Here is a 144179-nt window from a genome sequence, read left to right on the forward strand (position 1 = left end):
TGTCAGCATTTGTAGGCAGGTCGACGCGTTTCCCATCTTTTGGGCGCTCGAGAAACCCAAAGAACCCTGACAACGCACCTCGCGTTATCAGTCAACCAAAATTCGAAGTACGGGACAAATCCACCTGCCACCTCGCGAACTCCCCGCGCTAGGGCAAGACCCTTAGCACGAGGAGTGGGGGGCAATTGATGAAGGAAGATTTTGCCCGACCTCGTAATCACTCAACACGTGGCAAGGGCAACAACTCGGCACAACAGTGCACCCAAGGCGTGAGCACCGGAGGAACCAGTAGTCCAAACTCCCTACCAGCTGTCCGAACTCCCCACAAGGAGCTTGAACTCTCCCTTAGGCCCCGATCCTCACACAAGGCAACGATCCGAACTGGCCCGCCCCATGACAGTTCGGGACACTCCCCTATCCGAACTCAAGACTTCACCTCGCTCACCACTCCAGCACTTCGCCTCCAAGATGCCAGACTGAACAACCGTACCTCACCTGACATCGAGAAAGTCCGTACCCAGGGGCGGCACAACTGACTAACTTGGGATCTGATGCTTGACAGCCACACTCCAATGGCCACTTGCCACCGACACCTGCTACCGCCATCTCCAGTTGCAGAGACGGCTCTGACAAAGAGATTAGTGGCAGTTCTGTCCTAGCAGAGGTGATGACACCCAAACTGGCAGGAGCGCAGAGATAATCAAACCCCACCTGACAGAAGCTTAGGAGTGAGTGCGCGAGGTGGTTATAAAATGCTCCCTGCCCCCCAAGAACAAGGTAGGTGAACTTTGCGCCATCTGGTTTTATCTTGCCTTCAAGAGAATACTAACTTGAGCTTTGGAGCAATCTCACCGGGTTCCTCCCCGGAGATTCCTCAACTTCTTCATTTCAGGCTCCCTGTTGCTCCAATCAGAGGCAAGGTCGTTGACAGCTAAGACCAGCCAGATTGCGCACCATCAGAGTTTCTCTCTCTCTCTCTCTCTCTCTCTCTCAAATCTTCTACATTTGAAGCCCTTTCTCTCTTCTCTGAAAACGTTCTAGCTTTCTCTATGTTCGTCCTCACCGAATCCCCCACCTGAGAGAATCCCTTTTCTCTCTTCTTCAAATCGAACCAAGAACTCCCACTCTCTATTCTCTCTCACCTTTCAAGACTTCTCTCACCGACCTTCTCTCATTTTTTCGCCTCACTTTGGATCTCCCTCACCTGTTCTTCTCCCACCTCTCTTTTTGTTCTCTCTCTGAATCGAGAGACCTCTATCTCTCTACTCTGAGTTCGGTGACCTTTCCAAAAGGAATCCCCACGAGAGTCCCCCCTTCTCATTCGACCTAGCCTCTTCTTATAAGGGGAATAAAGGGAGGCTAATAAACTTTTATCAAAGAGAGGGGGCGATTTGGTAAGTTAGGGCTTGGAGGAGGATAATAAAAGTGTTGAGGGGAATTTAGGTAATTCGGGTGATTTGGGTAATTTTGGTTCAGAGGGCAAAATGATAATTTGTTGCCTAAAAGGGTAGGCTTAAAGGAGCATTTAGGTAATTTTTGATGAAGGGCATTTCAATGATTTGGTAATGAGGGGTATTTTAGGGATTTAAAAAAGGTATTTTACTAATTTGCAATAAGGGGTATTTTGGTAATTTGGTCAAGGGGGGATTTTGGATAATTTGGTCAAAGGGGTATTTTGGGTTATTTTGTCAAGGTAATTGATCAAAGGGGGTATTTTGGTTATTTACAAGGAGGGTAATTTTGTTAATTTGGTTAAGGGTATTTAAGGAATGAGAGGTATTTTTGGAAATCTAGGGTATGAGGGGCATTATTGGTAAATTTGGTAAGGGTATTTTTGGTAGTTTGGAGTGTAGGGTCATTTTGGTAATCTAGTCAAGGGTATTTTGGGAATTTGGTCAAGGGTATTTTGGTAATTTAGAGAAAGGGATATTTCAGGTAATTTAAGGATTGAGGGGCATTTTTCGATGACTTAAAAGAGAGTAGTCTTGGGTATTTGACATGAAGGGTATTTTGGTAATTTGGTAATTTGGTCAAAGGCATTTGGGGAATTCGGAGAGAAGGGGTATTTTTGGGCTCTAAGGGTATTAGGTGGGTTCAATAATGGATTTTAGTGATTAGGGTTCTTTGGATTTTCTGGGTTTCGACAGGGTCGGAATGGTTTGATTGGTGTTTAAGTGTAAGTTGGGCTTAGAGAAAGAACCGAGCAAAAATCGGGTGCTGACACATGTTGAGGTCCTACACCAAAAACAATTGACATCATTAATTGATAACTCATTGTTGTGATATCAACCAAAACCAAAATGGAATAATATTCAAAGGAAAAAGTGATGTTTATTGATCGGGTTTTGCGTTCAAGACTCTCGACTGCTGCACTGCTTCCTTTTCCTTTTGTAACTCCCCTCTATGTTTGGTTTTCTAGCATTGCATACACTGGTTCAAGAACCATTGATTGCTTAAAAGTCGCTACTCCGATAAAACCATTGATGAGACACCATGCACCATTCCTCCTTGTGATCGAAGTGCGAACCAAAGGCCATTGCAAGGCATCTTGCATCATTCAATGACCTTGATAGGGTGGAATTTTCTGTCTCTTCAACGACACATGACTCACACGCCAACCTCGAGAGGGAGCACTCCTGCCTTTCTCTTCCCCAATGCGTCATTCTTAGGAGGGTTTCCGGCAAGAACTCCGTCTTGTAATCCATCTTTGGGTTGTTGTTGGTTTTCGTTACCTTTTGGGGATGAGCCGTTCTTTGTTGTCTTTGGAGCATGTTGAGATCAATAGAGCATGAAAGGAGCGAAGCTGGCGAATGGAGCGCTTCAGTCACAAGGATCGGTTTCGCGCTCTTGATGCGGTAGCAAATATTGGGGCGAAGATCGGGCCTTTGTTTATGAGTCGTCATTCCTTAAGTGGGGAGATAACCTTGCGATTCGCCGCAAGGAGAGAGAGAGATCATTGAAAAACATCAGTGGTTGGGACAAAATTCACAAGGAACGAACGGTGCCCTCCTCGCGCTAATGCAGTGCCAGATGGATTCTTTCGTCCACTCAAGATCAGGGAGGAAAAATAACCCAATTCAAGAATTCATTCAAACTTGAGCCACCGAAGCCTGAATGATGATTTTGATGCTTTTTTTTTCGGAGATTGAAGACAGAACCGGAGATTTTAATGTAATCACCATGGACTCCAGTTGGTTGGTCTGGTCTCTGAAGGTTCGGAGAGAATGGCAGTGGAGAAGAATCTTTAAAGAGAATGGCGATCAGGAGAGGAGAAGGGGAGAGAAAGATGTTCTAAGAAACCTTAGCCTTAGGGTTCTAAGGTTGTCTCTCCTTTTATACATGGGATTCTTAGGATATTAGAAGAAGATCCCAAAAGAGACCGTTCTTCATTAGGAAAGGGGATATTTATCTTCATATCAGCTATCAAGTGAATTGCATTAAGGTATGGAGCATAAGTGAATATATATTGCCGGTTTTGGCTTTATTCATCGTTTATCACGGTGTGAACTTCTATTTAATGCTCATCGCAGAGTATTAGTTGTGTATTAGGTCCATTGTAGGTTTGTGATGTCATTTTATGCTCATCATAGGTTTGGGATGGTACTCTGTGCTCGTCATGGGTCCCAAATAGCATTTTGTGCTTATTGCAGTTCTTGGATGGTGTTTTACACTCATCGCAAGATCATAAGCCTTGTGTTACTTTTGTGGAGTATTGTCATGCTATTACAGAGGTTTGTTGGCCATTCCGGTATTTTGGGCATTGTCCATCATTTTGCTCTACCACTTCAATTGTAAATTCCATGAAAGTGAGCTGTATATACTTACAAATGTCATTTAAGTGTCAATATGAACTTAAAATTTGTTTTCCCTGTTGGCTTTGTTTGTTTGTAATGTGAAACTTTGAATTTAATTTGCATTGATATAAATGCATGGGTGTATATGGGTTCAATATAAATTTTGATTTTATTTTGTTTAGATTTGGCCTTGTTTGTTTGTGATGAATAAGGTAGAAGGTATAATTGATGTTATCATGCTTTAAGTAACTTTTTTCTATAGGTAAATAAAAAGAATTTATTAAAAAATATAAAGAAAGAAGAAGGAAAAGAAGAAACAAACAAAGGCCCAACAATAAGGAATGCTGCAATGAAACTCGTTGCACTGGTTGGGGATCCTTATGAAGCTATAGCTGATGAAGTTGCATGGTGGAGCAGGTTTATTTTCATTAAAGTTTCTTTCTCGACCAATCGACCTCTGGTTAAATCGACAGAATATACCTTGTTGAGTAAGAAAGTTATATTATTGTTGGTTTTCACTTTTCAGTATGAACGTCTGGCTCATTATTGTTATTTCTATAGCCATGTATATGAGCACTGTGGTCACAGGTCAGATCTTGATTTCTTAAAGACGCCATTCGTGACACTCAATCCAAGGAGTGGTTGAGCTCTGGTGATGGAAATTCAAAATTTTTTCACCTCACAGCCACTAATTAACCAAGATGAGATCGATTAACTCCTTTTACTCTCAGCTTTTCACCTCCTCCACACCTGACTTTTCAGGTATGACATCAAACTTGACACCTTCACTTATTACTGAAAATCAAAACTCAGCTTTAAGGGAGCGTTATTTTCTATTGGTCCCTTTAAGGCGCCTAGACCCTGTTAGAAAAGATGAAGATAATATTATTATAATAATGGGTCGAATTTCATTGATTGTTAAGTGTTTGTAGAAGAGTGATTATATAGAAAATAATGAATAAATTGGAAAATAATTACAAGTATAGAAATAATAAATTAAGGAAAGCGCTCTAGTAAGAAAACGTCTTAAGAGGAGAGTTTCTTTTTACTCTGATTGCTGATCTCTCTATAGTAAGTACTTTTTGTACAGTAACTGGTCCATACCAGAGCTATCTTTGATAAAGAATCTAAAGATTTCTTTATTAAGAAGATTAATAGAACTTTGTTTAGTAAGAGATCTAAAACTCTCTTTGATAGGAAGACTAAGGCTGGTCGACTCCTCAATAGACCCGATGGGACCTCAACCTTGTTCTTCCTCAGTTGAACTCTTGGGTACACTACCTTCAGTGGATGGACACACCACTTCCTCCACTCATACTCAAGCCAGAGTGTCTCGATGGTTACCCCCTGCAGACGGGGTTCCTAAAGATTAACACCGACGGTGCCTCGTTTACCGGCATTATCACCTGAAGAGGCAGAAACTTACGCTCTTCTCCACGCTCTTCATTTGGCAAGGGAACTTAAAATCTCAGGTATTCAGATTGAGAGTGATTGTCTTTCCTTAGTAAAGCTTCTATATATGAGCGGATTCTACTCCTCCATGGCATCTCTCCTCGTTAGTGGAGGATTGCAAGAGTTTAATCTCGTTCTTCGATCAATGCTCCTTCCATCATACTAATTAATAGAGTTTCAGATGAAGTAGCACATGGCTTAGCATGGTTTGGTTGAACAATTCATAGTATCTACACTATGTCTACTGAACCAGATTTTGTGTTCATGATCCTCCTGTAAAAGACCACCCATCTTAATACATGCTTTGAATTTTACTTCAAAAGAAAAAAATCAAAGTAGGAGGAAAGGTGGAGCACATTTTGCATTGGTTTTCTGAATACAAAAGTTGTATATGAGTGCTAATTTAAATGAAACAAAAAGCACAAATTTTGTATCAGGCAGGAGTACAAATTATAGTTATAAACAAATGGATGCAAAATTGAACTCGGTAAGACTGTATCTAGTTCAAATTCGCACTGCAAACAAACAAAGTCATAGAGGCACAATGTTGGAATTCAATGTCTCTAAAAAAGGTGGTTTTGGGCTACATAGACAACATTTTGATATCATATGAGATTATAAACATGGGTTTGTATGTAGTAAGCACGTTAAGTAAGCACAATGAGTGAACACATAACAACTGTGTGACACATGTCCCAGTCAATGTGCCTACCATTCATGCGTTTTTGCTCCGTTAGACAGAAATTATTCATTATTTTATTATCTTTGTCAAAATAATTAAAAATAAAAACAATGAAAAAAAAAACGTAAATGAATCTCAACTCCTAACATGTTTAGGTTTTCCTTTTTCATTGTTTTTATTTTTAATTATTTTGACAAAGATAATAAAATAATGAATAATTTCTATCTAACAGAACAAAAACGTTTGGATGAAAGTCCCATTAACTGAAACATGTGTCACACAGCTATTACGTATTCACTCAATGTGGTTGCCTAACATGCCTACTACATTCGGACCCAATAAACGCAATGAGAAAGAAAAAGACAACTTTAGGCTCACGGCTTGTATAAAATCGACATGGAAAAATTTTATGAAAAAATTGAATGGAGCCATATAAGAAAGAGCTTTGAAAATTTTGGGTTATGCAGCAAATGGATAGACTAGGTTATGGAATGCATTTCTACAATAAAATATCAAATTTGTAAATGGATCCCTACAAGGAATTCTGAACCTCAACAATGGACCCTCTATCCCCCCTCCTATTTGCTATTTAAAGGCTTACCAATCGTATTTTAATTGAAATAGAAAATGGAGTAAAAATAATTTGGGTATAAAATCACAAAAAAAATTGCTTAATTGTCCCAATTTGACAATTTGTGAATGATTGCACGATTTTCTTGAAAATCATGATACTTACCCATAATAAAATAAAAGAAATCATAAGAAAATATGTTAAAGCTTTGGGACAGACGCATAATTTCCAAAAACCAATCATATTATTTTTTAAGAACATCCATATTAAACATAAAAAAATAAAGAAAAACAAAATGATAAAATATTTCGGTGCCTCATTAATACAAGGCAGGGTTTATAAAAGCACATTCAGTGGATGTGTGGATCAAATTCAAAAAGAAATCGAGGATTGAAAGAGTAAAACCCTTTCAATGAGGGGGGAATTACTTATTTACAGAAGACACCTTCTCTTAAATTCACAAATGCAAATGATTTTCTTTTAGGTGGATTAAATGAGGCAAAAAAACTAGCTATGCCACTGTATGGAAAAAGATAGGCATGCCCAAATCAAATGGTCAGTTAGGAATATGGAGAACGGAATTAATAAATGTAGCTAATATAGCCAAATTGAAGTGAAAAAGCATCTAGTGAAAGCAAAAGTCCCCAATTACTAAAAAAAAAAAAATCCCCAAATAACCCTCATGGGCGTGTAGAGGCCCTAAATCAAGGAATTATGCTGGAAGTGGAGAGGCCCTAAAGGAAAAGTGGGTCATTGATACCCTAGTTATCAAAAGAATTAAAAATAAAAATTAGAATACTAAAAACATGGAACCGAAGTGGCTAAAGTGATAAACCAAGAGCGAAAAAGTAAAACGCAGTTAAGACGTAGTACCAGATCACATTGTTAAAGGGATTGAGGCCATTCACATCCCAATGACTATTGATAATTTGGCATGTGGCAAGGATTCTTCAGGAAAGTTTTTAGTTAAATTTATTTTCTAAGCATAAATGGAGAGACAATCAATGATTTAAATATCCTAAAATCAAAGGAAAAGTAACAACTATTGAGTGTCCCCCAAAAGCCAAAGTTCTTTCTGCCGTTCTATATATGGATACTCTTATGGAAAACTACCAATAAGGAAAAGATTGTTTGATAGATGAATGAATTGATACCATGAGTGGCCCTTCTATTGACAATTAAAATATTGTGAGCCACATAGTTAGGGGTGTAAACGGATGGAATTTGAATTGCATCAGGTAATATCCGAATTCGAATTCGATTAGAAAATCTGATATTTGAATTTGATTCGATATTCGATGGATATTAAAAATTAATATATAAATCGGATTCAATTAAATATTTGAATGTTTGATTTGATTCGAATTTGATTAATTAATTATTTTAGATTATATAAAATAAATATTTTATTAATACAAAGTATATAAATATATAAAATATTTTATATCATATATATGTGAATTAAATAATTGGTCGAATTCAGATATTTATTGAATCGAATCAAGTCATATCGAATTCGAAATCGGATTTTCGAATACCATTGACACCCCTACACATAGTAATGAATTGTCAAATAGCAAGACGGACGTGGATGGCTGTAGAACTAGAAGCCCATATCCCAATCCTAGTGCAGGAAAGAGAAATTTAGGGATGGATGGATTAGAATGATAGAAGACGAAGTCAGAAAAGTATGACTACTTGTAAGGAGAAAAAAAAGTTTATGATTAGACCTATAAACCGATTAAATTCGGATTTTTAAATACCGTTGACAGTCCTATTTATGATGCTGGGAATACATGATATTGAAAATGCTTACAACCAATCATGTATAATCAGGAACTCTAGAAGAAAGATTGTTTTGTGAAAACGGGCCTTAATGACGATTGGTTTTTCCCTCCAATTATATTCCACCATGTGTCGACAGAAACACTTTATAGCACCTCGGCGACACATGTGGCAGGACCCGCTTGAATGCATCTCTATAGTTCAGCTTATGAAGTCCGACTGAACTCTAACCTCACATAAGGGCACCTCAGCAAATCGTCCTATTAGCCTGAAGCACACGTTCGACTTGACTACACTGTGCTTCCAACCTACATACTTGACCTGGGCAGCCTATGGCCGTGCCGTGTGGACATATCCTAGAAGCAACAAATATATAGACATCAGCAGCCCGAACATGTTGAGCACGTCTCAACGGATCCTCGAGGTCTATATAGAGGTGAGCCTTCATCCTAGGTACACTCACATATATGCCAATATACCCACTCATTCACTTTGATTCCTCCGTGTAGACTTGATTGTCACCTCAAAGAGCTTGGGATATATTGACTTGAGCCCCAGAGACCCTTGCTCAAGACATTCACTTGGGCTCTCTGACGTCGTCTTTCTTGCAGATCAGCTACTTAGTTGAAAAATCAAGCTCTAAGTCATCTCTGCCAATAGGGATGCAAAGCTAGGAATTTTTATGAGGGGGTCAAAACCTAAAGTTGATTGTTGGGGGAGGGGGGAGAACAAATATTGATGCAAACTAGATTTCCTGCCACTACTCTCTAACCACACTCTACGTACCTTGAATTGCAGCCACACATCGCCATCTTGGATTGTGAGATGCATGGATAAGTTTATCATGGATAGGGTACAGGTAGAAAAAGTGAGTAGGAAATCTAAGTTCATATTTATGGGCCATGAGGGGAGACCATTGGGATGGGGAGTTGGGGAGGGGGGAAATTTGCGTGGAAGAGTATATTACAAATGGGAATTTCTGGACCATAAGGGAGCTATGGCTCCCTTGGGTCCCTTGGCTCTACCCATGGTCTAGTTAGTTCGTAGGCACTTATTGATTGAAGTTAGACTCCAAAATTATTATTGATGACTTTCTAAACAAAAATCCGGTGTTGTGGACATGAAAACCATAAGTACTGTCATCGTTTCACTTGATTCAAGTATACTTTCAAGCCATGCTTGCAATAGGTGTGCAAAACGGATTGCAACATCCGAAATTCGGTCCCTTTTTTTAATTTTTGGATCGGATCATATAATAGGATTTAGTTAAAAATCATATTGAATATGGATCACCTCTCTATCTGATTGTGTGTGTTATTTATTTATTTGTAAATATATTTATATTACATTTTATATTAAATATGTATATATGTGATGAAACTAGTTGAAAAATACTTGTATTTTTTGTTTTTCTTTATATAAACTGTTATATTTTCTTTTTCATTTTAATAATTTATTAATTTTTAAAATTAAATTGAATCAAATCAAAATCGGATGTTCAACATCCTTAACGGATTCAGAATGAATCAATGCTTATAAGATCCAATCGGTTCTTCATAGTGGATCAGATTTACAAATTATAGTATCGGATCAAATTTAGATAACCCTAATTCAAATCCAATCCACCTATTTACATCCCTAGTTGGCAAGCCATACTTCCCTTTAATTATTTTTGCCCATAAGAATTCCTTGTCTTAGAGTCTTTGTTCAAAGTTCAAAGTGTGAAAAGACATCCTCTCCACATTATATTTTAGTAGGCCCATGTGCAAGGCCCAAGCCATCCCTTTTTAAACCTAAATTTTTTCATTCGACTCCTAAACATTTAGTCGGTCGGCGGTGGTTCTGTTCGATTTCTCAGCAGTGGCGTTCTCAGTCAACGGTCCTGTTCGATTTCCCTCTCCCTTCCTCCCTCTTTCTTGCGTTTTCTCTCCCCTGTCTTCCCGCCGACCGCCTCTTTGTTCTCAGTCGGCTGGCGGCGGTCCTGTTCGATTTCTCAGCAGCGGAGTGAAGTCCTATTCGATTTCCCTCTCCCTCCCTCTCTCTCCCCTGTCTTCCTATCGACTGCCACTATTGTTGTTCTGAGTCGGCCGGCGATGGTGTTGTTCAAGGTAGGCAGTAATGAAGATCTGAAACTCTCGATCTAGGATAAATCGGTCGACAAATTCTGTTTGAAGGAAACCCTCGATCCAGGCAGTAACGAAGATGTAAAACCCAGCTCCAACAACGACAACTCCTATGCTCTTTTCCGACAACGAGTCAGATAACACCGGGGAGTTGACGGAGGTTTGAACGACTCGGGTTCTGAGTCTAGCTCGATGGTTTGTGTCTGTGGAGTTCATGAGAGGGAGAAGGAAGCAAATAGGGAAGGTTTGAAGAGTGGTAGAGAGAAGCTGAATTATAACTTATAATAATTATCAAATTATAAATTTATTAAATATTAATGTTTTTATTTTTCATAATTTTTATTTGTATTAATTATTAATTATTTTAATTTTTTATAAAATTTTAAATATTTTAATAGTTTTAATTTAATAATTTGATATTTATTAAATATTCTTTCATTGTTTCATGGATTTTATTACTATTTTCATTATTATTTTAACTCTTAATAATTTGTTTTTAATATAAATTTATATGTATTTGTCAGCTTTATTTGTATTTTAATAAATTATTTTTTATTTTTTTATAATTTATTCATATTCTTAATATTATTTTGAATTTAATAAATTATTTATATGAAATAATGAAAATTGAATTCAAAATTATCACATAATCTATCTTAGGGGTAAAATACTAATTTATGGATTTTCGGATGTTGAAAGGTTGATTCAACACAAATAACTTAATCCATGGAGAGCCTCTAAAAATAGAAAAGCATTCATGCCTCTTTTCAAATTTTGTATATATTTAATATCATTTTAACTTTTTAGATTTTAGATTTTAGATTATCAAACCTCACCTTACTAAGAATTTTCATAAATTGATTTAAATATATCCTCAATTTTGCAATTATACTTAAATTACCTTCCCACACTTTTGTTTTTGACGATTTAAACATAAAAATAGCTTTACCATTTTTTAAGAAGTAAAATATGGTTATCTTCTTCCTTGAGACACCACCTTGCAAACCCTACCATCCCTATAAACAGAGTCGAAAGGATGTAGAATTTATAGGCTTGGTTGCCTCCCAGAACATGACGTTATAAAAAATGCAAGTTGAATAACATAATTATGGAATATAACTAAAACATGCTAAAGAGTTTAAGCATCACCATTAGTGAAATTATTAAAGCATATTAATAATGTGATGTAATATGTAGATTTTCCCAACTGCCAATTTTTTTTTATCCAAGGCATCATATAATCTCCAAGGTGATAGATCCTTAGGAGATTATTATTTATGGGAGATGTTTTCAATACATGGTGGGATGTGTTTATGAGGTCGTTGTGAGTCGCCCTATATGAGGAGCAAATCTCACCTCTCCCAGTGCATGTTCATATGAGGTGCTAATGTGATCTCATATATATATAATATTTTTATTTGATATTTAAAAAATTAAGAATTATAATAATTAGTTATTATTATATATAAAAATAAAGATATTGCATCTATAATATTTTTATTATATATATTGCTTTATTATTATTATTATTATTATTATTATTATTATTATTATTATTATTATTATATTATTATTATTATTATTATTATTATTATTAGGGTAAATCTCTTAAACTACCCCTCCCATGGTTTTTAAAACTGACTCGGTGACTGAATCGGTCAGGGGTCTGGTTACTAGTTCGACCGGTCGATTCGTTCTGACAAAAAAGATTAAAAAATTAAAAAAAAAATTGAAAAATGGTCAAAACCATTTGAACGGTTCAAATGGTTAACCGTCGGTTCAGCGGTTTGCTAACCAAAATCAACGGTCCGATTTTGAAAACCATGACCCCTACTATTCACAAAATTGACACACGGTACCCTCAATGTTTAGCTATTGTCTTGCGGTATCCTTAAGTTTTTTGACAATTGACTAGCTCTACCCCTGCCATTAATATCCATTAATGTTTTGTCGAAATTCATACACGTGACATCACATGATGCATAAATTTCTTCAAAACCCAATTTTTCCCTTTGTCCCTTTCCCTTCTTCTTCACCATCCTTCTCCCTGGCGGCAGCTACAGCAAACCACTTTGCAATTGTTCCACTCCCTGTCTCTCTGTTGCCATCACCACCACTATCGTTGTTTGTATCCGACCACTTTCGCCGACATCACTAGGTTTTTTCTGGCACCAAGTCCTTTCCAAAGGAGGTGGAGGATTGGTAGTTGCCTGCAACTATGCACCACAATTTTCAGAGGCTGAAAGCTTCGAAACAAGTATGAAGGAACAAGGGGAGAGGGAGAGGGAGAGAGAGAGAACGAGAGTTGCACCCATATAGCTTCATTCTCAAACCTCCATTCTTAGAGGTGGTGGTGGAGGCTATGGTGATGGCGGTGCTGGTGGAGGCTATTGATCTGGCAATGGCAGAAACTATGGAACTGGTAGTGGTAGTGGCTATGCAAGTGCTGCTAGCGAGGGCTATGGAGGTAGCGGTGGCGATAGGGGCTATGGAGGTAGCGGTGGCGATAGGGGTTATGGATGCAGCGGTGGCGGTGGTGGAGATTATGGAGGAAGTGGTGGTGGAGTTTATGGGAGTGGTGGTTGGGGTAGTGGAAATTATGGAGGTAGAGGTGGCGGTGGAGGTGGAAATTATGGACCAGACACGACGAGCCCTTTGTCGACGGCGATTGAAGGCAAAGGGACAAATCTTATTTCAATGATGGCAGTGATTTGAAGGATGATGACGATTCAGACAACGATGATCCATTGAACCGGTTCTCTTGAAACACCACAGTCTCTGGGCAAAATAGTAATGCCGCCGTCACTTTCGGCTACGATGATGCCAATGGTAGTTCTCTTTTCATCATCAAGAAGACGATGAATAGAGATAAAGATGGATGGAGGATAAGTAGAGGAAGAAGGAGAAAGAGAATAAGAAGAGTGGATGAAATTTGAGGACAGTGGAGGGCAAATTTGACATTTCATTTCCTTCCGTTAGCACTTAACAGCAATGACAATTGTCAGAAAACTTAAGAGTACTACAAGACAATAGCTAAACAGTAAGAATAACGCATGCTAATTTCATGAACATTAAGGATAGTTTAAGAGATTTACCCTTATTATTATTATATATGTATGTAAAATTATTCGAGTTCGGCTCGAAAGTTGAAATCAAGCCGAGTTGAGCTGCTCGAGTAGTTCGTGGCCACCACTAACCCATAATTAGGGTTGTTCATAAGAAGACCCAACCCAACCAAACCGACCAACCAGGTCCGGCCCAACCCGAATCAGCCGGGTTTTCTTCAGCACCGATCGGTTTTGGGTTGTAAAAAATCATAAATCGACTCGAACCGACCCGACTTAGTAGTTAGTAGTTAGTTCCTAGTTAGTATTTACAACCTACTTAGTTCCTACTTAACTAAGTTGTCTCTATCATAGTTACAACATAGCTTAATTTCTAGTCTTCTAGTTAGGAATGACATTAATGGCAAGTATTGTAAGACAACTATACAATGATTTTTTCTGGAAAAATTTTAAGAAAAGAATCAAAGGATTCTAGTTTTTATGGTCTTTTACACCAAATAGGCAACTAATTACAATTAGAATTATGTGTCATTTTTTTACTTAGATTATAAGGTTTCTTGAAATATACAAATTTCAGTATTATTTCTCTAATACAGTTTGACTTTTTATTTTCTTGATAACTTCTATTCTAACTTGTCCGCCCCAGCCAATTTTAGTCTTCTTTCTCTAATAGAATTATGTGTCATTTTTTTTCACATCAAATTTTAGTCTTCTTTTTCCAATCATCTACCAATTTATTACCATGGTTGAATTTAGAACCGAAACCGACCCAACCCGACTCAAACCGATCAGGTCGGTTTTGATTTCAATTTCAGGTAACCCGACCAGGTCGGATCGGTTGAAAAAATCTCAGTAAACCGACCCAACCCGACCCGCGAACAGCCCCATAATATATGATCGGATTCGGGTTAGATACGAATTCGAACCGGACAAACGGGTTTCGTTCGCAGCCCTACTCCTGGGATGAAAATAGTAGGGTTTTACGACCATTTGACAGAGCTGAGAAGGGTTTTAGCACTTGAGCCATAGGAGGAAGCTGCAAAATCTCAGCAAGAAAGCTTCACGACTATATCGTTCTCCTTCAAAATCGGGTAAGTTCTTCCACTTCCGTCTCCTCATCGCTGAGAAAGGTAGGGTTTTTACTTTTACAAGATGAAGAAATGGACGCATCTCTTCTGATCTGAATCTGCAATATGTTGTCAAGTTTTACCCTCATAGATTCCCATGTGGGTTTCAGAAATTAGATTGTTTTCTCGTGGAAGATCGATAATTCCTCGCAAATTCTCTCGTTTTTATTCGGTGGCCGCAGCTGCTGAGTTACATCATCACTTCTCAGTTCCGGCTGCTGATGGCAAACCGGTTAAAGTACAGGGAAGGGGTCGTTTAAGTGGTGATTTCTTTGAATTAGATAGTTTTGAAGTTGTTGAAATCCTGAAAAGCTTGAGAAAGGAACCCAATCTCGCCTTCTCATTCTTTCGCCAGTTGAAGGACCGTGGCTTCCGCCATGATGTTGAGACATATGCGACAATTATTCGGATTCTGTGTGACTCGGGTCTGGGGAGGAAGCTGGATTCTCTCTTCTCGGAGCTTCTCTCGTCGGAGAACGACCGCCCTGGTTTGGAAATTTCAAATCTTTTCGAAGCACTCTCCCGGAGATGTGAGGACAAGGGAGTGGGTAAGCGTTCAAGTCCACTGCTTCGGGCTTTTGATGGATTGGTCAAGGCCTATGTCGGTCTTGGCATGTTCGATGAGGCTATCGATGCCTTGTTCCAGACTGGGAGGCGTGGGTTAGTCCCCCATGCCTGGTCCTTCAATTTCCTGATGAATTCTTTAGTTGAGCATGGCAAACTGGATATGGCGATGTCCATTTACTGGCAGTTGGAGAGACTGGGATTGAATCCCAATATTTACACCTATACTATCATGATCAAGGCTTTGTGCAGACAGGGTAAATTGGAGGAAGCCCTTGATATGCTTGGGGAAATGGAAGAAGCCGGGATAAATCCTGATACTTTCACTTACACGACCTTCCTTGATGGATTGTGCTTGCATGGAAAGTCTGAATTTGGCTATGAAGTTCTCCAAATATGGCAGTGGACTGGAAAACCAATGAATGCCTTTGCATACAATGTTGTGATTCGTGGTCTTTGCAATGAGATGAAACTACAGACAGCCGAGGAAGTGCTTCTTGACATGGGAAGGCAAGGGGTGGTACCTGATGAATATAGTTACAGTTGCTTGATTCATGGGTACTGCAGAACTGGGAATGTACTAAGGGCCCTGTCAATCCATAATGAGATGATATCAAAGGGTATTAGGACAAATTGTACGATCATCAGCTCAATCCTTCAATGCTTTTGTGAAATGGGTATGACCTCTGAAGTGGTGGATCAATTCAAATATTACAGGGATTCAGGGATTTTCCTCGATGAGGTCTCATACAATATTGCAATGGATGCCTTGTGCAAGCTGGGAAAAGTGGAAGAAGCTAAGAGGTTGTTCAATGAGATGAAGGGAAAGCAGATGATTCCTGATACCATACACTTCACAAGCTTGATTAATGGGCATTGCCTGCGGGGCGAACTGGTAGATGCATGTGAAGTTTTTGAGGAGATGCAGGAAATGGGTGTTAAGGCTGATATTGTAACTTACAATGTACTTGCCAGTGGGTTTTCTAGGAATGGTCATGCAGAAGAGGCATTCAGGCTTTTAAATCATATGGATGAACAAGGTTTAAAACCCAACAGTGTTACATATGCCATGATCATTGAAGGACTCTGTCTTGGTGGCAAAGTGAAGGAAGCAGAAGAATTTTTTAATGGTTTAGAAGAAAAGTGTCCAGATGTCTGGACTGCCATTGTTAATGGGTATTGTGAAGCAGATCATATAAAAGAAGCCTATGATATGTTTTCCAGGTTGTCTAAGCAAGGGGCCTGTGTTAAAAGGAGTGCTGGCCTGAAACTTCTCAGTAGCCTCTGTAAGGGAGATGATGTAGATAGAGCACTTGTAGTGTTTAAGACAATGTTGAATTTTGGTATGGTCCCAGATCAAATTGCCCATAGTGAACTTATGGCTGCTCTTTGTAGGGTGAGGAAAGTGACAGAGGCCAGGGATGTGTTTAATGATTTGATTGAGAGAGGGTTAACACCGGATGCCATTACATATACTATAATGATAAATGGATACTGCATGATAAATTGTTTGCAGGAAGCCTGTGATCTATTTGAGAGGATGAAAGCTAACGGGGTTCAACCTGATGTAGTCACATACACAGTGTTGCTTGATGGCCATTTAAAGGCAGATTTTACAAAGATTCATTCCCATTTGCACTCAGGGGAAATAAAAGATTGCATAGCTGATGCTTCATCTTGGTGGAGTGATATGAGAGAGATGGAAATCAGACCTGATGTTATTTTCTACACTGTTTTGATTGATGGGTACTGCAAAATGGACAACCTTCAGGGTGCTCATGATCTTTTCAATGAAATGATTGAAGATGGACTATCACCTGATACTATAACATATATGGTCCTTATATCCAGCTATTGTAGGAAGGGAGACATGAAGAGGGCTAAGGATCTTATGGATGAAATGTCGTCCAAGGGAATATCATTAGATACCTACATGATCCCTGTATTAGATAGGATTTTGAAGGCCAGGAAGGTGTAGTTTTCACAGTGATGACTGATAACTGAAGATTTGTAAGCAGATAAGCAAATCCAAGCCGACTAAATTAGCCAAATCATGTATAGTGGTAAGAGAAGAGTTATTATTGTTAATTTTTTATGGTTCTGTTATTAACAATTATCCAATAACAATTGTTATGGGGGGCAACCTAGTTTAGAGGCTGAGCCTGTCATGTATAAGATTCAGCTTTGTGGAAACCCTAATAAAGCCATGAAGAATGATGCTATTAAGGTTTTTTCTTAGGTTTCTCCAAAATGCTACAATAGATGACTAGTTTTCACATGTATGATGACCAGATCAAATCTCCCTGCTACTGTTCTTAAATTACAATTTGGCTTTTCTCCTATAGCATCAAATAGTGACTCATTTATGTCCGTGCAGGCCTGAATAGAAGGCAAATGTATTTTTCAGAAGATTGGAAGTCACATATTGCAGGTAACAAACATTTGTGCAATATGAACTAAAAAAGAAAAATGTAATGTTTGATCCTTTCTCCCCTGTATGACTGGGGTGCTTTGCTTCCATTATCCTGAAATGGAGAAATATCTATTGCTTTTAACCTGCTACCATTTCCTTTTTGGGCATGTTTAGGATGCTAATGTGATTGGTGTGGATTTAGTACTTTTCCTTTTTTTCCTCTTACTTGTATGATATGCATTTAATTTTTGAGTTTATCTTTTGATAGGGTCTAAGGCACCATTGCTTGGTGGTTGGTGCAATGCTAAAACCGAAAATGTTGGATGACAAGCCTGAGAATGTAGGTTTGGGTGAGAGAGCAGTCATTTCATGCAGGAAAATGCTGAAGGTTAGGCCTGTACCTGGTCCATCATTTGCAAGATCCTGGATATTGGAACCAATATTAGGCAATGGCCCAATATCTACCTAGAATCAAACTGGAATTGTTAAATTTGCTTATGTCTGTGGAAATGTGCCTTATTGTAGGTTGATTCCCTCAGCTCCAGTATGGTGTTAGTGCTGTGCATAGCTTGAATTGATAGCCGGCATTGATCCCCATTTTACAAGTCTATTGTGTATGCACAGAAATTCATTGTTTCATTGCATCTGTTCTTTGCTTCTAGTTTTTCATATTGTTACGAGCAATCATTCACTTATCCATTACTAGTGTATTCTCACTATTAAAATTTACTCTTATGGATGTTTATTTCTTTTAAAATGGACATAAAAATTTCCAGATTGAAATATTTAACTACTATTCCATCCCGGTTAATGATTTTTTCCTGTCTCTTTTTTGTTTTTATGGAAATTTCCAAGAAACAATTGTTATTGTAAAAGGGGAAAATATGGCTATTATTTCATCCTGGAAAATTTTCAATCCATTTTACATTGAAACAAGTAGATCCAGGTGGACAATTTACCTCTTACAGCATGCTATCTGACAGGAGTCTGGATCTGATGTGCACTCACTATGCACAGGACACTACAGTTGCACATTGGGAATATCTTCCATACTTGTAGTCATTCATGGGGAGATATTCCCAGTGTGCAGCTGTACTGTCCTGTGCATAGTGTGCACCCACTGTTTTCTGCACAGCAGATCTGCTCTCATCTAAGAAATGGCATGAGAAATAAAAAACCTAAATTAGCATACTTCCTTGTATGGCTTAACTCTTCATGCTTTATATAGTGGCTTCATCACAATCCCACTTCAATATAAAATAGCCCTCTAAAGCCCTACCATTCCATGTACTCACCTATCGCTCCATGCACAACATGCATGGACCAAAAATTGATATAATATGTCATTGGGCATCATACTAATATTTTAAAATTTAAACCTTGGTCACAACATTCATTCTATTTGCTCATGTGCAAAATATATGTTCTTCTCACTAGTGTTTGTGTAATATAAACTCTCCATTCTCCACTGTAACTTTTAGTTTATTGGTTTGGGAAGCACGAATGGGGACTGAAGCCCTTTATTTATCAGATTTAGTTCCTATGTATTGAAGATCCCGGTTTCTTCAGTACAAAGACCAATGCTTGTTCCTGTTTGAAAGTAATTGAAAATTCTTTGTTTCTGAAGGGTAGGGCTTTCAATTTGCACAAACTATTACATCCACAAGAAGGTTTTTTAAATCCCTTGACATATTCTATGAATTTTCTTGATGGAAGCTCTGAAAATGCTAGCTTTAAACCTGGATTTGGTTTTTGGAAAATTTAGAGACTGATTATGCTAAATAGAAACTAGATGAGTGTTTGGCTATTAAGGAGTAAATTTTGAAACAACAATAACAAATTCGGTAGCAGCAATCTAGATACTTGTGGTTATCATGTCGAGATCAGAATTCTCATTACTTTCATAGGTCAAGCAAAAGGAGAAATAGAATAGATTGGATTAAAAATGATGAAGGAGAATGGATTAATAGTATGGAAGGGTTTGCTAATACTTTTGTTAATCATTTTCAAAATGTTTGGCTAATATTTTTGTTAATAATCTGGAAGGGATTGCTAATATTTTTGTTAATCATTCCCCCTTCCTCCTTTCTTGTCTTGCAATGAAAGTTTGAAGATGATCTTTTTTTTTTGGGTTATTAGTGAACATGATATTGAGAGGGTGTAGAGACTCCAAGGTGGTAGTGGCTGCAGAATCCGAACAGTGCTGTTTGGCGCTACAAAGATCTCCTGAAAAAAAGTAAAGTGGCTAACAAGGAATATGTCAGTTAACTTCCAGTGGATTAGCAGATCAGCAAATACCTCGGCAGACTCTTTGGCTAAACAAGGGGTTTCTCAGGCTTCTTTGTATTGGGCTAACCTATAGTTCTGTTCTGCTTATTGATAAGATTTGGGTCTGTACTCATCCTAAAGGGGAGGTAGCATCTCATGCCTCCTCCAGGGCTGTTTGTACTCTTCTTATTCTCTTTCATTCATAAAAAAAAAAAAAATAAATAAGAACATGATATTGAGAAGCTATGAAATCCCTTCTTTTGAGTATGTAAAGGATGTCGTTAAGTCCTTGAGGAGTTTGAAAGCTCTAGGACCGGATGGGGTTCCTGCATTTATTTATAAAAAAAAATTGGGATTTAATGGGGCAGGATATTCGTGATTTTGTTTGTTATTTTTTTGAATAAGAAATCATTAAAGAGATCGAATCCAATTTTATTGTCTTGGTCCCAAAAAGTTCCAAGTATCCTTGGTTAATTACTTTAGACCTCTTAGCTTCTGTACTGTAGTCTATAAAATTTTAGTTAAATTACTAGCTAATGGTTGAAGATGGTTTTAGATAAATTGCATTTTCCCAGTTCAAACTGTTTTATTCTTGGAAGACAGTTAATGGATAATGTTGTGGCTCTGGAATTAATTCATTTTATGAGAGTTGGCCTTGGTGCAATGGTTGGGTTGCCCCATTACAAGCTGGGTGACCAGGGTTCAAATCTTGGAAACAGCTTCTCTGTATATGCAGCAAGGGTAAGGCTGCATACACCTATCCCTCCCCAGATCCTGCATTGGTGGGAGCCTTGTGCACTGAGCTGCCTTTAAAAAAAAAAAACTAAAACATAGTGGTTATGTAGCTATTAAATTGGATCTTTCAAAAGCTTATGATAGATTGAACTAGGATTATCTGATGACAGTATTAAGAGCCTTGGATTTTTGTTCAGATTAGTGCAATATGATTTATTAGAGTATTTTATCAACGGGTTTTTCCATACTTATAAATGGTAGTCTAGGAGGATTTTTCGCTCATTCTAGATGTTTGAGACAAGGAGATCCTTTTATCTCCTTAAAAGGATGAACATGATTTCTGGTCTTTCTATTTGTAGAGAAGCTTCTAGTATAATTCATTTATTGTTTGCTGAGGACATTCTCTTATTTGGTAGAGCTTCTAAAGAAATTGGTCAAATTGGATGTTCTGAAAACTTTTCAGGAATGGTCTTTGTCAAATAATTAATATAAATAAATCAAGTGTTTATACCAGTAGGAATGTGCCAATGAATGTGCAAAGATTTGAGGAGCCAGTTAAAGATGCCAAGGCTTGATATTACTTCTTAGTATCTCAGAGTCCCTTTGGCTTGGAAAAGGAATAACTGTCAGGATTTAAAGTTTGTGTTGGATAAATTTTATAATAAGCTGAGTAATTGGAAGGCCAATTATTTATCTCAGGTAGTGTGTCAAGTTCTGATTCTGTGCTTCAGTCTGTACCTCAACATTGTATGAATGTTATTAAGTTGGAAAAATCTATGCTGCTGGAAAGACATGACAACAGAAGAACTTTGATTAATCAAAATCCCCATAAATACCACCTGATTGGTTACCACTTTTGTGATACGGGTTGATTGATTATAAGTTTTTCTGGTATCATAGTCAAACCCTGTTAAGTTTCCTAAAAAGATTTTGGATTAAATGGTGAAGTACAGAGAAAATTTTGTTGGGTATCTTGGGGTCAAAGTCCTATGTCTAATCTTAGATGGCCGTCTTGGGATAACTTGTGTGCTCCTAAAGATTGGGGGGATTGGGTTTCAGAAAGGTTGAAACTATTAAATTAGCTTTGAATTGTAAGCTATTTTGGAGGTTTCTAACTAATTCATATTCTTCCAGTGTTTGGAAGGTAATTGTAAATTGACTAAATTCTCCATTTGTTAAAAGAAGACCTGTCTTGTATTATTTCTAAAACTTCTAGTCTTAATATCTGGGCCTTGCCTTGTATTAAGGATTTAGATAAGTTTATTGTTCTCATAGTTCCTACTATTGGTTTTTTCATCTGCCTTTGTTGAAGGCGATGCCAAGAGTTCGGTAGGAATCTTATCAGCCTCAATGGAGTATTTACACTCGTTTTCAATTGCAGGAGCTTACTAACTAGTCTTCTTCTTTTCTCAGTTACCTATATCCTGGGTCATGCAATATTGTTGCTCATAGGATTGCAAGACTTTTTGATTCCTCTGTTGAATCATGATATAACTGAGATTTAAGTTGTTGAATGGGTTAGCCTATGGGTGTTGTCCCGAAAAAAAAAAAAGAGAGAGACCAAAAGGATTTGAAGGCTAGAGATCTTTTGCCAAATTTAGGAATGTGGGATAGACAACTTAAGAGTTTGTTTTTTGTGGAGGTGATTGATTTGATTTATAATACTTATATTTTTAAAAACAGAAATGGGGAATCGATAGGACACCTTATAAATTTCCGGGTGGCTAGGAATTTGTGGCAATATTAGCTTGACCTTATCTTAAGAGGGAAATACAGCTGGTCCCCCAAACAATGTCAAGGACTTCTTAGCTCAATGGCCTGGCCTGAAGTTCAAGCTAGGTGGAAGAGGCAGAAGCTTTTGGGAAGAACGTAATGGGAGAATCTTCGAGGACAGAATAAGACAGGATCTCTTCCCGTGAGTCAATTAGAACTCGGTGCCATTCTTTTCTTATTCAGTGGGTGATGTACAGCATGGTTTTCGAAGGTCCCAATAGAGGAGATGTGCAGAGAAGCTGGCTTGATCTGCTATTGACCTCTCCTCCCAATCTCAGACCTATTAACTTGCTGCCCACAAGGCAAGACAGATTTTATTCTGAACTTTGATGGAAGTTTTAGAAAACCCCTAGACGCCCCTGCGACTACAGGAATTGGGGGCCTTTTGAGAAGATAAAATGGATATCTGGTTTGGCTTTACAGTAGCCCAACCTCTACTTCAGATGCAACAGCGCTGAGGTTTGCCCTCTTGGAAGGGCTTAAAATTGCAGCCCAGCAGTTCACTTCTCTGGTTGTAGAAGGTGACTCAAGAAATGTCATCAATTCAGTTTCCTCTCATGATCCAGGCCCTCGGAAGCTCACTCATTTCTTTCTGGAATTCTAAGAGATAATCTCTAACATGAACTGCAGCTTTAGATGGATTCCTAGAAGCTTAAATCAGCTGCTAGATGGCCTAGTGAAATCAGGGTTTGGAAGGAATTTATGGTACAATGCGAGCACAATGCCTTCATAAGCAGGCTTTGTTTCTTTATGTTTCTCAAGGCCTGTTGTGCATCCTCTCATGTACATCCCCCCTTTTGACTAATGATATACATGTTAGGGGCGCCGGGGGGGGGGGGTCTATTCCAGGAAAAAAAACTAAAAAAACACTAGGAGAAAAATTTCTTCTCTTAATTGCTTAGCTACAATATTAGATCCTAGGCTTAGGAAAGATGGTTTAGATCCATATTGTGAAAATACGGATGTTAAAATTGGAAATAGAAAAGAAAAAATTAATAATTTATTATTTGAAATGTATAATTTATATAAATTTCAAATGGTAGGGCATAGGAAAATTGCAACTTGTACATATGCAACTTCTACTTCTAAAACATCTAGTCCAGTAGTGGAAAATAAAAATTTTGGTCTCTAATAAGTAAAAGGCAGAAATCTACTATGACTTAATTAATAAGTTCATTTACTGAATTTAATTTTTATTTACAAGCAAATTTTTTTAATGCCCCGTTTGACATGCCTTTTCGTGTGGGTTATCGACTTTTTAGAAGCTCGGCAGCCCACATTTTCGTTTTTTCCCGTTTGGTTGGGAAAAAAGATCTAGCCGCCAAAAGACATTGCATTGAAAAGACGTGTGAAGCCCATTTTGGGTGCTTTTTGGGAAGCTTCAAATGGAGCTTTTCGATTTTTTTTTTCAACTTGTCTTTCCGCAAAAAGTCACACCTTAATGAAATGGTCTTCAAGCTGTCAAGATCTTAATGCAAAAGCTCACTACGTCTTTTGACCGTCAAAGCTTTCAAAAGATATTTTAGAAAAACTTGTCAAACAACCCCTAATTTAGGTGATTTCTTCAACTCAAATGAGCTAAATAATTTTGATATTTTAGCTTGGTGGAGTGGATATAAAAAAAATTATCCAATTTTTCCCACCATGGCATGTGATTTGCTAACCCCTCCAGTGTCTACAATTACATTAGTGTAGGTAATAGGGTGTTGGACGATAAGAGAAACTACATGAATGATGAAAGTCTGGAGATGTGCATATACTTGAAAGATTGACTGAATGTTGATGATACATTGCAAGGTTAATGAGGGCATGACTTTGACCATAAGCATATATGGTCAAAGTCAAAGAGATGTAGGTGGAACTTGAAGAAAAATGATCAGTCAATATTTTTTTGTATATATTCAATAATTGTATAGCATTTTTAAAATTACTATAAATTTTATTTAAATTATTTGTTATTTTTTCAACAATGTAATTTTTTATTTTCAATTTATATATTATTTTTATATTCTATTCCATTTCCAACATGCCACTTATTGTATTGTTCAAATTCAAATGAAATAAAATTTCTAATTTTTTCCAATTTGTTGTCTATTTAGTATTTTGTTAATTACTTTGTGTTAAATTTTTATTTTTCCTAAAGTTTTATCACCTTGACTCTTTACTTAGCAAAAATAAAATAAAAATTAAAAAGAAAAAAAGAAAAAACTAGCCCGAGTTTACCTAAGCCCAAGGCAGACTCATAACCAACCCAACATGGCTCAGGCCTGCACAGGCTCCTACCATGGGCCGTGCTAGGCTGATTTACACCTCTAAGCACAATCTGAGAAACATTTTGACAGTAGTTTGCCGTATGGTATGACCAAGTTTTTTATAATCGGACCGGACAACGAACCAGTCAGGGGTCTGATTCTTGGATTGAATAGTTTGACCATTTGAACTGAATGGATGACCCGTTCTAACAAAAAAGTTTAGAAAATAAAAAAAAAGGTTAAAACCATCGGATGATTTGACTGCCCGAGTCAGTGGTTTGCTGACCAAATAAAAAATATTTAGTAAAATAACGGTTATGGGGTAAAACGGATTGGTTTCCATTTTCCGGTCCGATCGTGCTCATGGTTTGAAATGTTGGTGAACCTTTGGTTTTACATACTAACTACCAAAGCCAAACGTGATAAATATTGGGTGTGATCATTTGACAATAGTTTGGGATTGTAGCCATTTATCTCACCTGAAATTTCAGATATATAATATTTAAATAATGAAACATAAAAAATACAAATAAAAATACTATATGGTATAAAATATTTATAAATCAATTAAAATATAAAAAAGAAGATGCCCTGAATTTCTAAATGAGCTTAAATGGCTGAAAACCTTGATGGTGCCCCCTTTGGTTGAATGAAAATTCAAGTTGGAATTCAAATGAAATCAACGATTCAGCAGCAGTGTTCTGAAGGTCTTCACTGACGTTCTCTTCTAGGTGAGTTTTTGATGAATTATCTGAGATCCGCTTGTGAAAAGTTTGATTTGATTTGGTTTAAATCAACATTCGTTCAATTTAAATCGAGCTTCAAGTTGAGCTCAAGCTTAATGAAATTCGGATTGTGAGTCCAATCAAGTTTATATTATTTATAATATTTTTTTAACTTTCATATTATATAATAATAAATAATTTTTTTATATTCATAACAAGAAATAATATATGTATTAATTAATTTATATATATTATTTTTTATTATGTATAGTTTTATATCTATAATTTTGTATTTTTTTTTTATATGAAGATTGACTCAATATTGAGCCCAAGCCCAGCCAATCTTAAATATATAAGCTTTCGAGTTTTTCTACCAAGCTGGGCTGAGCCGAAAAGCCGAATATTCCCTAATCCTAGGATTAGGGGTGTCAACAGTATTCAAAAATATAATTTCGAATTTGAGATTCAACCTAATTGAATTGGATTCTGATAATTCGAATATATAATTAGTTGAATTCAGATATCATATTGATACTAAATAACTAATTGAATTTGAATTCGGATATGACTTGATTCGATTCGATAAATATTTGAATCGAATCAAATATTTGAGTATTTAATCAAATTCAAATTCAGATATTAATTTTCAAAATCCATCGAATATCGAATCGAATTTAAATATCAAATTTTCTAATCGGATTTGGATTCAGATATTACTTGATCTAATTCAAATTCGATCCGTTTACACCCCTACCTAGGACTCGAACAATATTTAACTAATTCTTCATCAACAATGAAACAAGACAAAGGCCCAACAAATTGGCTTAGTAATTTTCATTGTTCTAAGCGATTTATTATGGTTGGTTTGTGGCTAGGGAATCCAATGGTGTGAGGTAATACCTGAATTCAAAATTTGATTAGGAAATTCATGAGTCCGAACCTAAACCGGATCTAAGCGATGGCTTTACCATTATACCCTTTATAAAATAAAGAAAATAGCTCGTAATATAATTTTATTAGAGAGAAATAAAGGGAATATAGGTAATTTTGTATATGCACATTAATGTCGTAGTCGGCTTGGATATTAATTAGATCCATTCTTTTTCGGTAAAAAGAGTGATTCATTTAGAAACAAGAGAACAACAGAAATGGATACAACAAAAGGCAAAAGCAAGACATTCATAGACTTAAACTTGTGACATAGGAAAAGAAACAACAACACACCTGCAACAAAAAAAGGAAGAGAAGAGTTACACACAACGATTACGCCGATACTAAGGTTCTTTACTAACTTGATCAAACACCACATAGTCCACCAACCATCTAGGCATAGCTTCAGCGAAACAGCTCTGAGAAGACAAACCATGAATAGCCAGCTTATGTGCCACTCCATTAGCAGAGCGAGGCATCAAACAAAAATCAAAAGATCTTCCTTGAATCAGCTTTCTTAAATCCATGCATAAAAACAACATATCATGGTGACAGTTCAGATCAAAATCAAAATGACTGTCTATTAGAGATTTACATATTAATTCAAAAATCACTACTTCCAAATTTAAACTAATTGCAGTTTTCATTGCTTCAAAATAAGGCTTTAGCTTTGCAATAAAAAAAGAAGTTTGAATCTGACAAGCCTTTGCAAAAAGACATACGCCTGCAAAATCTCTAAAAACAAAGCCCACTGAAACTTTCCTTGGATTTTGAAACCCACCATCCACATTTGCTTTGAAACTTTCCTTGGATTTCAAATCAGGCCATATTTAAATTTGAGATGATAAAGTAAATGACTTAATGGTATAAGTTTCATACCCGAATTCCACCAATTACCATATTTGAATAATCATAATCGATTTAATTATATAGAATCTCAAATACGAAATCACACTTTTGGATATTGTTTACACCTTGTGTAACTTTGGCTGATTGGTAAAATGCATGTTTGAAAAACATCAAATTTGACGTTTTAAATAGAAATAACAATTTCTATCGATCAAGTAAAAGTGTTTTCAAAACGTTTCATCTAGAAGGATGTTTCTCACACAAATTTGTATGGATTGCCCAAAACACAACAACAAAACATCAATGTACCATTCACCCCCTCAAGTTTTTTTATTTTTTTCCATTTATATCCACCATTTCCTTGTTTTTTAATTCATTTTCTATTATATATGGGTTTTGAAATCATTGACTCATTTACCTTATTTTGGGATTTTTCCATCCTACAACTCCTAGTTCTTAAGTAAGGATACAAACATATAGGATTTGATTCGAATTAGGGTATATTCGAATATGATCCGACACTGTCATGTTGGATCCAATTCGATCAGATTAGATAGGACTCAATTTGAATTCGAATCCTATCGGCAAGTCAGATCTTCGGATCTGATCCGATTCGATTTATTTTCTTTAAAAATTAATAAATTATTAAAATAAAAATAAAATATACTAATTTAAATAAAATAAAAAACAAAAAATACAAGTATTTTTTAATTATTTTTATCATATATACACATGTTTTTTTATAATAAATAAATAATATAACAAATTTATAAATAAATAAATAACATATATATATATATATATTTATATATATATTTATATCTATAAATATATAATATATCAGATCGGCTAAGGATGATCTGAATCCAAGTATCCAATCCAATCCAAAGACCCGAATAGGGTGATCCAATATATCAGATCTTGGATCCGAATCGGATCATGATCCTATCCATTTACACCCTGACCTCAAGACACCATTTTGTCCATTTTGTTCTGAGGCAGGGGATTCAGATATGGGGTTGACTGATATAAAAATTTTATCCGGTGGACCTTTGGCAGCTCAAAATGGTTGATTAAAAAAGACTATTGACCTATTCCATAAGCTCGAGTCCTAAATCTTAATACACGTGAATAATGTGCACCCATCACCCATGGTTTTGATGACTTTTGCCCCAGTGTTGATCACACTCATTTGATCTAATGGATTAATACATGGTTTTCTAATTGTTGTTTACCGGATGGTTGGACCGTTGGCTTAGAAATCATTTAGTCAACTGGTTATGTTTCACTTTTAATCCATTTTTTAGCCAAAATTCATTGATTTTGTCGGTGACCTACTGATCCAGGTGGTCGTACCATCGATCCACTTGACCTAGAAATATTATTGAAAACTAACTGACCTTTTGTGAAAATCGATACACTCAAGTCGTATCGATTTGGGTCGATTTTTTGATTTGGTAGTTGGTTCAAAAGATTTAAACTTAAAAATTAAATTTAATTATAAAAATTATAGTGCAATTATTAAAAAATAAATTTAAAAATTAGATTTATGATATAAAACATGGGAAACTTTCCATTTTTCCATATTACAAATTATATTTAAAATATAAAATTATATGGTTAAGTCGTTCGATTTTGGTTGGTTTACAAATGGCCAAAGTGAAATTGATCCAACTTGGTCAAATAGGGAATTTTTTAACCAAAGCGGACTAAAATACTAGAAAACCGACCAACTCGGGTCGAGTTCATCGGGTAGGTCCATTTTATCAGTTTGATGAATAAACCTAACTGAAATTAATTATCGTTATTTTTGTATTATAAAAAATTTATTAAAAGTATTATATAAAATATAAATAATTATTAATTATTTAAAAAGTTGAAAAATATAAAACAATTGTATACTCTTATGTGATTCTGTTAGGTTCATTTACTAGCATGGTTTTTAAAACCGACCCGGAGACCGAACAGGTCAAGGGTCCAGTTACCGGGTCAAATAGTTTGACCGTTCGAACTAAACAGTCGACCCGTTCTAACAAAAAAGTAAAAAAATAAAAAAAATAAAAACATTCAAAACCTTTCGAATGGTTAATCACTCGGGTTAGCAGTTTGCTTACCAAAATCAACAGTTTTTGGAGAAAATCCGGTTTTGGCGAAAAACAGAACCGGTCACCTGACCAGTTCCCAGTTTTTCCAGTCCGGTCTAGTTTTGAAAACCATGTTTACTAGAACACATCTTATGGTTTTACATATTTACTTAAACCTACCTTATAATTTTTATTTTATTAAAACATTCCATATATTTTAAAACTTATTACTTAATCAACAAAGTGTTTGTTTTGCCATTAGGCCCATGATTTTTTAATCCAAAAATACCCTTAACACTTTTTTTGTATAGAAAACAAAATTAACCAAATTTAGCTAATAGAGTGGTTGTTTGTGTCTTATAAAGCATAAAAATAGTATTTTTATTTTTATTTTCTTTTGATTAAATTTATTTAAATAAACATTAGGGTCAATATTGTCATTTTCCACTATCATCTAATGAAGATTGATTATATCCATTCTAAATTATAAACGATGTTTTAGTAAAATTTTAACCATAGACTAGATTCTAGTAAATCCATAAAATTATAAGAGATATTTTAGTAAATAACCGTTTCTATTATTTAGTTTTTGCGGATCCCTGCTAGTATATAGTTATTTTCTATATAATTTAATAGTGGATATGATAGAAAGAATTGGGGATGCATATAATTGAGATAATATAAGGCATGAATGATGACAATGATTTTATAAATTTAAATATAAACTTAGGTTCGAATTTTAAATTCTTTTAAAATAAAACTTTATTAATTTCTGCGACCAAACCCGGATGCCTGGACCGGCTCGGTCCATTATCACGTCGTCTGCATGAACCCCCATGGACACGCACCTACACGTATCCAGAATTCCAATTTTCCGAATGACGAAAGGAATCGAATCCAACCATCAGGCCTCACGCGTGCACACCACACAACGTCTTTGTGCGAGTGAGCAAATTACGAGATGCTTCAAGGGTGTTCTAGTCATTTCGCGAGTCGGCTCAGGATTTTCTGCTAATAAAATGGCATCTTGACGTAAATCCGCCTTCGCTAACAAACAAGTTCAGGTTGGAACCGAACTCGGATCTCAATAACGTACTCGACCCACGAACGGCAGGAATTTCCAATCTCAGCCACCCAAAACTCAAAAGAAAATCTGACCGTTCGTCCCGTCCTCTCTGCCTATAAAAGCGTATCTATGGGCGATGTGATTTCCTCAGAGACCGTTCACGATTTCGTCTGCGTTCGAGGATTGGAAAGGAGCGAGCGTTCGAGAGAGAGGGAGAGAGAAGGAGAGAGGATTACATCATCTTCTAACGTTGGTCTCATCAGGCTCTGTTGGATTTGATCTGTATTATTGGGAACTTAATATATTTTTACAATCTTGTCCGAAGAGAATCTTTTTTTTTAGGGTTCTTGGGGTTTCTTCGGCTGTTAACTCTTCCCTTTCTGTGGGTTAAGCTTTTATAGATTGTCTTGATCTGAACGCCTTGGTTTTTAGTTGGTTTGGTGGTCTCGCGGGAAGATTGATTCGGGAGATCGTTTGTTTAAAAGGGTTTTTTGTTAGGGTTTGTAGGGAGTCGATCTCTTAGGTGGAGGTTTGGTTTGGTTTGCTTGGTTGGGATTTGGGGATCCGATGAACGATCAGTCCCAGATGATGAATCAGTCTCAGATGTTGAATCGAAGCTATGGAATCTGGCCACCGCCACCACCTCCGCCTCCGCCGGAGGATTCTCTTAAGTTTCAGAACCCTTCGAGGCCGGCTTTTGTGGCAGCAAAGCCCGGGAGGAACAATTGGAAGGGAAAGAAGATTGCTGATAAGAGGAAAGAGAATCGACGAAAGGAGAAGGCAGTAGTTGGTAGTGGCGGCGCTGGAGTTGGAGGTCTAGGCGGAGGGGGAGGGTATAAACCCCCGACTCTCCATGAACTGCAATCTCAGAATCGTTTGAAGGCTCGGAGGTTCTACCCAAAGAAGAAGTTCAATCGATTTGCACCATTTGCCCCGAGGAACACGACCTCTTTTATAATTCGAGCAAAGAAATCGGGAGGAATTGCCTCACTTGTATCCCCTTGCCCTGTGACGCCGGCGATTCTTCCAACTCCGATTTTTTCTCCGTCGAGGGAGGTTCTTGTTGACATGGCGAAGGAAGAGTGGGGATTGGATGGTTATGGATCCATGAAGGGTTTGATCAGGCTTCGGTCGCCGGGGCACGAGGTTCGCGATGATGATGAAGAAGAGGAAGGAGGGTCGAGCGAGAGTGATGTTGAAGAGCATGTTGAGGTGGAGAGGAGATTGGATCACGATTTGAGCCGATTTGAGATGATTTACCCGAATGGAACTGACGAGAATGCCAACTTGTTGGAGAACCGAGTGGACGATCAGGACACACACATTGCACAGCTGGAGGAAGAAAACCTGACACTGAAGGAGCGGCTTTTCTTGATGGAGAGGGAGTTGGTGGACTTGAGAAGGAGATTGCAGTGCTTGGAGACGGAGAGCCGGGTGAAGGAGGAGAACAATGAGGCGTCGGAGAATGCATCGGAGAATGAAGTCGGAGGAGGGGATAATGTATCAGAGAATGAAGGGGAAGGGACAGGGGATGTCTGCTCAGAGAAGAGCGTCGGCGACGGTGACTGATTACATTGCCCCTCCCTCGTTGATGTAAGTCTCTTCTCTGTACAGATCCTTCTTGGGATTCTAGTCTCTTGATGTTGTTATCTGTGCAAATATCTCTGTATATATTGGCTTTTAGGATGGTAGAAGACTAGTAGTTGTTCCCTTTTTTTTGCTCCTCGTTAATTGTCTGATAATTTGACATTGGGCTTTTCAAGTTAGGAACTTGGGCATCAAAACCTAAGCCGAAAAAAAAAAGACTGAAACGAAGTCTGCATCATTCCAGACATACCTTCTCTCGCACCAACTAATGGTGGCTCAGTTGGTAGGATATATCAGTAGAGACCTGGGATCAAGTCCCACTGCCACCAGGGTTGGGGGATTTAAGAGGTAGGGGGATGGGCTACCCCCCGTTGTGTAGTCCTTTACCTCGCACTGGTTAAGAGATTTGATCAAGGAAAAGGAGTTCTAAGTTCTAAAATTCTTCTCATTATAGGTCCAGGGGGGTAGGGAGGGAAAATGGTTAGGTTCTGTCAGACATGGGATTAGGTTTTTATCATCTCTCTTCTTTTAGACTGTTTAGGTAATGCTTTTTCTTCTTTATTTCAAGTAAGACGAGAGAAATTAAGAACAGAATTTTTTGTTCCCGTTTAATGTTGATTGGTTTCATTTGCTACATATCATGAAAAACATAGTACATCTGGTATTTACTTTCTTTATGGATTAAATTTAGTACTTGTGAGATGAAGTATATGCCTTGTTTGTTGTCATATTGTATTGGATTTTTCTCCAAATTCCAATGGAGTAGATGTCTGTTATGGGTTCTACCTTGTATGTAGCGGTAGACTTGGATTTGTTTAATATTTATATTGGCATGAAATAAAATGCTTTTATATTGTAATTGTACTGTTTGAGACTTGAGAGCTCTTTGTGTTCAACAAATGAGTATCATTTGCAGTAGTTCCTTTCCTCGAGAGGCTATCTATCTATGCTCAAAATTGCTCATGTGACCTGTCTCAACTCTCAATGCTTTCGTATCATCTACGGCCAATCTACTGAATGGGCCATGGAGGAAGGTAGCCATTCTGAGCAAATGATCCGTGTCCGATCGCAAATTTCTGGACTGGAAGATGGGATTATTCAAGGGTGTTCTCGAGGGTCATAGCACCAATCCAGGGCTTCCCACCCATCTGTTCATCAAGGGATCTAAGTTCCAGGAATAAGAAAAGGTGTGTTGCAGCAGAGGCAGAGTCCCCTTTTATGGTGCCTGTCAAAGAGTTAGAAGAGAGCTTTGGCCTTCAAAGGATGATGAAGGAAGGATTCAGGTGAAAAAGGAACAGAATTGAGGCTAAAGATTTTGAAAGACTGGAGAGTCGTGCTCCCTCTCCAAATTCCAATGGTGGAACCAGGGAGGGAAGGTGTGAAATCTCCTTCCGAGTCGTGCAACAACGAGACGAGATGGTGTCGTGGAGAATGGAGATTGGCCGGCTGTTGTGGTTGTCCTAAATCCCTACACAAAAGTTAACCGATTCTCCCTAAACTACAGCTCTATAATGCTATTGAAGGGAAGCGCAAGTGGGGCCTGGGGGTGGGACAAGAACATAGAGAAGAAAGTTGTCAATGTAACTGTTTTGTTTGAACTGTGGATGTGGTGGTCGACGCCGTCGGTGGAAGCAATGCAAATTTCTTTTCTTTTAGTTTGCTATCAAAGAGTTCTGTTTAGTAGCTTTACCGCGACGGTGAATCAGAATGAAACTTAAAGTTGTTCCCACTTCCACCGGCCCCACCGATTCAATAAAGAACACAAGATCAGGCAATAAAATAAATCGTATTCCTTCTCGTGTGGTAACTCTATATTTGGAATTTGGTAACACACTAACACCTTGTCTAAATATATTACCAAGGAATAAAAAACAAACAAGTAACTAGTTCCTGCTTCCAATATCATTGGGAAATCTAATAAGTTACCATTTGTTTCTATACCTCTCTCGTGTTTAGGTAAGCTTTGGATCAAGTCATGAACCGAGTAGCTTTTGTTTTTAATTTTGATTGGTTCTATTCGAATCTTTGGAGCTTGGGTTTTGGTTCAATTCTGCACAATGTTATAATATGATTATTAATATTGTTGTATTGTGGAAGTGTACAGTGGACTGTTATTTCCCGAGTTAATGATCAAAGGTTCAAAATATCATCAGTACATATCTAGTGTATTATTATCATATATTACATCAGTTTCAGAGTCTACATGTAAATGTAATGTTATGGCACGTGGTTGGTTACCTTTGAAGGTTAATATCCTTCTCATAGGAAATGTCCCGGTTCAATTCTTGGAACTTGAAAAAAATAATATGAAAATGCGAATGGATACTTTGAACCTTGATAAGTGCATATTTCGTGGCCTCTAGGTGTTGCTCTGTTCCTTGTTAGAACACCAGCTCTCAAGAAAAATAAAATCGAAGATTATATAACTTTGGTAATGCTTGGCGTCAATGATTCCTCCTTGTTGATTATTCAGAAATTGGTGATTTTTGAAAAGTCATAAAATATTGTTGTTTGTTGAAAAATCATAAAATATTGTTGTTTGTTGAAAAATCATTTATGTCAATATAAACAGTTTGTTTGGTATGAATTCTCAAGCTTGGAATCATCCTTTTATTGCATCTATATTGGATGTCATGTCATTTTCCAAAATATTGGATTCACTTAAAAATCGGGGAATCACCGAAAATGGTGATACTTCAAGGTGGGACGATTTTAGGATTTTTTTTTTTTGCCGATTTTTCAAAAATCGACCAACCAAATAGATTAAAAATCACTGATTCTTTTTTATCCCATGTAGCTCTGACATAGCACTGATTTTTGGAAAATCAGCCTTGGTGCCAAATATCACCTCTGTTTCCTAACATTTCATAGGGTAATGCTTTTAGCTTAACAGAGCAATTCCTTGTTAGGATGAAGCTACGAGGGCTTATCCCTTGACGATTGTTTTTGGGTGGCATTCTATAGAATCCACCATCCTATTTGTAATATTGTACGATTATTAAAAATTATCAAAGAAAAGTGTATGCTGATATTAAAAGTTCTATGTACATGAAAGAAACGTCACCTGACTTTCATGTATCAGACTATTAAGTGTTCGTTGAGAACCAACGCCCACCTGTTTGTCATGCTCTTCCTTCAAAATTCAAAATCGATTTTCTAGCTAGGTTGACTAACATTGAAAATTGAAGCAGAGTTCGAGGGTAAATTAGTAAAAAGGAAGAAAAAAAATAGACATTCTGACTGCGGTTAAGGTTGGTTAGGACCTGTGGTTTTTTTGAAAGCTGCCTTTATCAGCAATTCTCCTTTTATTTATGAGTCAAGATATGGTTATTGCTTTTGTCCAAAAATAAGATGTGTATTGTTTCCTTTTCTTTTTCTTGGGGAATCGTTCAACTTAAAAGTTTAAGCCGGTAGGTGAAGCCCTGGAAGAGGTTTTTCATGCCAAAGTTTTTTTTGGTTTGAAGTGTGGATAAATACAAATCCACCCACTTTTTGTGCTTAAATTTATAATGGGGTAAAGAGAATCAAACATTAGACCACTCAACCAAATAGGTTATATCATTATAATATAGGAAATGTTGAATCTAAAAGCTTAAGGCCCTGTTTGGATAGACTTATTTTTGTACCAAAGTACAAATTTAGTACATAAAATACTTTTGTTTTGGTATTTTTGCTTTGAAAACTTTGGGTAAAAAAATTTGAAAAGCTTTCTAAAATAGAAATACCATTATTTGTTTGGCAAAAGTGCACTCATTTGTGCTTCTAGTGTCAAGTTTTTGATGGTTTCACTATCTGAGACCAGCAACAGTGGTCTGACTCTAGCAACACCAAGCAAAGGTAGGGTTGAGAGTTGTATTGAAGGATGGTCACATGTAACGAGTCTGGATCTCCTTCTCACGAGAATCCTGCCCACATTTATCGTAGTTACACATGGAGAACATCTCATCTTTTGTGTAGTATTATATAGGGGGAGATGTTTCCAATTCACAGGGGTGTAGTGTATTGTCGGTAGGCATGGTCAGAGTTCTTGTGGGGCAGGAGATCCGGAGTCACATGTGACCATCCGTTTGCACAAAAACATAAGCACTATTTTGCAAAAAGCATGAAGTATGAAAAGTTGACTTAATGCTTTTGGGGTTTTTATACAAAAAGATGAAAGCAAAAGTATAAAATATATAATACAAACGTTGTATCGTGTTTTTCCTATTTTTGTACTTTCAAAAATACATAAGTACTTTATGAAAGTCTATCCAAACAAGGGCCTAAAGCCCTTAGATAAGGTCTTTGAATAAAATTTTATTCTCTAGCACTTTTTTCCTTATTTTAGGTACTGTGTATATGCTTCTTTTCAAATTAAAAGAATATTTTTTTTTATCAAAAAAATTAAAAAAAAAATCTAACTTTGCATAAAAATTTACTCACACAAACAGGGATACAAATATAGCCTTACCAACCTTCTTTTTTCTTGCTTCTAATTCTAAGATCTAAGAGTAATTAAGTGTTTCCCAGTCTTGATATCACCCTTTGAATGAGTTGATATGATGCATCTGAGAATAACTAATAGAGCTCAGAAATGTACACCCACTTTATTGAGTCGTTCCCTTTCTTCCCCCACCTTCCACAAAGAAAAGAGTCATGGAATCGTTATAAGCTGCATTAAAGTAATTTTGAATTTTGTGAAAAATAAAATAGAAGTTATTTATGGCCTTTGTTTGATTCATTTTTTTGTGGTGGTTATCTCTGTTGTTTCTGGTGGTGGATTGATACATGAAGCACTGGACATGGGGTTGTCTTCCATATCAGCCATATATGCATGTCTACACCTCAAGATTGTTGTGGAGATGTCACTATTCGTACCTTTTCATCATGTGATATGTAGCACTGAAAATGGTAAAATAGGATTCACGCAATGGACTCCATATCGTTTCATCAAGAGATCTAGATAGGGCTGTCAACAGGTTGGGTCCGACCTGACGGTTCCAATGAACCTGAATTGATTGGGCCAGAGTCGGTTCTGGGCTCTGATATAGTATTTCAATTATTATCAGTTTCATCTAATTTCGAATCGATTCAAATCCGACCTAAATTATATACATATATTAAATAAATTATATTTAATATTTAATATATATTTATTTATTATAATCGGGTCTGTCGTGTCAAACCCGATTGCCCTAAGAACCAATCAATTCGGTTCTAGGTCTAAAATTACAGACCCTAACAGGCCTGATTCAGTTCCGAATTCTCAATATTTCATGTTGGGTTGGTTCCGGTTCTAGCTGATCCTGGCCCAGACCCAACCCGTTGACAACCCTAGATCTAGACAAAACCAAGGGATGTCATTATAGCACTTCCTTCCACACAATCTATCTGGCCAATTTTTTTGGTTGCACAAGAGCATATTTAGGCTTTCTAGGTTTTCAACACCGTCTGATCCTTATCCACGAAATAAGGAAAAAAAAACCGTCATGGATGGCTTATGAGAGCAGTTGTTTTGGTTCTGCATTAAAAAGAGGCTTCAATGGGGAACTGCGTTAATAGCTGTACAATGACCATATGCTTTGTGCTTGTATGTTTGTCATTGATGGAGTCAAACCTTTGAGCATGGTTTTCAAAATGGGATTGAACCGAACTGGATGGTCAGACTGGAAAAACCGGAAATCGGTCAGGTGATCGGTTTTATTTTTTCTTAAAATCGGGATTTCTCAAAAAACCGTTGATTTTAGTCCGCAAATTGATGACTCGGACAGTTAACTGTTCAAACCGTTTGAACGGTTTTGACCGTTTTTTATTTTTTTAATATTTTTTGTTAGAACGGGCCAACTGTTCGAAGTCGGACCGTTTGACCCAATAATCAGACCCCTGACCGTTTCAGTCTCTGGATCGGTTTTAAAAACCATGCTTTTGAGACAGTAGTCATGTTTGATATAAGCGATTATAATCCATAGATAATGTTGATTGTTGGTAGCAAATCCAACTCTTTCCTAATGCTTAGTTTGAAAGGAGTACAAATACAAATATATACTTTAGGCTGTGTTTGGAAATGATGCAAATGGAGTGTAAATCCTGGTTTAGGATAAATTTGTACTCAGGTTCACTTTTGCATGTGTTTGGCAATATTTGTACATTGACAAATGACAGACTAATGCATATTTACATTGATAATAAGATGTAAAAGTACACAAATAAAAAAGAAGTAAATTTGCATTCAAGTGGGCTTTTGATAAAAAAAGCATATGCTTTATTGAAATTCATGTTTGCATCCATTACAAGTAAGTCTGTTTGGTAAGAAGGTAAATTTGTCAGTGCAAAACTAATCCAACTTCACAATTTATATAAACCGTTCTACACTACATATTTGCATTATTTTCAATCATAGCCATACTAATATATACAAAATATACAAAATACAAGAATTTGCACTTTACATATTTGTATTTGTACTCCTTCCAAACTGAGCCTAAATGGTCACCTATTATAGCAATTTTGGAGTTTTTTTTTCTTGAGTTTTATGTATTATATGTTACATGAGAATTCACGGTTGGGGGCAGAGCAGGGTGCACATGAAGTCCATTGATCTTACCACAGAGAGTTTATAATTATGGAAGTTTGATGTCACACATCCTACGGATTCTGAATGACCATCTCAGCTGCTAGGTCATTGGCATAGTAATTTTGATATCAGATTTTTATACAAAATACTTCAAATAATCACAAAACTCATTTGATTGAGCTGTTTTCATTGAGCTGCTCTGAAAAATATACTAAGACTAGTTTCACTGGAAAGTCGAATTATTGGTTGAATGAAAATGTATTTAGACTTTTTTGGATTTCCACCAAACATAGTTTTTAGGATTTCCATGAAGGGTTGGGTAGCCCTTCCAAACAAGTATTTAGTCTCTTCTAAGCTTATTTCTTTAAGATAATATCTCATTTGCTGTATGTCTTCAAAGCTTCTTTTAGGGTTGTTTAAAAATAAATTCAAATCGACCAACCCGGCCCGACCCAACTTGATTTGGCCGGTTTTTCTTTACCATCGGTCGGTTTTGGGTTGGAAAGATGGGTAAACCGATCATTTGGTTCGGTTTCAGTTTTCACACATGAAAACTAAAACCGAACCGAATCGAGTTATCTATAAATATATTCTCACTGAAATATTATATAATATCCATATTTCCAAAATATATATATATATATATATATTTATTTATTTAAAGTTGAAATATATATATTTAAACCAAAACCGACCCAAACCAACCTAAATCGACTAAGTAGGTTAATAGAGGGTCAGTTTCGGTTTAATCTTTAGATAACCCTACCAGGTTAGGTCAGTTGAAAAAAAAAAACTAGTTAACCGATCCAACCCAACCCGTGAATAGCCCTAGCTTCATTTGAGATGTTTCATGTTCCCTACTTGTGGATAAATCTTAAACTCATGGTCATAACTTGTGCATGGTATTGATGTGTCCATGAAAAAGACGTCTTAAATTCATAATCATGACTTGCGCCTGGTATTGATGTGTCCATGGATTGGCCACCCTTAGGGTGGCTGAATTTATAATTAATCGGTTTGTTCCTGATGGAAAGGTGAATTTGATTACTGCAACCACCGACTTATTAGAGGATGCTGTGCTATTCAAATAGCCCTTATGGGGGATTCGGGCGTATCACCAAAATGCCAAATATATATTAGTCATTAGATACAGTAATCCCATGACATCATCACTTTTTTATATTTATGCTATTAAAATGGTCTCCTGAAACCGATGCTGATGGATCAATCTCAATCATCTAGATGATATCGAACTAACTAAAAAATCAGAGCCATAAAACCGGTCCTTTAGTTTAATGGCCAATTTCGTTCATGCAGATGATGCAATAAAGTATAAGGTCTGTTTGGTTTGTGGTTGGAACCAGAATCGGAATCCCTTATAATCCATAGTCGAAATTGTCTCTCTCCCCCCTGCGAATCAAATGGGAATCATGATCCGAATGTCATTCCTATGGGGGGAGGCCGGAATAGCCATTCCCTCAAATTGGGGAATATTCAGAATGTCCATTTGGTAGAGGTGTAAATACAAAATTCCATTGGTGGAAATAAAAAACGATCAAATGTATCAGGGTAGAAAGCAAATCGGCCGAATGCATGTTTTACACTCTTGTTCGTTTGGCAAAACGGTGTAAAATCATCAGCGTACAAGCATTGAAGAAGCCATTTCAGGAGCCTGGAGACAAGGAAAGGAAGGAGGTTGAGCATATTTTTCTATGTTGGAGGTAGATAGGCGATGGGCGATGGGACGATGAGATGCCTTAATGGTCTGAGCGTCCTCACAGAGAAGGAGAAGAAGGCGTTTGAACCTCGAACTTGGCACAATGAGAGAGAGAGAGAAGAGGGTCATATGAGGATTGAAACCATGGCGGAAACAGGAGGGTTCCGGCGAAGATTGAAACCACGATGTTGAGGGTTATACGTTTCTGGTGAAGATTGAAACCATGATGGAGCCAGTGATGAAGCTTCTGCTGAACCAGTTCTGTTTTTGCCTCTGTTCCCAAGCGAAGGAGGCAGATGGTTGCTGGAGCCAGTGATGAAGCTTCTGCCTTTGTTCCCATGGAATTGTTTCTGCTGAGTCGGTGGTGGTTTCCATGGAAAATGTAGGTGGGTTTAGATCTGTCGAGCGGTGGTGATGGAGAAGAAGAAGAAGAGAAGGAGAAGAGAGAGCGAAAGAGAGAGATGTAATAAATACATGGAAAATTTTGATGTATTTATTACATTGATTATCGATGTAATTCAATGGTAACATGTACTTTTACACCGATTTTTCAGTGTAAAATTACATGTTAACCAAATGATTGCAAAATCGAACCGGGTGTAAAGTTTACCCCGGTTCAATTTTATACCTCTACCAAAGGCAATCTTACGTCCAACTAAACAACTGAAATCGGAATGGGCTATTCGATTTTGATTTATACTCGGTTCAATTTTACACCTCTACCAAACTAACCTTACATCCAACTAAACAGCTGAAATCGGAATGGGCCATTCGATTTTGATTTTACAAAATTGTATCCCTAAACAAAATCAATGGATATGAGCTCGATGTGCCCAGGTTTTCTTATGTTAATAACAGAACTATGAATTTATATAGTGAGTACAAAGATGAAAGTAGTATTTACGTAGCTTGTATGTATATTTGGGGTTGGGATTTTTCCCATTTTTTGTACTTGGGTTTTCTTTTTAGGGATAATTATTTATATATACCTTGAGGTTTAGGAGAACTATTTATATATACACCTAATTTCGAGACCTACTTATATATACCTTGCAATTTCCATAATCCCATTTTACCATCTTCTTTCCTGTGCCATTTTCTCCCCCACCAGTTCCCATTCTCTCTTTCTCTCTCTCACACACACAGTTCTCTTTCCTCTCTTCCTTTTGTTCCCCATCTATATTAATTTTGATTAATTTTTACAAGGACCACACTTAAGAAACTAGATAATGTTTGAATGAATTTTTACAAAGGGAAAATAGGTAAATAAAGAGTGCTTTGATTTAGTGGTTTTTGTAGTGGTGAAGAAGAAAAAGAAGAATAAGAAGATCCTGACACCACTGTTTATCCTTTATTGGTGATTGCAACGGTAAAGAAGAGAGGGAGAAAGGAGAAAGAAGAAAGATAAACAAGAAAAAGAGAGAATGAAGGAAGAGAAGAACAAGAGAAGAGAAAGAATGAATGGCATGCTTTCAAAATTTAATGAACAATTAACATAATTTTTGAAAGGTTAGCAAGGTATATATAAGTAGTTTAGTACTACAGGATGCATAAGAAATTAAGAAGTTTCCTCAAACCTCAAGGTATATATAAATAAATCTCTTCTTTCTATTAAAATATAATAAAATATATAAAAATATGACTGAAACCCACCTAACAAATTTTAACTTTATCGTATACCCACAACAATTCAGAACTTCCAACACCCCAACTTTGGCACCATGCCCCCCTTTATTGGCATAAACTCCCTCCAATTCTACAACTAAGTTAAAATTTGTTACATGGGAGTAAGTGAAGATTCCCCTGAAATATGTGATTTTTTTTTGTTAACCACCATGAGACATCACTTAGTCTTGTTTTTTTTTTTTTTTTTCTTTTACTTCAAAAACACAAAATATGATAGCTGGATATTTAAATGATTTCTTATACAGGGAATATGTATCACACCCTCAATGTAAATTGTTAGGGGGTGAACATGGGCCAGGCCAAGCTAGGTTTTGGAATATGTATATTTTACATGACACATAATATATGTATAAAATATATAATATTTATAAATATGGTATACAATAAATATAAAATAGAACATATATATATATAAATATATATATATATATATATATATATATATATATAATATAGTATATAAAGGGTCCGACTATAATTCTAAAAAAGCATGATATCCTTAAAAAAATGAGGGAAAGGCATGGTATATAAAACAACTTACAACCATTCAACCCATATCATAAAAGTTGTATATAAAGGGTCCGACTTTGATTGGTAAAAGCACTTTCAATATCATACCTTCCTAACATCATAGATTTATTTATTATATATAAATATGTTGTGTGTTGATTGGGGTTGAAATGACCTGAAGTGTTCATGCTAGGCCTATCCCACAAAATTTTGGCCATAAAATGAACCTGGGCCAGACCTAAACATAAAATCTAGGCCCAAGCCTGAAAATTTGCGGGCCGGGCTAGAAATGATCACCCCTCTTATTTATGGGGTTGCTGTAGACCCCGTACTTAGGGTCATTGATAATTACACCCTAAAGTTTCATTTGCGACAAAGACCCCTTTTACTATGGGGTTAATGACAAATACCTTTTTGAACTTTTATTTGTGGCAAAGACCTCATAAACTTCTCACTCTGTGACAAATACCCCAATTTTTAGAGTTTCTTAAATTAACTTTGAAAAAGAGTTTCATTCCTTTGTTTAAAATTTTTAAATCCCCAAACTACTCTTTTCTTATTTATTTGAATGATTTATGATATTTGATTAATTTTCTTAATAAATATTTAAATCCTCTTGGTTGCTCTAATAGATTCTTGCAAATTTCTATCTGGATTCAATATTCGAATGAAATGGTAAATGTTTCTTTTTGATATATATATATATATATATATATATATATATATATATATATATATATATAAATTTAAGGTTTCATTTGTTTTTTTCTTAATTTATTGGAGAAAGGGATGGATAATTTTTATATTTTAAGACAAATAGTGACATTTATATTAGTGAAACGAAACAAGAATTTAAAGGAACTTGTTTTTCCATATCAGTGAAATAATCCTTGTTATTTTAGCTGGTTTCATTTAAGAGAAAAATGGAAGCATTTTAGGTTAATCAGGGCTTAAGAGAAAGGAGCAAATAAAAGAAAGTAAGGAAGGTTCAGGTGAATATTTTTATAATTTAAGGCATTCTATCATCTAACTTAACAACCAGGGGCATTTGTCATAAAAAGTTGGGGTCTTTGTTGCAAATGAAAGTTCAAAAAAGTAATTAACTAATTATCGCTGATGCTATAGGGGAGTTGATGTTTGTGTGGCACAATCGATTATTAAAGCGAAATGCAATGGTGGTAAACGTTGCGATGCCAAACACTGTTTACATTGCAATTGTCAAAAATAATAATTATTGTTTTGGATTCCAGTTTCGGTTGGCCTTGAGTGAGTTTGGTCACCGGTTTTAGGCCATGTTTGGAAAGTGTTTAAGTTAAAAATAAGTGCTTAATAGAATAAGTACTATTTTTGCATTTGGTTTCAAGTGCTTAATAAAATAAGTATTTATTTTATATTGGGCGTTTGGTAGTCTTATTCTTTAATAAGCACTTAAATAAGCATTCGTGACTATTTTGTCCCATTTTTTTTTAAATTTTCAAAATATACCCTTTAAAAACACTTTTATTAAATTACTTTTTATAAAAATATTTGTATAAACTTTTATGAAAATGCTTTTATAAAAATTTTTATGAAAGCACTTAAAAGTATCAAAAGCACTTTTATAAAAGTACTTAGTGCTTTAATAAAAGTACTTTTGTAAAAGTATTTTCATTATAAAGTGCTTTTATAAAAATACTTTCTTAAAAGTGCTTTCGCAAAAGTATTTTTATAGAAGTGTTTTCATAAAAGTACTTATAAAAGTGCATTCACAAAAGTGCTTTCATAAAAGTGTTTTTATAAAAGTACTTTAATAAAAGCATTTTTATGAAAACACTTTATAAAAGTACTTTTATAAAATTCAACTAGGGATAATTTTATAAGTGGTATTTTAAAATTCAACAAGGGATAATTTAAAAAAAAATTGAATAAGTGCTTAAAAAAGCACTTATTTTGGGCTTATTTCCCAAATACCAATAAGTACTTATTTTGAATAAATACTTATTTTTAAGCACTCCAAACATGGCCTTACGATCTCTCATCAGTCTCTGTCCTTTCTCTTTGGTCGTTCAGAAAGCTTGGAGTTGGACTGCGTGGAAAGGGATCCGTTCTCGCTGTGCAGATATGAATACCGCCATGAAAACGGCATTGAACAGCTTCCAGGCCAACTCTAACTATATCAGAGCTGCCCTCTTTCATTCGACTCCCATTTTGGATCGCAAAAGGCGATCACATTGGGATTCTGTGAGTTCTTTTCTCTTTATCATGTTTTTCTTTTCCTTTTACCGGCAATCTCGTCTGGTCTGTCTCTCTCTCTCTCTCTCTCTCTCTCTCTCTCTCTCTGTTGAGTTATTCAGATTTGTCAAATGTTTTGAACAATTCAAATTTCTTCTAATAGATTTCCAATAAAAGAGGAATCTGATTTGAAAGAGAGCACTAAAATCCAAAGCCATGTATGCCATCGTTACTCCTTTTTTGTAGATTAACTTCTGTTAAATGTTTAGAGGACACATATCTCAGTTCCCTTTCCACTCCCTAAATTGTAAACATAGAAAAAATCGTTTTTGTGCCCGAAAAGGAAAAGAAACGAAAACGAAATGTGCTAACATTAAAGAACCAGAATTCGTTTTCCGAATTGCGCTTGAACTATTAAGGTCCTTTGCCAAGTTAGACTAACCCATCCGCTTTCTTGTCGACTTTATGCAGGGTGGGCGAGGAGCTTTTAGAGGCTCATCAAAGGTAAAACCTTGTTAAGAACTTTCTCAAACTTTCTACATTATGGTATGAAATAAACCATTGTTGTTCAATATGATTTATCTGTGGAAATTGAGAAGGCTACTTTCAGCATTGACTTTGTAGGATCAGCCTCATGCTGAAAGACAGGCAGACAATGAATTAAGTCTTCTCCCGGCTCCCAACTCCTAAATCCCAAGTCGAATAATATAAATAGAATATTTGTTTGACATGCGAAATGCTAGATGCTTGTTTATGATTTTTATGGCGTTCTTTTTCTGAACTCTTTTTCAAGGTTTGATGGGATGGTTGGTACAAGGAGGGGATGGGTGTTGGATCAATTGTCATTGTATTAGAGAGGCTAGAGCATTGAGAGCTAGAAAGGACATCTTGTTCCACGTATAAGGAGATCCACAAGTGCTGTTGGGTGACTCGTTAACCAGGAATGTATGGAGTTAGCTGTATTATGGCTTAGCCCGTCCTGAGTAGTCTCTATTTTTGGGAGTGATTTGGGGTGGCTGTCTTGGGGCAGCTTGTGGAGCTTTTTTTGGGTTGAGGTAGTAAGAATGGAGTGGCAAAACAGGATTCATGTAGCCAACTTCATATAGTTGGGATAAGGTTTGGATGATGATGATGACGGTTGCAATATTTTTTCCTGTATAGCAATAAATAGTTTTTACAAAGGGGGCTGAGCTTCTTAGAATCTGGCATGTTTTGAATATGAACAAGATGGGCAAGACAGCTTGGGCTGCAACCCCTCTAGCTATTTTCTGCGCAATATGGTCTGAAAGGAACTCTCAGGTTTTTGATAAAAAGGGCTCTGAAGAAGTAGTCATAAATTTATCTTTGACTGGTTCTTGGCAAAAAACATAATCACCAGAGAGCACAGTCATACTTTTTGTCCTTAGTTTTTTGGTCTTCTTTGATGCCCTGCGGATGGATGTATAAAGTCTCTTTGCACAGGGGTGTTTATTAGTTATACTATCAAAACAATGCTTACTTACCTTTTTCAAAAAAAAAAAAAAACAAATAAAAGTTCACTTATTTGTTAACTAAAAACATTCCTTGGGTTGGGAGGCATCCTATTGTTTTTAATGGTCTTGTTGTGTTCCCTTTTCACCTCTGTTGAGGTTATCTGCCCTTTTCTTTGTAGCTTCTTTCTGCATTTTCTCCTTGTTGATCTATTATTCGTTATTTGTCAAAACAAAGGAGAAAAGCTAAATGCTGTTATACATTATACACTTTGACACCCAAAACAGATTGATCTTGTGCATTCTTCTTCAGACAAGACAACACTTGACTCCAAAGACTTGAAACTTTGAAGGCATGCTTTGCCATGTCTTTATCTTCCATGATGCTGTTTTTTTTTTGCCTGCAATTTACTTTTTAAACTTAATTAGTGTGTTTTGTTGATTGTGAATTATGTTGCTAAAACTGTGTGATTTTTCCAGAGGTTCAATTGTTATAGCAAAAAGTGCAGAAGGATGGATGCAAAAGAGACATTACTGCGAAATGTCAGTGCTTATGCAGATTATCTATTTCAGGTATGTCTGACTACTTGGTGAACTTACTAGTTGAGTGTTATGATTGCTTTCATCTGTTTACTTTTTCAATTTGAAGAAAAAGGTAATGCAATTCATTCAGAAGGAAAACAACTACAAAGGGAAACCCTGTACAATGAGATTCTGTACCAGGGAGGAAACATACCCAATGCACCCAACCCGAAACACAAAACAAATATATATTTCTTACAAAAAGGAAATCTTGATAAAAAAGAACTAGTGTGTCTATCTCTGAATAGAGAGTGATTTGCCAACCAGGAAAACAACATTCCCAAAATCTCATTGAACACCTCTTCTTTTACTTTTCCAGTTTCTTTATTTTGTTTTCTCTCTTATCCTTATCCTTTTACTAAAAAAGGAAGAAAGAAAGGAGAAGTCAAGCTGCTAATACCATGTTGGTCCATTCTAAAAGGGTATATTTAACAAATCATACTATAAAAATCTGTATATGTTCAAAGGTTTAATTTTGGAAAGAGATACTCAATGACACTTAGCTTCAATAACTAGTTATATGTTCAAATATTTTACTACATTTTTAATTATTTATGTAACTAAATATTATTATCTTAGTTCCACAGGCTGGACAGGAAACCTATTGACATATCAGTACTTGGCAGTGGGCACCTGTGCCCTGTAACAAGGTAACATTGGTAATTGATATCAGACAATGTTTTAGCTAAGGACGTGGAGTATAAGAGTAAAGGGGGAGAGACCAAAGGATAAATAAATAAATATGGGGTCTTGGGAGTGGTAGATTGGATATGGTGTGGTCCTAACCTTTGGCATTTTTTTGCACAAAATGGCTTCTCTCATGCTCAACCCATGTTCTCATGCTTGCCAGGCTGAGATTTTGCCATTAGACTAAGTAATAATGAACCATATACACAAGTCAAATCAAACTGTTAGAAAACAGTATGTGATACCACTAACACAACAAAACTGTCAACTGTAACAGAAAAGAACATGACTAGACAGTAACGCCATTAACAACAATACTGTAAATGGAAAATGCTCTACTTCTGAATAGTCAGTATTCCTTTTCTCCTTTTGATGAATCACTATATAAAGTAAATCAGAAAGAACACACCAAAGGCAGTGATCTCAACTCAATTCAAAATTAACCCCATCCATTTGGGGCCATCTTTTTTCTTTTTTCTTTTTTTTTTTTTGAGAAAATGTAACAGAATTTCATTAGATAACCATTTGGGGCCATCTTGTTCTATCAAAAGCCATGTTTTCTGTCAAACCATTGGTCAAATAAGTTCTTACCACTTCAGTCCCCTCATCCCCCACCACCACCTTTTTTTTTTATGTGCAATAAAAGCAGGGAACAAAGAAAAGTAAAAGGCCTCCAGACTCCATGCTCAATGAGAGGTCTAACAACCTCTGGTATATAATAGCCCTGTGGAAACCTTAACAACAGAAAGATAACATGACCCAGTCAAACCAGAAAGAAACCCCACCAACAAACCCACTGTGACCTACCATACTCTAGAACTGATCCCACCCCAACACAACTGCCACTACACAACCGAAACCTTACATGCTAGCTCCCTACCACTGCTGCCACCCATTGGTCCATCAGAGGCCTGTCTTGTTCCCATTTCCATTTGTACCTCTACCTCTTCCATGAGTTGAACTTAAATTACCATGTAACCCTTCCACCTTTTTTCTTCATCTTAATAAATTCTTCCTTCCAATTTCTCACTACATTTCCAAATTACTGTCACCCAAATAATCCTTCCTACATCCTACTGAACCTTCATCAAAATCATTATCTCTGCAAGGGCTGTTCTTCTCCCTTGACCTCTCTTTGAGCCACCATCCTGAGAACACTTATGCAATAATTTCCATCAGAGAGTCCATCAGCTGGAGAAGACACCTTCAGCGGTGCAAGCCGTTGGAGAAGGCGCTGAAAGGGCGCTTTCAGCCTTCTCTAGCCCAGATTTGGAGCTGGCGGAGGTAACATCCCTGGCAATGATAAAAGTTCCGGAAGTCCTAGCTCTAAGAGAGAAACACTTAACTGGAGTCAGCGAGGACCAGGTATGCACTTCGGTTTTGGGGAGGGAAGAGGGAGGAGGCACAGGGTTGGAGATTTCTGAGGGAAAGGGGAGGGAAGGGAAGATAGAGGGAAGGAGGAGGATGCCACTTTGGCATGGGTAAATTCAAAGTTACTGGGTTTGGGAAAATTCTTGGGGGTTTTCCATCATAGGTCTGGAGGAAGAAACGGTAAAATATCTGGAGAGCATTGAAAGAAGATGGTTAGAAGAAAAAGAAAAGTTAAATGTAAAAAAAAGGCAATGGGGTGTAGAAAAGTAGGGAAATGATGAGGCTTTCGTGGGGCTTGACTGACAAGGCCGGGAAGGGGAAGAAGGTATAAAAAACAGGGGTTTTGGGGGCTTTCTCTTCTCAGTCTATGGATTTAAAAATTCTATCGTGGAATGTGAGGTTAGGGTCAAGTAGGAGGAAGATGGTGGTCTATGACCTTCTGAATAGGTGGAAGTCAGATGTGGTTTTTATTCAAGAGTCTAAGCTGGATACAGTGGTTTTGGGGAGGGAAGAGGGAGGACGCACAGGGTTGGAGCTTTCTGAGGGAAAGGGGAGGGAAGGGAAGATAGAGGGAAGGAGGTGGATGCCACTTTGGCATGGGTAAATTCAAAGTTACTGGGTTTGGGAAAATTCGAAGGAAGAAATGGTAAAATATCTGGAGAGCATTAAAAGTCAGGGGGTTTGGGGGCTTTCTCTTCTCAGTCAATGGATTTAAAAATTCTATCGTGGAATGTGAGGTTAGGGTCGAGTAGGAGGAAGATGGTGGTCTATGACCTTCTGAATAGGTGGAAGTCGGATGTGTTTTTTATTCAAGAATCTAAGCTGGATACAGTGGAGGCCGGAGTGATAAGAAGTGTTTGGGGTCAAGGTCAAGTGAGATGGGTGAGTAAATTAGCCAGAGGTAGTGCGGGGGGGGGGGGGGGCTTTTAATTCTTTGGGACAGGTTAAAATGCAAGCTTATCTCATCTCACGTAGGGGAGTATTCTGTGTTGGTAATTCTGGAATTAGAGGGAGGTTTTCAAGGGCAGTTCACTAATGTTTATGGTCGAACTGATAATTCGGAGAGAGAGAGAGAGAGAGAGAGAGAGAGAGAGAGAGAGAGAGAGAGAGAGAGAGAGAGAGAGAGAGATGCTTTGGAGAGACCTTGCTGAAGCCAGAGGTGTGTACTCCATCCCCTGGGTTATAGGAGGGGACTTTAATGTGTTGTGATTTCTGGAAGAAAGGAAGGAACTCAGAGAACAGGGGAAATGAGAAGATTCACGGATTTTGTGCATCAATTTGATTTGATTGATCTTCCTTTGCTAGGGACTCGGTTCACCTGGACAAATAATCGGGAAACTCTGTATTGATAAAATTAGATAGGTTTTTGGTTTCTCCTGGCTGAGAAGATACTTTCCATCAAATAAAGCAGGTGGCCCTCCCGCAGCCTGTTTTGGATCGCACCCTCATACAGATAGTTTGTGGGAATCAGGGAGTTAGAAAGACTCCATTCATGTTGGAAAATGCTTGGTTTGTAGAGGAAGAACTGGTCCCTTGCATCAAAATGGTCAGAATTCCATATCAAAGGTAGCATCTCTTTCATCTTTGCAAAAAAGATCAGTTTAATCAAGGAGACTCTGAAATCTTGGAGGCTGGAGTTCCAAGGGAACTCAGAATCAGAAAAAAGGAATTGCTTAGAAGTAATTAAGTGGATTTGGCTGAAGAAACTGGCCCAATAGCAGAAAAAGGAGAGGAAAAGAAGATTAGTAGCTCAATTGACTCTAGACAAGCTAGCCTATATGGATGAATTGAAAAGGAGGCAAAGAGCAAAGGTTAAATGGCTTAAAGTGGAGGATAAAAATTCCAGTTTTTTCCACAAGATGGCAAATGCTAGGAAAAGACTAAATCAGCTTGAGAGGCTGGAATTTGAAGATCAGGTTGGAGAGAATTGGGCAGAAATGAAGAGCATTGCCACAATAGTTTTCAGACCTGTTCAAGGAAAGTTGGACTAGAAGACCTCCTCCGAAGAGACTTTCAGATGATCAGCAAAGGGAGCTGGAAGCCCCCTTCTTAGAGGAGGAAATTTGGCAAGCGGTAAACAATTCGGAAATTGATAAGTCTCCAGGTAGTGAAAGTGGATCTATTTGAAGGTATTTTGGTATTTCCATAAAAATGCTGCTTTGGAAAGAAACCTGAATACTACATTCATCTCCTTAATTCCAAAGGTGGAAGGTGCAACAAACATCAAGGACTTTAGACCAATTATTTGCTGAATAGTTTCTATAAAATCCTGTCTAAGGTTCTAGCAGAGAGGCTAAAGAGGGTCTTAAATACTGTGATAGCAAAAAAATCAAATTTCTTTTGTGCCAGGCAGGCAAATGTTAGACAGTGTTTTGGTGGAAAATGAGCTGATAGACTCAAGGGAAAGGGAGGGTAGGCTAGGGCTGTTATGTAAACTGGACGTGGAAAAGGCCTATGACTGTGCCAACTGGAAATGCCTGGATTTTGTTTTGGAAAGAATGAATTTCGGCCAAAAATGGAGGAACTGGATCAAGGTGTGTATTACTTATCCAAAAATTTCAGTTCTAGTGAATGGACAATTAACAGGCTTCTTTAAGAGCTCCAGACGTTTACGGCAAGGGGATCCCCTATCCCCCTTTCTTTTCATTTGTGTGATGGAAATTCTAGCTATCTTTGTTAACTGAGTAGGGGAAAAGGGATTGTGGAAAGGTTTTGAGACAACACCAGGGGGGAGAGAAGTTAAAATGCTTTAATTTGCAGATGATACACTCTGCTTCATTGATGCTGATGTGGATTAGTTGGGAGTTCTTTTAGGGGTGCTGAGTTGGTTTGAAGTTGTGTCAGGTTTGAGAGTTAACTGGTTAAAGAGCAAATTAATTCCAGTAAGAAGGTTAGAGAACTTAGAAGCTCTAGCAGAGGTGCTTGCTTGTCAGATTGGCTTTCTACCTGCTATGTGTCTAGGGCTTCCATTGGGAGATAAGTGCACTTCCTCTTTAGTGTGGGACCCTGTGGTGGAACGTTTAGAAAGGAAGCTGGCCTCTTGGAAAGCTAAATATCTGTCTTTGGGAGGTAGAATCACTCTCTTAAAGAGCTTCCTCTCTAATTTACCCTCTTACTATCTCTCTATTCCCAATCTCAACAAAAAGTGGCTCAAAGAATAGAAAAGTTATAGAGGGACTTTTTATGGAAAGGATGGGAGGAGGAAAAGAAGATCCATTTGGTCAACTGGGACCAAGTTTGTGCCCCAAAAAAAAGGGAGGATTGGGGGTTAGGAAATCGAAGATTTTTAACAAGGCTCTATTGGGGAAATGGGTATGGAGATAAGAATCTGGATCTCCTACCCATAAGAATCCTACCCACAGGACATTACAAGTAGGCCGGGGGTATGGTATAAGGTATGGGTGGCTTCAGAAGTTGAACAGGCCTGGTGGGGAAGATTTCCCAAGGTTGAAGACGAAGGTGAGATGGCAGGCTGGTGGACACATGGAGGAAAGAGAGTGGGGTGCAAAAAGGAACTGTAGGGAGAAATTAAATTGGCATTTAATCAGTCATCTGGGGTAAACCAAACGACAAAATGCCTGGTCTAAGCCGCTTAAAGGGTTAGGCGGGCCGACCACCAAGCCAGGGTGCAATATTAGTGACCCACGTGATTACTTAAAGACTCACATGGGTCGGGGCAAGGCCTTGAAACAGGCATCGACTATTGACCACCCATGCGTTATTGAGCCCAATATAGATTGTGACCCACGTGATAACTTAAAGACTCACGTGGGTCAGGGCAAGGGATTGAAACAGGCATCGACTGTTGACCAAACTTTCGGTCTATCATCTTCCAAATTAGTGAGTTCTGCGAAGGAGAAGTTGCAGCGGAGGAGAGAAGACAAATAGGGTATTCTACAGTGGATACCTCGTGGAAATTTTGAGAAGTTTAGCTCAGTGCGATGCTCCTCAGGGAAACCTAACCCAAGGTATGCAAGAGAGAGAAATGAAGAAAGGGAGGAGTTGGACGAAGGTTGGGTGCACTGTAACGTAAACAATGAAGAGTTGGATGAGAGTTCAGACGAAGGTACCAACATTGGAAGTGTGAATGATGATGGTGGCGGCAATGTGGGTTATACGGGTCTGCTGTGCTGTGCAAGTCTCTTTCAAGGGGATTTGGAGGAGAAACGGATTTCTACTCCAGATGACCAGGAAGGTTTGTTAGGTGATGGAAGCAAATATGGGACATTTGAAGCAAGTGGGGTTAAAGAAATTAGCCAGAATAGTATTGATCAAAAAGAAAAAGCCAGAATAGTCCACCCCCTAGATTTTAGATTGTGCAAGGCACAAAAGAGGGGGTTAACTGGGGGAACTTGAGGCAAAGCAGGAATGTACTAATAAGGGGTGAACCAAGGGTAGAGAGGAGAGATTGCCTTGTTGTCCAAAGGACAGAAGTGCTTCCCAACCAACCTAGGGAGACAGTTATTTACCAATCTTCTGAACAAGGAAGGGAGGTCGTGAACAGTGTCCTGTTTACTTCCCCAACTTGCCGGTCAAGCCCAGGTAACCAAGTGATTTAAGTTTGTGCTACTAATGTTTTTTCTGTGTCCTATGTTCTAGATTCCACTCCCATTCCAAGTCCAGCAGCTCGTGTAGCCAACCAAGGTGGTGGGTCTTATAAATTTATGGAGAAGGGATTGTTGGACTGTGAGGAGGTGGTGGAAGGAAGGCATAAGAATGAAAAAGTATGGGAAATTATTGAAAAAATTTTTAGTGAATTTGAACAAAATATGATGTCGAGGAAGGAGTTAGAGGAGAAAACAGGGGAGGGATCAGCTGTGAGGGGAGAAGGAGAGGAGGGGAGGAATGGAGGGGAATATTTAGAGAGGACAGTGGTGGAGGGATCTAATAGAGAAGACCTGATAGTAAACTTTGTGGGGAAGTTAGGGTGCATAATGGAAGATTTAAATGGATTGAAGAGTGGCCTACAGAAGAAGAAGGAAATCAAAATAAAGAAAAGAAAACTGAGTGAAGTGGAGAGGCTGAAAAGCGATGTGGAAGGTGATAAGAGTTTCGGGGTAAAAGGAGACAGGAGGAAAGGGGGGAAGTAGTGGTGGGGTGTAGTAGGGAGTTAAGGAAAAAGTGACTATGAAGATAATTTAGTTGGAATATGAGGGGCATAGGAAGTGCGAGGAAAAGAGCTACGACCAAAGAGGTAATAAAGAGGTATGACCTAGACATTGTTTTAATGCAGGAATCCAAGAGAATGGAGTTTAATAATAGATGGGCAAGGAGTGTTTGGAAAGCCAGGGGAATTAGCTGGGTGGTTGCTCCCTCTTGGGGTTCTTTAGGGGGGATAGTGACAATGTGGAAGAGGGATGCAGTTGAAGGATTGGAGGAACTGATTGGGAAATACTCAATCTCACTGAAGTTCAAGCAACAAGAGGATGGTTTTGTGTGGGTGCTCACAAATGTTTATGGACCAAATGACTATAGAGAGAGAAAGGAATTGTGGGAGGAGTTGGCTGATATTAGAGGGCTTTGGGATGGCCCTTGGTGTGTGGGTGGGGACTTTAATGTGATTAGATTCACGGAGGAAACCAATAATACTAATCAAAGGGTGACAACTAGTATGAGGAAGTTTAACCGGTTTGTGGATGCATTTGAACTTAAAGAGTTTAACCTTTAGCCCACAAAACATTCACTTGGTCAAATCTCCAATCGAATCCCATTTGCTCCAAGTTGAATAGGTTTTTGTTCTCTTTGGATTGGGAAAAACATTTAGGGAACTTAGATTCTAGAGCTCTTCCTAAATTGACCTCTGACCACTGGCCTATAGTGATTTGCAAGGAACAAAGGAAGAGTGGAGGACCTTCCCCATTTAGGTTTGAAAATATGTGGTTATCCCATCCTGGTTTCACTGCAAGAGTTAGGGAGTGGTGGAATGAGTGTAATCTAGGGGTGCGATGGGAAGGGATGAGGTTCCATAAAAAATTACAATTTCTGAAAGCAAAAAAATCAAGGAATGGAATCAGTTGGAGTTTGGATGGCTTGAAGAAAGAAAGAGAATTGTGGACCAACTTGAGAGCTTAGATTTGAAAGAAGAAAGGGGAGCTTTTGGAGAGACAGACAGGGAACAAAGAAGAGATTTGATAAGACAATTAGAGGAATGCCTACCCAAGGAGGAAATAAGCTAGATGCAAAAATCTAGATGTAAATGGCTGCAAGAGGGAGATAGGAATACAAGGTTCTTTCATTCTTTGGCTAATGGGAGGAGGAGGAATTTTATTTCCAAATTGGAGGTGGATGGAGTTGAGTTAGCACAATAAGATGAGATTGAATGGGCCTTTGTAGGACATTTTAAATCCATTCAAAGACCTGTGAGTGGGGGGTTTGGTAAGAAGGTTTGGACTGACCAGATATAGGATTTGAGAACATAGAAGGTTGGAAAGAAGGTTTGAGTTGGAAGAAATTAAGGAGTCTGTATTCTCTATGGATAGAACTAAAGCTCCAGGTTCAAATGGTTTCACAATGGATTTTTACCAAGACTGCTGGGATACATTGAAAGGTGATCTGTTGATGGTGTTTGAGGAATTTCATAGGAGAGGAGTGGTTAACCCGGGTGTGAATTCCACTTTTTTAGCTTTGGTTCCAAAAAAGAAAAATGCACCCCATCCGAAGGACTTCAGGCCAATCAGTTTGGTAAATAGCTTGTATAAGATCCTTGCAAAGGTTCTGTCTCCGAGATTGAAGGAAGTATTGTCAGATATCACTACACCAAATCAAGGAGCCTTTGTGAGTGGAAGACAAATTAGGAAGACAAATTATAGATCAGATCCTAATTGCGAATGAATGTTGAAAATGTCGGGAAGGATGGAAAGAAGGGAGTGGTATGTCTTGGCAATAAATCCAATTGAAATATGAGCAAGTAGAGAAGGGAAGAAGAGAGAAGAGAAGAAGAAAGAAAGGAAGAAGAAAAGGTTTGGAGCAATGGAACTGTGCTGGCGGCGCCAACTTCTATTACATTATATAGGGCGATAGAAATAAGAAGGGAAAAGACTCTTGTGCCCCTGCTATAAGTGAAGTACAATAACAGAAAATAAAAAAAAGGCTTTAATTAGCCAAATAGACCCTAACACAAATAACTAAATTATTTCAACAGTATGTAAGTTGGATCTGGAAAAGGCTTATGATTTGGTAGATTGGGATTTCTTTAGGAGAATTATGACTAAATTTGGATTTGGGGGTAAATGGTGCAAATGGATTATGGGATGTGTTCAAAATTGTCGTTACTCTATACTGGTGAATGGGGTAGTGGTAGATTTCTTTCCAGCTATTAGGGGTATAAGACTAGGTGACCCCTTATCTCCCTTCTTGTTCACACTAATTGCTGATGTTCTGGGGAGATTGATTAATAGAGCAGACTCTAGGGGTCTCATTAGAGGATGGAGAGTCAGAAGGGAGGAAGCCTCCTCACCCATCTACAGTTTGTAGATGACACAATTTTGTTTTGTGAAGGAAACTTGGAATATATTAGGAACATGAAATTGGTGATACTACTTTTTGAACAAATGTCAAGTAGGGGTGAGCAAAAAAAAAACTGAAAAACCAAACCGATCGAAATTGGACCGAAAAATCGGTTAACTGAACTGGTCGGTTCAGTTTTAGTTTGATATTCTTAAAAAACCGGTAGTTTCGGTTCGGTTTCGGTTAACCATTTAAAAAACCGGCAGTTAACCGAACTGACTGATATGTATACAATAATATATTATATTTTTTATTTTTTTTGAAAATCGAATAAACAATCTTGGCAGTCTGAGAGACTTTCAGACTTTCTCTTTGAAAGTTTCAATTTGAAAATTGAAAGTTCGGCAGTCTGCCTCTTCTAGAGTGCCAGACTACCTCTTCCAAAGTGCCAGACTAGAGACTGCCACTCTCTTAGTCTCGAAAATCGAAAAATTTCAAGCCTTTCTTCTCTTTTGTCTCTTCGAAAATTTTCAAGCCTTTATTCTCTTTTATCTCTTTTGTCTTGGTGGTTTTCCACCAGCTTCTTCGAATCAGATTCTCATAGTCTCACTCTCTCAAACTCTTAGTTCTCTTCTTCCCCAACAGACCGACGACCTCCAACGATCAAGTCACCGATGTTCTACACTCCGACCAGGCGACCAACTGTGTTTGTCTCACTTCACTCTCTGTTCTGTGTTCTCTCTCATACTCTTCTTCTTCTTCTTCACCAACGGGCTAGACCTACCAATGGGCGAGCCTCCGACCGATGTCTGGCGTCTCCTCTCAGATTCAGCCTTCACTCTCTCAAACAGGCATCTGGCGTCTCCTCTCAAATCTGAAATCTGAAATCTCAATCTCTCATCTCTCAGTCTCTCTTTCTCACTCGACACTCGCTCAACACCCAGACTCACTAATCTCTCTTAGTCTTAGTCACTCATCTCTCTCAGTCTCGGTCTCAATTCACAGTTCTGTTCAGTGTTCACTCTCTCTAGATCATCGGCAGGGAAGGTTTCCCCCCCCTTTTTTTTAATATTGAGGGCATAAAAAACTTGAAAAACCGAACTGTGGTTAATCGGTTGCATCAGTTTGGTTTTGGTTTCGTTAAATTGAAAAACTGAACAGTTCGGTTTGGTCTAGAAAATCACCCCACGGTTCGGTTAATCGAACTATGAACACCCCTAATGTCAAGATTGAAGGTGAACTTTGAGAAAAGTTGTGTAGTGGGTGTGAATTTGGAGGAGGGAGAAATTAGGGAGAGTGTAAAAGTGCTAGGGTGTGAGGTTTTAGGATGGCCATTGAACTACTTGGGGTTGCCATTGGGTGACAACCCAAAGAGGGAGAGTTTCTGGAATCCAGTGGTGGAAAAATTTGAAAAGAGACTTGTTTATTGGAAAAAGAATTACCTTTTGCTTGGTGGTAGGATGACACTGGTTAAGGCTACTCTAGCAAATTTACCCATTTATTTCCTTTTAGTGTTCAAAATCCTAGTAAAGGTTGCTGTTGTGAGGATTATTTAATTGTTATTTTATAGTTGCTGTTAGTGGGTTGTCAGCTTAAGATGCTGTCAGTCAGTTAGTTTCTTTCTTAGTAGTTTGTTTCTAGGGAGTGCCACTAGGGCATACTTGTAATCTCCCATTCCTTTTATATTAAGTTAATATAAATAACTAAACTGGCGGTAGTCAGAAGTAGTTGGTTTTATTTTTTTGTCTCTCAATCATATCTTCCTCTTCTTCTCTTTCTCTCTCTTGTCTCTCTCTCTCTCCATGAATGATTACATGGTATCAGAGCAAGGTTCTGGGCTATAAAAAATTCGGCTTCTCCCATTTGAACCTGCTTCGTCCTCTTTTCTTCTTTGATTTCTTGGACATGGAAGACAGAGAAACCCTAGCAGACTACTTGCGGCTCTTCCTTTGGGTTCTTCCTTGGTCATAATATCAAGGAGACCCAAGAAGAAGAAGGGTGATGCAGAAAAAGACTCCCTTTCTTATCTATTCGATCTTGTGAAGTTAGTTTCTGGTTGGCACCTTCGTACAGGTGCTGGACAGGGTATGTGTTCTTGTTTTTTTTTTTTTTTTTTTTTTTTTTTTTTTTTTTTATGGCCAATGGTGTGAAGGCCTTATTTCTTGGTTTTATACCTTCGTTTGGATGCTGGATTGTTAGATTGCATGGGCTGTAGTCGGACCGCTAGTATACTATTCTAATGGCTGGTGTTGGACTGATTACTGGGCTGTTTTAATGATTGAACCATCACTGAGTTGATTTCAGCAGTTTTTTTTTTTTTTTTTTTTTTGTCTTCTTTTCACATTCCAGAAGTAAATTCCTTGAGGGTTGGTATTCTGATTGTGGCTGTTGTGTAGTTGTGTGGGATTTGGTCTGATTCAGCAGTACTCTATGGCAAATTATGATTCAACTTCATCGGGGGATACACAGACCCACAACACAACTGGTATGGGACGTGAAAACATGATGTTTCCCATTTCCATTACCCCTTTAAATGGTCTAAACTACTTGGAGTGGGCTAAAAGTGTAAAAATTTATGTAACGGCAAGGGGAAAAGTTGGTTACATAAATGGAAGGGTGAAACCTAAGAGTGAGATAGCTGAACATGATAGGTGGGACCAAGAAAACAGTATGGTGATGTTTTGGCTCCTTGCAGCCATGGAACTTGATGTGAAGAAGAACTTTATGTGGGCAGACACCACTAGTGAGATTCGGGAACAGGCCAAAACTACTTATTTTGAGCAAAGGCATTATGCCACGGTTTACCAATTGCAAGCTAAATCCTCAACCTGTAAATAGGGAAATCATAGTTTGTCTTCCTATTATTCAGCCCTAGTATGGAAAGAATTGGATCATTATCAGGCTATAGAGTGGAAACATGATGACAATGCTAAGGCCTACAGGAAGCTTGTTTCTTAGCGGCGTGTGTTTGCCTTTTTGTTGGGATTGAATCCTGCCTATGAACCCTTGAGAGTTCAGATCTTAGGAAGCAAAGAGTTGCCGTCGGTTCATGAGGTATATGCCCTTGTTCAATCGGAAAAAAGTAGGCGGAGTGTGATGGTTACAATCGAGGGGGAGCAACAAGTTGCTTTGGCTGCAATGAGTAATAACAACATGGGGAAGAAAAGTGACACCAAGAAGGCTGATGATAAAGACAAGTACCCATTGTCAGCGCTTACGGCATACACATAACACATGTTGGGACATTCATGGGAAACCCAAGTGGGCAGTGAAGAACCAAGAATAGGGTAAAGGGCAAGGTCAGAAGAAGATGAACACAACACATAATGCAACACGTGGCAACCCAAGATACTCAGGTTGTCGGTACTACCCGGGACCACCTTACTAATTCTGACCCCAAGGAAGATATAATGAATTCCTTTAGAGACCACTTGGAGTCATATGATAGGGCTTTGCGACAGATGATAGTTCAGCCACTGGTACTCCTACTTCATTTGCATCTACATCAGGTAATGCGGCTTCTGCATTCCATGTCACTACTACCACTGGTTCCCCTTGGATCATTGACTTAGGGGCCTCTAACCACATGACCGGTAAGCCAAACTTGTTTCAGACTTATAACCTTTTGTCAGGAAGGGATAAAGTGAGGCTTGCAGATGGATCATTCTCCTCCATTGCAGGCCAAGGATCAATATCTCTTCCCCATGGCCTTAACCTGAATTGTGTATTGCATGCCCCTTAACTTCCTATAAATTTGCTTTCAATTAGTAGTATCACAAGCTCTTTAAATTGTAGTGTAACATTTTTTCCTGGTTCATGTGTTTTTTAGGATCTAACTTCTAGGAGGACGATTGGTAGAGGGAGCCTAGTGGATGGTCTCTACATTCTTGACAACAAAGCTAGTCTCTCGGTGTCATCCTCAGAGTCACATTGTCAATCAAATAAGTCAATTTTTTTTTTTGGCATAGTTGGTTAGGTCATGTTTCTTTTGAAATAGTAAAATCTTTGTTTCCGGTTTTATTTAAGTCATGTTCAATGTCAGAGTTCCAGTGTCAAACGTGTCAGTTGAGCAAACAATGTAGAACAACTTTTCACTCAAATAATAAAAGATCAAGTGTTTCTTTTCATGTTGTGTATTCTGATGTATGGGGGCCTACTACTATAATCTCTGAGGGCGGATATAAGTACTTTATCACATTGACCAATGACTATTCTCGTTATACATGGGTATTCCCTATGCGTAGTAGAGACGAAGTTCCAAAGATTGTGAAAGATTTCCAGAGGATGGTATTTACGCAATTCCATGTTGAAATACAGATCTTCCAATCCGACAATGCAAAAGAATATTTCCATGGTGAGCTCAATGAGTTCTTTGCCTCCCATGGATCTATTCATGGGAGCTCATGCGCAAGAACACCACAACAAAATGGTGTTGACAAAAGAAAAAACAGACACCTCCTTGAGGTAGCTTGCGGGATGATGTTACACATGAATGTTCCAAAAAGGTTTTGGATGGATGCTATACTTGCAGCTGCTTATGTCATCAATCGCATGCCCTCCAGAGTGCTGAACTACATGGCCTCTCATCAGTTGTTGTTCCCTCAGTCCCCTTTATTTTCCATTCCCATGAAAGTTTTTGGTTGTCATGCCTTTGTCCATGATTTGTCTCCGTCTCGAGGTAAGTTAGACCCTCGGTCCATTCCTTGTATCTTTCTGGGGTATCCCTCCTCTAAAAAAGGGTATCGGTGCTTTGATCCTGTTAGTCATAAGTTTTTTGTGTCTATGGATGTGTCCTTCTTTGAGTCTAAACCATTCTTCCCTACTTCTCCTCAGGGGGAGAGTAATAGTGTGGAAGAGGAGAAGCAGGTTCAGGTCCGCCAAGTCTCTCTTCCTTCTATTTTGGACCTTGCTCCCTTTCGTGTCTTCCAACGTACACGCCATAGAGATCAGCAATGTGATAGAGATGTGGAGCAGCCAAACATTGAGCAACCGACACTGTTAGACTCCCAGGAGGTAAGTCCAATCCCTGTTGCACCTACTGATACCCCTACTCCTACTGTGGATGACCTTGACATTCCTATTGCTCAAAGAAAGGGAGTTAGGTCATGCACTGCCAAACACCCCATTACCCAGTGTGTCTCCTATGATCACATTTCCCCCTCATACCAAGCCATTCTATCCGCAGTTGATTGCATCCCTGTTCCCAGAAATGTTGCAGAAGCCTTAAAATGCCCCGAATGGACAGATGCCATGAAGGAGGAGATTAATGTTCTTCATAAAAATCAAACTTGGGAATTGATGGATCTTCCAAGGGGGAAAGACCCCGTGGGGTGTAAGTGGGTGTTTATAGTTAAACACAAGGCAAACGGGACAGTTGAAAGGTACAAAGCAAGATTAGTAGCCAAAGGGTACACTCAAGTGTACGGGGTTGACTATGATGAGACTTTTGCTCCAGTAGCTAAGATGAACTCAATTAGGGTTCTCTTGTCATTAGCTGCTAACCTTGACTGGGAATTGCATCAACTGGACATAAAGAATGCTTTTTTAAATGGTGACCTAGAGGAGGAAGTATACATGGTTCAACCCCTTGGATTTTGTGCCAAGGGAAGTGAAAATAAGGTGTGCAAGCTGAGAAAGTCTCTTTATGGTTTAAAACAATCTCTCAGAGCTTGGTTCAGTAAGTTTCACATGGCAGTTCACCAGGTAGGCTTCAACCAATGTCGGTTTGATTATACACTCTTTGTGAAGAGATGTCAGGAATAGGTTGCTGTATTGATAGTGTATGTGGATGATATCATCATTAAGGAAATTGGAGTTCAGAAATACAAAAATTGAAACAATTCCTTGCATCTAAATTTGAAGTGAAAGATTTAGGTCCCCTGAAGTATTTCCTTGGATTTGAAATCGCCCGCTCAGAAAGGGGTATCTTCATTTCTTAAAGGAAATACACCCTTGATCTATTACAATACACAAGCAAATTAGGTGCAAGGCTAGCAGATACTCCCATGGATGTTGATCACAAGTTGGGTGACTGTGATGGTGAACCTCCGAAAGATGTGAAACAATTCCAAATTTTAGTGGGAAAGCTGATTTATTTGTCCATGACCCGTCTAGACATTGCCTATTCAGTTGGGGTTCTAAGCCAATTCATGCACTCTCCTAAGAAACCACACATGGAGGCAGTAGGGAGAGTTCTTAGATACTTAAAAAAGTATCCCGGAACAGGTCTACTATTCCGTAAATATAATCACCTAAAGGTGGAAGTCCTTATAGATGCTGATTGGGTAGGTGCTGTGGATGATAGAAAGTCCACGAGTGGGTATTGCACATTTGTGGGAGGAAACCTAGTGACCTTGAAAAGCAAGAAACAAAGTGTGGTAGCAAGGTCAAGTGCTAAAGCTGAATATAGAGCGATGGCACATGGGGTGGCTGAAGTCCTTTGGCTAAAAAATCTTCTAGGGGAGCTTGGAGTTGTTGTTCATAATCCTATGTCTCTTTACTGTGACAACAAGGCAGCCATAAACATCACCAGCAACCCTGTCCTACATGAGAGGACCAAGCACATTGAGGTGGACAAACACTTCATAAGGGAAAAAAAATTGGGAAAAAGGGAAATTTGCATCCCTTATGTCAACTCCAAGGAACAACTCTTTGATGTCCTCACAAAAGGGCTTCTATACTCGCGGCACAATGAGTTATGTGACAAGCTGGGCATGATAGACATATTCAACCCAACTTGAGGGGGAGTGTTGTGAGGATTATTTAATTGTTATTTTATAGTTGCTGTTAGTGGGTTGTCAGCTTAAGATGCTGTCAGTCAGTTAGTTTCTTTCTTTCTTATTAGTTTATTTCTAGGGAGTGCCACCAGGGGCATACTTGTAATCTCCCATTCCTTTTATATTAAGTTAATATAAATAACTAAACTGGCAGCAGCTAGAAGTAGTTTTTTTTGTCTCTCAATCATATCTTCCTCTTCTTCTCTTTCTCTCTCTCGTCTCTCTCTCGTCTCTCTCTCTCTCCATGAATGATTACAATTGCTAACAGACTGGAAAAGATGATGAGAGATTTCCTTTGGGTGTCGGGAGAGAAGAAAAGGGACCATAGGGTAAGCTGAAAAGTGGTGACCAGGAGTAAAAACAATGGTGGGTTAGGGCTTGGGAACATTAGAGAAAGGAATTTAGCCCTTCTGGGGAAATGATTGTGGAGATTCCCACTAGAGAAGGAGAAATTATGGGCTAAAATAATGGCGAGCGTTCATGGGTTGGAGCTAAATGGATGGGATGCTGGACTCCGAGCTAGGACCACAAGCGCTTCGCCTTGGAAAGCCATTCATGATCTATTACCAGTTCTTTCCCCTCTTATCAGGTATGATTTAAATTCAAGTAACTCCATAAAATTCTGGGAACAAACTTGGGTGGGGAATGCCCCTCTAAAGGACCGGTTTCCTTCTCTGTATGCCCTATCTGTTTTTAAAAATGAGATGGTTTCCTCTTTCATCACCCCTTTCTCTTCCAATTTTGGGTTTGGTTGGAGTTTGGGTCTGAGAAGGGCTGTGAGAGACTCAGACCTTGACAGTGTTTCGAGTCTCCTCCAACTTCTTGATAATGTGTTCTTAGACCCAGCTAAGGAAGACTCTAGAATTTGGACCCCCACCCCTATTGGTTCCTTCTCCTGTGCCTCCTTCTTTAAAGTGTTAAGCCAGTCCACCAACCCTGTAATCTCCTCCCATCCTTGTTAATGAGGTTTGGTGCAGGCCAATTCCTCCTAGGGTTGGTAGTTTTTGCTGGGAAGCATTTCTGGAAAGAACCAACACTGGTGATCTGCTCCAAAAGAAGAAGCCCAATACTTGTTTGTCCCCTCATTGGTGTGTTCTTTGTAAAGCTGATGGGGAGACTGGTTTCCATCTGTTGGTGTTTTTCCAATTTGCAAAATCTATTTGGGAGTGGGCTTTCTCTCTGTTTGGGTGTACTTGGAATCCTCCATCAAATATGCAAAGTCTTTTTGCTCCTTTCTTCAGGTGGCGTATGAAAAGGGGAAGGACTATGTGGAGAGGACTGAGGGCAGCAATTTGCTGGTCTTTATGGGAAGAAAGAAACTCCAGGGTTTTCTCTGAAGAAGAGAGAAGTGCTGAAGATCTGAGGGCCCTGATCCATATAAGGGCTGTATAATGGATGAAATCCCTAGAGCTATTCACAGACTATACAATGGATGACATGCTGAGGAAGTGGGGTGAGATTGCTAGCTGTACCTAGACTAAAGCAGTAATGAGTGTGTCTTGGACTCCCCCACCTGCGGGCTTCATAAAAGTAAACTTTGATGGAAGTAGCAAAGGGAACCTTGGACAATCAGGGATTGGGGTGTTTTTAGGGATGAGAATGGGGTTGTTTCTGCCATGTTCTCAGGCCCAGTTGGAGTGGGTGACTCTCTCAGAGCTGAGATCCATGCAATTTTGGAAGGAGTCCAGAAAGCTAGGGAGATGAATCTCAGAAAACTCATAATTGAAGGGGACTCGGAGGTGGTGGTAGGGTGGCTGAATAAAGACGATAGTGGTTTATGGAGATATAGCAATATGAGAAGGAAATTCTGATGGCTGGTTCGAGAAATGGAAGTTAAAATCAGTTGGGTAAAAAAATCAGCTAATTCTTTTGCTGATGGGTTAGCTAAACAAGGGGTGGACAGGGAGTCAATTCCCTGGGCATAGTTGTAATTTAAATCTCTTTTTCTCCTTTTTCCTTTTTTCCTTTTCTCTTTCTCTCTTTTTCATTTCTTGGGGCTCAAACTGAAGGTGGAAGATAAGAAAGTTTGTCTTCCTCTTGTAATTCCCATTGTGATATTAATGAACTGTGTTATTGATAAAAAAATAGTTTGATGGTAACAATGATTGCAGTAGTTCATCCTGATCTCATGTAACTTGAATTGGAGGATGGAGGTGAAAGGGGGCTTTTGTTGTGCATAGGCAAATTAGTTACCTCAGCATTATGACAAGGAGATGGAAGGGATAAGAAGAGTGAGAAGGGGATTTCTCCAGTTCAGTTGCAGAGGTTGAGAAAGAAGATTCTACCAATACCTATGTCTCGGTAAATCGATGAAAATCAACACAAATGTTTTAGAAAAATTGAACAGAAATGAGCATCTGCAACTCTACAAGGGCATATGTGAATTTCTTCCGCTCCTTACAGAGATGAAATGCTTCGTCCTCTTCAACTCTGAAAGCCCACTTCAAGAAACGAACTCCATTGTCATCCAGTTGGAAACAATCACCTTCATGCATTTCCATTCTCAACCCTAGTTTTTTTTTTTTTTTTCTCTATAGAAAGATAATGCAACCCATTGTCCTATTCTGTGAAGGCCCAGTTAAAGTGATGTCACTAGAATAATAGGTGGAGATTGACAAAATCTTCCCCTCAAATAAAAACCTGAGTTTGGTGAGTAAAATGAAGTGGATATTTTAAATGTATTTTCCTTTTACATTGGAAACGGAGGTATGCAGAGTGATGAGAAATGAAATGACTGAAGAGAAGCTGTAAAGAGAAAAAGGCCAAATGGGGGAAGAGTTCAAGAAAAAGCTAACAGTCAATTGAATTGGCCTCGTAAATTGTGACATGTGACAGGTATTAAATTCCACTCTATGGCCCTCAAAAGTCAAATTTTACAATTTGTATGAGAAAACAAATATTAGCATATATTCTGTCGGTCGGGTTATTTTCGGTTCATAAATTTATAAACCGAAACTGGCCCAACTGGTCAGGTTGTACATTTTATCAATCCAAAACCAACCGACAGCATCAATAAACCGAACATATTGGGTTGAGTCGGATTGGTTTGGTCGGTTTGATTGGTTTGGCATTCTTTGTGAACAGCCCTAACTACAGGTGTACATTGAGAACATCTCCCCAGCTGTTGTACAGCTGTAGTGTCCTGTGGATAGGAGATCCAAGCTCTTGGAAAAGAAAGGGAAAGCTGGTGGGGGAAATTATTAGCAGCCAAATATGATACAGACAGTGGTGATTGGGTAACCATATCTAACTTTCCTCTTTGGGGTGCTCTTTATGGAAGAAAAGTATGGAAAATTTTCCATTTCTAAATAGAGGCTTGTCTCCAAAGTTGGGAAATGGTCAAAGACTGAGTTTTTGGAAGGATAATTGGTGTAATAGCAGGCCATTAGCAGAGTTATTCCCCCAGTTATACCATCTTGTAGAGAATCAGGATGCAGTGGTGGCTGATTGCTGTGAAGTGAGGGACAATAGCATTTCCTGGAGTCCTTTTAGAAGACATTTTCAAGACTGGGAATTTGATCAAGTGGTCGAGCTGTTTGAGTTGCTGTCCAATCAATCATTGAATCTGTTGGAAGAAGACACTTGGATCTGGAATTGGACTGCAGATGGGCTTTTTTAAGTTAATTCCTTTGCCAGAAAATTAACAGTTGGAGATAGAGCTGATCAATGATTTAAAAGGCGCGCCTAGGCACACAGGCGAGGCACATTTTAGGGTATGTGCCTCGCCTAGGTCCTAGGCACAACACTTTCAAAAGGCGCACTCCTGGTGTGCCTAGGCGTGCGCCTGATGTGCCTTGCACCTTAGCCCAAGCATGCACCTTTTTAAATTTTCAGGCCTTTTTGCTTTTTTGAACCTACCGGCTGGGCCGAGGGCTCTGCCCCTGGACCCCCGGCCATGCCTCTCGAGGCAAGCCCAAACAAGTCCATGTTGTTCATTCATTTATCCTAATAAAATATCTTCTTAAAAGGCAATTAAAATTATAGAATCGTTATCTTTGTGCGAGAATCAAGAGTTTAAGACCCTAACATGGACTTTTTTTGTTCTTGCCTCGAGGGGCTTGGTACAAAGGCGGCTCTTAGAATCAAGGATGCAATATATTTTACATCACATTAGCAACTTGAAGTAATGCAATTAAGACAAATAAAAAAAAGAGATTGTGGGTTTTACATACTTGAAAATGTTTTATATGTTTGATTTTTTTTAATTTTCATTTGAATACGCTTTACATGTGATGTTTATGCATTTTAATTTTAGATAATAGGTTTGTTAAAATGTTTATTTTAAAATTTAACTTTATATTTTTATTAATATTATGTTTAATATTTTTTTTTTCATTTTTAGCATTTTATGAATTTTCTGACCTTTTTTTTTTGTTTTTTTCACCTTGCTCCGAAAAGGTGTGTACCTCGCCTTGCGCCTTGTGCCTCGGGTGCAAATTGCCCCTTGTGCTTTTTTGCACCTTGCACTTTTAAAACACTGGTGCTGATGTTCCTGCTGCTAAATCTGGAACCTGATACCCTCCCCTCTCTAAAGTAAATGCCTTGTTTTGAGCTGTAGTATTGTACAGATGTCTAACTAGAAAGAACCTGGTTATAAGAGCGATTCAGATTCAAGACCTGCTGTGTGTGCTGTGTGGCCAAGTAGAGGAGGATAACAACCATTTCTTTATACATTGTCCTGTTTCTGCAGCAATATGGGGGCACTTCTTCTCCTCCTTGGGCTTATATTGGGTCATGCCAAATGCTGTGTTGGACCTGCTATAGTGCTGGGAGACCCAAGGCCTCTCCAAGCTGGCAAAAAGTGTGTGGATGTCTGTTCCTGCAGCAGTGATTAGTACCACCTGGGCGGAAAGAAATAGATGGATTTTCCAAAATAGATCAAAGGATGTAGATTGTCTAATTTCTTGCACTTTTGGCAAGTTAGTTTCTTGGACTACAGCTGCGAAAGGTCTCCAGACCAGGGTGCTTGGAGCCCAGCTGAGGTCTAGAAGTCTGTTAGAGTTGTAATTTAGTTTGGGGTCTTGGATCCTGTCTGTAGCTCCTACAGTGGGCCCCCTCTGTAATCTCTTGTTCTGTTTCTAATAAAATTACCTTACCTTTTTTTCAACAAAAAAAAAACATTAGAGTTGCTAGTTTTTTAATGCTTTCACAATACTGGCTGCACTTTGAAGCTCCACTTCAGATTCCAACTTATCAGCATTACTTGTAACCTATCCCTTTCATCCAACCTCTTTTAAAAACTTCATCTGGCCGCCACCTTCCATGAAAAGAAACTTGTCTTTAATGCCAATCCATAGTTCCATACCTTTATTGGTTCAAGCCTGTTCTGGTGTCATAACTTGATGGTTTCATCTTATCCAAAACCTTGCATCCCCTTAACAAAAGGAAAAAAAAAAAAAAAGAAAACAAAACAAAAGAAAACATTGCCATCCTCTTCAGATTCTTGTTCATCACAATCATCATCATCATATTGGGGTCTGCTACATGAATTCTGTTTTGCCATTCCTTTCTATTCACTGCCATATCCATCGCTAAATTATGGGCATTTAAATCATTTCTTATTACTTCCACTGAAGTCTTTTTCGGTCTGCCCCCAGCTCTTCTATCCCCTTCAACTTGTAACAGGTCAAGGTCTAAACTTGCTTACATTGACTACAATTTCTCCATCCCCATCCTCCTTGCTAGCTAGGTGAAGCAGTAGATTGCAATCTGAAACCTCCTCTATTGATCTCAGAGATTTGATGACTCGGAGCTTCCTAAAAACCCCTCTAGTTCCTGCGGCAAACAACTGTTTAAGGTCATCCGTCGAAAGGGGAGGGCTACACACCTTTAAGCTCTTCTGTTCTCTGACTATACCTATTCTTAAATCATGTTGGAAGGCACCGCAATTACAACCAGCAGATTTGTGCTCTTCTCTATCTATCTGATTCTCTACCCCCATAATTGTTGTCAAGGCTGCAAGAAGACACACTTTCAATGCCTCCAGTTCCATCCTTGTCTTCAGGCTTCCCTGCACTCCCCATTTCAAGTGTTCTTTCACTGGTAATTCCCTCTAGTCTGAATTGGACCCCACTGGTTTGAGTAAATGATAGGAAATGTTTTAAAGATTAGATTTTTCTTTTTAAGGAATCATGCAAGTTGGGTGTCCACGATTTCCAGCCTTGGAAGTTTACAATTAATAATCACATGTTTCAATAATTTCTATAAAATAGAAAAAAGATACAAATTTCATTCTCCTTAATTATTGATACAGAAATATCTGCTGCAAATTTATCAGGGTGAGTATTACTTAAATGCAGCTTGGCCTTGCAATTTCTTCCAAGCACATATTATATGGTGTTCAATGCATGTTTCAGCATCTTCCTAATGTAGTTGCATGGTTTTCAGTTGCATACAGTGCATTACTGTTGTAGATTCTTGCATGATGTCATGCATGTGTTTGAATGTATCTCTGCCTTTTTACAGATGCAGATGAATTAGTCAACTTTTACACTAGGACTATTTATGGGAAAGTTGAATGAACTCTTCATTTCCTTTTTGTTTTTTTTTTCTTTTTCATTTTTGCTTTTTTTACGTTTGCATTGTCTTGCATCTTGACTTTGGCCTCCATTCTTTTGTGTTTGCACTGAATCACATGCAAGTCTGACCTATAACCACTGTCCAAATGAAACCCCTGAATATTTTTAATGCCAAACTATTCATTGAGAGGCCTTATTTTTTCCCTAATCGCCTCAAGATTTTCTTTCTTCTGTGATCTCTTAATTTGAGGTGACTTAGAGAAAGTGAAAGATGGTTTGTCTATGCAAAATGGAGGCAATATATGCACCCATTGGAAGTGGCTTGGTGCAAGTTAAAAGTTTCAAAATAGAAAAGTGGTGGCTAAAGATATCTGTTTTTGGGTAAGTCGAAAAGGTTTGACACCTGATTTTTTGACAGAAGACATGGCCTTTGTGAACTATGTTGTAGGAATACAATTCTTGGAGTTGATAGGCAGATGGTGATGATTATGAAATTGAAATCATGATACTATTTTTAGGTTTCAACTTTTAATTAAGTCATGCATATAGAACAGCAAATTTACATGCCTTGGTTTCTGAAACATGCAATTTTTTTTTTTATTCTGTTAGGTGAATATTGGAACCCCTTAAATTAAATTCTCTTTCCTAGTTTATTTCATTCTCATGATTTCATTTCTCCTAGTAATGCTGCTAATCATTGCATTGTGCTTGCTTATTGGGTAGTAACATCTGACCATATTTTGCTGCTCTCCTTTTTCTTGATTCTTCAGAGCTGGCAGTCTGACAATGAAAACATCTCGTCTTCAAGTAAAGAAGGCTCATGGTTCAGACGGTGTTACTGGACTAAGGGAAGAAAAACAAGCAGCTTCCGTCAGGGATCTCAATATAGGGGTAGAAGTAAGGATGCATCTACATTTTTTAATAAGTAATAGAACTTTATTGATTAAAAATCACAAGTAAAAGGTTACATAGAGAAAGCTCCCCAAAATGAGGTGCGAGATGCTGCCTCTAAACTGCATCACACAGCTTACAATTGAGCTCAAAAGAAATGGTTCCTATGTACCCGTTGTTTGGCTAGAAAATATGCCATCCCATTTTCTGATCTTCATTCCTATTGAACTCTGACTGTTATATTAGTGGTTAAACATTTGAACCTTCTTATAGCCCCCCTAAGGACCAAGCTATAGTTTCTGACTCTTTCAGCCATCCAATAACCAGTTTAGATTCGCCCTTTATTAACAAGTGTCCCATACCCAGATCTTTTGCAATCTCTGCCCCTTTAAGTACAGCTTGAACTTCTGCATTAACTGAGTCTCTCAAGTATCACCTATAGGACCAGAAAATAGGGCTACAACTTGGCCTTCAGCATTTCTGAAGACTCCCCCGCTTCCAGACGGCCCTGGGTTACTAATACTACTGCTATCAAAATTTAATTTAATAACACCTTCTTCAGGAGGCCTCCACTCCACCAAAGGTTTTTTTCTTGCAGCAGAACTGTTGGCAACTTGCTCCCAATTTCTCCAGATGTCATCAAAGGAGAAAGGTGAAAAGAGGTCCAATGACTTTACCCAATTTATAGCCCTATTTAGAGTGCTTTTCCAAATACCAGTCTTATCCCTTTCCTTGTCGTTGAAGATTCAAGCATTCCTTTCCTCCCAAACAGTCAACACTAAAGCAGCTCTAGCGCACCTCCACATGACTCTACCCTCTTCGGCCACGTGAAGGTTGAAGGGTCAAAAAGACTATTGATCTGCACTGGCTCAGTCCACCTGCGTCCCAAAAGACCAAAGAGCTTCTCCCAAAGACTAGCAACAACAGGGCAAGATATTAGTAAATGGTGTCTCTTTCAACCATTTAAATGCATCTACTTTCAATCATTTAAAGATTGTCTGCTGATCTAGTGGAAATCTATGGTGTCTCTCTTGTAGACCTTAAAGACTGTATGCCATAGTATTGCTGTTTTAACCAAGATGCAGGGTAGTGGAGCTGGTGGTCGGTTTCCATGTAGGTTATCTCCTATAATGAAAATCAGCAAAATGAACACTGGTAGTTTGGAGGTTGGATCTATACCCGGTCCACCACTCCCAATAGCTTGGTATTCAGGATTTACGTTGGGTAATGGTCCTTTGACCTGTTTGCAAGGTTTAAAATGTTGGTATCAGTGGAAATATTGGTAATCCAAATATAGGAAGCATGTTGGAAATGTCAGAAATGTCACATGGAAGCATTGTAAAAATTATAGACATGGTGTTGTGAAATATGCAGAAATATACAATGATATTTTATGAAATGAAAAAGCACAGCTACATCTTTTTAGATTATTATCTTGTTCCAAACCATCAAACAATGCCAAGAAATTAAGGTCAACAGATAAAATGATACCTTACAAAGTTGTCTTACGGACTTTGAGTTAAAACTACACAATAGAGTAAGTTCAAGCAAATGATTTTAATAGATCAATCAAATAATATTTTACACAAACAAAATCTAAGAGCTAATGTCATGCCCAATGAGAATTTCAAGGTGGCTTAAGGTGGTCATCATGTTCATTAGGTGGGCAATAATAGTGTTACTCCACATATCTATGATATTGTTGCCAACCATCATGTCTCACTGGGAAATATGTTAATTCCAGTAAATGTTTCATGATGGTACCCATGGAGATGGAAATTTCATAGAAATATTAGGAAATATGTTGACCTTTTAAACCATGCCTGTTTGGGTCAATATTCAATGTAGTAGGTGCCACAAAGAAAACTCTCATTGGGAAGTCCACATTACCAATAGTCACATGTATGGAAGTTTTGTTCCTAAGGTCAACAAGATGGATTCATCAGATATTTTATTTACTATTGCTTTCAGGAACTTATATTTGTTCTTGGGCATCATATTTTTATATTTCTTTGTAATTCTTGTACAGGAAAAGGGGTTTTTGAGTTCTGCTTTGGTGATGAAGAAGAAGTTGAGACCATATTTCAATCTGCATTTGGTGGAGGGCGATACTTTTATTGGTCTTTTATTAATGAAGAAGATTCTCGTTGGAGGAATTCATCTTACTATTCTAACAAGTACCAGGGGTCCCAGAATTGGAAATATTGGAGTGGAGATGAATACGAAGCTTCTACAGAGCATGACACTTCTCAATCAGATTTAACTTCAGAACGGCTGGCCCTTGGTTTGAGTGCTTCTGGTCCTTTGAAAATTGAAGAAGTAAAGAATGCGTAAGTTATCTGATGATCTCTTGCTTTAATTATTCAAGCCTTTACACCTTCATGTTGCTTCTTACTTAAGTGCTTATAATTAGTGATTTACATGTATATCTGGGTTTTCTTTGGGATGTTTTTAACTGTTAAGATGTGATTCATTTTCAGATACCGAGTGTGTGCCTTGAAATGGCATCCAGATCGTCATCAAGGTTCTTCTAAGGTATGCTTTCTAGCTATCCTCATTATTAAGCTTCTCCCAATGTAGGTTTGACTGGGTTCTTACAGGTTGTTCCTTTTTGTCTTCCTTTTTCTTCCCATAAGTCGTCTGGGGGTCTGTATACTCCTTGCATACCATTTGCTCTTTTCATTAGATTTATTTATTATAGTGTTAAATGCCATTTTTCATCATCTCTTTTCTACAAACAAATTCCAATCAACAGACAAGATACCAAGTGCGAAGAAATTTAGCATGTTCCAAGGATACTAAAAATGAAAAAAAAAAACGAGAAAAAACCTTATAGGAATGTGTTAATTGGCACCAAAAACAAGCTTTTCATTAAATGGGAAAAAATTGCATGTATGACAGTGATGTTTGCATCTGGGTCTGATAAGGCTTTGCACACACAGTTCGTATAAAAAACAGTAGGACTGATCTACCTTATTAATATTTATGCTATTTTATTAGAAGGACAAATATAAAAAATACTCCTGAAAACATTCTATATATCACTACAATATCTATAGCTGCATTGTAATCAAAATGTAGCCCCAATAACCCCATAGGGACCTCAACTTCTACACCCAACTCACTGAGTAGAGCTTTCAGCCAAAGTAATTTTGATGCACGGATGCACCATGAGCCATGGCTCTGAACTTGGATTTTGCACTAGATTTAGCAATTACAAGGTTTTTTTTCCCAAATCACAAGATCACCACCAGTAAGTTGTAGTAGATCTTTCATCATCCAAAGAACCTGCCCAATGTGCATTGGTGTAGGTTTCTATAGACACAACCACTATTAGTAGACAACCATGTGCCACCATACTGTTGAGCATGTATTGTCTTTAAACTGGAACTTATTATTTTGGTCTTGCTTTTATTTCAATTGATGACTAGTGATTTGATGGCAAATTATCAATTTTGTACATCAACAGGCTGTTGCAGAAGAAAAGTTCAAGCTCTGTAGTTCAGCATATCAATCATTATGTGATAAACTTGCTGTAGGTTAAGCTAAGATACCTTGTAGCTGGCATTCAGAGACCAAGACAAGTCTCCTCAACTTGATGCAGGATTCTTTGATATAACAACATGCATCAATCAGATGTTGCCTGAATTACATATACAATTTCATTGGGGATCTTGGACCGAGGAAAGATTTTTCAAAAAAAAAAAAAAAATCTTGGACTGAGGAAAGGCGTACTGTGCAATCAGAGTTTCGGTAGACTGAGTCAATTTAAATGTCTTGATGTATGACTGCCATGTCTTTTGTTTATTTATGTTGCTTGAGAATGCAAGGATAACGCTGGTCCCATATGATAAGCCAAAAGCAGTGGTGGCAGGGACTAAAAAGAATAGAAATTCATGCATAGAAGTATTTATAATCTAGAATAAAAAAAAAACTTATTTTTGTGCCATTTATGCTGTCCTTTTATATGCATTTGTTTTCAATATGTTTAATTGTTTACTTGCAATTAGGTTGAAAACATCCCTTGGTAAATTTGCTCTTTCATAAAAGCTCCCCTTGTCATAAATTGCTGCAATCACTGGGTTTACTCAACAAGAAAACCAGGTTGAGACTTGGGGTAGTATGCTTATCTTTTCAGGTTGGATGCAGTCTTGCAGACTGAATCCCTATGCTTCTTTGGCATCGGTATCTGTTTCATAACTTTTCATGGATGGAACTCAATTTTATAATATTCTTGAAGCTGATACAGGGATTTATTGGTGAAGACGAAATGATGCAAGCCCTAAAGCCAACACCCAACATGTATAGGCAAGGCTTCCGGATCAGATTGGAAGGTCATCGGCAGCAAGACATCAAAATCTGTTGACCCATCAAACCTCATCAGCAGTATTTACCCATAACAAAGCCAATCCTAACACCCGACCTGATCTGTCCTACAATTAGTTCACCCATACGCGATCAAGGTTATGCTTATAAATGTTTCAAATTTCAATGCTACTATGTCAACAGGTTGGATTTGGTATGGTTAGGCCCAAATCCGAAACCAGGTTCAGGCTGACCCAACCTTAACCGGATAAGATCAGATTAATGTGGGTTTACCATTAACTTGATACACTGAGATCCCTATCATGACACTGGAAGAGGTGATGAATTAAATCTATTGCACAGGGAGCTTTTCTGAAGACAAATCTTGAATGATGTCTTGGTGGCCATTGAGTGCAATACTTTTTTTTTTTGGTGAAAGCCATTGAATGCAATATTGACCCTAGAAAAGATTGGATCATCTGAGTATAGTGTGCGTAATTGATCCAAGAGAAAACATGCACCTACATCCTATGGTCGGTTTTTCATTGCCTATATCTTTTATGGAAAATGCTATTGAGCAAAAGTTTAAAATTGGATTAAGATGAGCATATCAATAGCTCACTTTTCTGTTCCTGTAAGTAAAAGGTCCAAAGATTCTTCTGAAAGTGAAAGGCTATTAAGACAAGGGAACATACCATACCATGGGTAAAGCATTTGGTCATGTAATTGAGCTCAAGAGGAGGTTTGCTCATAAAAAGTAAAAAAAAAAAAAAAAAGCCTCTGTCATAGGCTTTCATGATTTAAATGAGGTCCGGCTGGTCTGCCATTTGCAATTTGTCTACGACTGACACCTCATGTGATACCCGACAAGAGAACTTGACTTGAAATATCTCTTATTTTGCTTTAAAGTGGCACGAGTGGAGGTAACTTGAGAAAGAAAAAGGTCTTTGTGGGTTGAGACTTGAGAGGTGCTAAACTTCAGCAATTTATGGTGCTTTGGAATGTTGATCAGGCGCTTTCCCCACCCAGAAGCTATGAAAGACTTAAGGAAGACAAGCTTATCAAGGTTCTAAATATTGACACGAGCGGCATATCAGTTTGTGTTGGTGCTTTATTTTTATTTTTATTTTTATTTTTATGTTTCACTTATGTTTTTTAAAAGTGGTTTAGAGGGGCCCATTTAAGGCCCGATTACCTTCTGAATCAGTGGCTGACCCGATACAACCTCTGTAGGGGTGTATCGAGAAGTCACCAGCATGATACATATTGACCAATATGTGTCCAGCACGATACATATTGACCGATACATATCGATATAAGTTACATGGTTACACCTCAAAGGAATAGGGAGGTATAGAACTCCTTAGGATGTGGTTATTGCGAGTCACTAAAAAATGAAAAAAACAGAAGAATTGAAAAAGAACATTTCTTTTACAACTCGCTGGGGAAAACTTTCTTCCCCGGAAGAAAAATGGGTTTGTTGACAGACCCCTAAAATACTAAATGTCTAAATCGTACAGGTTTGTCATTGACACATCAATCCACCAGAACTGTGAAAGGGCCATTACTCAATGCTGGTCCCAGCCATCTGGGGTCTTGGGAGGGGTAGACTGGTCCTAACCTTTGACATTTTATCTTTTGCACGAAGTGGCCATTCAGATTCATTTGAACCTGTATTCTCACATACTCGCGTTGAAAAGCGTGAGAACGCAGGTTTTAGTCTGAGAGCGGCCAACTTAAACACAATATGAACGACAGAAAAGATAAGATGATCTTATGATTAAAATGCTTCAACACTATCATCAAGGATAGTTCTGAATACCAAATAGTGGTGATGCAGAATTTTAATCTCAAATAGTGGAATCTTTTATATTTAGTCAACTCCACTAAAATGGATTTGGTGTTTTGGTTTCCGAATAAACCCACAAAGATAAGGTTTTTCAAGTGAACATATGTTCCCTTTTTAATTTCATCATTTACCATCTCATTGGTAGGGGATGGAACATTCTATATGATTGTGCTCTTCACCGTGCGAGTGAAAAACCAGTCTGTCTTCTCTACATTTTCCACGACTCCATTAGTATATGGTGCCATTTTAGTAAACCTTTTGGAAGGGAGTTGGTCTGATTCCACTAATATTAAGTTTCTTATTCAAGTTTAGCCACCGAAAGGTTTCAAGAGAGGAGAATAATTTGGAATAAATTACCCTTTCCTGTTCGTTGGAGTACATCTGTACATGAAAAGAGCATAACTCCATTTCGTGCCACCTGCAGTAATCTTTTCTTGGATGCCTATTTTCTTGGACTTCAATGATCTTCCACTAATTTCTGTAAAGATTGGTTAGGAGTCGGGTCCCAAGCCAATGATGTTGACTGGGACTTGTTCCCTTCATTTTTTTTTCTCGACATATAATACAAAAAAAAAAAAAAATCACTTACAAAACAAGTGTTGTTTTATCTGATTTCCCTTCCATTTTCTCTTTTGGAGACATAAAACACATTCTTTTTCTCTGGGAAAAGCTCAGGCCAGGAAGATTGTTTACTAAATTGAGATGCCTTTCTTAATTTAAAAAAATACATGATGATTCCAGAAAGTTTTCCTTCCAACAAATTCTTTTTCCTTGATTTCTAGTCATTGCTGGTTTGTTCGGTTTGCAAAGCATTCATTTCTGCTTGGATCTGCCTATGCGCAAGTGGACAAATACTGTCTTGTTATAACCCAGGGTTATTCTGATCTTGTCATCCGTGTATCTGCAAAAGAAAATGGAAATCAAAATCCTTGAGCATGAGAGGCACTCTCTGTGTTTCTTTTCATAATCAGTAACAGAATAGTAATCGTTCTTCTAGTTTTTTTTTTTTGATAAATAATCGTTCTAGTTACAAAAAAATGTCAAGTCTTACAGCAACTCCAAATTGAACTTTCTTGTCATCTCCATAGGAAGTCCAAATGGGCCAGCTAGGATGGCTGCATCATCCATTGTAACATCATATTTGTTGGTATCAGATTTTCTGCAGAGAACAAAATTGCAAGATTAGGGTCATTGGGTCTGATGAGTTAGGGCAAATGTCAAAACAAAAGAAAGAAAATAGCTCTTGTTTTCTTTTTTCTTTTTTAGAATCTTCAATGTCAATCCCATCCTCCTCATTTCCCCTTCCTTCCCAAAAGAAACAAATGTGAACTTACTATTTGGACACATCTGAACACCTTATCAAGATAAATTGTATTTTGACAAAAATATGTTTCAGCCGGGTGATGCTACCATGTGTTAATTAATCAAACTATATCACAATATATTAATATTTTAGTAAATGGTTCTTTGGATCTCTTGGGTGTGCCTGAAGTTACAAGTGAACAGAGGAACTCATTTAAAATAGGTAAATTGTAGATTGTGAACGTGGATATAAGTTGGATGGTGTTCCAATTAAGCCTCTCAATTCTCATTTTGGTTGGTCATCTCTTACCAATTGGAAAGTTGGTAAATTGTAGATTTGTAATCATGAAAGGTGAAATATCCTTAAAAATCAAATATAACCTCACTTCCTTTATTTGAAGGTTGGTAAATTGTAGATTTATAATCGTGAAAGGTGAAATATCCTTAAAAATCAAATATAGCCTCACTCCTTTTCTTTGAAGGTTCTCTAAAATCCTCTTTATCTTGAATTTTGTTGCCATATTATTAGTTACAATTATTAATCATTACTATGATTATTATAAAGAGTTCATTACTATTAAATTATTATTCAACTAAAGCCCAGCCAAAGTTTTTCATTAAAGAATCTAGAATCAACAAATCTAAATGTTTCTTTCTTAATTTGATGCAAAATCTGGATTGAGTAGTTTTTATACCTCATGGTAGTTTCAATAAATGTTGTAAAAATTTGATAAAATTTCACTAGCATCTTGTCAAAACTTGGAATATTTGCATATAGTAAATAGAAATTTTCACTTGATATATAAAAATTTTGAAATATTAGATTTTTTTCCATGAGGTTCAGGAAAGAATAAAATTGAAATATTATATATATCAAGGCTCAAAATATCGATAGACATAATTCTTCCTTTTTGTAAGGAATATATAATTTGTTTGTTTTTGAGGGTTGAGTGTATGGGTTTGATGGTTCTCTCTGTATAACTTCTCAACTTCTCATAGCACAGAGACTTGATGGGTTTGATTCAGACTTGCATTTTTCAATTATAAAATTTCTACATTGTTGAGTTTGATGAATTTCATGGCATCTTCCAAACTACAAGATCGGATAACTCACATAATGTTCCCAGTCATTGAGAACTTGAACCCAAGTAAGATGTCTACCAAGAACTTCATCTGTCCATTTTCCCTGACAATCTAAAAAATTATATTTAATAGAATCAGAAACTAAAATAAGTTTCAGACAGAACAAATAAAATATATTTTATTCATAAAAAAAATAATAAGGAAAACATGGTACAACAAAATGCAAAGATATCAACTGTCACCTTTTCATCTTACCTGATTGCCCATGAGACCATTAGCTGCATTCTCTAACCAACTGTCAGTCTCCGTCTGCAACATGCAAGAGATTATACTTATGGTCTTCTAAGATCATGGATTTGGAAAAAACAAAAATGGATATTCAGTTATTCTTCAGGAGGTTGGAATGATTGACAGAGGAGTAAGTAACTTTGAGAAAAGGGAATAAATGGATACTTTCTATGCAAAATGACTAAAAGAAAGAATGAATTAAGAAGGGAAGGAAAAACACACATGAAAAAGGACACCTGGGCATTACAAGGGATAATACACTTTAGAAATATTAACAAAGGGCAAAGTTCTGCTTGTATTTTTGAGTAGGTGATGCAGGAGCTGAAGAGTCAGAATTGGAATTTTATGTATCTATGTATTTTAGACAGTAGGGGTATTTTTGTCATTTTGAAAATTTATGTGGGGTTCAATGATAGGGTTTAATTTGTCTATTTATAGTTTGTTTATGTTTAAAATTTCAGAGTCATTGCATAACTAGGATTAGAGTTACTGAGTCATCTTTGAATTGAAATAGGATATGACAGCTTAGTTTGAGTTCTACTAGGATTAATGAGAAACAGTTTGACTCCTAGGACTATTATGAGTCCAACAGTTTGACTCCTAGGTTTATTATGAGTTTAGAGCCTATAAATATGTATGGACGTTCTACACAGAGCAATGAAGTTTATTGAGTTTTCTTCAGCTTATGCTAACTATGGTGAGCGATTCCCATGCCCTAGGGTGATTCTGGGCACTGTGTGAGTGATTCCAGGAATTTTCTCTCTTCTTTCTCTCCCTATTTTCTCTCTTATTCCTTCAAGAATCCATTACATCCATCAACAACCATAAAATTCTGATCAAAGAAGACTAGCCAGCATTCTCTAAGAACTAGAACTGAATTGGTCCTACATCAATAGGAGATCATTTTCCACTTCTTAGGATATGTTGAAATAGAATCAAGAACTAAGAGAATATCAATTTTTAGCAGACAAAAATGTTATTTCTAATTTAAGTTGGTTTCAAGTCAAGAGCAACTAGTTTTTCAGGAGATCACTTTGGCTGTTTGAAAAAACAGCCTGGGCTGTTTTGGGAGCCTTTACACATGACACCTTAGTAGTCCTCATTTGTCTTTTCAACTAAAAAGGTATTGAGTTTAAATACTATTTTACCCACACTCATTATGAGATGTCATTCACTGCAGGCTTCTGAAACAGCCCAGGCTGTTTTTTACAAACAGGCTGACAGCCAAAGTTTTTCTGTTTTTTAGTGTGGGTTAGTGAATCAAATATACCTTTTTGAGAGTAAATCAGCCAACCATTTTGATTAGTCCTACATTCTTAATATAATTTGGAACAATGCATGGCCTTGTTTACTTTAATAGGTCCCAAATGGATGGTGCAATGGAGCTTAACAAGACATTCGGAGGATGCCATTTGATGATTAATAGTAGAAACTTCAGAAAAGGAGGCCAAATTGGTGCTTTTTTCTCACAAATGCTTTATTTGTAATGGAAACAGGAACCTACCTTTCATTTGCAAACCCCTTCCACTTTCACCTCTAACATTTGAGAGTGGTTTATGGCTTTTTTTGGTAGAAGGTTGGGATGCACCAGGGGTTCTGTTTGGGAGGAGAGAAATGCTAGAATCTTCAAGGAGAAATCACGACCTAAGTAGGTAATAATAGAAAACATTACCTTAAAGATGTTTAAATAGTTTTCTATAGATGAAATCATCAGGGGATGGTAGGTTGCAACACACTCCTAGAACCAGAATGCTAAGAGAACGGTCTCCACCAGATGCAAACCAAGTGGAGCTCAATTTTGATGGGTGTTCTTTAAGCAATCCTGGCAATTTGGGCTTTGGAAGTGTAATGAGAGAGAGAGTCATGGAGCTTGAAAGATTTATTCTCAGGACCCATAGCTATGGGGATTGCACAAGAGATGAGTTGATGGTTGTCTTACAAGGCATTGGTGGTGGAAGGAGATTCCCGAGTTGTGGTGGAATAGTTAATGAAGAACTGAAAAGGTGCTTGGCACTATAGGCATACTTTAAGAGAGAATTATAGCATTGTAAAGACTCTCAAAGCAACTGTGAAATGGGTGCCAAGATCAGCAAACTCTCTAGCAGATCTACTTGCAAGCAAGGAGTTAACAGGGAACAATATATATATATATATATATATATATATATATATATTGACAGTAAATCTGATTGAAGGTTACAGCAAAGAGAAGAGAAGAGAAGAGAAGGAAGGAGGAAAAAGTGTTGAGGCAATGGAACTGTACTGGCAGAGCCAGCTTCATTATAATATATAGGGTGAAAAAATAAGAAGGGAAATGACCCTTGTGCCCCCACTAAGTGATAGTACAATAATAGATTAAAATAAAAAAGGCTTTAATCAGCGAAACAGACCCTAACAAACATAAAATCAATTATTTTAACACTTTCAACACTTTCCCTCAAGTTGGAGCATAGATGTCAATCATGCCCAACTTGTCACACAAATCATTATGCCGCACATGATGAAGGCCTTTGGTGAAGATGTTTGCAAGTTGTTCTTTTAAGCTGACATATGGGGTGCACATTTCTCCACTTACAAGTTTCTCTCTAATAAAATGTTTGTCCACTTCAATGTGTTTCGTCCTATCATGGAGGACTGGATTAGCTGCAATGTTGATAGCAGCGTTATTGTCGTAATAGAGTAACATAGGGTTGCTAATTGTAAAACCCAGTTCTCCTAACAGATTTCTTATCCACATGATTTCAGCAACTCCATGAGACATAGTTTTGTATTCTGCTTCAGCACTAGACCTAGCCACCACACTTTGCTTCTTACTTCTCCATGTGACTAGGTTTCCCCCTACAAAGGCACAATATCCACTGGTAGACTTTCGGTCATCAACTACCCCTGCCCAATCAGCATCAGTATATACCTCCACCTTTAAATGTCCATGTTTCTGGAATAAGAAACCATCTCCAGAAAACTTCTTGAGGTATCTGAGGATCCTCTTTGCAGCTTCAAGGTGAGTTGTCTTAGGATTGTGCATGAACTGACTAAGGACACCCACTGCATAAGCAATATCAGGCCTGGTCATAGACAAATACAAGAGTCTCCCTACAAGTCTTTGAAACTTCTTCACATCTTTCAAGAACTCTCCCTGACTATCTCCCAGATGATGTTTAGGTTCAATTGGTGAGTCCATTGGTCTCACCCCCAGTTTGCTTGTATCTTCTAGTAGATCTAGTACATATTTCCATTGGGAAATAAAGATGCCCTTGTGAGAGCGGGCAACTTCAATTCCAAGGAAATAACGTAAGGGGCCTAGATCTTTCACCTCAAATTGAGTGGCTAAGAATTTTTTTAGTCTCTGTATTTTAGCCTCCCAATCTCATGTGATCACTATGTCATCCACATACACAATTAGAGCTGCAACTTTCCCTTCACCTTTCCTTACAAATAGTGTGTGATCTGATTGGCATTGTTTGAACCCCATCTGTTGAACTGCTGAGTGGAACTTACTAAACCAGGCCCGAGGAGATTGTTTCAGCCCATATAAAGATTTTTTTAACTTACACTCTTTTTGTTCACTGCCTTTAGCACAAAAACCTAGAGGTTGGGTCATGTACACTTCCTCTTCTAAGTCACTATTCAAAAAAGCATTTTTGATGTCCATTGTTGAAGTTCCCAGTCAAGATTTTCCGCCAGTGAAAGGAGAATTCTGATAGAGTTCATCTTGGCTACTGGGGCAAAAGTCTCTGCATAGTCCACTCCATATACTTGTTTAAAACCTTTTGCCACTAGTCTGGCCTTGTAGCTTTCAACAGTTCCATCAGCCTTGTGTTTCACTGTGAACACCCACTTGCACCCCATTGGTTCCTTCCCTTCAGGAAGATCCACCAACTCCCAAGTGTCATTTTTGTGTAATGCATCAATTTCTTCCTTCATTGCATCTGTCCATTCGGGTTTGGATAAAACTTTTGCCACATTCTTAGGAACGGGGATACTGTCAACAGAGGAGAGGAATGCACGATATGAAGATGAAATATAATCATAGGACACTATGAGAGATAGGATGGTTAGTGGTACAAGATCTAACACCCTTTCTCTTAGCAATAGGAACATCAAGATCATTAATGACAAGGGAATCAACATTGAGAGGAGCATGCATATCAATAGAAGCAAGTGTACCTGGGCTGATGGGAAGGATCAACCTCTAGTGAAGCCGATGATGTTGGTTGCATAGTGTCAGGTTCCACGGCTCTTGAACTCTGCTGGCCTTTGTGGCGGCGAAGAAAGAAAAGGAATGGAGGAGGGTCAGGTAGAGGAGGTAGTTGAGTCTGAGCCTATTTCTCCTCAACCCTACTCTCCCCCTGGAGAGAAACCAGAAGAAATGTTGATTCTCAAAGGACACATCTATTGAGACATAGTACTTACGAGAGACGGGGTCATAGCAACGGTACCCCTTTTGAGATAGAGGGTAACCAAGGAAGACACAAGGAATAGCACGAGGATCAAGTTTACCCCAAGTAGGTGACAAGTTATGAACAAAGCAACGACACCCAAAAACACGCATTGGAATGGGGAACAACGGAGCTGTAGTAAACAAAAGCTGATGTGGGGCCTTATACTCTAGTAACCGAGAGGGCATACGGTTGATGATGTACGTAGAACACAAAACAACATCCATTGAAAAGCGCTTTGGAACATTCATATGGATTAACAACCACGAGCTACTTCAAGAAGATGACAGTTTTTTCTTTCAGCAACATCGTTTTGTTGAGGTGTCCTAGCACAAGAGCTTCGTTGAAGTGATCCACTCGAAGCAAAGAATTCTGTGAGATCACTATGGAAGTATTCCTTTGCATTGTTTGACTGGAAAATATGGATTTCAGTTTGGAACTGAGTGAACACCATGCGTTGAAAGTCTTTCACAATTTTAGGCACTTCCTCTCTAGATTGCATAGGGTAAACCCAGGTGTATCTAGAGTAATCATCGATCAAGGTAATGAAGTACTTATATCCAACCTCAATAGGTAGAGTAACAGGGCCCCAAACATCAGAATAAACAATATGAAATGGAAATTCAGATCTTTTATTTCTCAAAGAAAAAGAGATTCTACAATGTTTACTCAATTGACATGTCTGACACTATAACTGACTCATTGACAAAGACTCAAACAACTTTGGAAGCATAACTTTTAACGACTCAAAAGAAAGATGACCAAGACGACTATGCCATAAATAGGCTTGACTCTCACTGGACGAACTCAAAGACTCTGTAGCCACAAGACCAGCTTTACTCTCCAACTCGTAGAGGCCATCCACCATGCTTCCTCTACCAATCGTCTTCCCTGAGGCCAAATCCTAAACACACATGAAGACGGATAGAAAGTAACTGAACAATTCAAGGAGTGAGTAATACTACTAATGGAAAGAAGATTTTTAGGTAGCTTAGGAACATGTAGTACGTTAGAAAGGGTAAGGCCGAGTGGGAGAGATATGGTTCCTTAGCCGGCTATGGTGGAGAAAGAGCCATCAGCTAGTCTCACCTTATTTCTCCTAGAGAGAAGATTGTATGCCTGAAATAAATTTGACTTACCGGTCATGTGGTTTGAGGCTCCAGAGTCAATTACCCAAGGGGAATCAGAGGTACGAGATGACACATGGAAGGCAGTGACAGTATTACTTGAAGCAGATGCAAAAGAGGTAGAAGGAGTAGGACCAGTATCCATCTGGCGAAGAGTCCAACCATATAACTCCAAATGGTTACGGAAGGAGTTGATGATCTCTTCCTTGGGGTCAGAACTGGGATGCCTTTCCTGAGTTACCATGGGACCAGTCTCTTGAGATGCCATATTAGCTGAGTTATACCTTTTCTGATTCTGCTGACTTGGTTTCTTGCCCTGATCAGTTGTTGACTTCTTACCCAAATCTTGTGCTCATTTAGGTTATCCATGGAGATCCCAGCAAGTATCTATGGTGTGTCTTGCCTTTTGGCAGTGAGTGCACCAAAGCTTACTCTTATCATCTGTTCTCTTTTGAGAGTCACCCTTCTTAGAACCACCTCCAACATTAGTATCTGAACTTCCCCGGACAACTAGAGCAACTGGCTCCCCCTCTGTAGAATTCATCACATTTCTTGTACTTTCTTTTGACTAAACCAAGGCATAAACCTCCTGAACTGATGGCAAGTCTTTACTTCCCAAGATTTGCACCCTGATGGACTCATATGAAGGATTCAACCCCAAGAAGAAGGCAAATAACCATTGCTGAGATACAAGGGATTTGTATGCCTTTGCATCCTCATCACACTTTCAGTTAACATTATGATAGTGATCAAGTTCTTTCCATATCGATATTAGATCCGAATAGTACACCGAGAGACTCCTTGCTCCCTGCTTACAAGTGGATGATTCAGCTTGCGGTTGGTATATCTTGGCATAGTGTCTCTGCTCTGAATAGGTGGACTTTGCTTGTTCCCATATTTCACAAGTAGTCTCAGCCCACATAAAAGTTTTTCTCACCTGTGGTAGCATGGAAACCAAGAGCCAAGACATCACCTTACTATTTTCTTGGTTCCATCTATCATATTCAGCACTTCCGCACTTCGGTTCCTTCACTTTCCCATTGATGTATCCTATTTTTCCCCTAGCAGTGATGTAGGGTTTTATTCCCCTAGACCATTCGAGGTAATTCAGACCATCAAAGGAAATGACAGCCATGGGGAAACTCATATCCATTCCCCCACTTACCCCATTTTGGTTTCCAGAAATCCCTGAAGTAGCAGAATTCTTAGAAGACATGGTCAACACAATTTTTTTTTATCAAAAAACTTCAACTTAGGATCCCTCCTTATATCAGAACAAAAAACTCCACACACAACAAGTGATTAGTCCACCCACACTACAGTTTTTGGACTTAATTTGAGCACAAGACCAGCACCAATTTCCAGAATAAACAAAATGACAAATCTGATTTTCAGACCTGTACGGAGTAGCAGTCCCAGCTACTAGTTTTCTCAGCAGGTCTACAAGCAATAATCACAAGGGGAGATACTTAACACAAGGCATCAAGCCAACAAGTAGAGAAAACAGGTCATACATGACCTACAACAGCCTTTCACAGGTACAGGATCACACGATCCAAAACAAGCAGAGGAAAAACCTCACAAGGGTGTGCCAACATTCAGTGGTTCAGGTCCATTCGTTTTCCTCTCGATACACGACCAAGGGAAGAGAAGAAAGGAAAAGAAAAAAAATGGGGCAGTACTAGTTGCAGGTCTGATTCGAACAAACCAGATGTACTCCTCTGTTCAGCCTAGATTCAGCAGCTTGGAGAAGACACTTACGCTTTGATACCACCTTGACAGTAAATCTGATTGAAGGTTATAGCAAAGAGAAGAGAAGAGAAGAGAAGAGAAGAGGAGAGAAGAGAAGAGAAGAAGGAAGAAGTGTTGAGGCAATGGAACTATACTGGCGGCGCCAGTTTCATTATAATATATAGGGCGAAAAAATAAGAAGGGAAATGACCCTTGTGCCCCTACTAAGTGATAGTACAATAATAGATTAAAATAAAAAAGGCTTTAATAAGCCAAACAGACCCTAACAAACATAAAATCAATTATTTTAACACTTTCAACAATATAAATATAGTTTAAACAAAACAAATGTTGTTGTCAAGCTATAATAACCTGTGAACTCCATATTAATTTCCATTCTCCGTCTAGGAGTTCCATATCTCCTTTAGAGACACTCTTGTTCAGGGATATAAGATCGTCAATAGCCTGTCCATGTTACAACACAAAGATGAGAAGAGTTGGGGAAAGTACACCATTTGCAATACATAAAAGATAAATAGGCTTTTATACCATAAATTGGAAAAAAAAAAACATTTAAGGTTTCAATAAGCATCTAACCTCTTCTACTCCTTCTCCAGTGGAAATGGCCGAGAGTAGTCTTTGCCTTGGTTCAGTTTTCTTTTGCAGAACAAAGGTGGTTCCCTGCACTACAGAGAATTTTCTGGATATCCTAGCTAATGTCAAACTAATCAGAGAATTTTGGCAAGTTAATGCAGCAATATTTATGTCATTGGCATAGAAGGTAATATGAGGATTTCCCACTAAAAAAGATATACAATAAGGGTTCCTATTTCATGGCCATCTCAAACTAAGAAAACTTAGAGATATCTTGACTGCTCATTTTCAGTTTTTGATTGAAATGTAATTAATGAGAACCAATTGGCCTAAGTTGTAGGGACTTATTTTGGTATCAAGGGGTGTATTTTTCGTGCAACAGGTTCTTCTGTAGATTTTGAGTTAGCCTCAAAATTATCCATTATCAATGTCTCTTATACAATTTTTGGATTTATGATACCTCAATCTTTCTATTTATTTCCATAAAGGTTACATATCATAAAAATGAAAAGGTAAATTAGTAGAAAAATGATCACTTACCTTATTTCCTCTGGATATACGAATGTTTCCAGACTGGGACAAGTATGTGGTGTCTAACCAACCCTTTGCTTCCTCTCCAAGAAGCCTAAAGGGAACTGGATACGGAACCTTAAATGGTAAAAAATTAAAGGAGAAGGCTGCTCTATCAAATCGGAAGAGGATGCGCTTTCCATCTTTAATTGAAGCTACTGCCTGGGAAGAGTAAGTTTCAGTTTGTAAAGAGAAAGCAATGCACATGATGCAAATACATCTGCGTAAGATCAATGCTTTAAAAGGTATGTGAGGCTCAGACTTGAGGCTTACACCTCAAGTGTCACATTTCTCACACCTTGAAGATTTTTTTTTTTTGTATTTTTTAAGATATTTTATTGTAAAAACATGAAATGCCATGAATTTGAAGTAGACTTTTATCTTATATTAGATCTTTCAATAGGCGTGAAAGATTCTCATACTCCCTGTTTATTGTTAATTCATCCATATGTTCTTACCACATAAAAATATTCATTAAGCATATTTCTCTATTTTCTCCTTATTTTAGTTAAGCATCAAATCTTGAGGCTTAAGCTTCATACTTCGGAAGGCAGTAGCATCTTGACTCATGCCTCTGCTTTATAAAGAATAAGATTTAGATACTGTCTTTTTACTTATTTACTCTTAATGTTTTTATGGTTTAAATATAACACATTTTCCTGTTATCAGTTGGTTCACAAGAATCTTCTTCAGAAAATTCTTCTATATATTCATTTTCTTGGGACTTGGGAGGACTTGATTGGAAATCAAGCTGTCCATGAATGCATAAAAGATCACAGCTTTCTTTTTTTTTTTTTAGAGAGAGAGAGATTCTAAAGTTTTTTTTTATAAAATCAGAAGGGGCTAGAGATTCTAAAGGTTTAAATCTTGTTAGGAGTACATGATCATATAGAAGATTCGAACATGTTATAGTTGCAATTTAGAGTAATGAAGCATACCTCCACTTTTAGCTCTCCTACTGCACCAGAAAATTTTACAATATTGGAGACCCTTGGATCATTTGTCCTGAGATATACTTCTTGAAAGACACTGAAAAAGTCAACCCCTACAAATGTTCTCTACAGGAATACATGAACACAGAAAAGAAACCATAACCACTTGGTTAATCAAGTTTGTGGACTTTAAAACAGTCTTGAGGAAGAGAAACAAACAAATCTAAAACAACTTATCAATATGTAAATGTCATATTAAATTCTTTACTTGAACGTCAAAGGCAGTCTTAAATGAATTATATTATGTGGTGTTTCCATAGAAATGGTATTATTAACACTATGATCAGGGAAAGCGGGGGTCAAACAGGAAAAAGTCGGGTTAAATTTATTAACTGTTTAAGAAACAGACTAAAGCATGCTTAAATATTTAAACTCAGTATGAATTTCAAAAATAGTAAATTGTATTAGGAATTGAAATAGATAACTGGTTGCTAATTTGTCTTCCCATAAATAAAACATCTTAAATCAAATGTAAGAATTTTTAATGTATTGATGATAATGCCATCAAATCATTCTCTGATGAGGCATTATATAGTGAATAATATGGCTATGGACAAATGATAACACAGACAATGAAAGGATGGGTTAAAGCATTACTAATACCATTTAAAATTCATTCAAGGTCTCCTTATTTCTTATGATGTGATATAGATTGGACTTTCTTAAAGTTCACTTGTGAAGTGTGCCTCACTTGGCTTGCTGTCATGTTTTAATGAACTAACCTTGAATTTTATGTTTGAACTGATACTTTATAGTAGGTTATAACTATGATTTTAGAGATTAAAACAGGTTTATCCCTGCTAATAAAATGGAGCTCTAATCAATTGAGCTAATAGAATTTTTGGAGTATTTTACTTCTTTCAGAACTTAGATTTCATATTCTTATACATAGCGTTTTTTTCTTCTTCTTCTTTTTCCCTTTTTTTTTTGTTTTCCAGAAGTGTCACCTTACTTTGTTCGAACATGTGCCAAGGAATCCCTTGTGCTTTAGTTGTGATTCTTGCTTTTAAATAGATACCTAACTTATCTCAAATAGGAAGCAACATCAAGAAGAATTATGTTTCTCTTAAAACCTTATGAGTTGATAGGAGAGTCATAAAAGATGAGAAAGTAATAGTGATAGGAGATAACTATGAAACATAAGGAATTTTTAAGCACTAGATATAATGAAGTTACAAAGACCTAAACAGTTAATATAATGATAAAGATTCGCTGATGAGACTCAGAACAAACTACTAATCATAAAAGTGGAAAACACAGAAATTCTCCAAATATATTTTGAATTTCTGAATAATGAGGGAAGAAACCTGTATTGGAGATGCTGTTCCTGGTCTTGTTGTGAACATTAGTTGCCAGCGACCTTCAATCAAACTGGAGCTTGTCTGCAGTTTATCATAGATTTGGTGACATCAAAGTCTTTATCATATAAACAAGGGAATGCGAGTGGATAATCCTCACTAATAATTGTAACAGATTGCACAGGTCAATAGTCATCCCTTCATCCACATAGGACTAGGGGAAGAAATAGCTTGTGTCAAGAAACGTCCAGATTGAACCCAACATATATTTAAATGAGATTAGGATTGGCCAATCCAAAACCTTGGAAGGCCAATCAGTTCTTTTTCTGTAGGAAAATCAAGTATAATTGAAGCTGCAACTGAAACAAAAGAAGTTAATTATTGTGTGAGGGATCATTATCAAGCCCTAATTTGATGCCCCTAGGTAAATCAGGATCCAAGTGCAACTGAAAACTGATATTCCTACTGGCATCACTTAGTTGATATCTTGAGAATGCTAAATCCATCAAACCAATAAAGGGGAAAAACTATGCTTGCTTTGACAAGTAAATAAAAAACAAGAAAGAAAAAAGAAAAAGAAGCAACTAAATGGTCACCCACAGGATCAGGTATGCCTTCCAAACCTTCTAGAATTTGCACAGCGCGCTCCACCTCCTGCATAATTTCTCAAGCATCAAAATCAACTGAAACAAAGAGACACCTTTCAAAGAATAATACTCTACTAATGCATCAAATTGTCTCTAAACTACTGAAAAACAAGAAAACGAGTTGAAACCGAAGAAAGAAAAAGAGATTTGAAATGATATATACCTTGAGTTGCTCCGGGGAAGCAGAGCGACCTCTACCTTGTACCCCTATAAGGGCATCAACGAGGGCACTTTCTGGTTCAGTGAAAGAGACTTGTTGCTCTTCAACCAGCGATGACGAAAGAGGAGGGCACAATAGCTTTCTGAGAGAAGATTTGAAGGGTTTCGCAGATCGGAGGCGGTTCCTCGGAGCACATGGCGCCAATGCAGGAGAAAAGGTCGGATGGAACGCCAACTTCGCAGCATCCACAGCCATTCCAGAGTAGACTGCAGAGAAGAGCAGAGTGAAGGAGCGAAGAGGACAGAGGAGACAGGAGAGGTGGTTTGCTCGCTCTTCCAATCTCCACAAGCTTCAAATGTTGTTAAAACCGTTAATGACCTCAAGACTCAACAACGGAGATATTATGCCACGTGGATATTTCCGACGCCAGACACGTAGTGCCGAACCATTCGTTATCTCGCCACGATTTTGCCATTTCGCATGAGACATGATTGATTGGTGTATTTTCTTAAAACCCGTTTGGGAGTGTATTTTTAATTACTTATCGTATAAAACGCAATTTTGTGCTTTTTAGTAAAAGTCGAAATAAATGCTTTTTTCAAGAAATAATCCCATTTTCGATTAAACTCAAAATTTTGGTTTGTTTTTCTTTTTCTAATGTTGGGTGAGCAAATGGATAGGTTCTACTTGGAATCAAAGGGAATCGACTTCAAACCGGCCTTGAATCGCCCTACCTAATTTGTTACAGGGTAGGGTCTGGTTCTAAATTATTGGAACCAACCACTGCCTAGGCTGGTTCTAGGGTCTAGGGGTTTACCCTACCCGAACTGACCCAATGAATTGACCTTGGTTGGCCTTGGTGGAACTGATTTTGCTGGAACATGCCTTAGAACAAAACTTGCCTTAAAATAAACCTCAAAATACTTTTAGGGATGTGAAGATTTAAATCCAAGCACTCATGGTTACAAAGGCCATCGTCTCACTTAAACATTTAGTTACTTAAGTTATTTGATCATTTGTTTTCATTTTAATATTTGAATGTGTACAATAACTAATGTAAAAGATAATATTTACAAAATTTAAATTTAAATTAAAAGTTTTGAACCATATAATGATAATCTACATATATAAGTTACTAAATTTAATCAATAAAGATAATATAAGTTTTAAATTATAGGGTAACATATAAAAACCTCCCATAAATATAATTTAGTTTAATTTTAACAAATACCTCCCCTAAACTGAGAAATTTGACAAAAACCTCCCTTTCGTCACTTTCTTAGATAGAAACGTTAGACCGATGCACCAATTTCTTCTAAATACCCATTCTACCCTTTTATAAATTATTTTACATACAAAATTACTGAAATAACCCCATTTTTTATTTGACAAAAATCTCCTTTTAACAATCATCTTCTAATGTTTTTATCAAATTAAAACATGGTTACTCAGTAATTTTGTACGTAAAATAATTTATAAAAGGGTAGAATGGGTATTTGGAAGAAACTGCTACATCAGTCTAACATTTTTCGTCTGGAAAAGTGATGGAAGGGAGGTTTTTGTCGAGTTTCTCAAAAGTTCAGGGGAGGTATTTGTTAAAATGAAACTAGAGGGGAGGTTTTTATGATTGTCAAAAACCTTAGGGGAGGTTTTTGTATTTTACCCTAATATTATATTTATTGAATATCGAGTTTTTAAAAAACATGATTATTTTCTTTATTTTTTTGAAGAGGGGAGTAAAGAAAGAATAAGTTTCACGGGTAGACCATGAAACCGACCTTGAAACCACTAAAGCCAAAACCGACCTTAGAACCAACTTTTACAGAATAAGTTCCAATTCCAAAAACCTGAAACTGACCCTACAAAATAAATTCCAAGTTCTACCATAAAATAAACCAAACCGACCCATGCTCACCTAAATACTGATAAGTGTAACAGGACACTGCATGTTATATGCATAAGGTGCATATAAGAGACTATACAAAGAACAGTAATATTAGACGATGCAACTGACAACATACTTACGTGCACTAACTGCAACTATAAGCTGCAAATGTTGCACTTGGACATCCTGTGCAGTCTGCACTTAGGTTGGAAATCTTGCATACAGGTGCAGCATTTACGGTTTATAGTGTTTAAAAATACACTTTTCTACCCAAACTTTCAAATATACGGTACATTGTATATTAGTCTTTGGTACCCAAACTTTCAAACATGCTACTATAATACCTGAATTCCCGAAAACTATTAATTTGAAATCCATTGCTAAGCAGTTTAATTATATATATATATATATACTGAAAACTATTAATTTGACACCCATCGTAAGTAGTTTAGTTATCACATGACTATATGTACAACTTATTTTTTTAAATACTAAAATTACCCTTTTAATATTTTTGGGACTATTTACAATGTTGCCTTTAAGTTCTTTTATAGCTCCTCCCGTGGAAAACACTAATTCTTCAGCAAAAAAGTTTAGGAAATAAAATGAACATGGTGCCCAATCACAATGAGGGATTTAAACATAACTATTTTGGCCATTTCAAAATGATGCCCCTTTTGCCTATCAAAACTTGAAGGGTATTTGTGTCTTCTTACATGCCATGTAATGCATGTTAATGATTTTAGACTAAACTACAAGAGACTTCAAATTGAAGTTTGAGGCATGATTTTTAAAAACGAACCGGTTACCGAATTGGTAAGGGGTCTGGTTACTGGTTCAAACGGTCTGACTCAAATGACTGGCCCGTTTTAATAAAAAAATTAAAAAATTAAAAAATTGGAAAACAATCAAAACCGTTCAAACGGTTCGAACAGTTAACCAGCCGGTTCAGCGGTTTGTTGACCAAAATCAACGGTTTTGGGGAAAAACAGTTTTAAAGGAAAGCGGGTGACTTATTCCCAATTTTTCCGGTCCGACCGTCTGATCCGGTGCAGTTTTGAAAACAGTGGTTTGAGGTACTAAAATGAGACTAAGCCCAAAGTACAAGATACTAATATGGCATTTATCCTAAATAAAATTCATGTAACTTTTATCAAAAAGGTATTTTTGTCTTTTGTAAGAGATTTACCTGGTTTGTTAAAAATGGGATAACCCCAAGCCCAATCAGGTCATTTGAACTCTGATCATAGCTAAAGTTCCCGTCCAAAACTCAAAGTGGGGGTGCAATGGAACGTAAGGCAATGTTGTACGGAGCACAAATAGGGTTCTAAACATCGATATAGGCAGATAAATCGGTAGGGTATTTGTACATTTTTACCCTCTCAACCATGACTTGACCCGATACACCCCCTGTAAGGGCATATTGGGAAGGCCCCAATACAATATGTATAGGCCAATACGGGTCAATACGTAACAAAATTTTGATCCTTAAACATAGAGTTGCCGAGATAGGAATCCTATATATATCTTTTATCTTATATATATAAGATTCTTCATTGAAACAAAAGGTTTGACTGTCTGGTTTTTGGGTCGACGGTTCAACCATTCAGTTGGACTGGACAGCATGTTCTGACAACAGTAATTACAAGCAAAAAATTATGGAACCATTCTAGCCATCGGTTTTTGGGTTGACAGTTCGACCATCTAGTTTGAATGGACGGCCCATTCTGACAACAAAAATTACAAGCAAAAAAATTGAGTGTGTGAGGTCCATTAAGTAGTATCATACGTGTGATGTCATTCGAGAATGTGGCTCATACAACCCGAAAATGGAACCGTTCTAGCCACCAGTTTCGGGTCGACGGTTCGACCGTCCGATTTGAATGGATGGCCTGTTTTGACAACAAAATTTAAAAAAATAAAAAAGCGGCCAAAAACCATTGAACGGGTTAACGGGTCGACGGTTCGATTGCCCGAGTCAAAGGGTCGTTAACCGATTCAACGGTTTTTGGCCAGGGACCGGGATTGAGGTAAAATGAAACTGGTTGCCTAGATGGTTCCCAATCAACAAAATAAAAAAAAATGGTGGTTTGACCGTCCGATTTGAATGGACAGTCCGTTCAGACAACAAAAATTACAAGCAAAAAATTAAGTGTGTGATGTCCATTAAGCAATATGATACGTGTTATGTCATTCGAGCGTGTGACTTCTACGACCTAAAAACGGAACCATTTTAGCCACCAGTTTTCAGGTCGACGGTTTGACCATCTGATTTGAGCGAACGACCCGTTCTGACAACAAAAATTAAAAAAAAAGCAACCAAAAACCATTGAGTGGGTCAACAAGTCGACGGTTCGACTACCCGGTTCAAAGGGTTGTTGGTCGATTCAACGGTTTTTGGGTTGGGGTTGGGATTAGGATAAAGTAGAACTGGTGCCTGAACAGTTCCCAATTAAAAAAAATGGCCAAAAACCATTGAGCGGGTCAACAGTTCGAATGCCCGAGTCAATGGGTCATTGATCGATTGAATGGTTTTTGGCCAGGGATCGGGAATGGGGTAAAATGAAACCGGTTGCCTGGAAGGTTCCTAGGCCAAAATGTTCGTCTATTTGAGTAATGGCTATTCGAAAACCATGGTTTTTATTCTTTTGGATTTTTACTATTCAAAGGTTTCTTCTATTGTGGGCTTTATTCAAGTGTGCGCAGTATGTTCATTTTTTTCATTTTCTGCTTTTATTTTTTTGTGTATTTGGTATTCTTCTTCAAGATCCTCCAAAATGGTCTAAGGCTTACCACCATTTTATTTCTTCTCTTTTGTTTTTTCTTTGGGTTTTCTTGTGCAATGCTTCTTTTTTTTTTTTTTATTACAAGACAATCTGCTTTGTCTCTTTTTTTTATTGCATGTATGTTTAACTTCGTTTCAAAGCGAAACTTTAAACTCAATTTTCTGATTTTTTCTCCTTGGTTTTTCCAATTTGGTGGATTTACTGCCATTTTTTTTTCTGTCACTTTGGATTTATCTTTCAAGGTTTTAGAATCCCTTGTAATGTCTACCATTCTCATGACTATGACTACAAAGTCATTTCGTCTAATTATTGACATCTAGAAAAAACGACTCGAAAATAGAACTATTATGGCCACTGGTTTCTATGTTGATTGTTCAATCGTCTGGTTTGAATAGATGGATCATTTTGACAACAAAAATTAAAAAAATAATTAAAAATAAAAATGGCCAAAAACCGTTGAACAAGTCAACAGGTCAACGGTTCAATCGCATGGATCAACGGGTCATTGACTGATTCAACAACTTTTGGCCAAGGATTGGATTTGGGGCAAAATGGAACTGGTTGCTTGAACGGTTCCTGGGCCGAACAGTCCTACCGTTCGGATCAACTGGGAATTCTTGATGTAAAACAAAAGATAGCTATGAAGTAGAACTCAGAACTATCATTGTATGATCATGTTCTTTTATATAAAATGATTTACTAAAACAATATTAAAAAACGAGCACATGATGATCTCTTTTAAGTCTTTATATGAGTTTCAAGACTTGATTACTTATAATTGCAAGTTTTTTATTAAGAAATCATTATCTTTTTTAATGTAACAAATAACAATATTATAATTCGATTACAACCCCTATAAAGCCGGCCCCCCTCCGCTAGTCCTAATAATAATAGCGCCTCATGCCAGTGATAAAATTCATCGAACCCACAAATATTCAACCCTCACTTTGCGTCCATGCATTTTAACAATGGCTTGGGGTGCTATCATTGGTTCCACCGCCTGCTAAACAGCTAAAGCGTTCAGCTAACCCAAATTCTGATTTGCCAAAGGCAATCTACATTTCTTTCCTGTTGCCTACGATTGAGGATTGGGGAGCACAAATTACTTATATTTTCAGTTCTTTGGTATGTCATTAGGATTGCAAAGTAATACTTTCTTGAGCTATGTCATATTGTCATGACTCATGAGCCCTTGCTTCACATAATTCAGTATCTGTCCAGTAAAGATGCTCTGGTTTGCATCCTTGCTCTTACCAACAAAACCAAACTAATTAGCAGTGTCTCCTCTTATCCAATTGGAAAATCTTGTTTCAGGCCAGATAACTAACTAACCATATGACCAAGAATTCCCCATTGGCTGACATACGTGAGAGCGTCGGTTTTCAAGTCTGACTGTGAGCAGATACCCTGTGATTCAAAAAAATGCCAAAGATTAGGTCTGTGTCCAGCCCACCCTTCCCAAGATCCCAAATAGCTGAGTCTGTGACCAAATTTGTGTAATGGCCTTTTCTATATTATTACATTATTACAGATGTTGAAGGCTGGCTTCTAAAAGCTCCCTCCTCCCTGTTGCCCATACAAAGTTAGCAGAATTCTCAGGGAAATCAGCGCAATAGTAACTTATAAGCTCAAAAAAGAAAGGAAAGAGAAAAAAAAACAATATCATGCTCTCTTTGTACGCCTTCCAACTTCAAGTGCAAGCTCAGTATCAATTTTGAGGGAGATATCGAGTGCTTTCACTGAATGTGTCAATGCACCACTGCAAATGTCAACATTCAATAACATAGTTATTCATGCCAAGATATGAATAGTATTAGCCATAGTCGGGTACAACCACCCGGGTGTTTTTTTTTCTTGGTAGAAACCACCCAGGCTTAATAACATATATCAGATCAGCCATTTCGTGTACTTGAGCTAAAAATTAATAAGCAAGAAATATGGGAACAATGCAGAGGTCAGTCTAAAGAATTAAAAAGAAATTTGAAAAAAAAAAATGTTTGGAGATTCAAGCACTTGCAGTGACACATTGTTGTTGTTATCATTATTACTAGTCTAACATCTATGAACTGTAATATCTGTGCAGAATATACCAAGTAAAAAAAGCAGAGGAGAAATATAGGGAAAACCGTGACCAGATGAAAAGCCAGATCCCCATAAGCCTATACAACTAGGAAATAAAGAGATTCAAACAGTAATATTTCTTATTGTAAGAGGATGGCATTGCATAAGCATGTAAACCTGGTTGACTCGGGTTGAACCTGGGTCAGACCTATCCATTTTTAGATCAATTAATTAAAGGTTCAAGTGCTAGACATTCTAGAATGTTAATAAAGCATGTGCTCTAATCAAATGATGGAATATTCTAGAAGAGTAAAGCATTCATATTAAGCTATGAGTATTCTAGAAGGTTAATTAGACATGTGCATTAAATAAGGGAACATTCCAGAATAAAGGGTAAAATTGAAAAGGAAAACAGTTCTAACCCAAAAAACTTTATAATACAACTCACCCAAACTCTATAAATAAGGCTTCCATACCCATTTCAGGGACTCAGACCCATTTACTCCCATTGAGGTCCATTTCCTCTCCTCTCCTCTCCGCTCCGCTCTTCTCCTCTCCTCTCCTTTCATCTCTATCACTCCTGCAACTAGTAGCCATTTTCTCTCTTCCTTGCCAGAATTCCATCTCCGGCAAACTACAGTGGCCTGATCCCTTGCTGAAGGGTATCTAGGCAGCCCCTCCAGGGATCCCAACCGGCATCTTTCTCTCCTCCCCTTTTCTGGTTCAGTCACTTCCCAACCAGATTTTCAGGGTATAGATCACTGGCACAACCGCCTTACACTTACATTCCCCTTATTAAAAAAAAGGCTCATTATATCATTTTATAGATAATAACCCTTTGAAATTGGTATAGGATCTTGTTTCAGTCTATCCAACAGTAAGGTAGACTACTTTGAATAACATAAAAGACAAGGTGCCTGGTTACCTGGAAATGTAGGTTACTCCAGTTTGTCCAATCTTGTGCACTGTCTCAAGAGTGACATTGCCTGATGCCTGTCATCATTCATCTAGCTTGTTAGAAATAAGACCCAGTAGCAGTAACAAGCAGACAAAAAGTGTTTTGAGACAGTACCATACTAACAGTGATAATATCCAAAAAAAAGCCTTCTATAATATGATAAAAAGACATGCCACAGTTGTCATTCAGTGACAACACTACATGTAAATTCATCAGCTTTCATTGTCAATGTAACCGTTAGTCAAGAAGAGCCACATTTCAGAGACTGACATGAGCAACATGCAAAAGGCTAGTATGAAAGATAATAAATTTAAAACCTTTATCTCTTACACCTAACCAAAAAGATCAAATCTTATACGTCTATTGATCACTTTCAATTGAATAATCTCTTTTTTAACTACCATAGACATGCCCTATTCCATCCCAACCCAAAAAGTCACCACAAACAGAATATAGATGACATGAGGTTTCATACCAAGTATCAATTCTTCCAAGAAATTGAAAAGTCAGAACTGAAGAATCTGAAATGAGAAAATCCCCCCAAAGGTTAAAAAGGGAGGGAAAATAAAAGGAAGGGAACAATGATTAACCTGACTGTGTGGAACTGGAAAGTGTATAACATTGATAGTTCTCAGAGAAGCTATGTTCTTCTTATATACAGCAAATAGAAGGATTAGGAGCTACCTCAGTCTCAAACCTTCCATTTATCAACTCAACAGCCTCTTTAAGCATCAATACATCCACATCTCCATCAGGAAGAGGGACAACCATATTGTCTAGCATTATCCGCGTCAAGGATGTTTTGGTCTGGGATGCATAATCTAATACTTCCTTCACTTCCTCAAGTGTCCTGGTCTCAATCTGGACTAAAAGAAAAATAATTTCATTGGAAGATACACTTCAAGTTGCCAGTAGATCAATACTGAAAAAAATTACAGAGGATGAGTGAACATTATAAGTGGCAAGTTATGGCACAAACCAAGGAATTAAATGTTTTTCTTTCAATAAGTGGATATAATGAAATTTAAATTAAGAATTTTCATTTCCAGACAAAATGACTCATTTGAGTATATGGAAAAAATTTTACTAACATTGAGGGGTCACACTACCTCAACTCCCATTTGAAGATTTCTTTTCTCTAGAAAAAGGTCTACAGATTTTAAGGCATTTCTGACACCCCCCGATACTGAAATATGGTTATCCTTTATCATCACCATATCAAATAAGCCCATCCTGTGGTTCTTCCCTCCACCAATCAAAACCTATGAAAGAAAGATAAAAGAAGAAAGTCAACATGAAATGCAAATGAAAGATGGAATTATGCAGCTAATTGATTAGGAGAAAGAAATTTGATTAATACCGCCCACTTATCCACTAAACGTAAACCTGGCGCAGTTTTCCTTGTCTCTAAAATGTAAGCAGGGTTTGCAGCATCTGCCATTGCCTGCAGGAAACATTATGAACAGTTCAATTCCTCCCAGGGAAAAAAAAAATCGCTCCACCATGGAAATACATGCTTCCATTTTTCACTGTAGATGACAAGGCCCCACCTCCTTGTCTTGTTGAAAGTTTTTGAATGTTAAATGAGGTGGCATTAACATCCACCATGAAAAAGCAAAAGTACATACCTCCAGGACAGAGCAAAATAAAGCTCTCTCCCAGATAGAGAGGGCACAATTAGCACGTCATTCACAAATGAGAAAAAATGATGGTGATAAACTTCAACGTAATGCATAGCTTCATTTTATTAATAGATATCCCACAATGGTGGAAGCAATGCAATACATAAAGAACACATCTAAATAAATTAAAATATAAATTAAGTACATATGCTCTTTTACACATATTCAAACTCCCACACATGCAGATAGAGAAAAAAAATCCCCCAAAGTGCACTCTTTATCAGTGTTTTCAACCAATGGTCAAGCCAGCTGGTCAGAATCACCCAACCAGAATTCCAGGTCTGATTCACGACCGAACTGCTTGCCTGCAAAAACAGTTGACTCAGTCAATGACATGGTGACCTGGCCAGTTGATCCACTGAATTATTTGACCGGGCCATCAGGTCATGGTTCAGATATTAATTTTCTTTTTTCTGTTTTTCTTGTATTTTTAGTTATTTCCATGTTTCTTTTTTGTATTTATCACCATTCTCTTTTTTAATATGATGAACGTATAATATTACAGATATCCAAACTTTTATATAAATTTTCTGTATTTTCTCTCTTTATTATTTAATTATGATTTATGACATTATGTGTTGACACTTTGATTTGGATGGTTGAACCACTGACCCATCACCTAGACAGAAAAGCGGTTCCTTTTCTGGGTTAGCTTAAAAACACTGCTCTTTATGTTCTTACAGTTTTTTTCTAATCTTCTTTATAATTAATTATATGGACCTGGATGATCTAAAAAAATGGCCAGATTGACCACGGAAATGATTAAAGTAAACCATTCAATTCATGCAGTTTTTTTGAGATTTTCTGGGTCTGTGTTTGGAAGAAAACCTCTAGTACTGTACAAGGAAGAGTTGGGCCTAACACATTGGCCCCATCTGTGCAATTTTTAGTCCATATGTTGTTTCAGCTGGATGTTTGCTTAGAGCTCAACTTGTGTAAATTGATAACAATCATATAGTTTCTATATGCGGCAAGACCAGAGGTTGAGGAGTTTGACCAGTGGGTTAAACTGGATCCCCCTCATACGCATGACAGAAAAGCACAGAAAGACTTGTTAAGACAGAACAGCTATCCCAAAGTAAGGAGATGGTTGAACCATCCAGTTTGTTCATTTTTTGAAGGATTTCTGGGTAACCAGATAAACCAACCTGCCCAATCCCTAAATTTTCTGGTCTGAAAAATCTAGTCAACCCCAGTTTTGTAACATTGAAGAGTTGTTTCAAATACATTGGATTAAGTAATTGTATAGGTATCCAGAGTTCCAGACAACTTTTAGGCTGAACTTTGTCCCAATTAGATGGGTTATAGTTCATAAATGCTTCATTGGTATGTTTGGTATCAAAGTCCTAATCATCCAAAAAATTAAACATTCTGGAATAGAAGCATTAAATTAGGTAATTGGTTCTGTATACCATCTACATGACTCATCAGATTGCCCTACTCCTAAGACAGCACTACCTGTACATGAACTTATTTTGTGAAAATATAACAGTGCATGATAAGCTTTCGACTTTAGATATAACCCATAACATTATATTGGCTAATTGTTTCTCTTGTCTAATATTCTTTTATTCCTCTTCTAATTCTTATCAGCTTTTGTTTCATTACTTTTTTCAGCCAACAACGTCCATATCCTGTGCAGTGATTCATCATCATCATCATCATCTAAGCCTTGTCTTATCCATATGAGGTTAGCTACAGAACCTGTTTCGCATTCCGTTAAGTGCCATATCCATTGTTAAACTATGCGCACTTAAATCATTTCTTATTACTTCCACCCAAGTCTTTTTCAGTCTGCCCCTAGCTCTTCTATCCCCTTCAACTTGTAACAGATCACATTTTATAATAGGTGCTGATATCCTGTGGAGTGAATGAGTGATTCCCTATAAAGCTTGTTAGCCAACCAATCCTGAATAGGCTGGCAGTAGCACCTTATATCCTAATTTCGTAGAGTTCAAAATTTAAACTTGATGGAAAGAAATTTACCTTGGTTAATGTTGCTATACCACTCATCCTTTGCATAAAATTCAGAACAACTCTTTCAGCAACAACAATGCTGTGTGCTCTTCCTGCATGTGTATAGGTATAGAAAAAGTCCTCGTAAATAATAATATTACTAAGAATGCAACTCGAAACATTTTTTAATAAGAAAACAGAAAGATTCCTCTTACTGAGATTCTTACCATATACTTTGCCAAACTGCATTCCTTTGCGAATATAATCTCCATCCTTCACAGACCACTCAACCTGATATTAAAAATCACATCAAATACGGGCAAGGAAGCAGCAGACACTCAAAGAAGATGAGAAAGTTTCCAAGTCTCTATACCTTCAGCGAGGAATCAACCTCGTCAAATATGATCTCTGCAAGGGAAATTCCAGCAATGACCCCATCTTCCTTTGCAAGGAAACGCGCTTCCACTTCCATGTCAAGCGGAACCGTGGCCATACAGGTCACATCCCCTGCAATTGCCATTATTAATTCTGCTGAGTAACATTTCTAAACTTTTGAATTCTGAGCATCCAATGCCATTCCCTTTTTCCCTAAACAAAGCTTAAACTTTTAGTTGATGCGTCTAGGTAAAAATTCCAAAGAGAAATGGAATTTTCTGCTCGGTTCAGCGGAACACAAATGAGTGAAAGCCATGGGCTTTCGAAATCTACGACAAAGCAGTATTGGCAGCTTTAATATCTGCTAATCTCCGTTTCCAAATAAGACCCAGAAATCGAAATTCAGAAATGCTCAGAGATGACCCGCCAATTCCATTTCCCCTGCCAATTAAAAGGGATGCATCCAAAAGAAAGACTATTGACGCTTCATGAAACAAAGAAACAAGAACAAATAATTGCCACCTTCATTATTGAGAAACAAAATTCTGAAAACCAGAAGCAGAAGAAGAAAGAAAGTGAGAGAAAGAGGAATTAGACCAAGATCGCCGGCGTCCTCGGAAAGGGCAAGTTTGATGACCGCTTTCAGATCGTAAGTAGGGTGAGAAGGAGGCTTTACGACCAATGATTCCAATGAAACTGGAGGGTTTTTGGCTCCAGTTGCAGATGACATTCGTGCGAAGAAACGGGTATGAGAAGTAAACCTCGAAGACGGGAATGAACAGCGAGAGGGGGAGACAGAGAAGTTGGGGCCTGAACACTGACTCGCGAACATAGCCTTTGTCTGAACTCCGTCCGAAGCTCAAGCTCTATCCAGGTCTAGTCGGAGCGTGAGCTTCGTGTTCACGGAGTCTTTCGTCTTTCTTTTTAGAGTCGGGATGAGAACTATTATAATGCTGGCATGAACATGATGGATGGCAATATGGCATCCATGAAAAGATTGGAACAGGATGAGAGCTATACACTAAGGAGTGTAGAGAAGGCTACGCAACCAATCAATATTGAACACGTATGTCCAATTGTGTCCAACTTGGCCAGAGTCCGGATGGGCTACAAAGTACAAACAAAGTCTGTACATCGAGCTACCCATAAGGTGTGGACTATGCAGATCAACGGCGTATTCACTAATTACTCTTGAGAATCCGGATTTGCTCCTCACGTTAGCGCCCGCACTTGATTTTTCAAGGGAAAATTCACCATTAGTACGTTTTGCTTTAGGTTTAGTGTCATTTTCATCCCTAAAACATTAAAATCTGATAATCCAATACCTTGATCCCTAAAACTTTAAAATATTATAACTCAATACCCAAATTTTTAGAACATGTCAATCCAGTACTTGCCTTTAAGTGGCATTTGAAAAGATACAAATGCCTTTCAAGTGTTATCTAAATTTTTTATCAATCATTCAAACGTTGACAATAAATAAATAATCTCAAATCTTTACCTCTTTTATTTAAAAAAATTGGGATTAGAATTATTCACAAAATATCACAAATCGACCAAACCAAATCAATCCAATCCGAGATGATCGGTTTTATAAAATCTAGATCGATTTCAGTTTTAATGACAGTAAAAACCAACGATTTGGTTCAGTTATAGCTTATATTTTTATGACCCGACCTGATATATATACACAGCTACACCACAACATAAAATTCTGGCCATCCGAGAATCTGTTGGTCTTTGATACAATCTAGATTTTATTGATGATTTGATGGGACATTCCACGCATTTGGACATAGTGAAACAAATGTAACTGTATACACCACCTATAGACGTCGACCCTTATTAGTCATTTCATAATGGGATATAGCTACCTAACCATCTATAAAATCCACCTCACTTTTACAGCAAACCATGTCATTCATGCACCTGAACTTGACACATAGCATAGCTAATCATCAATAAAATCCACCAAATGAACATTATCAAAGTATTGTACTTGGGCCCACAAAGGAGAACGTCATATTGATTGAATTCAAACCAACTAAAACCGGTCCCGGTAAAAACCAATTTGAATTCGGTTTTGGCTGGTTTTTAAATCAACCCGATGCGATCGGTTTGGTTGACAAAAATAGACAAAACTGAATCGATCAAATCCATGTACAAGCCTAATTGGAATCGTCTCAATGGACATTCTAGTGACCCCAACTTTCTTGAATAGAAGAGGCAAGAATTTGAGACTATTCATTTTTTGTCAATGTTTAGATGGTTGATAAAGAAAATTAGATGACACTTGAAGGGCATTTGTGTCTTTTCAAATGTCACTTAAGGATTGGTTAAAAGGTAAAGTTTGGGTATTAAATTGCCACATTTTAAAGTTTGGGGACTAAAGTGACACTAGGCCCAAAATACACAGTACCAATCTTCAATGGTTCCTAACATAGTGTATGATGGTTGATACATTAGTTGATTCCCATAGAAACATGGACTATATTTCTGTTACCACTAACTTTGGCGTGTGAGGCAGGGGGAGTTTAGTGGTGTTAAGTTGCATTATTCAAACGACCCCTTCGGGCTTATCATCAAATACCCAAAAAATATCGTCCATTGTAAAGGACATTGTTTGTAGCTAATATCATCTTATTATATCAATGTTTTGTTACATTTGATTTTTTTCACCCCTTTTGGATAATATCTTTAAACTCTAGCATTTGGGGATGTATATAGATGAGAGTCTATATCCCTTGGTAGCAAAAATCGTGCATACAACTTGAGAGTAGACCTGTTCATGGGCCGGGCCGGGCCAGGCTCGGGCCAGGCTTTTACTGTGTATTAACAATTTTTTTTAAGGCCTGAGCCCAAGCCCGGCCCAACCATCAGGCCTACAACTTGGGCCCGAGCCTGGCCCTCATAAAAAGCCCGAAGCCCGAGCCTGGGCCCGGGCCTGAAATTTAGCCTATACTATTATTATTATTAATGTTGAAGCAGCTGAATAGAGAGAGAGAGAGATTGAAATTATAAAGAAAAGAATAATATATATATATATATATATATTAAATTATAAATATATATTTTAATAAATATTATATTATTTATATATTTTATATAATATATAAAATACATATTATATATTTTATAAAATATATAATATTGAGCCGAGCCCGGCTTGAAACACAGTCGGGCTTACTGTGTTAAGCTTGAGGTCAGGCCCGCGGGCCTAATTATATGACCAAGCCCAACCGGGGTGCGGGCCGGGCCGTCGGGCTACTCGGTCCATGAAGAGGTCTACTTGAGAGTATAACATCCAATCATATATTGATTTATGGGGAGACTTAATGCATTTTGGATGTCATATGTTTTTGGGATGTATGCAAGATTTTTGCTTTTAGTTTTAAGAGAGGGTAAAATATAAAAACCTCCCCTAAGGTTTTTTGACAATCATAAATACCTCCAATGAGGTTTCACTTTAACAAAACCTTTTCCTATAGTTTTGAAAAAGAAACATCTGGTTTTTGAAAATGTCCATTTTAACCTTATATCTATCAATTCATATAATTAAAGATTTACTATAATGCCCCTAAAAGAAGTTTTAATTTTTAATTAAAAAGGTTCCACAAGTCAAATTGAAAAGAGTAAAGTAATTTTACTTTGTAAACTCGCAAGTAGAGTGAGAGAGATAAATGTGAAATTTTGAATTATGTAGAAAGATGTCCTAATGAATAGTAAGGACAATTTTGTAAATCTCAAGTTTCCATTACCAGACAACAACGATGGAAGGGAGTCAATTGGTCTTTTCAAAACTATATGAGAAGTTTTTGTTAAAATGAAATATCAGGGAGTGTTTTTATAATTGTCAAAAACCTTAGGGGAGGTTTTTTATGTTTTACCCTTTAGGAGATCCTATCACTTTAGATCAATGTACCTGTTGTTATGAAAAGTCATATTGATTGAAGTTTCCATTTTGCTCCTTAAAACCCACTTCAGCACCCTCACGCAAACAAGATCTAAGGAATAAGGAAGGATAGAGTTCAAAGTTGAAAGCCTTTGACAAGAAATGGTTGACAAAAACTCAACTTACTCAACCTACAACTTCTTTATCCAAATTTCTAACATTGAACGACCTTGAGTTTCTGGCCCACCTTGTTTTTGCTCTATTCTTTTTTTTTTCTCCACATAGAAGTATTACCCCTTGATGGTGCACAATCTAGCAGCTCTCTGTTGGAGGACAGCTTGGACGTTGGTTGATGAGATCAGTAGGCCGAACCGCAAGAAAGAAAGTGTCAGAGTACTCGGGGTGGGCACTTTAATGCTTAAGTTAGTGGTGAGTGTGGAAAGAGACAAAAGATCTTAAAATGCAAGAGTGAATTGAATGCACAACCACACATACCTTTTGTAGGTGAAGGAGGTGCCTTTATATAGGATTCGATGTCACGTAGTGCGTCCTAGATCTTCGAGGGAACGTGACTTATTAGCCCACTATCTTCGGAGGTAGTTGTAGCGGATAGTGATAAGACTTATCCGATTAGCTCTAAAGTGGGTGGAATGGAACTCAATTCTATCGATTAGGCGATGTGGTCCTAGAGGAATCGGAGACGATAAGTCACATGTAGCAGAAGTTGGTCACCATGCCCCATAGGTTGCCACTTCAAAACTTGATCAGGTCGATGAGTACTCAGCATGTCCATCGAGGTCTCTGGTTTACTCTGTTAAGGTGAATCCGAGGTGCATTTGGCTGACTTGATAAGGACACACCATTTCCTACATGGCACCGAGGTGTTATGCAACGGGTTAGAAGTGCCACATGGCGTGAAGTCATTGGAGGGCCAAATTATCCCTCATCACCCCTAAGTCGATTATCTAGGAATGATGTATGCTCCACCATATAGTAATTAGGCCCACGGTTGGAAATTATCCCTCATCAACCCTAAGTCGATTATCTATGAATGATGTATGACCACATGGGTTGTCACTTCCTCTTAGAGGTACTTCGTAAAATGGATTTCCCTAGCAAATGATGCAACTTAATTTATCAATGCATCTCAACCCCATCCTACTCTCTTATGTTGGGGGGGGGGGGCAAAGCATATGATCATTTCTAGCATAGTAGAAGTTTCCATCAAGGTGATCCATTGTCATCATATCTTTTTATCATAGACATGGAAATCCTAACTCAGCTCCTTTTGCAAGCAATCTCCAAGGGTGAAATGCAAGAAGTCAAACTTATCTATGGCGGCACTCTAATCTCTCATCATCTCTTTGGAAATGACTACATACTCTTTTGCAAAGCAAAAATTAACCAGGTTAAGACATCTTCTCAAACAATTTGAGCTCATTTCAGGCCAAAAAATTAATCATCACAAATCCATTATAATGTTTAGCAACAATGTGCCTCGTCATCATAGGAAATTCATCTCTTACATACTTAAAGTAAAGAACCCACTAGTTGGAACCATATTTAGATGTCAAACTCGAGCCCAACAACAACAAAGAGTCTCTCACAGAAAGACCTCAAAGACAAGATTCTCTCAAAAATCAATGCTTATAGCTCCAAATTTCTTTAACAAGTGGGACACAACACTTTGATTAAGTTAGTCATTCAAGCCATCCCAATCTATAAAATGAAAATCCACGTTGCTACCAGACAAAGCACATCAAACTCTAGATAAGATCTCTAGAGATTTCTAGTAGACAAATAACAAAGATGGTTCAAAGCACACCATCCCATGGAAACAAATTTGCCTCCCCAAACCCCATGGTGGTTTAGGTTTAGGCAAAGCTCCATCATGATCAAGGCCCTATTTTGTAAGCAAATCTAGAGACTGTTTCCCACCCAAACATTCTATGGAGCTAATTTATGCAATAGACATACTTCCCCAAAGGTAAGTCTATTTTCAGCCAAGAAAGGAAAAGGAAGTTCTCCTTGGTGGCACCAAGCCCATGGGCTTCTACAGAAATTGAAAGACAACACCCTTTGGTTGATCAAGGATGACTCTAATGTCTGTCTTTCACAACCCTTGGGTTCCCACAATACGTGGAGGTATTCATACACCAAAAGAGAACATTACACTCCATTATGATATGAAAGTGACCAATATTCTCAACAATGATGGAACATGGAATGCTGACAAATTATAAGTTCTAGGCAACCAAGCCATCCCTCACATTATGGGAATCACTTTGAACTCACAGCAAGCATCTGAGTCACCACTATGGAAGTCAACTAGTTTAGGCCTTTACTTGGTAAGCTCTACTTACCACTATTTTTCATTAGAATAACCTTCTTCCTCTATCGTTTTTAATTGGAAACTTCTATGGATATTAAAAATCCCTCCCCACTGTTTAGAAGTTCCTACGGAATGGGCTTCACACAATAGACAAATGCACAAAATGGCTTGTGCTAGAGAATATCAACCTATTCAAGAACCTCACTGAATGGCTTAAGCTTTTAGGTTGAATGGTTTTTTGACAGAGCCACTTTGACCAAGTGGTCTAATGTTCGATTCTCATTACCCCCATTTTAATTAATTAAGTTTCAGCACAAGGTATGGGTGAACTTGTACTTATTCACACTTCAAGCCCAATGGGCTTTCATGTGAGGGGGAGAGTGTTAAAGAATGTCAACCTATTCAAGGACCTCACCTAATAGCTTAAACTTTTAGGTTGAATGGTTTTTTGAGAGATTGGACCATTAGAACGTAATTATGTTTTCTGCAATCATGAAATGGAATCTTTACACCATCTATTTTTCAAATGCCGATTTTTAAGAGCTCAAGTTGGCATAGATTCCGACATTATTACCATTCAGCCCCCTTACTAGATTCTTCAAGATTGGATCATTAACCTCTTGTCAAATTTTGACAACGCTGATGCCCTATAAATGGTTGGTTAAGGCTGCATTCTGTTATACCTAATCTGGCTAGCTAGAAACAAAGCCATATTTGAAAACGTTAAATCATCTCCAGTTGAAATTTTGTCAAAATGGGTTGTTTACTCACCCCTCAAAACTAAATGACTTACCAATTCACTTTTCATAGACAACTCTAATGAATGTTTATTACAAATAGGTATCTCTTATTATCCTTTCATAGGAAATTCAAGATGCTCATTCATCCTCCAATGCACACATGGACATCAAATCGTGGCTTAAGGAAGGCCCTGCTAGGCAATCAATCCTTGTGATGCAAAACTAAAATATCTGATCTCAGGTCTCGAGGCAACTATACTAAAGCGGGAGGAAAGACTCACTAAATATATTCTCTCAACTTCTAGTGAAGTATATGAATAGCCAAGTAACCCCAACTTTATGGCAGAGCAACTACAAAAAAAAAAAAAATCATCAAGCTATTGAACAACTTCTTAGAAGTCTTTTTTGTTTAATAGAAGCAGGAACCTAACTGCTCATACTCAAGGTTATTTTGCATGTAAAATCCAACTATCTATAGACTTTAACTCGTGTGTCTCCCAACGTTTCTTTCAACTCTTTAGGCTGCATTTGGAAACGATGCAAATAAGCGTGAATGCAAATATGTAGAGTGTAAAACAGTCCATATAAATTGTAAAGTTGGGTTAGTTTTGCAATGACAAATTTACCTTTTTACCAAACAGACTTTTAGTTGTAATGGATGCAAACAGAAATTTCAATAAAGCATATGCCTTTTTTTATGAAAAGCCCACTTGAATGCAAATTTACTTCTTTTTTATTGATATACTTTTACATCTTATTATCAATGTAAATATGCATTGGAAAATGTGTTTCCTATCATTTGTCAATGCATAAATGTAATGTTGCCAAACACAGGCAAAAGTGAACTAGAGTACAAATTTACCTTGAACCGGGATTTACACTCAATTTGCACCATTTACAAATGCAGTCTTAATGAATTGATGCTGGCTCTTTTTTTGGAAAAAAAAAAGAAAGGTCATATTGAAATGAGAAAAAAAAGTTAGCAATAGAGTCTAATCATTTATCAAGAAAATGATTGTCTTGAATTATATAAAAAAAATGCATATCAAAGAAGACATTTTCTCCAATTGCAAGGAGTTTTTCATTGTTTTGTTCATATGGTGTCTAATGGTGCCTAATTGTCATAAAGTAAGAAAAAACTTCCAAGACACAAATTCATACAAAACGTTTTCTTGTGAAATGACAATGGTATTAAACACCACCCTAGCAATATATCTATTGGACCAATTCTAAGGCTACCAATTTAGGCAAGCTCAAGCAGTTCAAATCTCCTATTCACAAGAACCCTACTCACACCTACCCACATAATGACATCACAAGTACAAATCGAGAACATCTCAAGCTCGGGTTAAGAATTTGTCAAAATTTGAATGGATGATGCTATGTAAATTCTTCAAATCAAGTGCTAGACTTGCATTCTTAAAGACCAAAACCATTGGTTGGTTCAAAGTCAGTGTTACTAGGATGAACCATTGGTTGGTTCAAAGTCAGTGTTACTAGGATGAACCATTGGTTGGTTTAGAATTGTTCAAATCAGGTGCCACACGAGTTTTATATTGCTGGTTAAGACTACATTGGTTTAATCAGGTCCTAGATTGCTCTTTGCATTACTAGGATGAACCATAACATGAAACGAGGTTGAGTGAACTCAACCTTTGAACCGACCGATCAAGGTTGAGTTCAGAGATATAGCATAAATAGTAGCAAAACTATGGTGGTACAACAAATGGGGATTGCAGTTTTGCAATTGTTTATGCTATCTCATAGTTGTAAAATGGTCTGAGTTGACTTAGCAACAACAAAGCCTTATAATTGCCCCTCGTGATTAATGAATAAATTGTATTTTTCATGTTTTTAATAAGTTTATTTATTTGAGATTGACAAGAGCTAAAAAAAACATATTAAAATGTAATGACCTTAAACAATGGTGGATTTGGGACTTTGTTCATCGCTGCTTTGGTTTGAAGAATACAATGAATAGTGTCTTCTTCAAAAAGGATAGTTTTGAAACTTTGAAATGCTACAAATCACATTTGACATCACGTGCATTAGATAACTAGTGGACTACTAATGGTGGATATTAAACTGATACTACCGGTTTTTGGAAAGCCAGTAATCAAAACCGAATTGAAGTCAATTGGTTAACCAGTTGACCAGTTCGGTTAACCATTGGTTCGTTCATCAGTTTTTTGGTTTTTTAATTATTACAATATATATTATAAAAAACATATAAATATATATAAAATATTATATTTTAAATAATAAATAATATATCATATATTATAAATATATATATATATTTATATATAATGCATATTTATTAATTTATAATATATAAAAATATAATTTATATATAATATATAATATGCATAAATATATATAAAATATATGTATACCTATTAGTTCGGTTAACTATCGGTTTTCTATATTGGTTAACCGAAACCGAATTGGTACCTTTAGTTTTTTTTTTTTTTAAACACCAAACCGATCAGTTTGGTTAATTGATTTTTCGGTTCGTTTTCGGTCAGTTTTTTCATTTTTTTTTTGCTCACCCCTAGTCACAAGTCAGGCTGGGTTAGGTCGGTTTGAGGCCAAACCTAGCCCAACCCTAACTTATAAACCCCAACCCTAACCCTAAATAAATTCCTTCAACCCTAACCCTAACTCAAACCAACCCAACCAGAAGTCAACTTCAGATTGGGTTGGGCTTGAGTTGGGTCCAACTTGACCTTCCCATTCCTTAAAATCTCATAGAACTTCTTAACCTTAGATCTTAGTTCAACTTTCATTACATATATTAATCCTATGTTTTATTAGTATTTGTTTGTTGATGTTTTTATTGGTTCTTTAAGTACAAAATTCAGAAAAAAAGTGTTTGAAATGACTATGGTTTACTATGATGAGTAATAATAGATATTTTTATGGGCATCAAGTTAAACAACAGAGGGGAGACAAAGAATAAAATATTCAGAAAACATAAAATATGTTATAAAGGTTTTAGTATTTCCAATTAGGATTAAGTGAAGTGGTTATCTTAAATGAAATAAATGATAGTATGTGGTGGTGCATTACAACTATGATGCATCTAAACAAATCAATGTATGACAATTATATACAACTATGGAGTCGGGTTTGGGTTGGATTGAGTTGTCTGAGGGGTCAATCCTAATCCAACCCGAAGTAAAATCGGGTTCATAAATTTCAACCTAAACCTAACCTGAGCATCAATCTGACCCAACCCAATCTAACTTTTTTGGGTTAACCGGAAGTTAACCCGGCCCAAAATTGCAGCCTTAGTTCAGGTATTGGAAATTTGGAATGGCACATTTTGAAGTTTAGATATTAAAGCGAGACAAACCCCAAAGTATAGTGTATTAATATGGAATTTACCCAAATTTGATTTGATAACTTCGTACCTGAGTACCTCAGAGTCACAACCAAAAATACAAGAAGACCTAATCAAGGAAAAACTTAAACCAAATGCCTAACTGAAATTCAGCCCGCCCTAGTATTTGGGCTTGAGCCCGGTGGACCGTTGGAGTTGAGATTGAGCCCAGCCTAATTGCATACCTATCTTATACGATACCGGTGCGGGTGCCATCAAGATTCATGAAGCTGAAAATAAGCTGGAACCTGGAGGCTGGAACACGGCAATCCAACCGTAGATGACTGATGATGACCCACCCATTTTTGAATGCAACTGCACGACGGTTACCTATGATTTCCTCTTACAGTGTTCTACATACCAGCTTGTGAGAAGAGCTATCGATCTGGACCGTTCATCGACAAGTCCGCCAGAGAAATATAACCACACATCAACATTATCAGTAAGATCGCACGGAGGGAAAGAGTTTCATACATATATCTGCTCTAGATACCGTTACACTGGAAACCACTTGAGACAAAACTTAATCGAGTGAAGTCATGTGTTGATCGAATTCAACAGGCTCGATCTTCAAATCTTCTGTAGAAATCAATTTTCTAGCTCTGAGCTTTAGAAGCTCGTGTCCTCTGCGTTGTTGTTGTTGTTTTCAGTTTGTGGGATCTTGGATTTGAAGAGCAGATCATGCTGAGAGCTATCCAGTTTCTTGGTTACTCTTCTGGAGTCGTTTCGTCTACGCTGCATAGATGGAAGCCGCATGGGGGCGGTGGGAAACTGTCGCTCATGTCCATCTCTACTAAATCGGCGTCGACGTTAACGTCGGGAAGAGTAGCGGTTTCTTTGCTCTTGTCCGATGGTTCTACGGTCCGAGGCGGTTGTTTCGGAGCATTTCGAACCTCTGCAACTCGTTCTGAATCGAACTCGGACTGTAGTTCATCTTCTTCTCCAGCAACTGCATTTCAGTCATTAGTAAGCTTTTTTGGTATCTTTTCTCTTTATATAAAATAGGATTGAGTTTATATTCGTTATGCTATTGTCTTTCTTTGCTAAGTTGGGTGAGCGCAGTTTAATTTACAGAGACGGGTTCAAAATGTCTAAGGTTTTCGAATAATTGGATTGAAAACAAATGTTTATTTGAGTTTTTCTGTTTTGTTTATTTACTTCCTAATGTATTTCTTGGAAGGCATGTGTGAAGTTGAATTCTGTACTTGCGTTGGTGATAAAAGGTGCAAATAGGGTTTTTTTGCTTATAAAATAATAGTTATTTTCCCTCTTTGAGCGGTGATCGGCAAGAATCTGTTGGAAATGCAAATTGGTTTTGAGTTGTTTCTTGTTTTATTGTCTCTGTTTTTTCTTTCCTTTTGTAAGCTTTAGTTATGTTATTATTTTAATGAGGGCTATTGGAGTTTGATGCTTATTAAGAATTGGATGCTTTAACTTTTCCTTTTTTACTTGGTAATACTTTGAAAGAATACAGTAGAAATCAGAATTGTTCTTCTTTTATTCTTGTTTGAAAGAAAATTTCTGTATTTCTGGAATTTACATTCCCCCCCCCAAAAAAAAAAAAAAAAAAAAAACAAAAAAAAACAAAAAAAGCAAAATATAAAAAGATGAGGATACTAAGATGGAAATTGGGCAAGACTAAAAAGGATATAAGTATAAATAAGTTCATTCAAGAGGACTTAGGAATGGCCCTAATTGGTGATAAGATGAAGGAAAGTCAACTGAGATGGTTTTGTCATGTGCATAGGTAGTCAATGACTGCATTGGTGGAGAGTGATTTTGTGTAAGTAGAAGGTCCTAAGAAAGTATGGGGAATACCAAAAGAAATGTGGGTTGAAGTGGTAATAAATGATCTATAAACTTACAATTTGATAGAAAACATGGCTGTTGATAAAACAATGGCAGAGTGGGATGTGTGGACCTGACCCCAAATAGTTGTACTAAGGCTGCGTTGAGTTGAATTAAATGTTCTCATGTTCTTCTTTTGATACACTTTCAGATATACCTAGTATAGTTGAATTTTGAATTTCTTGTAATTACTGTGGAAGCCATCAATAACAGGTATGAAGGTGACAATTGGAGCTGTAGAAGTCATTACCAACAAGTATGAAAGTGGCAAGTGGAATTTGTATGTACTATGAGTCATTAGAAGATGCATACAGCTTTGAAATTCATTAATCCTTTTCCAACTATAATATATGCCTTTGTGTTTAATTATATATGCTTAAATATGAAAAAAATGCATATTTACTATTTAGTACAACCACATTTCATCTAAAGAGTGGTTCGTGATTATTCTTTCTTTTCCAAACTTTTGCATGGGTCCTAATCATTTGAATGTGCTCACAGGCCCATGTCAATTTCTGTCAGTGGTGTGGTGGCCCAACTAAGCAAGCTATTCCTGATGGAGATGAGAGAATGAGAGATGTTTGCCAGCTTTGTGGGAAAGTTGCCTATCAGAACCCAAAAATGGTACTCAACTTTTGAGTCTTTGATCTAGGTATAAGGTTAATATTAAAGGAATCGTATCTGCTTCTATCTTCTAAGTTCTATTTTATTTTTGAGATAATTCATTTGACCAAAATATCATTTACAAAAGTAAATAATATAAATTTTGTATTCACGTAGCCCTGGATGGGTCAACCCAATCCTAAGAACAATTGCAAACTCATTCAGCTTCCAGTTTCATTGGATAGAGCTCCATAATGTGGTTTAAACAAGTGGATGTGATGGTTCTACTAGATATACAACAATATTTCCACCATCTATTTTACCATTTCCTCCATACCATTTGAGTGATTATAACCTATAATGGTGAAAATTACCAGAAAAGGTAATTTGGCAAATGGATGTAGAGGTATAGGTTTCCTCAACAGCCTAGTACAGCTATGATATTTTCAATACTCTAGTGAGGCCATTACACAGAAAAGTTGTCATCCCACAAGATTCTTCCCAAAGAACTGAAACTGGATAAACTTCAAGCCCCTGAATAAAACATGTATAGATACCCATTTGAGTAGAACTCTCAGTCTTGTCACACAATTTCTCAGTGGGAAGAGACTGATTTTCAAAGGTTCTGTCTTTCCTCTCCCTCCAAATACACTAACTGATCACTAGAGGAATCATATTCCACAATACTTTACCCCTCTTGCTGAAAGCTTGGGATCTCCTAGAAGAGATTAATGATTCAATATCAGGAGCTACAGCCCAATATACACCAAAAAGCTGCAAAGCATGAGACTAAACAGAACAGGAAACACTGCAAGTTACTAATAGATACTGTGTGTTTTCTTCAGCCTGTTCACACAGGTAGCACCAGTTAATGGTGCACTTTTTTTTTTTTTCTTCTCAACACATCTATGGTTGGTTTGGTGATCTGCATCATATCCAGTAGGGCCTCCATGTAGATGCATATGCTTAGGTTTCACCTTTTCGATGATCTGCATCATAGCTAGTAGCCTAGTAGGGCCTCTCAGTCATTAACATTTCTTCTCAACCTAGGACACTGAACAATCTGATTTGCATTCCCTTTATAATAGTCACAGATATGGGCGACTTTATCCTGTGCCAGAGCAAAGATGTTGGGGAAGGTACAATTGAGACCTGAGAGGACCATTTTGAAATCGCCAATCTTTCCAAACGAAAATGTTCTCACCTTTCCTGGTTTATAGATAACATAGTTGAAAAAGATATTTCATAGGCTTCATTGACAGGGCCTGACTCCCACCCCAGCTCAGCCTCCCATATTTCCACTTTACAACTTTCCTCCAAAGCTCATTTTTCTTAGTTCCAAACCACCACAGCCACTTGGATGGGAAAGCAATGTTAATCTGTTTAAGTGGTTAGCTACCAACTACTCCTCCTTGATGTTTGGCTTACATACCTCTGCCATGCCACTAGATACAGCTTCTTTTCCTCTGCTTTACCATCCCACAAGAAATCCCTTCTCAGCTTTTCTATGTGTAGAAGTTCAAGACTGCTATCAGCCTTGAACCCTAATAGATTTCAGGTTCGAAAATAGAAGGAAAATGTAGAGAAGAGAAGAGGAAGAGAAGAGATAACTGTAGAATACAAAGGGTTGAAAGGAGGGACAGAATCTGAATGTTCTACCACCACCACTTCTATTTAGTATTTATAGGTTATGCTCATTACATGGAAAGGACAGATCTGCCCTTAGTATTTACATAACAAATAGAACAAAATAAAACTGAAATAACGACTGACCACCAGTTAGCCCTAGGATGATTAGAACACATTCTACTCTACGAACACAGTGGGACCATAGCTGTGGGGCTCACATCAGTGTTCTCTACACTCCCCCTCAAGTTGGGAATAAATGTTTATCATTCCCAACTTGGATAGATCCGCCTCTAGCTTCTTCCTTGGTACAGCTTTGGTGAGGATATCTACTAGCTGCATGTTGGATGTGATGTACGGGAGACACACTTCTTGTGATGAGACCCTCTCTCGTACAAAATGTCGATCAACTTCAATATGTTTAGTTCTGTCATGCTGCACCGGATTGTGCGCTATATTAATAGCCGCTTGATTATCACAATACAACATCAGGGGCTTCTCATACTCAATACCCAACTCCTCAAGTAGTGATCTCAGCCATAGAATTTCAGCCATTCCATTAGCCATTGACCTGCATTCAGATTCAGCACTAGATCGGGAGACAACACTCTATTTTTTACTCTTCCAAGAGACAAGGTTACCTCCCACAAGGGCACAATATCCAGAGGTAGACCTTCTGTCATCAACACCCCCAGCCCAATCGGCATCCGTATAGACCTCTCCACCTTCATGTGGTCATTGTTCTTGAACAGTATACCTCTACCCGGGCATCTCTTCAAGTATGCTAATATTCTTTCTACTGCAAGAAGATGCGTGGTTCTAGGAGAATGCATGTACTGGCTAACAACACTAACTGCATAACTGATATCTGGCCGAGTGAGGCAGAGATATAGGAGCTTTCCCACTAATCGCTGGAACATAACTTTGTCTTCAAGAGGCTCCCCACTCTTTGCACTAATCCTGTGGTTCTGTTCAATGGGTGTATCCGCAGGCTTGACACCTAACTTTCTAGTTTCCGCCAACAGATCTAGAACATATTTCCTCTGAGAGACAAAGATCCCCTGTTTAGATCTAACAACCTCAATACCCAAAAAATACCGTAGTGCACCAAGATCTTTCACCTCAAACTCTTGATGAAGGAACTGTTTGAGGGACTCAATCTCATGGCTATCATTTCCTGTCACCACAATATCATCAACATATACCACAAGTAGTGTTAGAGAGGACTCCACCCTCTTGATGAACAGTGTATGATCTGACTAGGCCTGTACATAACCGAACTTCCCAAGGGCTAGTCTGAATCTATCAAACCAAGATCTAGTTGACTGCTTCAAACCATACAATGCCTTATTGAGCCGGCAGACCTTCTTACTTGTCTCTATGTCATAGAATCCAGGAGGCAACCGCATGTAAACCTCTTCCTGCAGGTCTCCATTTAGAAAAGCATTTTTAACGTCCATTTGGTACAAAGGCCAAGTGTGGCTTACTGCAAGAGATAATAGAACTCGAATGGTGGTCATCTTGGCTATCGGGGCAAAGGTCTCCATGTAATCTATACCATAAGTCTGGGTGAACCCTTTTGCAATTAGCCGAGCTTTGTACCTCTCAATGGAGCCATCCGCATTGTGCTTCACAGTAAATACCCATCTGCATCCAACTGGTTTCTTTCCTTTGGGCAGATCAACTAGCTCCCAGGTATTATTTTTCAACAGGGCATCATCCATTTCAACTTGCATTGCATCTTTCCACTTCGGGACTGATAGGGCTTCTTGCACTGTTATTGGAATAGGGACATTGGCAACGGAAGTAAGATAGGACTTGTAGGAGGGAGATAGGTGATCATAGGATAAAAACTGGGAAATGCAGTGGGTAGTAGATGTGGTACAATGCCATTTCCCTTTGCGGACGACAATGGGAAGGTCAAGGTCGTCTGCAGGAGGTGAAGTGGCAACAGTGGAAGGAGTCTCTGTGGGCCCTGGGACTGTAATACCTGGACTTGGAGCCGCAAAAGAGGTTGGAGCTGGCCTGGACTGCTGATGACCGGGATCAACCTGCCTGCATCGCCTGTGATAGACTCTCAGCTCCTGATCCCTTTGACCACCATCACTATTGCAGCCCTCATCACCCAATGTAATAGGTAAGGGAACAACCCCAAAAGTATTAACCCTACCCTCACTGCGCTCCCCCTGAAGAAAAGGACCCAAATCCCCACTCTCACTGCTCTCCCTCTGAGGAGAAACCTGAGAATAGTAGGGTGTCTCCTCAAAGAAAGTGACATCCATGGAGACAAACTTCTTCCCTGAGACAGGATTATAGCAGCAATAACCCTTTTGAGTTTGTACATAACCAAGAAAGATGCATTTGGAGGCCTTTGGGTCGAATTTGGAGTGATGGGGTTCGAGAAGCTGAACAAAACAGGTACAACCAAATGTTTTAAGGGGAACAGTAAGCAACTCCTCGTTTGGGTATAGAAGGGAAAAGGAGATTTCATATCAAGAACCCAGGAAGGAACCCGATTAATAAGATATACCGTCGTGAGGATAGCATCACCCCAGAAGCGAATAGGGACATTGGAGGTAAACATAATACTTCTAGCCACCTCCAAGATGTGCCTATTCTTCCTTTTTGCAACCCCATTCTGCTGAGGTGTATGAGGGCAAGTGCTCTAGTGGATAACCCCATGATTAAGAAGGTAAGATGCCAATGGCTTAACAAAGTATTCCTTAGCATTATCAGATCTAGGAACTTTGATCTTGGCATCAAACTGGGTTAGGATCATTTGGTGGAAGTTTTGGGTCAGGGTGGGAACCTCATCTCGTGAACGCATAAGATAAACCCAAGAAAACCGAGTATGGTCATCAACAAATAACAAAAAATATCTGTACCCACCCATAGAAGGGATGTGATATGGCCCCCAAACATCAGTATGCACAATATCAAAAGAACTATTACTCCTTTTATTACTCAATGAATAAGATTTTCTACAATGTTTAGCAAACTCACAACTTTCACATTTCAACCAGGACAACTCAACAAACTCAAACAAAGTAGGAAACAGACTCTTTAAGGATCGAAAAGACAAATGACCCAATCGGTTATGCCAAAACATAACCGGACTCACAATCTGAGAAACAGTGACTTCTTATCCACTGATCCCAACGAGAACTCTCCCCGAGCAGATAGATCCCATTCGTCTCACAGCCAGTCCCAATCACCTTCTTTGTCTCTAAGTCCTGAAAAACACATCGGTTAGGGAAGAAAGTTACTGAGCAGTTCATATGTTTGGCAATACTACTAACTGAAAGAAGGTTAGTATCAAGCTTAGGAACATGCAAGACAGAAGACAAGGAGATAGCATCCGATAGCTTGATGTCACCCTTGCCAGAAATGGGGACAAGAGAACCATCAACAATAGATACTTTATCCCTACCAGAAGACAAATGATAAGTGGTAAACAATGAAGGCAAGCTAGTCATATGGTCGGATGCACTTGAATCTATTACCCAACAGGGTTCAGTAGTACTTGGAGCTGAGGCATGGTAGGCTGAGGCTCGAGTACCTGAATGTGCGAAAGCAGATGTGGCAGGGGCTGATGGTGACTGCGGTGGCTGAGCTGAGTTCTTAACTTCCTTTTCCAACTGTATTAAAGCAGCCCGAACTGCAGCTAAGGTTTCTAAAGGTGTGCCTCTTGTGCTAGACGAGGATGCTGAATCAGTGTTCACGGCCACATGAGCATTACCCTTCTTGCTTCTCAACATTGTCGGGACCAAATGAGGATGTAGTTTCCAATATGTTTCTTTTGTGTGTTTGGGTTTCTTACAATGCTCACATACCACATCTCTTTTATCTTCCTTTTTCATGTCCCTTTCTGAATCACCTCCTGATTTGGGTTTAACAGCTACAAGGGTTGGTGTAAGATGCTGAGGTTGCATCATGACTTTCCTCCTGGTCTCTTCACTATGCACTAAGGAGTATGCCTGGAAGAGAGTCACACTATCTCTAATCAATATCTGTTGCCAACAATATCATACTCTGAATTTAGACCTACCAGAAACTCAAACACCCTATTTGTCTCGACTTGCTTTCTATGGGTCTGTGCATCTTTGGGACTCTCCCACTCAAGAGTCTCTAAGTGATCAATCTCATGCCACAGGGATTTCAAGGTAGAGAAGTAGACCGAAACCGGTTTCTCTCCTTGTTTAAGAGTGTTCACTTCACATTTCAATTCATAAGCTCTGGCAACATTAAGGGGTTAGGAATAAATTTCTTTCATAACATCCCATATCTCCTTGGCTGTCTTTGCCCATAAGTAATTTCGGTTGATATGGGGCTGCATAGAATTATACAGCCATGTCATAACCAAGTAGTTTTCTTGGACCCACTTGGTATACATGGGGTCTCCCTTGAAAGGTTTTTTCACATCTCCCAAGAGATACCCTAATTTACCCCTTCCCCCAATAGCCATCATGGCTGATTAGGCTCATTCCAAATGGGGTCTCCCTCGGAAGGTTCTTTCACATCTCCCAAGAGATACCCTAATTTACCCCTTCCCCCAATAGCCATCATGGCTGATTAGGCCCATTCCAAATAGTTTGATCCATCAAATTTTACGGTTGTAATCTGAAAACCTGTCTCAGAAACACTACCATAACTGCTGTTCCCAAAACTGCCTTTTGCCTGATTTTTAAACTCCATTTTGTTCAAGAACCAGTAGTCTCAAAAATTAGAGTTACTACAGTCGAAGAACAACGCTTGGACTATTAATCACAATAAAAAATCAGTATAGAACTAATCTGTATTCACGGTATATGTGCATGAAACTAGTATAAGTCTGATCTGAAACCAATTAGCAAACACAACAGCAACAGTCCGTACAGTTTTCACTCCTTAAAAGAGTTCGAAACCCCAAAAAAGATCTGAATACAGTTTGGAGAATGATTTGATATGCTGAAGCAGAATTAGGGTTTTAATCAATCCTTAAAAAATTTCTCAGCCACACATTCCAAGCAGTACCATACAGATAAGACTTGTAGTAGGGTTAATATGTAACCCTAAAACTGATCAATGTTGAAAAAAAACTTAAGAAGAGCTTCACAGGTAGATCACAAGGCTCGGCCCAGCAGCATGGTTTGCAGCAAGATTAGTAGGGTTTGCCGCAAGGTTAAGGCCAGGCCAAACCCTAGAGAATAGAAAGAAGAAAACCCTAGAATGGTTCAGCCGCCCTTTCTACATAGGTCCAACCTATCTTCTCTGATAGTACTTCTCTTAGAAAATAAAATAACTTACAAGAGAATGCTGTTCGCTGCCTTCCAAGGTTACCCGGACCCTAGTCTTCTCTGATTCTTCCTGATCACCAACACTTTGCAACCGTGGAAAGTCTTCAATAGCTGCTAAACCCTTTGGCAATCTCCAAGAATCAGTCAACGAACTCTACTTTCTCAGCTTCCAGCCCTAGATGGTTCTCATGTGGTCGGTTGGACTAGACTCACATGAGAAACCCTAACCTTGCTCTGATACCATGTAGAAGTTCAAGACTGCTATCAACCTTGAACCCTAATAGATTTCAGGTTCGAAAATAGAAGGAAAATGTAGAGAAGAGAAGAGGAAGAGAAGAGAGAACTGTAGAACACAAAGGGTTGAAAGGAGGGACAGAGTCTGAATGTTCTGCCGCTGCCACTTCTATTTAGTATTTATTGGTTATGCTCATTACATGGAAAGGACAGATCTGCCCTTAGTATTTACATAACAAATAGAACAAAAATAAAACTGAAATAACAACTGACCACCAGCTAACCCTAGGATGACTAGAACACATTCTACTCTACAAACACAGTGGGACCATAGCTGTGGGGCCCACATCAGTGTTCTCTACACTATGGTACTCAAAATTGAGGCTGGAGTTCTAAACAGGGACATAAAATAGGTAGGAAGGTTAGAGAGAACACTCTGTATTAGAGTAATTTTACTTGGCCTTGGACAAGTAATTTCTTCCAGCTGGCTAATTTGGTCTTTATTCTATCAATCACCAGGTCCCAGATTTCCTTTGACTTGCAATGAGCACCCAGTGGCAAGCCCACAAATTCTGAAGGGATCCTACCCTGCATCCCCAGACAGTAGCAAGATCATCAATATTTGGGAGCTCCCCAACTGGAAAGATAGCACTTTTCTGCAAATTTATCTTTAAACCTGAAGTATCCTTAAAGCACATAAGAAGGCACCGGAAGAGCAGCAAGTCTTGGCTATAGCGTCTAGAGAAAATCAGGGAATCATCTATGAACTGGAGCAATGTGATTGGATCACTGTCAGATGAAACTTTAATACCATCTAAGTAGCTACCTGAAGCAGATTTATCAATCATTCTACTCAATGCCTCCAAAACAATAATAAGTAGGAAGGGGGATAAAGGGTCACCTAGGTGTAGACCCCTCTTTACTGCAAAGAAACCTCTTGGCCTGCCATTAATCATTATTGATATTTTAGCTGCAGCAAGACAACAGGCCATCCATTTTCTCCATTTCAGCCCAAAACCCATCCTTCTAAGTTCTAAGAAGGTAATCAACAAAGCCCCACTATACATGGTCATACACCTTTTCAATATTTTATTTGCATATTACTCCCAGATCTTCAGCTTTGAGCCTTGAGTCTATGCACTCATTCACCCACTAGAGCTCCATCTAGAATCTGTCTGCTGTCAACAAAAGCACCTTGAGAAGGGAGATAATGGGACCCAACACACTTGGTCTAGAATCCGTCTAACCTCTTATTCCCAAGTACAAATATAAACTTGGACATGAATATGGGAAAAAGGAACATGATTGCCCATTTCCTAAAATCCTGGATACTGATACAGGTATCCCATGTAATTTGCTAATATTATGTGTTTATATCTAGTTTTGAAGCTAATTAAAGTTCATTTTTCAGAACTTGTGTCTTGCCAGGTTTAATTAAACTTCAAACACGTGCAGAATTTTTTTATAGAATAATTTGTTAAAACAAACCACTTTACATATTTTAGAAGTATTAATGCTGTAGAGTATCTCTAGAAGTATCCATGCAGTATCTGGTATCATATCAAATAAGGATCATATCTGACACTGGTATGCAAGGCATGTACAGGTATCTCGGTATCACAGGTTCTGACAATTGGATCTGATTTTCTCCCAGTTTTTCTAGACCAAACAACACATGTTAATCTATGTAAAATTATGCTTATAACTTTTCCAAATGGGTTGAAGCTTAGCCATTAGGGCTTTCATTGACTGATCTTGTTGTCAGAGATTTTCTTGAGTCTATCAATACTTAAAAGATAGTGGTTTCTGATCCCTAACCTGAACTAAAATCTAATCCATTTTTTGATTCTTAAAATATGTTAATCTGGCAAAATAAGGGTCCACATTTTATTTCTGCCTCTTATTTCAGTCAATTTCAATGAAACCTTGTATAATTTGGTTAATGGCTTAATGCAATGTTAGGTGTAAATGTTAATCTATAAAGTCATGTTTGAATTTTTTTTTATTATTTTATTGAAAGTTCTGATCTTGTTAATCTTGATTGATGCTGTTTGATTTGTGAGACCTTACACCCTGGAATGAGAATTTCATTGCATCATTATTAATATCTTCACTGTAAAATACAGGGCTTTTGGGACCATGCTGGGAAATGAGATGGTATTGCAATGGGACTTTCTTTACAACTTCTGCTGGGATATTTTATAGTCATAGAATTTTAACCTAGTTTGTACAAAATTTTAGAAGTTAAATTCCTAATATATGCTTTAAGCTTTTAGAATAGTTTTTGTCTTTTACTTTGATGTGTCACATTTGACAGTAGAAAAGAACTTTGTTTTTAGAAAAAAACTGTCTTGGCTAATTCTCATTATGCATGGAGTTTCTTGATATTGTTAACTATGCATCCATCTTAAAATTTCAGTACAACTTTTTGTGCATGCATATATTATGTCTATTATATTGAAATGCTAACTAAAAAAGGAAAATATAACAAACATTGATCATGTCCAACTTCTACAATAAGAAAGAGATGTTATTCCAAATTCTTTTAGGGCCTTTTAATGTGAAAAATGCTTATATTCTTGCTAAAGTTGGTTCATGGTATATGTGTCTAAATGTATTCTGCACAGTTAAGTTCTCCCTTGTGGGGGTGGAAAATGTCATTCTGATATTTGTTTCTTTGGACTCATTCCTGTAGATTGTGGGTTGCCTTGTTGAGCATGACGGCAAAGTCCTACTTTGCAAGCGGAACATTCCACCATCTTATGGTCTTTGGTATGTATTATATATGGGTTGCAGATAGAAAAATATTTTCTTTAGCTTATTTTTTTCTTCAAGGGAAGGTACTTGTGCAAATGATTATATTGATCTGTTCTGGATAAAAAATGGATTCTGAAACATGTAATATGTTTTTTTTTATCAGCAACACAAAATTGATTCATTAGATTAACAAACATGTAATATGTTCTGCTAATATAGGACTCTTCCTGCTGGCTATATGGAAATTGGGGAGTCTGCAGCAGATGGGGCAATCAGGGAAACTTGGGAGGAAACAGGTGCAGATGTGGAACTAGTATCACCATTTGCTCAACTGGATATCCCTCTTATTGGCCAAGTAAGGGCGAACATTTTCATTTTTCATGTTACTTTTACTTTTCCAGACTTGGGTGTCTATGTATTTATTGATGATACCGATGGAACAGAGTTACATAATTTTCAGAGCAAGGATGAAAAAAGTCCACTTTTCACCAGGCCCTGAGTCTCTGGATTGCCAGCTTTTTGCACTTGATGATATACCATTTGATTCTTTGGCATTTTCATCCATGCTTGTAACATTGAATATGGTATGTGGTGTTCCAGACTACATATATTGATGTTTTCCTTTCCTTCATTGTTACAGACACATACATCTGCAAATATTATTATATATAGCTGTAGGTTAATTCTTAATATAAAAGTTAGACTTGTCTAATGAATGCTTCTTATCTACTCTGACTACAGTACATTGAAGACATCAAAACTGGAAAACCCAAGTTTCATTATGGTATCATAAATAAGAGGTACTTGTTCATTCAAGTCTTTCATAGCCTGAACCTCAAATGAAAACCAAGTTTGAATATACTGTTGAAGACTACTGCTTCAACTTCTGAATGTTTCTTAAGGCCATTAGCTTTGTGGCATTTCTCCATTTGTCTCCATTATATTATTACTGTAATAATTGGTTCATTTAGGATTTTAAGAGTTATTTTCTTAATTCTTTCCCTGATGGTGGCTTGCAGACCTGGTACTAGGCCAGATGATATTCATGCCTACACTCTAGATCATCATATGCAGTCATGAAAAGGTGTTTGTCTCTTCTGCCATTTGTTGTAAAGAAGTACAAGATGGGGAAAAAAGAGTATTAGAATATACAATAGCCAACAACCGCCAGGGAATTCTTTCTTCCTTCACTTCTGGCAATACAGCAGCTGATGTTAACAAATAATGAATTAAAGGCTTCCATCATGATATAACCATATGGATGGGGCAGAGGATTATTCTTCATGGTCATTTGCATGGGTACTGATACCCTTTTTGATTACAGGAAAAATGATGTAGTGCTGGTTCACTGTATTGCTCATGCTTGCAAATGAAATGAAGAGAAAATTCAAATTTTTTCTTTTTTGTTTGTAGTTAAGAAAGAAGTATCAATTATCATGTAGAAATTTCCCAGTGTTGATTCACTGTACTTCTCACACTTGCAAATTAAATGAAGAGAAAATTCATTTTTTCCTTTCTGCTGTTGTTATTTTATTGGCTTATATGCGTTCGTGGTTAAGAAGTATCAATGATCTTGTAGAAGATTTCCTGGTGTATAATTAGACATTACAATCTGGTTCTTGGGCGCTATGTGTTGCAATGTTTGGAAAATTAAGCGAATAGAACATCTATATATAAGATGTCTGGATTCTGAAGGTTTGGTTCAAACATAGTTTATACCATTTTCCATGTCTAAACTACTAATTAGTACTTCTAGTTGTTGGGCCAAATTTGGTAGCGCATGCAGGATGAACTAGTTACTGTAAGATTTCTCATTTGATTTTGGAATGCAGTGCCACAAGGGACCACAGTGAGGGGGTACACGAGTCAAGCCAATAAATTGGTTCAACCTGGCTTGAAAGGAAGTACTTGATCCATTCATTCAGTTTAATATTCATTGTATTTTACTATTTTATCATGTTGTAGTTTCTTTTGGTTTTCCTTTTTCTAGCCTTGGATTTTAAAAATGGCTTAGTACCAGTAGAAACCCTGAGGAAAAATATACCAAGCAGATTGAATTAATTACTAGTTTTGAAGGAGCAGCAGCAGCTCATCTAACTGATTTCAAAGCTTCTTGTACTCTCAATCAGCTCATATGATACAATAGATGTAAGAGATTTTGGATAGACATCATAGAAGATGAAACTAAAAGCAAATGGTTAAGGAAGTTTACTTTAATTTCTTCTGTCCTTTGTTGAACAATCAAATTTCCTATTTTATGCCCTTTCTTTGTTCAATAATCAAATGGTCTTAACTAGTGGATGGAATACATATGGTAATGCTGTTAAAATGTAGTGTTCTGCGTAGGGTTATTTGTCTTTCTTCCTCTCCTTTTTTGTTCTGTTTTTGTCTCTATTCTTAAGTTACACTATCAGGGGTAGTTCTATAATTTTTATTTCATTATGAATATAAACCATATAGGGGCGGCAGTTGTGTCTCTCGATAGAAACTTTTCAGCCCTATTCTCTTCGTATTCCTCTTCTTCTCTTCTTCTCCATTTCTTTGCTTACTAGGTTTATACCAAGTTCCTTTATTTTTTTTACTAAATATCGGTCTAATAACATGGTATTAGAGCTTGGTTGATCGACCTGCTTGATTACATCTCTGAAGGATGCCTGAGACAACATCAATTGAATATTTTTGCTAATAAAAGGTGAAATGAAGAGGAAGGACAAAAAAAGGATTGATTGCCTAGAGGGTTAGGAGGCTTCCATGCCTCAAGTTGCATCATGTGTTGGTTTTTTGATGGTGTATTAGACTCCCTCTATTTGGTAGTTCAAAGAGGGACCGTAAATGGTGCAGATTGGATGATCGTTGTTTGTATTTAGCGGGTTTGTTTTTATGAATGGTGTGGTTGGTTACTTGTAGAAGGGTTTTTTGTGTTATCTTTTTTTAGGGGGTTGCAGCTATGTTGTTGGTGTTTCTAGATTAATAGTTGAGTTGGTTGAGTGTTCTTGTTGACTTTGGAAGGTGTTAATCGATGATAGCTTTTGGCAATGAAATCAAAACGAGTGTGATGGTACAACTTGATTTCATGGTTGTCCAGATGATGTCAGTCAAACTTAATGCTACAAATTGTATACCATGGGAAAAATCTGTTGAGGTAAATTTGATAGTCAGGGGAAAACTAAAGTATATTAAAGAAAATAAACCAGAACCAGGGGTTGTAGGGTATATAATGATTGGATCAAAGAGAATATGCAGATCATGACATGCCTTTGGAACAGTATGGAACCTCATATTAGCGTGAACTTGATGTTCTTTGATATTGTGAAATAAATTTGGGAACATATCAAACAATTGTATTTTGGACACGATAATGTAACTAGAATCTATCAATTATATCAGGAATATTTTTAACTACAACAAGGTGATAGGAGTGTAGAGGAGTACTATGCTAGTTTAAAATGTTTGCATAATGAGTTGGATTCATACCAGAACCTTTCAATTGATCTCAAAGTGCAACAACAACAGATGCATCAGTTGGATGTGGGAAGATTTCTTTATGTGTTGAGGTCTGAATTTGAACCAATGTGTGCCCAAATTTTAGGTAGTAGTGATATACTCACATTATCAAAAGTTTTCTCTAGAGTAAGAAGGGTTATTAGCCCACATATAGATAACTCTCCAGTATTAGAGAAGTTGGTCCTAGTTGTAGCCAAAGGTAGTAGAGGTGGCTTATGTGGTAGAAATAGCTATCCCAGATGGGGTAATCGTGGAGTGAGAGGAAGTCATGGTAGTGGTAGAGATAGGAACATTAGAGGTCATGGTTTTGGTGCTAGTAGTCATGGTCAAAGAGTGCAATTATTGTGGACGGAAAGGGCATAATATGAACTTTTGTTATGATTTGCATGGCCTGCCACCTACTTAGGCAAATCATGTTGTTGTAGAAGAGGATATTGGTGTTACAAGTGATGGCTACTTCTTTGGGCATTGGGAAGGACAGGGAAATGGTCTTTATCACACTTGAAGAGTATGGAAAACATCATTTGTCTTCCTCTTCCCTTGGTAATACTGCAATTGTTGCAAAACTAGTACAATATGCCTTGTTTCCTCTTTTAAACCATGGATTATCAATTATGGGGCCTCAGATTACATAATTGGGTCTTCAGACCTATTTGCATCCTTATCCCCTCCCTTCATTGCCTAGTCGGTTACTCTAGTTGATGGTATTACCTTTGTTGTTTTCGGTACTGGTATGATGTGACTTTACATTCTGATTTAACTTTGCCTTCGGTGCTCTATGTTCCTAAATTTCCTTTTAGTCTCATGTCTATTAGTAAGTGGACAAAATCTTTGAATTGCTTCATCTCATTTTTTCCATCTTATTGTATTTTTTAAGATCTTAAGACGTGGCAGGTAAGAAGTTGGAGGATTGTACTATCTAGGATGGTGGTGGATCGTAGAAAGCTCTTCATTCTTCCATTACACCATTGCAGTGGCACTGTCAGTTGGGTCATCCTTCTCCTCTTGCTCTCAAGAGTCTTGTTTCAGATGTCATATCTGTTCGAGAATTACTGTGTGAAGTCTATTAGCTTGACAAACATCATCATGTTTCTTTTGTTCCAAGGGAATTTACTAGAGCCTTAGGTCTTTTTGAAACCTGTTCATTCAGATGTTTGGGGTTTTGCCCAGTTGATTCTTATAATTATTTTAAGTATTTTGTTTCCTTTCTTGATGATTTTCGAGAATGACTTCAATTTATTTAATGAAATCTCATACAAAAGTGTTTTGATATCTTTCTCTCTTTTTATATTGAAACCAAGAATCAATATGGTATCTCCATTAAATAATTTCATCCTAACAATGCAAAAGAATATTTTTAGCACTCGTTTCATATATTCTTTGAATCTCATGGCATTATACATCAATCATTTTGCTCCTCTACTCCACAACAAAATTGAGTGGTTGAGCAAAAAAATATACATTTACTTGATATTGCTCGACCACGTTTGATTCAATGTTAGTTCTGAAAATATATTAGAGTGATGCTGACCTTACCTCTTGTTTTCTCATTAATCGTATGCCTTTATTACTGTTACATGGTTCCTCCCCTTTCTCTATTGTATTTCCTTCTTAGTCTCCTTTCCCTTTGCCTTCGCATGTCTTTGGTTGTGTTGGTTTTGTTCACTTCCTAGGTTTGGGTTTAGATAAAGTTTAAACAAGAATTACAAATCTAGGGTTTAGAAGAAGAAGAAGAAGAAATGTGTCGAGAGGTGTGTGCTAGTTATTGTTTACACCCTCAAAAGTTCTTTATATTTTAAAAAGAGAAAATTACAAAGAAGCTCCTACTCAGGCACCCAAATACAGAGAGAATACAAGAAAAGAGGAAAAATGCTAAAATACCCTTATCTAAGCATTCTCAACACTCCCCCTCAAGTTGAGCATATATGTCAATCATGCCCAACTTGGTAAGGTTCTTAGCAAATTTTTGATATTGAACACCTTTAGTGAGACAATCATCTTGTTGGTCTTTTGACCTTACAAAAGGAAGGCAAATATCTCTGCTAGCATTTTTTTTTTCTAATAAAGTGTTTATTCACTTCAATATGCTTTGTACAATCATGTTGGATAAGATAATGGGCAATGTTTATGGCTGCTTGATTGTCACAATATAGTCTCATTGGGACATCTACTTGGATGTCCATCTCAGTCAATAAGGTCTTCAACTAGAGTAGTTTAGACACTCCATGAGCCATTGCCATGTACTCTGCCTTAGCACTAAATGAGCAACAACAAATTGTTCCTTACTTCTCAATGAAATTACATTATCTTTAAGGCACAATAACTAAATGTAGATCTTCTATCATCAATTGATTCAATCTTTAGATGGTCATGATCAGAATACAACACCCCTTTGCTAAGGCATCCTTTCAGATAAGCTAAAATTCTATTAACCGCTTGCATATGAGATGTCTTGGGTTCATGCATATATTGGCTAACCACTCCAACAATATAAGATATGTTAGGTTTAGTCAAGTATAGATACAGAAGGTAGTCCACCAATATTTGATATATCCCCTTATTTGGAAGAACTCCTTTAGTGGAACTCAACTTATGGTTGGGGTCAATTGGAGTTTCTACAGGTTTACACCATAATTTCTCAATTTCATAAAGCAAATCAAGTACATATTTCCTTTGTGACAAGAAAGTTCCCTTTTAGGATCTTGCAATTTCAATGCCAAGAAAGTATCGAAGATCACCAAGTTCCTTAATCTCAAATTTGAAAGCACGGAAGGACTTTAATTCAACTATCACAACAATGTCATTAACATATACTATTAACATTGTTACTCTACCATAAACTCTTCTAATGAATAAGGTGTGGTTAGCCTGAGGTTGAGAAAAACCAATATTTAGGATATCATTTTTGAACTTGTCAAACTAGGCTCTCGGGGACTATTTGAGCCTATATAAGGACTTCTTCAAGCATAGACTTTTCCATCACTATTAGGAAAGTTTACCCCAGGTGGCAAGTCCATATATACTTCATCTTGTAAGTTCCCATTAAGGAAGGCATTCTTTACAATTATTTGATGTAAAGGCTAGCAAGAGACATGATCACATGAATAAAGTTCATTTTAGCAATTGGATCAAATGTTTCTAGATAATCAATGCCATAAGTTTAAATTATCCTTTGGCTACAAGCTGAGTTTTGTACATCTCAATTGAGCCATTTGCCTTGTGCTTAACTGTATAAACCCACTTACACCTAAAGGAAAACACATTTAACCGATTTAGGATCAAACTTACATTAGGAATGACTCGTATCATCGAAAAACAAACACAACCAAAGATCTTGAGGGGTAGTTTAAAATGAGGTTCATCAGGGAAAAGAAGTTTTTTTTTTTTTGATCAATAACAATGGATTTTATTAATGATTTGGAAAACCGGAATTGCAAGGTAAGGAGCTAAAGAATCTTAACTCCCAATTACCCTATAACACCAAACCATGGAGCAATTACAAAACAACCCAAAACATAGAGTTTCTGTTCACCCCTTACCTAGCTAGACCATTTGCCAGTGCATTAGCACTTCTCACTATCCATATACAACAAATTTCAGTATCCTCGGTGAGCCACTTGAACTTCCTCTTTTCATTGCTATATTTCTAGAGCATAGAACTGTCATCTTTTAGCCAATTCACTACAATTTTAAAATCACCTTCTATGATCAACTTTTAAAAGTTCATTTCCTTGGCCCTTTGTATCTCTTCAAGAGCTCCTAGGATCTCAGCCCTCAAGGAATTTTCCTCCCCAATTGGGCCAGAATACATAGCTAACATGTTTCATTTTTCATTTCTTATCACTCCCTTCATTCCAAAGGGCCCTGGATTACCCATGCTACTACCATCAAAATTCAATTTGGTGAACCCATGAGGTGGAGGTGTCTAGTAGGAATTGGAGGACTTCTTGATTGAGCCTAACTCAGCAATCTCCTTCCACTTTCTGGTCTCATCAACTGAGAATACTGCAAACAATCCAAGGTTTTTAACCAGTGAATCAGGGAAAAGAAGTTGATGAGGAGAATGAAGGTTGATGACCCTTGACGGAAGTCTATTAATGAGATACACGGTTGTCTCAACATCATCACCCTAGAAACGAGTGGAAACATGAGTTTGAAACAGTAAACCTCGAGCAACTTCAACCACATGCCTGTTCTTCCTTTCAACCACCTCATTTTGTTGTGGAGTATGACTAGATGAACTTTGGTGAATAATCTCCCGATCTTCAAGAAATCGATGCAAATAATGTTCAAAGTATTCATTGAAGTTTTGAACAATCATAAGAACTTCATCTTGACTTTTCATCAAGTACAGCTATGTATACTGACTGTAGTCATCAATGAAGATGATGGAGTATTTATACCCACCCATGTGGAGGATAACATATGGGTCCCAAACATTAGTATGAATCAAATGGAAAGCAACATTACTTCTTTAACTAATTGCAAAATATGTGGTTCTACATTGTTTGGATAGATGACAAACTTCGTATTCAAGATTTAACTTTGACACAGAGTTAAACAAGTTTGGAAACAAGTTTTACAGAATTGAAAGATGTATAGCCAAGGCGACAATGCCATAATTTCAAAAGGCTCATTTTCTCATTTGAACAAAACTCAGTCTAGCTTGACAGTCCATGCTTTGAAGGTCCATTAAAGAGGTAGACTCCATCAACTTCATGCCCACTTCTAATCATCTCTCCCGTGTTCAAGTTTTGAAAAAACACAATGGATAGGAAAAAAGTCATTGAGCAATTATGAGATTTTGTGAGAGAACTAACAGACAACAAATTTTTATGTAACTGAGGCAAATGAAGAACAAATCCAAGAGAAAGGTTATGAGTGAGTTTAACTTCACTCTGACCCGGAATAGGGGTTTGGGATCCATCAACAACAGTAATCTTGCACTTCCCTAGAGTTAATTTATATAAGGTAAAATGTGAAGGCATGTCAGTCACATGGGCATTCTCTCCAAAGTCTACAATCCATGGGCTAAAAGATGTGGAACAAGCAAGTGTAGTACCTGCCTTGGCATATGAACTAGATGGATTACTAGGTCCAAAACTGGATGAGGAGGATGTGCCACCCTTTTCTAGCTACAATAGTATATTTCTGAGTTTGTCCATTACATTAGAGGAGTCAAGCACACCAGAAGGTTGAGCATCATTACCGATCATAGCCAAGTGAGTGTTGCCCTTCTTGGTTTTGTACTTCTTCGGTTTTAAATGAGCATTGAGCTCCAACACCTTTCCTTAGTATGTCTTAGCTTCTTGCAATAATCACAAATAACATCCTCATCATTCTCAGTAATAGGGTGTTTGCTAGTATTTTGCCTAGGTCAAATGACATAAAGGTAGAGTGATCAATCATAGGAGGTTGCATCATGGCGGTCCTTCGACTTTCTTCCCCTTGTACAAGAGAGTAAGCGGAAGCAAGAGTGACAATGACGATACTAAGAATATGTTGCCTGATAAAATCAAACTCTGGATTTAAGCCAGCCAAGAAATCAAATGCTCTATTCTCCTTTATGTACTTCTGGTATTGTTCACCATCTTCAGGGTCTTTCCATATGAGAGCTTTCAAGTGATCTATTTTTTGCTAAATAGATTGTAGAAAAGAGAAATACATAACAACAGATCTCTCCCCTGGTGCATATTGCAAACTTCTCTCTAAAGCTAGTACACTCTAGTAGTATTGTTAGCTTGGGAATAAGTGGCAACAATTCTATCCCAAATATCTTTGGCCGTTGGAGGAAAATGTAGTTTCGGGCAATATGAGATTACATTGAGCAAATCATCCATGACATAACAAGGGAGTTATCCTGCTCCCACTTTGCAAATTTTGGGTCTTCAAGATTTGGCTTCATCTTCTTTCTTGTGATGAATCCCAATTTACCTTTCCTAGTAATGATAAGTTTAGTAGATTGAGACCACTCCAAAAAATTAGCTCCATCAAGTTAAATGGTAGTTATCATCCCAATGGAAATATCTGCACTTCCCGGGAGCACACTGGAAACCATCTGCACATCCTTAGATGATTCTATATTCTATCAAGACACTTTCTCGCCAACTAAATAGATCCCCAATACTTAACCAAAAGCTAAAGACCCAAGAACCAATGTCACCACATGGTTAAGAGGCAAAAAGGAGGCCAAAAACTAGATTGGTGGCAAAATAGAGGGAGAAGAAAATCTCCCAAAAATTATATAGGGCTTAGAAAATTACGAGGCCACTTCTCATCATTCCCAAAGTGTAAAACAACCTGAATGATCTGGGTTTTACAATAGAAGGCCATTAAACATGATATACAAGGCTCGACATCAAATTTGGATTTTCTACAATTTTCTCCTTGAAAAAACTATTAAAAATCATAGAAGCTTTGAATAGGGACAAGAGTCATACAAAAAATCCTCTAAAATTAGGGCAAATCAAACCATGTAAGATTCATTGACTGCTACCAACACCTGTAGAGACTATTGATTTCATCTAGCGGCAGTCTAACATCAACAATTTACCTCGTGGAAGAGGATGTAGGAGAGGTATTCCCAAGTGCCTTCACCTGCTCTGATACCAAGTTGCTAAACAAGAGTTACAAATCTAGGGTTTAGAAGAAGAAGAAGAAGAAGAAGAAGAAGAAGAATAAGAGAGATGTGTCGAGAGGTGTGTGTTGGTTACTGTTCACACCTTCAAAAGTTCTTTATACTTTGAAAAGAGAAAATTACAAGGAAGCTCCTACTTGGGTGTCTAAATACAGAGAGAGTACAAGAGAAGAGGAAAAATGCTAAAATACCCCTGTCTAAGCATTCTCTACAGATAAGTTGGACTCTCATACTATTAAATGTTTATTTTTGGGGTATTCTTGGACCCAAAAAGGGTATAAATGGTACAACACTTTTCTTTGTCTTTCTTTTGTTCTTTTTGTTGTGACCTTCTTTGAGAATGTTCCTTTTTTTTTTTCATTAGTGGAGCACACTTCTCTTGATAATTTATTCTCACCTCCCCTTATCTTGCTTGACAAGAATAGGAATATAGCAAGTGAATGGTGATGAGCACTTTTTTCCTATTTCCATGGCTAATAAAGACAACAATTAGTATTTTCTACCAAAAGAGAGTCAATAATTGGCCATATAAATCTCTTAGAATTTAGGCTAATAGGCATTTTCAGAACCCAACTGACCTATATCTCTTAAACAAAATTTTCAATTGTTTCAACACTTCCTATAATCTGCCAACACAATCTTCCTAGAGGTAGTATCTCTACTATCCGGAAATTGAGATTGTCGCTGCTGAGAAAGACTGAACTTAGTAGTGGATAACTTATAGCTGATGTTAGCAACTTGTTCTTCAGTGAAGATAGTTGTTACACAGTTTGAACAAAACCCAGCAACAGCAAGAAATGAAGTTCGCATCAACTTTAATGTGTTTGGTTCGATCATGATCAATAGGATCAGCTAAGAAGCATCCGTAAATGTCCCAAAACTATGTGCAGAGAGATCAATGAGAGTTGCAATTATAGTAAGAAAACACATGCTATATATAAAGAAGTGTACAACAAGAATGAGTTAGATCGTTATAAAGTTTTTATAAAGTTGAATTTCTGACAGGATTTGCGCCTGATTAACTAGTAGCTGATTATACCAGGTAGAGGCTACAGAATGGATCCAGATCAGATAATCCCTGATCGGATTCCAGTTTCTAACCAATGCTTGGAGTAGAGGCCATGAAACCCAATTCAATAGTGGCTCCTGATTTTGCTGAAAATGCAAAGGATCCAATGGTCATCAGTGTTATCATTTTCCATTGCCATAATTGAAGAAACTCAAAGTAATTGAAATCTTATTATTGGAGCCTCCCACAAAGTCAACCAACAAGAAGAAACAAGGAAAACAATTAGATTATTACAACCTGTAGTGGTAATCAAAGTGCCAAACGATTAACTATTAACAATGACTTAATAAGCCTATGAACAATTCATGGGATCGACATATATTTTGCTAAGCATCAAGCGTGGGTAATTGATCAAGGCTGAAGACAGATTCAATCCCATATGTGGGAAACGGAAACCAGTACACCAGTTCAGGGTGAGGGACACAGACTATACCACCTAAGGGGTCGTGTCCTTCAGCCAATGAGCGAACTGGCTGCTGAAAATCCGACATTGCTGATCTGACATTGATACATTGATGCAGCAAGCTGAAGTTCCTGCATATTTTTGGCCATGTTCTGCAGCTCTTCAACCCCGCTTGTTGGTTGATACGGTGGTGGTGGTGGTCGTGCCTCAGGGGTTGCACAACTCAAGTGGGCTCCAAAATCGCAATCAACACAAAAAGTACAACCAGCCTTGGACTTTCAACCAGTAATTAATGGTAGTTTAACTGTGAACAAGTACACCAGCTGGATTGCCATAAATATGTGGGAATTGATCAAGGCTGAAGACAGATTAAATCCCATAAATATGTGGGAAACCAGTACACCAGCTGAGGGTGAGAGACCCAGATCACTATACCACCTAAGGGGTTTTGTCCTTCATCCAATGAGTAAACTGGCTGCTAAAATTCCGGCACTGTTAATCTGACATTGATATATAGTAGCCTCAAGCTGTAATTCCAGCATCTCTTTCATCGTCATCTGCAACTCTTCCACCGTGCTTCTTGGTTCATTGGTGGTGGTGGTGGTGGTGGTGCCTCAGAGGTTGCACAACTCAGGTGGGCTCCAAAATCGCAGTCAACACAAAGGTACAACCAGCCTTTGGGTCTGAGTGGTTGAAAGTGAGAGATAGAGGGTGTGGGTCAGTGGGTGGGCTTCATGGACAGCAGTCTGAGGCAAAGAGGCGTACTGGACGTGGAGATCGAACTCACAATGGGCACAGCTTAAGCTGAAGGAACTACCATCCTCTCTGCAGGCACTACACAGGAATGCGCCAGGTGGGTATGTTGGCATTGGGAGGAGGGTGAGTGGGTGTTTGGGATGTGCTGGGTGCTCCATCGAACGCTCCACATTCAGACATTTTTTATGTAGTAGTTGCAGAAACAATTTGATACTTCCAAGTTATTTTCTATTGTGCCAAATTTTTGATCTACAAGTCTAATCTAATTATTATTTATGAGTTTTGTTTCTATCTCGGTAAAGAAAGGGGTGATAGATGAGAGGTCAATTAAGAAAAATAAAAGTAAGTCTTCAACCAGATAGAATTGGATCAGGCTTGAGGAGGGAGGAATTGGGAGTTGGTGAGACAGTGTAACATCTGTTGGGAGGAGGATAAACTGTTCGTCTCCTATGCCACCATTACTCAGCAAGGAGGAGAGGTAATAACTACCAAACTGGTGGTACAGGGCGAAGTAGAAGATGGTGGAGTAGTACCGGTGGAGGCAGGGAGGGAATTGGAAAAAAGACGGGATTTATAGGAACCCCTCTCCCTCACATCTCTTCTGGGTAAATGATAAATCTATTTAAACTGTTTTGTCTTTCTTTTTCGTTTAATTTTTTAATGTTTAATAGGAAAAAGGCCAAAAGGGTGTTTAATGTCCATTAATATTTTTTGCAGTATGGCATTTGCACATGATGGGATACTTATATGAAATCCTGTGATTGGATGTTCAAGAACTTGTACAGGATGCACTGTGTAGGAGATCCGGACTCATCGCTTTCTAGTATTTGATCATAGGGATTCAAGGGATGCGGGTGGCTGAAATGTTGAGTTGCTCCAGACTCCATCTTTCTGTCTCTCTTCTCTGAAATTCTGATGGTTGCATTGGACAAGCTTTAGTGCTATATAACTTAGACGGTGTTTGACTTCGGATTTTGTATTTTGAGAGGGATTCTTGTAAGATGAGGCTGTCAAGTATTACTTTACTACTTGAACTTGATCTTGAGCGAGAAAGTATTATAGTCTAATATAGATTAATCGGTAAGGCTTAGTTTGAAAAGAATTTTTAGAAAAATAAAATATAAGGTTTTATACTGTACATATTTGTATTTGTATTCTTCCCAAACTGATTAGTATAACTTTTCTCTTCCTTTTTTTTTGGTAAGAGGATTCATAGTAAGCTTGAGTGTTGAATCCGTGGCAGTTGAACATGGGCTCTCACATTTTTACGTGAAATCCAAGATTAAAATGTAAAGCCTAAGTGTTCGTAGGCCCATATATATGTTTCTTGTTATTATTTCCTACTAGGAATGACAAATTATATTATATATTAGTGGGGCCGTGCGATGCATGGGATGGGGCACCCCTCCTTGTCTCTTGTCCCCATAAGTCAAGGCACTCAACTCCATCTCGGCTCTAACCACAGTGGCAGGGTGGGTTTGGGGTGAGGCGCCCATTTCCTGTCGGGGATGGGGAATCACCAAAATTTTCTCACCTTGAGGCAATCATCTAAAAAACTTAAATTTATAGATATTTTACAAATAGGATTATGAGAATTTGGAGGTATTTTAGGAATTGAATTATGAAAATTTGGGGGTATTTTATAAATGAAATTATGGGATCCTAGAATTATAAGAATATGAGGAAACCTTAGATTTGAGAAAACTTGCCTCATTTGAGGCAAGGTAGGGTAAGGCCCTAGTTTTATAGGGAAAATAGCCATCCTTACAATTCTAATAATTTTCTACAACTAATTAACTAACAGCAAATTAAATAACAATAAATTATAATATTTTATAATAATTTCTAAAAAAATTATTGAAATTGCTATTGATTAGTAGTAATGTATAGTAAATTAATTATTTATAATAATTATAATAATAAATTAATGTAAATTATTTACTTTTTAAGCCCAAAATTATTTACTATTAATCAAAGTAAATGTAATTATGGTAAATTACATTATTTTTAATTAAAAGTAAGCCATTGTTGTTAATTAATGTAAAACTAGGTATAATCGAAGTCAACCAAATGGTCTAGATCAGTGTGGATAGAGTTAATAGTTTTCCTAAATTATTTAATAATTATTTATTGAAATAATAATATTGGATTGTTATTTAAATATTTATGAAACAATTTTTGAAACATTAATCTCCTAATTTAGTTTTCCTATTTTTTTAATAATTATTTAGTTAAAAATAATAATGGATTATCATTTAAATAGTTTTGGAGAATATTTTTTTATAGATTTTTCCTAATTTTGTAATTACTTATTTAAAAAATAATTATAGATCATTAGTTAAAGATTTTCCCTAAATCATTTGATTATCGTTAACTATAAGTTGTTGATTTTATAGAAATTAGTAAATTACGCTAATTAGTAATATTTTTTGTCAATAATAATTTTATAAAAATTTAGTAAAAATTTATTAAATTACAATGAATGTAAATTTCGCTAAACGTTGAAATTTTTAACATTTATTAATAACAAAAAATTATTAAATAATGGATTGTTTATTATTTTTTGATAGATTATTAAATTATTCAATATTTGTTAAATAATTGATTATTTATGAAATAATTATTTCATAATTTTTGGTAGAATATTTTCCAGAATTTTTCAATAATTTTCATAACTTATGCATTATTTAACAATAGATTATTATTTAAGAATAGATTATTTAACAATAACGAAAAATGTTATGAATATATAGGAAACATTGAATTCCCCTTATTCCCCTCTCTTTGCTTGAAATCGCGTTTATAGATATAAATATTGTCTGATTTGAAAAACCAAATCTTAATAAATTACTAGTGGTTAGTCTACCCCAAAACCCATAATCCCCCAACCTTGGTGCATCTCCAATGAAAAGATGTCTACTACCTAATTGGTAAGGTCTGTTTACTTTAAAGATGTTTACTTACTTTTCATTGGTTCATATTTCACTAATTATTACTTATTAGTTTCACCAAAGATTTTAATAATATTAAGGGTGTCACCTATATCTCACTCTATCATTGGTTCATTTTCTATGTTTTTTTTTTCTTGTTAAATACCTCACTTTTTTTGCTTTATGGTATGCACGGTAAGTTTTGCATTGAGAATAGGCAATAAACAAAGAAAAAAAATTGCTTAGAAAGTTTAAGAATTGTCAAACTTTGGGATCAAGTTTGGTCTTAGTAGGATGTGATCAATTCTTTTATTACTCAATATTATCTTTGTTCTCTTTAAAGGGATTTGAATGGTTCTCAATAAACCTATTCATGGGTCAGGTAGCCCGATGGGCTGGGCTGGCCTGACCTAAGTTGGGCTTGGACAAAATTTTATGCTTGGGCTCTAAAAATTGGGCCTGACTATTTTACAGGCCGGGCTTAGGCTTTCTCAAATATGTCTGGCCCAATAATATTATATATATATATTATATAATATAATAATAACAAAAAAGTATTATATATATTAAATGTATAAAACATCATAAAATATATAATATATTATTAATAATATATAACTAAAAATATTATAAAATATATATCGAATTTGAGCCTAGTGATTTTCTGTTTACAAAGACTAAAGACTAAAGAGGCAAAGCCCGATCCAGCCCAGAAACACGTCTAGTTCACAATTACGTTAACTCATATATACATATATATATATATATATATATATATATATATATAAACAAAGCGGTCAAGAAATTTTCTCCTTTTTTGAATTTTGATTTTTTTTTTGTTCCATGTCATTTTCTAAAGAACCAATGAGATGCTCTCACTCCCCAACAATATCTTCTCCTAAAATTTATCCCCTACTTTCTCCTAAATCATCTTCAATTCCTATTTATCTCCTAACTTATCTTTAATTTATTAGAGAATTTCTCTCCAAATTATCTCTAATTCCTATTTATCCTCTTTGCCACTTTTTATCTATTTCTATCTAAAGAAAGTTTAAACTAAAAATTTAAAATTATTCAAAAATTTTTAAAAATTATATAATAACTTTAAAATATTTATAAAAAACACAAAAAACAATTATAATAGATTTAATAACATTCATATTATTAATAGTTTTATATTAATATCCAGATTATTCAAATTAAATTTTATTCAAATAATCAAAATTTAACATTAAAAAATAAAATGTTATTTCAACATTTAAATAGCTAAATATCTTAAATAATAAATTACTAAAAATAGCTAAATTATTACATAGAAAAATATTTAATTATTTAAATAATTCAATAATTAAATATCTTGAATTCAAATAATGAGTATTTTTAAATATATTTTATATTATTTAAATATTTAAGTAACTAAGTATTTTAAATAATGAAATATTTAAAATAGTTAAAATAGCCAAACTATGTAATAAAATAAAAAAAATCTTAAAATACAAAAATCATAACATAATATTCAAATTAATAATAATTTAATATTTTACAAAATTAATAACGAAATTATGTAATAATAGTATAAATGTAAAATATTTATTAAAAACACAAAATATAATTATAATAGATTTAATAACATTCATATTATTAATAGTTTTATATTTTTACAAAGTTCATCACAAAATTATGTACTGACAATATAAATTATGATTTTTTAGATTATTCAAAATAAATGTTATTTAAATAATAAAAATTGAACATTAAAACAATAAAATATTATTTAAATAATTCAATAACTAAATATCTTAAATTCAAAAAATGAGTATTTTTAAATATTTTATATAATATTTAAATATTTAAATAACTAAATATTTTAAAGAATGAAATATTTAACATAAGTATATTTTAAATAGTTAAAATAACGAAATTATGTAATAAATTCAAAAATAATATAAAATAAATAACAACATAATATTGAAATTAATATTAATTTAAAATTTTTACAAAATTAATAAGGAAATTATGTAATAATAGAATAAATTATAGTTTATAGATTATTAAATTCGATTAACAGTTAAAATTATAAAATTTAAATAAGGATATTATTAAAATAACAAAATATTATGTTAAATAACCAATTTCACTTATATCTATTAATAATTCTAGAAAAATAACTTTCAAAAAAATAATATTCATTAATAATGGTTTTAAAATATTAATCTATATTTATTTTATATTTAATATACTAAAACTAATATTTATTGTATTCTCAACAATTGTTTATAGTTTTTCTATAAATATATTTTCAATAATTATGTATAAATCTATATTTTTTTGTTATTTAACAGAAAATGTTTAATAATTATTGGATACTAAACTACTATTATTTAACTTTTTAAATTTAATTTACTATACTTATTGTATTTTTGAGATTACATTATTTATTGACTAACTTATTAAATTTTTTTAGTATTTTTCTAATTATTTTATATTTATTAGTGATTTATTTTTACTTTCTTTATCAACATATTTTCAATTATTTTGCATTTTTGCTATAAATATTTAATAATTATTGGAGATTAAAAATACATTTATTTATTATAGATTAAAACATTAATTTAGATGAAATTAGGAGTGTTGATCGTGGCCTGGTTTAGTTTGGTTGTAGCCTATTTGGCCAACCAAATCAACTTAGTCAGGTTGGGGAGTTGGTTACCTTAAATCTACTGACCATTAGTGAAAACCAACTAAATCGGGTTGTATTGGTTTGGGTTGATTTTCAGTTTGATCAATTGGTTTAAAAGATTATATTGAAAACTTAATTTTAAATTTAAAAAATTACATTAACATTATTAAAAATACATTTATAATATAAAATATTTGAGACTAAGAAATATAGGAATTTCTTCACTTTCCTATATTAAAAATTATATTTAAAATATAAAAATATTAATATGTATTTGTGATTGGGTTATTCGATTTTGGTCAATTTAGCCACAACGAAACTGATCCCAATTTCAACTGGAAATGTTAGAAACTGAGCAATTCGGGTCGAGTTGGTTGGTTTCATTAGTTCGATGAACAAGCTTAGCTAAAATAAATTATTGTTATTTTTGTATTATAGAAAATTATTAAAAGTATTATAAAATATAAATAATTAATCATTATTTAAAAAGTTAGAAATATAAAATAATTATATACTTTTATGTGTTTTATTGTTTAGTTTTCTTTAACAAATCCCGTGTGCATCGCACGGTTCTCTCTCTCTCTCTCTTGATTTATAGGTTCTTCTCAAATGGTGTAATTCCACTTCTATTCATTAATAGCTGCACAGTTTATACTTATATGCCACGATCTTGACCTTTCGCCTTGTTGACTTTCGAAAGATGTTTGACTTGACTTTCTGTTTGGGGTTACATTAGGCTACTCCTTGCTTGGCTAGGCCCAACAATGATATGATATTGAGTCAGTTCTCAGAGGCCAAGCGGACTGTTTGGTTTGAAGGAAAAAGTAGGAAAAAAAAAGGAAAGGTAGGGAAAATTTTACAAATTTTGTAAAAGTTTTTTTTATCTTTCTCTATCTTTTTCCTACAAACCAAATATAGCCTTAAACTATCTTGATATCCTTGCTGTTTTACCTGAAATGTTTTAGATTGATTAATATAAATTGGAATACAATTGTTATTATTTTGAAGCTATTATTAATCGTTGAAACGGGTATTGTGAGAGAGCCTGTTTATAAACATCAAATTGGCATTTCTTGTTTAGGGTGAAGCCTAAATTAATTCTAACATCTAACATGACAATAAATTTCCCACCTTTTACAGTGGGGCCATAAATATAC

At 37.1% G+C, this 144179-nt stretch overlaps 6 protein-coding genes across 6 annotated transcripts; 4 read left to right on the plus strand and 2 right to left on the minus strand.

The window, feature by feature from the left end:
• Positions 1 to 14559: 14559 nt before the first annotated feature.
• On the plus strand, positions 14560 to 20277 carry LOC148872787 (Pentatricopeptide repeat (PPR) superfamily protein). Its single transcript, XM_088967521.1, has 4 exons — positions 14560 to 17226; positions 17541 to 17594; positions 17845 to 17964; positions 19716 to 20277. The coding sequence occupies exon 1, from the start codon at positions 14697 to 14699 to the stop codon at positions 17139 to 17141; it is 2445 nt and encodes an 814-aa protein (XP_088823647.1). The 5' UTR covers positions 14560 to 14696; the 3' UTR covers positions 17142 to 17226; positions 17541 to 17594; positions 17845 to 17964; positions 19716 to 20277.
• Positions 20278 to 30403: 10126 nt separating this feature from the next.
• Positions 30404 to 33642, plus strand: LOC148872788 (PRLI-interacting factor). Its single transcript, XM_088970781.1, has 2 exons — positions 30404 to 31851; positions 32762 to 33642. The coding sequence occupies exon 1, from the start codon at positions 30826 to 30828 to the stop codon at positions 31825 to 31827; it is 1002 nt and encodes a 333-aa protein (XP_088826907.1). The 5' UTR covers positions 30404 to 30825; the 3' UTR covers positions 31828 to 31851; positions 32762 to 33642.
• A 10660-nt stretch (positions 33643 to 44302) lies between these two features.
• On the plus strand, positions 44303 to 74211 carry LOC148872789 (uncharacterized). Its single transcript, XM_088972193.1, has 7 exons — positions 44303 to 44531; positions 44994 to 45026; positions 46472 to 46564; positions 70142 to 70268; positions 72292 to 72592; positions 72743 to 72797; positions 73732 to 74211. Exons 1-7 carry the CDS (start codon positions 44310 to 44312, stop codon positions 73804 to 73806), a joined length of 906 nt encoding a protein of 301 aa, XP_088828319.1. The 5' UTR covers positions 44303 to 44309; the 3' UTR covers positions 73807 to 74211.
• Positions 74212 to 76891: 2680 nt separating this feature from the next.
• LOC148872790 (Plastid-lipid associated protein PAP / fibrillin family protein) lies at positions 76892 to 90996 on the minus strand. Its single transcript, XM_088973097.1, has 11 exons — positions 90651 to 90996; positions 90441 to 90494; positions 89850 to 89924; positions 88489 to 88608; positions 87521 to 87712; positions 86984 to 87067; positions 86759 to 86851; positions 79057 to 79110; positions 78833 to 78912; positions 77468 to 77575; positions 76892 to 77317 (listed from the first exon to the last, which is right to left on the minus strand). The coding sequence occupies exons 1-11, from the start codon at positions 90900 to 90902 to the stop codon at positions 77230 to 77232; spliced, it is 1200 nt and encodes a 399-aa protein (XP_088829223.1). The 5' UTR covers positions 90903 to 90996; the 3' UTR covers positions 76892 to 77229.
• Positions 90997 to 96809: 5813 nt separating this feature from the next.
• On the minus strand, positions 96810 to 103373 carry QPT (quinolinate phoshoribosyltransferase). The gene is made up of 9 exons (XM_088970491.1): positions 102948 to 103373; positions 102349 to 102482; positions 102203 to 102266; positions 102006 to 102088; positions 99698 to 99781; positions 99447 to 99599; positions 99022 to 99198; positions 98305 to 98372; positions 96810 to 97077 (listed from the first exon to the last, which is right to left on the minus strand). The coding sequence occupies exons 1-9, from the start codon at positions 103180 to 103182 to the stop codon at positions 96981 to 96983; spliced, it is 1095 nt and encodes a 364-aa protein (XP_088826617.1). The 5' UTR covers positions 103183 to 103373; the 3' UTR covers positions 96810 to 96980.
• Positions 103374 to 113246: 9873 nt separating this feature from the next.
• NUDX23 (nudix hydrolase homolog 23) lies at positions 113247 to 126556 on the plus strand. The gene is made up of 7 exons (XM_088970782.1): positions 113247 to 113665; positions 115049 to 115171; positions 124982 to 125058; positions 125263 to 125398; positions 125487 to 125627; positions 125785 to 125843; positions 126063 to 126556. Exons 1-7 carry the CDS (start codon positions 113381 to 113383, stop codon positions 126121 to 126123), a joined length of 882 nt encoding a protein of 293 aa, XP_088826908.1. The 5' UTR covers positions 113247 to 113380; the 3' UTR covers positions 126124 to 126556.
• Positions 126557 to 144179: the final 17623 nt, after the last annotated feature.

The sequence above is a fragment of the Nelumbo lutea genome, chromosome 2 (assembly GCF_056320005.1).
Source record: "Nelumbo lutea isolate HS-2025 chromosome 2, American lotus-T2T, whole genome shotgun sequence".
Taxonomy (NCBI): domain Eukaryota; kingdom Viridiplantae; phylum Streptophyta; class Magnoliopsida; order Proteales; family Nelumbonaceae; genus Nelumbo; species Nelumbo lutea.

Coding starts and splice junctions, on each gene's coding strand:
- QPT (XM_088970491.1), bottom strand. CDS start 103,182: ATGTTCGCGAGTCAGTGTTCAGGCCCCAACTTCTCTGTCTCCCCCTCT. Junction 102,089..102,202: donor GCAGTTTGGCAAAGTATATG/GTAAGAATCTCA, acceptor ATACACATGCAG/GAAGAGCACACAGCATTGTT. Junction 99,199..99,446: donor ATCTTCAAATGGGAGTTGAG/GTAGTGTGACCC, acceptor CTTTTAGTCCAG/ATTGAGACCAGGACACTTGA.
- NUDX23 (XM_088970782.1), top strand. CDS start 113,381: ATGCTGAGAGCTATCCAGTTTCTTGGTTACTCTTCTGGAGTCGTTTCG. Junction 125,399..125,486: donor ATATCCCTCTTATTGGCCAA/GTAAGGGCGAAC, acceptor CCGATGGAACAG/AGTTACATAATTTTCAGAGC. Junction 125,628..125,784: donor TGCTTGTAACATTGAATATG/GTATGTGGTGTT, acceptor CTCTGACTACAG/TACATTGAAGACATCAAAAC.
- LOC148872790 (XM_088973097.1), bottom strand. CDS start 90,902: ATGGCTGTGGATGCTGCGAAGTTGGCGTTCCATCCGACCTTTTCTCCT. Junction 90,495..90,650: donor CTTCCCCGGAGCAACTCAAG/GTATATATCATT, acceptor GAAATTATGCAG/GAGGTGGAGCGCGCTGTGCA. Junction 87,713..88,488: donor TAGGAGAGCTAAAAGTGGAG/GTATGCTTCATT, acceptor TACTCTTCCCAG/GCAGTAGCTTCAATTAAAGA.
- LOC148872789 (XM_088972193.1), top strand. CDS start 44,310: ATGGCCTTACGATCTCTCATCAGTCTCTGTCCTTTCTCTTTGGTCGTT. Junction 72,593..72,742: donor ATTGAAGAAGTAAAGAATGC/GTAAGTTATCTG, acceptor ATTCATTTTCAG/ATACCGAGTGTGTGCCTTGA. Junction 72,798..73,731: donor GTCATCAAGGTTCTTCTAAG/GTATGCTTTCTA, acceptor GTACATCAACAG/GCTGTTGCAGAAGAAAAGTT.
- LOC148872788 (XM_088970781.1), top strand. CDS start 30,826: ATGAACGATCAGTCCCAGATGATGAATCAGTCTCAGATGTTGAATCGA.
- LOC148872787 (XM_088967521.1), top strand. CDS start 14,697: ATGTGGGTTTCAGAAATTAGATTGTTTTCTCGTGGAAGATCGATAATT.